The sequence below is a fragment of the Drosophila persimilis genome, unplaced genomic scaffold (genome assembly GCF_003286085.1).
Source record: "Drosophila persimilis strain 14011-0111.01,24,50 unplaced genomic scaffold, DperRS2 tig00000431-arrow-pilon, whole genome shotgun sequence".
In the NCBI taxonomy this organism is placed as follows: Eukaryota; Metazoa; Arthropoda; class Insecta; order Diptera; family Drosophilidae; genus Drosophila; species Drosophila persimilis.
Window position 1 is genome coordinate 1,008,479 of NW_020825312.1, and position 137,284 is coordinate 1,145,762.

The 137,284-nt window shown below is 45.0% G+C and overlaps 25 protein-coding genes and 2 non-coding genes across 31 annotated transcripts in view; 13 read left to right on the forward strand and 14 right to left on the reverse strand.

Annotated features, from left to right (window-relative positions):
* Positions 1-18,239: 18,239 nt before the first annotated feature.
* On the reverse strand, positions 18,240-22,383 carry LOC6595764 (zinc finger protein OZF). Its single transcript, XM_002021309.2, has 4 exons — positions 22,093-22,383; positions 19,991-20,765; positions 19,527-19,922; positions 18,240-19,461 (listed from the first exon to the last, which is right to left on the reverse strand). The coding sequence occupies exons 2-4, from the start codon at positions 20,555-20,557 to the stop codon at positions 18,865-18,867; spliced, it is 1,560 nt and encodes a 519-aa protein (XP_002021345.2). The 5' UTR covers positions 20,558-20,765; positions 22,093-22,383; the 3' UTR covers positions 18,240-18,864.
* A 413-nt stretch (positions 22,384-22,796) lies between these two features.
* LOC6595763 (DNA-directed RNA polymerases I, II, and III subunit RPABC3) lies at positions 22,797-23,502 on the forward strand. Its single transcript, XM_002021308.2, has 2 exons — positions 22,797-22,912; positions 22,972-23,502. The coding sequence occupies exon 2, from the start codon at positions 22,977-22,979 to the stop codon at positions 23,424-23,426; it is 450 nt and encodes a 149-aa protein (XP_002021344.1). The 5' UTR covers positions 22,797-22,912; positions 22,972-22,976; the 3' UTR covers positions 23,427-23,502.
* Positions 23,503-23,517: 15 nt separating this feature from the next.
* LOC6595762 (extensin) lies at positions 23,518-24,238 on the reverse strand. Its single transcript, XM_002021307.2, has one exon. The coding sequence runs from the start codon at positions 24,236-24,238 to the stop codon at positions 23,561-23,563; it is 678 nt and encodes a 225-aa protein (XP_002021343.2). The 3' UTR covers positions 23,518-23,560.
* Positions 24,239-24,466: 228 nt separating this feature from the next.
* LOC6595761 lies at positions 24,467-25,126 on the reverse strand. Its single transcript, XM_002021306.2, has one exon. It carries the CDS (start codon positions 25,124-25,126, stop codon positions 24,536-24,538), a length of 591 nt encoding a protein of 196 aa, XP_002021342.1. The 3' UTR covers positions 24,467-24,535.
* Positions 25,127-27,311: 2,185 nt separating this feature from the next.
* Positions 27,312-27,995, reverse strand: LOC6595760 (mucin-7). Its single transcript, XM_002021305.2, has one exon. It carries the CDS (start codon positions 27,889-27,891, stop codon positions 27,346-27,348), a length of 546 nt encoding a protein of 181 aa, XP_002021341.2. The 5' UTR covers positions 27,892-27,995; the 3' UTR covers positions 27,312-27,345.
* Positions 27,996-28,420: 425 nt separating this feature from the next.
* Positions 28,421-28,984, forward strand: LOC6595759. The gene has a single exon (XM_026989880.1). The coding sequence runs from the start codon at positions 28,421-28,423 to the stop codon at positions 28,982-28,984; it is 564 nt and encodes a 187-aa protein (XP_026845681.1).
* Positions 28,985-30,006: 1,022 nt separating this feature from the next.
* Positions 30,007-30,913, reverse strand: LOC6595758. Its single transcript, XM_026989638.1, has 2 exons — positions 30,372-30,913; positions 30,007-30,293 (listed from the first exon to the last, which is right to left on the reverse strand). Exons 1-2 carry the CDS (start codon positions 30,799-30,801, stop codon positions 30,100-30,102), a joined length of 624 nt encoding a protein of 207 aa, XP_026845439.1. The 5' UTR covers positions 30,802-30,913; the 3' UTR covers positions 30,007-30,099.
* An 810-nt stretch (positions 30,914-31,723) lies between these two features.
* Positions 31,724-32,571, reverse strand: LOC6595757. Its single transcript, XM_002021302.2, has one exon. It carries the CDS (start codon positions 32,457-32,459, stop codon positions 31,968-31,970), a length of 492 nt encoding a protein of 163 aa, XP_002021338.1. The 5' UTR covers positions 32,460-32,571; the 3' UTR covers positions 31,724-31,967.
* Positions 32,572-34,220: 1,649 nt separating this feature from the next.
* LOC6595791 lies at positions 34,221-35,049 on the forward strand. Its single transcript, XM_002021300.2, has one exon. The coding sequence runs from the start codon at positions 34,221-34,223 to the stop codon at positions 35,010-35,012; it is 792 nt and encodes a 263-aa protein (XP_002021336.1). The 3' UTR covers positions 35,013-35,049.
* A 1,150-nt stretch (positions 35,050-36,199) lies between these two features.
* On the reverse strand, positions 36,200-37,052 carry LOC6595790 (ubiquitin carboxyl-terminal hydrolase puf). The gene has a single exon (XM_002021299.2). The coding sequence runs from the start codon at positions 37,050-37,052 to the stop codon at positions 36,219-36,221; it is 834 nt and encodes a 277-aa protein (XP_002021335.1). The 3' UTR covers positions 36,200-36,218.
* A 1,943-nt stretch (positions 37,053-38,995) lies between these two features.
* On the reverse strand, positions 38,996-57,750 carry LOC6595788 (beta-1-syntrophin). Of its 4 annotated transcripts, none has more exons than XM_026989889.1 (8): positions 57,725-57,750; positions 49,389-49,693; positions 48,825-49,312; positions 40,955-41,164; positions 40,562-40,875; positions 40,207-40,401; positions 39,763-40,137; positions 38,996-39,685 (listed from the first exon to the last, which is right to left on the reverse strand). In XM_026989889.1, the coding sequence occupies exons 2-8, from the start codon at positions 49,628-49,630 to the stop codon at positions 39,602-39,604; spliced, it is 1,908 nt and encodes a 635-aa protein (XP_026845690.1). In that variant the 5' UTR covers positions 49,631-49,693; positions 57,725-57,750; the 3' UTR covers positions 38,996-39,601. The 4 variants fall into 4 exon arrangements, with proteins under 4 accessions (XP_026845690.1, XP_002021333.2, XP_026845689.1 ...); XM_002021297.2 differs by lacking the exon at positions 57,725-57,750 and adding an exon at positions 57,326-57,677 and having other exon boundaries at positions 40,568-40,875; XM_026989888.1 differs by lacking the exon at positions 57,725-57,750 and adding an exon at positions 57,326-57,677.
* Positions 45,925-46,785, forward strand: LOC6595789. The gene has a single exon (XM_026989891.1). The coding sequence runs from the start codon at positions 45,925-45,927 to the stop codon at positions 46,783-46,785; it is 861 nt and encodes a 286-aa protein (XP_026845692.1).
* A 1,616-nt stretch (positions 57,751-59,366) lies between the features above and the next one.
* Positions 59,367-77,244, reverse strand: LOC6595787 (asparagine--tRNA ligase, cytoplasmic). The gene is given in 2 exon segments (XM_026989589.1): positions 59,367-60,638; positions 77,190-77,244. Coding segments are annotated over 2 exon segments (1,320 nt in total). The 3' UTR covers positions 59,367-59,373.
* Positions 77,245-100,346: 23,102 nt separating this feature from the next.
* On the forward strand, positions 100,347-107,329 carry LOC6595786 (protein embryonic gonad). The gene is made up of 3 exons (XM_002021295.2): positions 100,347-100,661; positions 104,696-104,773; positions 105,917-107,329. The coding sequence occupies exons 2-3, from the start codon at positions 104,696-104,698 to the stop codon at positions 107,009-107,011; spliced, it is 1,173 nt and encodes a 390-aa protein (XP_002021331.1). The 5' UTR covers positions 100,347-100,661; the 3' UTR covers positions 107,012-107,329.
* A 7,431-nt stretch (positions 107,330-114,760) lies between these two features.
* Positions 114,761-116,059, forward strand: LOC6595784 (cyclin-H). The gene is made up of 5 exons (XM_002021293.2): positions 114,761-115,137; positions 115,198-115,399; positions 115,455-115,683; positions 115,743-115,854; positions 115,922-116,059. The coding sequence occupies exons 1-5, from the start codon at positions 114,824-114,826 to the stop codon at positions 116,037-116,039; spliced, it is 975 nt and encodes a 324-aa protein (XP_002021329.2). The 5' UTR covers positions 114,761-114,823; the 3' UTR covers positions 116,040-116,059.
* Positions 116,060-117,634: 1,575 nt separating this feature from the next.
* Positions 117,635-123,291, forward strand: LOC6595783. Its single transcript, XM_026989618.1, has 3 exons — positions 117,635-117,894; positions 117,962-118,323; positions 122,444-123,291. The coding sequence occupies exons 1-3, from the start codon at positions 117,873-117,875 to the stop codon at positions 122,513-122,515; spliced, it is 456 nt and encodes a 151-aa protein (XP_026845419.1). The 5' UTR covers positions 117,635-117,872; the 3' UTR covers positions 122,516-123,291.
* Positions 123,292-124,295: 1,004 nt separating this feature from the next.
* LOC6595782 (matrix-remodeling-associated protein 7) lies at positions 124,296-125,345 on the forward strand. The gene is made up of 2 exons (XM_002021291.2): positions 124,296-124,642; positions 124,724-125,345. The coding sequence occupies exons 1-2, from the start codon at positions 124,511-124,513 to the stop codon at positions 125,111-125,113; spliced, it is 522 nt and encodes a 173-aa protein (XP_002021327.1). The 5' UTR covers positions 124,296-124,510; the 3' UTR covers positions 125,114-125,345.
* Positions 125,346-125,585: 240 nt separating this feature from the next.
* LOC6595780 (zinc finger MYND domain-containing protein 10 homolog) lies at positions 125,586-127,183 on the forward strand. The gene is made up of 3 exons (XM_002021289.2): positions 125,586-126,510; positions 126,572-127,038; positions 127,108-127,183. Exons 1-3 carry the CDS (start codon positions 125,650-125,652, stop codon positions 127,163-127,165), a joined length of 1,386 nt encoding a protein of 461 aa, XP_002021325.2. The 5' UTR covers positions 125,586-125,649; the 3' UTR covers positions 127,166-127,183.
* A 55-nt stretch (positions 127,184-127,238) lies between these two features.
* Positions 127,239-128,221, reverse strand: LOC6595777 (40S ribosomal protein S12). The gene is made up of 3 exons (XM_002021288.2): positions 128,141-128,221; positions 127,804-127,938; positions 127,239-127,603 (listed from the first exon to the last, which is right to left on the reverse strand). Exons 1-3 carry the CDS (start codon positions 128,155-128,157, stop codon positions 127,336-127,338), a joined length of 420 nt encoding a protein of 139 aa, XP_002021324.1. The 5' UTR covers positions 128,158-128,221; the 3' UTR covers positions 127,239-127,335.
* On the reverse strand, positions 127,693-127,764 carry LOC6595779. The gene has a single exon (XR_048064.2). It is a non-coding gene; the product is annotated as a small nucleolar RNA U18 (small nucleolar RNA).
* LOC6595778 lies at positions 128,012-128,082 on the reverse strand. The gene has a single exon (XR_048063.2). It is a non-coding gene; the product is annotated as a small nucleolar RNA U18 (small nucleolar RNA).
* A 621-nt stretch (positions 128,222-128,842) lies between the features above and the next one.
* On the forward strand, positions 128,843-131,554 carry LOC6595776 (adenosine kinase). 2 transcript variants are annotated; one of them, XM_002021287.2, is made up of 3 exons: positions 128,843-128,980; positions 129,939-130,422; positions 130,583-131,554. In XM_002021287.2, the coding sequence occupies exons 1-3, from the start codon at positions 128,964-128,966 to the stop codon at positions 131,117-131,119; spliced, it is 1,038 nt and encodes a 345-aa protein (XP_002021323.1). In that variant the 5' UTR covers positions 128,843-128,963; the 3' UTR covers positions 131,120-131,554. The 2 variants fall into 2 exon arrangements, with proteins under 2 accessions (XP_002021323.1, XP_026845228.1); XM_026989427.1 differs by lacking the exon at positions 128,843-128,980 and adding an exon at positions 129,736-129,856.
* A 188-nt stretch (positions 131,555-131,742) lies between these two features.
* Positions 131,743-132,969, reverse strand: LOC6595775 (protein-S-isoprenylcysteine O-methyltransferase). The gene is made up of 3 exons (XM_002021286.2): positions 132,675-132,969; positions 132,239-132,610; positions 131,743-132,182 (listed from the first exon to the last, which is right to left on the reverse strand). The coding sequence occupies exons 1-3, from the start codon at positions 132,918-132,920 to the stop codon at positions 131,895-131,897; spliced, it is 906 nt and encodes a 301-aa protein (XP_002021322.1). The 5' UTR covers positions 132,921-132,969; the 3' UTR covers positions 131,743-131,894.
* Positions 132,970-133,150: 181 nt separating this feature from the next.
* On the forward strand, positions 133,151-133,832 carry LOC6595809 (39S ribosomal protein L20, mitochondrial). The gene is made up of 3 exons (XM_002021285.2): positions 133,151-133,277; positions 133,351-133,559; positions 133,625-133,832. The coding sequence occupies exons 1-3, from the start codon at positions 133,191-133,193 to the stop codon at positions 133,779-133,781; spliced, it is 453 nt and encodes a 150-aa protein (XP_002021321.1). The 5' UTR covers positions 133,151-133,190; the 3' UTR covers positions 133,782-133,832.
* A 20-nt stretch (positions 133,833-133,852) lies between these two features.
* Positions 133,853-134,649, reverse strand: LOC6595808 (10 kDa heat shock protein, mitochondrial). Its single transcript, XM_002021284.2, has 3 exons — positions 134,568-134,649; positions 134,218-134,379; positions 133,853-134,120 (listed from the first exon to the last, which is right to left on the reverse strand). Exons 1-3 carry the CDS (start codon positions 134,568-134,570, stop codon positions 133,974-133,976), a joined length of 312 nt encoding a protein of 103 aa, XP_002021320.1. The 5' UTR covers positions 134,571-134,649; the 3' UTR covers positions 133,853-133,973.
* A 249-nt stretch (positions 134,650-134,898) lies between these two features.
* LOC113565994 (cullin homolog 1) lies at positions 134,899-136,562 on the forward strand. Its single transcript, XM_026989590.1, has 3 exons — positions 134,899-134,921; positions 135,210-136,486; positions 136,539-136,562. Exons 2-3 carry the CDS (start codon positions 135,284-135,286, stop codon positions 136,560-136,562), a joined length of 1,227 nt encoding a protein of 408 aa, XP_026845391.1. The 5' UTR covers positions 134,899-134,921; positions 135,210-135,283.
* A 133-nt stretch (positions 136,563-136,695) lies between these two features.
* The window catches only part of LOC6595807 (cullin homolog 1), a 923-nt gene continuing 334 nt past the window's right edge, over positions 136,696-137,284 (forward strand). The window contains exons 1-2 of the mRNA XM_002021283.2: positions 136,696-136,828; positions 136,889-137,284. The exon at positions 136,889-137,284 is cut by the window's right edge and continues 334 nt beyond it. Coding sequence (XP_002021319.1) covers positions 136,736-136,828; positions 136,889-137,272 — 477 coding nt within the window. The 5' untranslated portion in view covers positions 136,696-136,735 and the 3' untranslated portion in view covers positions 137,273-137,284. The remainder of the gene's footprint in view (positions 136,829-136,888) is intronic.

Sequence of the window (137,284 nt, forward strand, 5' to 3'; positions counted from 1 at the left end):
TTGAGCCCAACTTATCACTGAAGTTGCCTCAAGTTAAAGCTGATAAGTAAGGGTCTTTATTGGGAATCTACCAATAGTATATCCACAAGAAAGTACCACTAAACAGAGCGAGCGATTGCTCGCAGATCGGAGAACACTTTCATTCGGATTCGGATCGGATCCAATGGCTCGTGGCTGGTTCTTCTCAATTTCGCTCTGGCAGGAAAGTGCTATTAGCCACCCATTATTGCGGTCTAACTTTGTGGCACCCCCCCTCCCCTGTCAGAGCTAGAGCCATAGCCATAGCCATAGCCACTCTCTCGAAAATGGCTCAACAAAAGAGAAAAACAGCAAAGTCCACACACAAAAGGCGATTGTAAATCAAAAGCCCGCTAATGATATATCGATATACAAAGTGTTGAGGTGGGAAAGGCAATACCAATGGCAAAGGCAATGGCAATAGGAACTGGGGAACGGCAACGGGAGCACTCTCGTTCTATAAGTATTATTGTGTATGGCGCGCGCTTTCAGCAAACTACAGTTAGAATTAAGCCCCGTCCACACTAGGGCAAACGAGTGGCGAAAACTATGGGCTGTGTGTATGTAGATACGGAGTAATGATTATATATCGCCATATGCTCCACATTATGTAGATCGATAACGAAAAAAGTTTCTAGATAGTTGTAGATGATATTTCAATTCAAAGAAGCTGTATCTTTAAATATCAGTGGCGTCTTAAGAATATTGGTGGATCCATATATTCTTACTATCTAAATTTCCTTAGTACAATATTACACATATGTACATATATAGGTATTTTTTGAGCAAGCGTTCAATGCTGAAATGTATCTCCATCAGGGCTAGTGCAAATGGGGCTCAGAGGGGTTTAATTTTCATTGACCACTGGGTATGCATATCCATCTCCATATTGGGAGCGCCTCACAATGCCAAGCCATTAGCCGCAACAAATGTTATGTAGATCGTTCCAAATTGAACTGGAGCCCCCTCTCTGCGCTCTCCCTCGATTCGAGTATGTGTGTAGTACGGTATCGTTAGTGGAAATCTGCGAGTGTCTGATCAGTTTTTGCCGGCCGGCAGAAGGCAGAAGTCAGAAGTCAGCCAGAGGTCCGGTCCGCCTTGTTCTCGGTTACCGTATTGACATGAAGGCGGGTAAATAACCTTTCGGCATGCCCCAAAAGCCGAAAACATTCCACTCCGGCGTCATGCTCTTATAAACGAGCGTGTAGTCAAATTTGTGATTCGCCATAAACAGCAATAACTCAGACTCGACTCCAACTCCGACTGCCACTGCCACTGCCACTGCCACTGCGATCATGATCTTGAGCGATTCCTACCTGTTTCTGGAATACCTGTTCACATTTAGATCTAATCAGAGGCAGGGAAAGACATTCGTGCGGAGTACTTAATATGATTCGAGAAATGAGCAACTAGAAACGGCAATACGATGCGATGCGATGCGATGCAGGGGATTTATGATTATGAATCCTGCGGGTATACTCGTATTGTATGCATATACATTTCTCCGCGGCGTATCTCAATTAGAAGTTGTCTGCGTGTTGTGCCTAATCCTTGTTTTAGCTAATCCAAGGCTGTCGTTGTCATCTCTACATTATCTCTCAAATTAAACCTGTCACTTGGCTCTGGCTGTTGGCCTTGCAAATATTGTCTTACCAAAGTTTTCTTTAGTACCAGATATTTATGTAATCCTTGCCACTTAAGCCAATCCCAACTTAGAGGCATTCTAATATTAGGTTTTGCCTTTCTCCGGATCGCTGGATTGAATTTCATGACAAACCCGAGACACATTGCGTTAATAACTCCTGACTGGGCACAAGATCAAGGCGGGTTTGTGGCTCGTGCGCTTGCGCTGGCCAAAAGTCAATTGGTCAACAACCCAACGAAAAATAATAGTTAAAGTACAAATACACATAATACGTATTTATAAAAAATAATGAAATCCTTATGTTCTGGAAAATACATATATTGAAATATTGAAATTGGAATATTCATTGTTATTGAGAAGATAGTACATTGAGAGAAAAAAGGTTCTACTAAAACGAAACACGAAATGAATAGAGTTTTTAGTATAAAAATCGCTAAATTGAATAGAATTCAATTTAAATTAAATATAAATGTATTCAAAATTCCGTATGCCGTATAAAACACTTTAAGACAAATATATTACATCAACTCTGTAGAAAAAATATTATAGCTAATAAAAGAAAGAATATCTACATGGTTTTATTTTCTCCATAGAGATAAATGCGTATTCACGTTTCCAATCAAACTTTAATGCATTTTTTTTTTTGTATCCAGACGAACTTTTTTCCTCGGCTGCAACGATCTCATTACCTGTCTTTTGTATCAACTTTCTTTATGGTTAAAAAATATTTAAAATCGTTCTCCTGCCACTTTGATGGAGCTAGAATATTTTCACGAATTCGCAGAGGAAGAACCGAGAACTGGCTTTGACCTCTAGCTTAGATTGGCTAATATTACATTGGCCTCATCGCAGCGGCGCCAAAGACCGTAATCCTCCCCGAACCTGATTGATTTCGAGCGATTTGAATGTCTGGAACAGAATCCGAGGCCGAACCCGAACCCGGACCTGGACGTAGATGTGGATCCATAGAAGTGCCGACTGTTGGCCTGAGCGGGACTGAGCGGACAGAGTCACAAATGTGTCAGAGTCGGTCCGTCCGTAGCCTGTGGCACTTCATGAGCGCCTTAATTTATTTGCTACAAGACACGCCGGCGCCGTCTGGGTCAAGTGTCAGCCCGTGGAGCATCATCGCTCTCAATAGGAATGGCTGGGGAATGCTCCTTCAACCCCCCTTCGATTATTAATTTTCGGTCAGTGCCATCTCTGTGTGTGTTTTTTAGCCACAAATTAAAGATGCCGCGCGTAAATCTTCGCGGATGCATTTTCAAATTTAAATTGAAACCAGTCGCACAAGTGCATTGAACTTGCCACCAACGGAATGGGCGGAGCGGAGATACCGAATATCCAGAGACAAAAGCCTTTTGGCGATCTTATTTATTTATCAATATGTAGTGCGGTTGGTGCCTCTCTTGCAACTCGGATCGGGTTCATTGTCGTCCCAAAAAAAGAGCGAATTCTGATTTATAAGCAGAACTTGGCCAGTCCCAGTCCCAGTCCCAGTCCCTCGCCCTTCGCCCTTGAACACTGTCTCGCGACGGGGCTACGCTTTAATCACGTGCGTGCAATGCGCACATGATGATGCGCCCCAATCCGTATCCCCCATGCATGCTCTGGCCGCCACAACCCAAGTCGAAGCCATAGCCATAGCCCGACCCCGCTGATGCTGATGCTGTTGCCGATGCCGATGCCAAGGTTGGGATGCCGGTCTGCTTGCTGCTTGCTGCTATTGCTCTTGCTCTGACACTGGCACTGGCTTTGGCACTGGCTCTGTGGTGTTGCAAATGCTGGCAGGCCAAACACCCAGTGAACATTGCTCAACAGCAACAGCGAGCCCTCTTTTACAATTTACAGTGCTGGACACACAATTATATACGAATCAAAGACGATATTTCAAAAAACATCTTGTTCGTAATTTTTACTGTGTCTGATCCGAATAGTTCGGCTTTTTTACGCGATCGCTCTCCATTTAGCTTCTCCTTCATATTTTCTTACATCCAACTGAATAAAATGAATTTCAGATACTCGTATAATTAAAGAATGTTTTGCGCCAAACAAAAGAAGTAGAGAGGAAGAAGGAGAGGAGTATTATGTTTTGAGTCATTTCAGAGACTGCGAAAGAAATTTACTGATTTTCAACCGCAGACCTCGCACACGGCTTTAATTATTATTCGGGGTGATCCGAATCTGGCTGAAGGCAGCATTCGCAATGATCTAACGCATTCTAGAGGCATGAGGCATGAGTGTAGCCGTGACTGTATGAATACCGTGGATTCCTGCAGGGCTCTACTGCAGAACTTCTGAACATTGGGCGGACTCTAGAGGTTAAAAATGATCTGCAAGGCTGTCCACGTCCACCCAGCTGGCTCCTACGCAGGTGCCCTCCACTGTGCTTTCCTCCATGTGCTTTAGTCCATTATGCAGAATGCATATAAATGTAAGTGCAAGTATCAGAGTGTGTGAACGCGCATGCGTGAAGCGTCCGTTTTAATCGTTGCCTGGCCATCGAATATTTCTTGTGCCACGACGCTGACGCTGACGACGGCGACGGCGACGGCGACGAGAGTCGGATCGTAAATCCGGCGTATAAGAGGCACATTGCTCGCTCCATTGGTCAGAGAGCCGTCCATTGTTGTCGGTGCGGCGGGGTGGCATTCGGGTTAAGGCTGTGCCTCGTCCAAAATGAAGGAAGGGGGAGGAGAGGAGAGAAAAAAAGGCTTAAAGGCCTTTTAGATGGTGGCTAACTCTGGTCTAAGAGTGGGCATTGGGCCATAGTCGAAGTCGCCGTCGTCTTCTGCCTGACCAAAGGCTGATTTACTATGATCCGCTTGAGTTTTATGTGCAGAAAGATAAAATTTTTAAGATATTGACACCTTGTTAGGCGTTTGAAAGACAGACAGAGCTAAAAACCAGGGCCTGAGCCACAACACCGAGTGCCAAGGGGCCGCAATAAGGAAAAGAACTTTTCGTTGCACCAATCTCAGCATAGGTGCAACGCCTTCTCCCTCCCCAACCCTCCCCACCCCTTCCATCATCGTTGTGGCACATCGCCCTGATACTCCCTTTTGCGTGGCTAATTGTTGGCAAAATTAAGTGCAGTTCCCGTCGTCAAATGCATAAACTTTGGCCGCATTATCAAGCCCAAGTAAAAGGCAAGACTAATCCTCTCGCTCGAGCTCCAGCTGCAATACCAGTGCCCACCATGTTTCCGTGTGGGTGTCATAGGCAGCCTCAGTTAAATTTATGGAATAATACATATCTTTATGGCTTCATTAGCGAAAAGCCTCTCAGTGCCCCAGCATCAGCCGCTCCGCGCCTCCTCTGGCAGACCATTCGACACGCTGTCTGCAGCAGCGCCGAAAGGATCCACATCGACGTAGTCGTCAAGCGTCATCGTTTTCATCATCCTCACCATCAACATCATCAACATCATCATCATCATCATTATCATCATCATTGTGCTCGCTGTTGTCTATGTATCTGTCACTACAGAGTCTCGTGCATCATTCTGGAGGCCCCAAAGCACTCGAGACATTGTATGCACACTTCAAAGGGGTTCAGTTCGGTTCGGTTCCAAAAGCAGATCGGGTAAGTCATCTTTGAGAAGAAGGAGGCATTTCGAAATGGCCTAGAGGATTCAGTAATGGAACGTGAACTGTATAATCCCTTTTGGTGACGTTTCTTAACATATTGGATACTGTACCAAGACTCTAGGTAATTTATCTTATACGATATTTACCAATAAACTACACTATCTTCACAATCGATACTAATGAACAATGCTTCTGCTTAGTTCTACACTCCTTCTTCAGTATATCATCCTATAGAGCATCGCTGATTCGATCATATTTGAAGGGAGAATCTCCTTCGGTTTTGTTCTTAGCTTCACAGATTGATTGAGCCTTTTATTAAAGCGCACGTACAGCGTATTAAATAAATTGTTAGTTACGTTCCGGAACGGATCGGATCGAAACCGTACAGAACGCGCCCGTCCCAGACCCAGTCCCAGTCCCAGTCCCAGTCCCTGGCCGCGTGGTGTCGTATGGCACAACGCCCCCGAAGGTGTTCTATAGGAAAATCTCAAGAGCATCGAGAATGAAAGAGTCAAGAATTCCTTTTTATTCGATTTTCTTACAACGTCATTTTCTGAGCCGACTCTGAGCCCGGGTCTGTCTCTTTTCGTCTGTTGGTCTTTTGGTCTGTCTGTCGAAGTGGATGTCTATGCATTTTGCTTTATGGTCCAGCCACGTATCAATTATGTGCCAAAGTGCTAATGGCTGTTGACGGCTCTGGCTGGCCATTGTGGGTGTTGCCCCCACGAACATTCCTTAGAGCCCATATATTTCAAAAGGGTTTTACCATCTATAGTAGACTCGTATCTCATGTAGAGAAATTGAAGCCACTCGGAGCCCAGACCCAGGCTAAATGAGTTTCTTTAGTTGAGTTTTTGTTGCCTGCAGCATGTTCAGCGTTTTCCTTTAGGAAAAAGTGAAAACCAGTTTAATTGCTCCGCCACCCAGCCACTGCACATCGCGTGCCAGTCTCTGGGCAGAGGAGCAATTCAATTATGACACAAGTCCATCGCATGCCAAGCCGAATCAAAAAAGGCATAAAATATCCAAAAACCAACGAAGCGCGTTTTGGGGCCACAAACATTGTTTCTTTTTCTGTTTCTGTTTCGATTATGGGCATGCAGAATGCTTATCGAATGCTAATCGATTGTTAGAAAAAGTCCATATACATAGTAGTACTTTACTCGTATTACAACCCAAGGAACACTTCAAGTCACAGTTATATAACCTCAGCTACTGACTGATCATAAACGATTACGATCACAGCGATTCCCAGCAATCACAGTAACCAGAAAATCGAATCACCAAATTGTAAACGTTGTCCGCCTCTCTAGTTGGGGTCTTTGGGGTCCGTTATGCCCATCTGCATCCAATTAGGCGAAGGCGAAGGCTAAGGCTAAGGCTTTCTTTGAGCCATTTCTAGTCCTCGAAGCGGTTGGACCCTCGCTGAGCCCAATTCCAATGGCCTTTTTTGGGGCCAATCGGCTAGTAACTTATACGCTTGTCGTTCACAGTGCATGATTAATGACCAACAAGGGCCGCAGACCAAAGGAGGAGGATGGAGGATGCCAACGGAGCCAGAATCCAGCTCCCACTACAGCACCTCTAGCATGCAATTGGCACAGTCTGCTGCTGGGCCTGCTCGAGAGCTGTGCGAGAATAGAGAATCGAGAACAGAAGGAGGCAACCGATATTCGAGTCGATCCACCAATGAGCTACCTCAGTGGCCGCCTGACTGGGGCGCGAAAGATTAACTCCGATCTGAGAGGTTCACTTGGATACAGTACGAGTACAATACGAGTTTACCTGCAACAAAGTGCGAAACATGATTCGAAAAGTCTCCTGCCTTGAATGATTCAATGCACAACATCTGAAATCTGAAGTATTTATTATTCTACTCGTAGATTGAAATCGATCTGATACTCAGCTCTACAGCCAGACCAGACCAGACCAGACCAGGCCAGGCAAGGCGAGAGACTCAATTACCAGATTGTAGAGTACAAAAACAAGTAAATCGCTGCAATATATGTAAGTTCACACCTGAATGTAATCGAATTTTTATCATTTTACCTCCGCATTGCATTGTTGCCAGGCGAGCACCTAGAGAGCCCCAAGCCCCAGAGCCCAGAGCCCAGAGCCGCAGCCAGCAAATTGAAATTTATTGCCTCTGAGCCACTGGAAACGCTGTCTGCCCTGCCACCCGCCTGCCTCTTAGCCAATAGCCGGCCAAGATTTGAGGCCAACACACCGAAAGCCAGGCCATGGAAGGCCAGCCCAGGCCAGGCCAGGGCAGGGCAATGCACAAAAATGTTGCGGTGTTTTTGTTTTTTTTTTGGCCAAGCCAACTGGTCGCGTATGTGGGTCGCATTTATTAGAGTCAGGCTCCCTCGAGTTGGCCAGGATTATTGTTAGATAAGAAGTGTGACGTTACCCCATTAAAGCCGGCGGAGGATGATCGAGCATCAGGCATTGGGTTTCGGGAATCGCGGATCGCGAATCGGGCATCAGGCAGAGTGAATCGTTGAATCAAGAATCGAGGATCGCGCGTCGACAATCGAGCATCGACTTGATTGTCAGTCAGTCTCGTACTCGGACACAGTCACTGGCCGTCAAGTGGCTCAAAGACTCAAAAGACGAGGCCAATTGCCGGAGTCAGAGCCAAAGCCAAAGCCAGAGTCAGAGCCAACGCCCGCACGACTTCAACTTGGACTTGGTCTGCGACTGCGACTGGGTCTTGGACTTGGCTTTGGTCTTTGACTAGGAGCTTTTTGGACTTGCCACCGCCATCGAAGATTTATGGCTTAGATAAGCGCGAAAAGTTACAGATGCTTATGCAGCGGCAGCCACTGCAAGGCGCGTCTCGGGTTCACGTTCTTCATTCTGGCCATGGACGTGGGTGGATCGTGGAGTTGATCAAATTCATATTTTCCCTAATTGTGCAGCACATTTTCAATGAAATACGACTTCCTATATATATATGTATGTGCATAAAGAGCAAGGAAAACCCTCATGAAGAAATTGTAGAAGTCAGATATTGAGTCATTGAGTGTTGAGTACTGATATAGAAGGAAAAGAGTATTTGGCGCATTTGAAGAATATCCCAAGGCGACATAAGATCTAAAGTAGGTTCCCAAATAATGGGATGTCCTATAAAAGAAAAACTATTTAGATCTTACTCCTGGGGCAACCCTCGCTGGCAGTGCCTGCAGCACGCTGTTGTCGTCGTCTCGTTAGCGTGGCGCGATTGCTGGCCGCGATTGGAAATTGGCAACCGGCAGCTGGCAACAGCCAATGGCCAACGGAGGCAGCAGCCACCAAAGCCTTGGCCATAGCCATAGCCAGAGCCAGCCATAGGCAGAGCCAACAAAGACAACTTCTCTTTTGGTCTAGTCCTTAGGGCCGATCGATAAGGATCATCGTCAGGCTCTCTGGCTTCTCATAGAACTTGCCTGCCTCTCCCAGCACTGGGGCTAAATTAGTGGATGCCGCTTTTAATTCCTATCAGCCTTATCGCAGCGGCCGCATCTTAAATGAGGTCAATTATCAGCCAAAAGTGCAAGTTGTTGGCCAGTCGCAGTCCCAGGCCCAGTACCAGACTCGGCTCCCGTCCCCCGTCTATGAGTGGGATTGGGTTGGTCTTGTCTCGTCTTCTGTCGTCTTTTCCCGTGCTCTGCTCTACAGTGCTGTGCTGTGCTGTCTATCTGCCTCATAAAATAGAGTTTCACTTTCAATTGCCACAGCGCGGCGAGAGTAATAGAAACTGCACATTAAACGCAACACGTGCCACGCTTCATGGGAGCAGCAACAGAAGCAGCACTGCAGCAACTGCCACGAGTTGCAACCATCTCGTGGAAGCAGGCACTGCACTGCGTTCGTTGTCTTGCACTTTGCAATCAATCACAAAAAGCCTCGGCTCTGTCCGTAATTAGCGCAGGGAAAAAGCAACAACGATCAAACCCAACATTTGCAACAACAGCATTAAATATCGCACAATGAACATTGCTCAGAGAAAACAACAAAAACAAAAAAAAACCAAAGAAAGCATGACGAGGCAGCGAAATTGCACTGAGAAAAAACCAGAGGCATTACGCTAGAGCCCCGGAAAGAGCAATAGATTGCCAAAAGATGGTAATACTTATTACCCCAACAAATCAATAATTATTCATTGAGAATTTCCCAGCAAAATAACTCTGAAAATAAGGTATAATTTCAACCATAGAGAGTTCTAAAACATTCTCACGCCAATGATCCCACTTTTCAGCAGAAAAGTTTCTTTTTCTTCGAAATCTGATCACGTTCTTCATACTATGTTCTTCTATTTTATTTATACAATATTTTAAGTTACCAAATACCATATTTGGTTTGTATTTGGTTTGGTTTCTGGAAGGGCTCTTTTCTCGCAGTGTAAAAGGAAAATTTGTTGCTTTACTACACTGAACTCCGGCTGGCAGGGAAGGCCGCAGAATAGACTGCAATTTGTGCAAGCAATGGAGCAGCAACTCGGCCAGTTTCATTAAAAATATTTTGGGTTGAATAACAATAGTAATAATGTTAAGTGCAACGCCGAACGACGAGCGACGAGCTTAAAAACCAAAACCATGGCAGAAAAGTGAAATTTTCCACCTGACGCCGCCGCGCCTCTGAGCAAAAGCATCGAAGGCTACAACAGCAGCAATCATCTCGGAAATTTCTTTGCTTTTGTCTAAATTGCAAATGAGCGCCAACGTCAGCACCAGCACCAGCACCGACCCCATCCGCAGCTCGAAGACCGAGTAAAAGTCTCCCTCCGGCCAAGTACTTCCTCTCGCGCGGATGGATCTGTCTTCCAATGCGGATCTATTCCGAAGGAAAATTCGCTGGGAAAACCCAGAGCCAAAGCCCAAAGATGGAAGCTGAAGTTGTTGAAGTTGAAGTGTTCGTGGGATTATGCAAGCTTAATTAAGGTTTCGCCAGGTAAGTCCCATAACTCTGCCAAATGAACTCGTATAACTTGACTTTCAGAACGTTTTTCTTAACTCAACCTCAAGTTTAAGAACGCTTTCCTCGGGTATTGTAATGTGTAGCAACAACAGCAAAAACCAATTAAGTTTTATGATCCTCTTCCTTTACGTGCCGAGGGCTTTTAACTCTGGTAAACTCCCCCCATCTCGGACATCTCATTTGCGGGAATTATTTATGCGGTCTCTGGTCTCCCTCTCGAGCCTCGTCCCCACCTTTATCCTCCTTCAGCATCAGCTGCAGCCCGTGGTTCAGACAGAATCCCAATCCCAATACCAATCCCAATCCCAATCCCAATCCCAGTCTCCAGCTCATGCATGGTCATGCCATTGACAACTTGCACAAATGTTGACCTTTAATTACGACAACCAACAGCAGCCACAACTTGTTCTGACTGGCCACTGTTTGCATAACTACGCACATAACAACGACTCGGAATAAAAAAAACTTTTAAAATATATATATATATATATATATATATGTATATATAGTATATGTATATTGGAGGAATACGTATGTATGTATATAATAAAGGAGGCAGCATCCACAAAACGGCAACGACGACAACTGCAATTTGTCCAGCTGCAGGGGAAGACATGTCCCAGGCAGGGACAGGGACAGGGACAGTGAAGGGGCACAGGAGGAAACGGAGACACACGCATGCCATGCTGAAGATGAGCAGGCCAGGGAATCACACTGAGTCACGGGGAGTCCGCGGAAGTCACTGACAAGGGAATCGTGATCACTGGAAACATTTACATTAATGAGTCGAAGGGGGTCTCCAGAAGGTAAATCATTCCATGCGATGTAAAAGGTAATTGTAACAAAAGGAAAACAATAATCTATGCTTATATCCTCAGTTCTTTCGGTTGCTTCTTTTAGAAGAAAATACATCAGACATCTCCAGATCTTAAATGCAATAGAGATATTTATATATATAGCACATACGAGTATAGCTTTTGAAGATCACCCTATAGAATCAAAATATAATTATTCACACAATATTTGCTCCACTATTGTATAAGTACGAGTATAAGTATAATTTTCAACATATAGATTGCTATCTTTGAACCTCTATCTCTGCGAAATCACAGCTTTCGCCTTCCTGTGTCGCAGCATCACTGGAATGCAGATGTATCCGACTTCAGGGGCTCCGCTCCTCGCCAGGCTCGGCTGGGTGACAAGTGCTTAGTGTCAGCACCTTGGTTAGCATGTGGAGCTGGAGTCTGTTCTCCACTGGACTCGACTCGAATGTTGACAATTTTGCACGGGGCACGGGGCACGGTGCAAGGTGCAAGGGTGTGGGGAGCTCGGTTTACACATTAATTATCACTTTTGTTGCAGGTAGCTGCGGAACCGGCCTGTACTCGTAGAAGGAGGGGGAGGGGGAGAGGGAGACACAGATCCATCCGATGACATTAGAGGACCACTGCACTTAGTTCGTGTCTCGAGTCCTTTGGTTCACCCTTTGCTGTTTGCCCAAGTGATAAATGAGTTGATGAAAGCCTAGGAGGGGAATGAGAGAGAACAGTGGTACCCACTGATTTATGGCTGCCAGGCCTGCAGAATCATCGATAATAATCAATAGTAACACCCACTTTTAGAGGGAAGGGCGAACATCCACATCCCGACACTCGAACACTCGAACACTCGAACACTCGCACGCTGCCACATATGAAAATTAAATTATAAAATGCTTTACAAGTGGGGCGGAGGCCCGGGAATACGGGTATCCTGCGCATAAAATTGCACTCACCCACAGAACAGACAGGCCCCAGACGAGGGTGGACATGCGATTTCCTTGACATTTAATGCAATTCCACTGCCGAAGCCAAATGGGGCGGCGAAAAACCTCCTCTTCTGCTGCCACGCCCCACTCGTGTTTCAGCTCCATGCGCCAGCCAGTGACCAGGATGGATCCCAGTCTCAGTCCCGGTCCCATTCCCATTCCCACTCGCCGAGGCAAAGCAAATAGCCAGCAGGCAGATTTTGTCTTTGTGCGCAAGTGCAGCACGTATCAATTATGGGAGGCAACGTGGAACAACAGCATCAGCAAGATCAGGAACAACCACAATCTCACCATGGACAACGACATATGTATACGACGTACGTATACAGCGAGTAGTCAGGCCATTGAAGTTTGGTGGAAACTTTAGTGTGGACAATGCAGTTTATTCAAATGGAAAATTGACGAAACGAAATCGGAGGAAAGCTGAAAACTGAAAACTGAAAGCTGAATGTTTGCGAGACAAATTTTACTGAAAGGAAAGGATATCTAAATCTGCGCATGGGTTCTTTGCCATTTTTATCTATTAAAATTCATAGAGTTCGCTTTTGAGGCTTCATAAATTGTGTTCGCTAACGGTCATTCAAATTTTACCGCAAATCGGTATATGCGCGAAAGAAAAATCATGAACAACATTTGAGTGCTATTTCCAATTACCGAAGCCGTATTTTTTATGTGCCAGGCGCCAACAGCAGTCGACGATTGCCTGTTCTATTTCAGATCCAATCCCAGGCACAAAGACAAAGATTTAAAGCGACTCCAAGTGCCCCTCAAGGCACTGGCTCTCTGAGCTGGACCTGGACCAGACCCAGGCGCAGACGCCGACCAGGCCACGTCTGCCGAAGAGTACTGAACCTAATGGGCAGGCAATGGCAAAAAAAAAAAAAAAAACAGAAAACAGGCCAAGATCTAGCCGGGCTTTGCAGTCCTGCATAAAAAATGATTAATTCCTGGCCGGGTAATTTATGTAGACACATAATTCACAGCGGGACACATTTGGCCAGAGAGTTCAGGCCATGTCCCGGCCGAATGCGGTCGGTCGCCACTTAAATGCACCACTAAAAATAGCACACACAAACCCACATACTCCTCGTATATAGAATATACAATATACAATATGAGTGTGGTATGCCCTCGTGTGAGTGTCGATCATATGCTTATGCTAAAAATAAAAGGCCAGGGCCGCGTCCGCGTCCGCATCCGCTGTCTGATGGCGACGACGGCATCGTTGGCTACATTTGATTTAAATTGAAGCCAAAGCCAAACCCAAAGCCACAGCCAAAGCCAAAGCCAAGATCAGGGCTATGTATGGTTCCTTGGTCCGGAGCTGACAATATCATTAAATATTTATGACGCTGCAGCTGAGCAGGGAGTGAGCTTAAGCCCTAATCAAATCTGGCCGCTCTGTTTGCGTGTTTAGCTCGAAAAACTGTCAAGTTCGTTGCCTAAGTCTTTTGTTTTTTACCCGTCTCGAGATTCCCACTGTCAAAAGTTTTCTAGATTTATTTTTGGGTTTCCTTGGAATAGGGGAACAAGATGCATCAAATTGTTTCATTTCAAATAAATTTGCCATTTCATTTCATTCATCTTCTTCCCAAGATCCCACCAAGATCCTAAGTGAGTCGTAACTTGTGAGCCCGCCCGATCTCTGATCCCCAATGGAGGAGAAGAAAGGTCTGGTAGTCTGTGGCTTGGTAGCTTGACATGATTACGATGCAACCCACTGCCATACCATTTGTTATCTTTATGCGCTGCCTGCTGTCACTCGAGGCGCACTTCCTCCTCCATGTCGATGGGGACTCGCGGACCCATGAATTGAGCCTTTGCATGCGCCAGTGACAAACGATGATGCTTCCGTGCTCATCTGTATCTTCCCCTGTATCTTTCCCCGAACCTGATCCCGATCCCCACCGATTCGGCCACAGTCTGCGCACTGGCATAAATTCTAGGCAAGCTCACGAGGAGGCTAGGCTGGGCTGGTCTGGTCTGGGCTTCTGCTGCTTCACCAGCAACCCGCTGGCCTTCATTTCTAATTTCAGCATTTTGTCCATGGCAACTGCTACTGCGACTACCAGACTCGCTCTCCCTTTTTCTCTGTCTCTGGCGATGTTTTAGCGCATTTTATTGCTTTATTTGAGAGTTTGGCATTGCAACGCTTGTCAATTTTACAACTTTATAGAGGAGAGCTCTTATCGTTTGCATATTTATGTATGATCCCCAAGCTCAAGCCGTTTCCAATGCTTCTGCTGCTGCTGCTGCTGCCACTGCCACTGCCGATCCCAATACCGATTTCTATTCCTATTCCCAGTCCCAGTCTCAGTCCCGAGCCCATTGGCCATGTCTCTTAATATTTTTGACATATTGGCTGCTTTGTGCCGGGGTCCGAGTCTGGTCCCCGGCTGAACGAATCCGCTTATTGTTGTCCGCTCCTTCCAAAGAAATTTCCACAAAAAGGAAGCAGCAACAGCTACAACCACAAGCCGAAGAAACCAAACTGGAGTCCGCGTTCAGTGTGTCTACGTTGCCTTTTCGCATTTGAATTGCAAATCCTATTATGACTTGTGAAATTATAATTTTTCTAGTTGCCTGGCCGCGGTCTTCAGCTTCATTCCCGCTCCCACCACCACCACCACCCCCATCCCCATCCCCAACCCCAACCCTAGGTCCACCTTCACCTCCGACTCCTGCTCCGTCTGCCTCTCGCTGACTACAGAGAGGTTCAAGTCCAGGGCCCCATGTCCATGTCCAGTCATAACCGCAGAAGGTTCAATAGCATGAATTATGCATATGCAGACGGTTTCGTTTCTGTTCATCTCTCCTCCTCATTTCTCCTCGTATCGTTCTGTCTCGTTTCGTTTCGTTTCGTTTTGGGGGGAATCAGAGGCACACGCATCCACATGCACTTAGTTATGATAACGTTGCACATTTCTGACTCCTAGACAGAGACAGAGACGGAGACAGAGACAGAGAGAGCAACAGCAACAGCAACAGCGACGCGACTCAAACGCGCACTCGGACTCCTCATATTTGTTTTGGGCCAGCGCAACAACGCCCCAAAAGATCAGCATCCACAGGCATTCACTGAAAGAATTGAATGCATATTTAGGTAGCGTTTTTCTGTGTTTGCCATTTCGGTATTTTTCTGAATTGGCAACGAGTATTTTGAGGATTCGATTAACAAAAATTCACGCTCTACTCTTTGCCTCAGTGCAGAAGCGTATGCTTTATGCGTAGCAGCTGCTTGCAGCATAGATGGAGATGGAGACGACTCCGACGACGCCCCCTCTTTTGGGCTGCTACCGCAGAAATTGAGCTGCGGCTTTGGCCTTAGCTTGTGGCTCAGGTCTTGGCCGGGGCTCGAACTGCTGCTGCTGCTGATGCTGGGGCGGTCGCCCGGGCAGCAGGCATTGCTGACAGAACAAAGAAGTCGTTCATTTGTAATTGTTGTTCCTGGTGCTGTTTTGCTGTTGCTGTTGCAAAAAGGGCAGCGCAGACATGGGCCAGGATTGCCAAAGCGACGCACAAGCTATAGCCAGACCAAGACCCATGCCCATGCCCATACCCATACCCATACCCATACTCATACCCATACACACAGTCGTACCCGTATTCAAAGCTGTACCCAAAGCTGTACAAAAGCCCATCTGTACACTCGTACATTTGTTGAGGCAGTCTGACTGCTCAGGCTTGCATATCTTTTATGACTTTTGACTTGACTTTGACTTTGCCTCCTTAAACGCCCCAGCTAGGCCAGGTTGAGTTGAATGACCCCAATGACTCCAGCCGTGCAACGCACACGGCTCGGGTCAAAATATTCCATGGTCAAGAACGGAAAGCTAAAGGTCATAGAGTCTCTGATTAAAAACATATCGCCCTGATTCCCAAAAAAAAAGTATTAAGATTAGGCATCATCATACACTCGTTGATACTTGTTCAAAGAACATGGCTCTCTTCTCTTCAAATTGCTCAAATTGTTCCCTTTAAGCATTCATTCCCAGACAATTATAGATTCTTGGCGTGGGCTACTGCAATTTGCTAGAGCAGGGCCTGACGCAGCTCCATCCACATGTGTATCTCGAAGCTATCTCTGAGCACAGAAATTAGATGTCAGTGAGCAATTTACGAGCAACTTGAACTTGGTCAACTTGGTCAACTGCCAAGATGGTTGGCTCCGTCTTCTTCTCTGTTCTGTATGCAGTGTGTAGTGTGCACTGGGCTAAGTGAGGGACGGGACCCTGCATTGCCCTGCCCTGCCCTCGGCTGGTATGACATTACCTCAGTGCCAGCGTAAATTTGCGAATTAGCAGCAGACAACAAAAGAATTATATATGCATTATATAATGCCAAACAAGAGAACGCAAAAGGGCACCAGAACCAGAGCCAAAGCCAAAGCCAAAGCCAAAGCAAGAGCCAAATCAATTTGTTGCAGTCCAGAGCCAGAAGGGAAGACGGAAATGGAAATGGCAGTGGAGCCTGGACCCACTCAGACCTGGAGCTGGAGCTGGAGCCGGAGCCGGCTGTCTCCTCTGTTTTCCCATCATTAACATTGTCCCGGCCAAATCTGCGCATGCAGATGAGGCTAAGCCTTAACCAGACCTGGCCAACAGCCGAAACATGCGTACTTACGTCTCTGACTATTTGTTTCACGAATTCGCAGCGCATTTTACTTGGAAAATAAACAAGGAGACGGGTCTGACATGGGAAAATGAATGTTTAATACCCTGCAAATAAGCAAAAACTATTAGAATAGATTGACAATTTTAAATGAACAATAATAGATAGCTTACAAACATCTGATTTGAGGAAAAAGTAAACTAAAGCTTTAACAAACAGGAATCTGAAGATTTGGAATAAGATTATATGTGCTGCACTATATGTTAGTTGTGCTACCCATCTGTAACAAACTAAACGACTCTTCATAGTGATCGCTTGACAGAAGTGTGCTTGCGCACTAACCAGCAGTGGCACTCTGTCCATCGGTCCAAACAAGGCAAAAGGCATGTCCATCCCTCCTATCGCAACAAGAGCAATTTGTTCTAATGCGCCATGGCAGCAGCAGCTGCTGGAGATGGCAGTGGTGCGGCTGAGGATGAGGCTGAGGCTGGGTCTGAAGGAGCTGCAGCTGGAGTGCCTGTCTCGAAGCGGAGCGGGAGTGCCATGACTTGGTTGAGATTGCAAAAAGGGCAGCCACTGAACACGCAATGGCCAGAACAAATGTAGACATTAAGCTTCTGGCCAAAGCCAAAGGAGCGGGGGCCTCAGTAGAGGCAGAAGGATGAGCTGGAGAAGATTGCTGTTGCTGCCGCACTCGCGGTCGCAATCGCAGTTGTAGTCGCAGTCGCAGTCGCCGTAGCTTGTTCAGGTGACACGCAATGGCCAACGCCAAAGGACTGGCCAAAGACCTGGCCATGGCTATCATAAAATCATAACTATATTTGGTACATAAAATTTTGCATACATCTTCTGGGCAAACAAATTGCCAGCCCCGCCCTCCTACCCCACCATCGGTTGACACTAACGGTCGCGTCGATAAATTCGCTGTGGAAATTTCATTAATTGCTTGGGGTGGGTGGAGGGGTGGGGTGTGTTGGATCCCAGGCAGGTGTAACAACGCCTGCAGATGGCACTGCTTCGCAGTGGAGCCAGCATGCAATGCGCTGTTTGCCATAAAAAATATTTGCCGCCTTAATGTGAGTGGCTTATAAATTTGTGCACAACCCATTCCATATATGGAAGCAGGGACGACGGAACCCAGCCGGACCGGGAGCCACGGGGCAGTTGTACCTAACTGTTTGTGTGGTTAGACGCCAGACCTAGTTGGTTGCTGCTTGGGTGTGTCCCGATAGGTGTGTGTCTATCTGTGTGTGTGGCATGATGTGGTTGCTTTGTTCAGAAGCATTCAAATATGGAATGCAGCAGGCGCTCGAACATTGGATAAAATTCTTCATCCAAGACCTCCAGGGTGCCCTGCACCCGAACCACTGCTAGACTGCTAGACTGATTGTTCCTACAGAATCATAATTTCCAAGAATTTGTTAGCATTAAAACCAGGTAGTATATAGTCGGACATGTACCTACATTATATGCTTAAGATTATTAAGATCAGTCATTCGCCTTGAACATATAATTTTTTAATCCTAATCCTTCGATTAGATTGCGAAAAATATGTTCGATGAATACCTATTAAGAGAGAGAGAGAGAAAGAAAAAGGCTTGATCGACAATTGAAGTATATTCCACATGTATTCTACCAGTTGACTTTCGATTTTAATTTACATTTAATTTATTTTGATTTGCACTCAACACAATTGCTTGTACATTTCGTGCATTTCGTGTTAGCCTAAAGGGGGCAGGGTCATGAAAGACTAACGACAAACTAAATGCATTAGCTTAATCGTAATATACATATGCATGGCCACATTGAATTGAATCGAGCTTGAGCGGCTCGAACAACAACACAAAGCACTCTTCCATCCGTTCTGGCAAGACTAATTACAAATCGAATTCAACTTTGGCTGGCTTACATACTTAGATTTCTTTTGGATAACAAATATTGCATCAAAATATTCGATAATATATATACTAAGCTTAACTCTACAGTCCGCAAAGGGACCATGATCAGGATCAGGGTTTCAGGATCAACTTTTTCAAAATATACTCCTATTTGGTGGCTGCAAAGGTTCGACTAAATTAGTTACTAAATGGTAAACATCTTTGGGTTAAAACATTTGGTTGGTTTTCGTTCTACAACTTTGGGTTACTAAGCTCTAAATCAAATGGCAAGAACTATTTCTAAAAATCCTTCTCGTTCGTCTCCTTTTATGGCACACTTTCCTATCTTCCTGATTTCTATTTCTGTTTCATATACATGGTGGCAATCTTGTCGAGAATGGTGGTGATGGAGAGCAACTCTTCACTGAATTTCTTCATGGTAGGGGCCGGCACAATCCACTTGAGGAACTCCTCCACATTCAGAAGGAGCCTGGCCAGGGGCGTTAGCTTGGCATCGTCGTGCGTGGGACGCTGGGCCAGCTTCAGTGAGGCAATGATGACATTATCAATCAGCCGCTTTTCGTAGCCCAATTGACGCAGCTTCTGGGCAGAGCTTATTTTTTTGAGGATCACGGCCATGTTGAAGCGTATGGTGGAGAGAACCAGCGCATCATCTGACTGACTGTCCGTGTTATCGCCTTCAACTGCCGGACACTTGGCACACTGCTCGGCATGCGCCTGCAGCTCCACCTTGATCTTGAAGAACTCATGGCACCCATCGCACATATACGGCTTTTGCTGTTTGTGTATCTTCTTCATATGGTTCTTGAGATGCGCCAACTGCGAGAAGGCCACCTCATCCGTGCATAGCTGGCAGCGGAATGGTTTCTCACCCGTATGCTTGCGTATGTGGAGCTTGAGAACGCTGGAGTGGGCAAACGTCTGGTGACAGATCTGCAAAAGAACGAGAAGCTATTTAGATATCGATCTTAAGTGTGTCTTGCATAACCATGACTTACACGACACTGGTATGGCCTCTCCCCCGTGTGCATCCTCATGTGGACGTTGTACTGAGACTTTTGGGTAAAGTACGAATTGCACACCTCACACACATGGGTCTTGATAGCCGCATGCTTCAGCATATGGGTGGCTAGGTCCTCGTCGGGCTCTATGCTTTTGTGGCAGATTTCGCACTCGAACTGCGTGAGCTTGTGATGCTTCTGGTTGATGTGGGCGCGCAGGGCCAGCTCATTGGCAAACTGATTCTCGCAGATGCTGCACCGGTGCTCCATGCCCTGCTCGTGGCGCATCATATGTACTCGCAGATTGGCATTCGTTGAGAAACTGGCGGAGCATTTGGTGCAGTTGAATTGCTGTATACACGTCTTATGATGGGATACCATGTGTTGTTGTAGCTGGATGTGTAGACAGGACAGCAGATATGAAAGATCTTTTAGCGTTGGTTTTGCTATACTGCACTTACCTGTCCTCCCCTAGCGAATCGCTTGTCGCAGATGGGACACTGGTACGGCTTCTCCCCCGAGTGGAGGCGCATATGCAACCTCAGACGCTCCTTGAGGGCAAACGATTTTGGGCACTCGGCGCAGACGAACTGCTTCTTGTGCTCATGGGCGGTGGTTATGTGGTTCTTCAGGTTTACCGCCTGGCGATAGCACTTGCCGCAGTCCGCGCACTTGTGCGGCCGTTCGTCCGAGTGGATTAGCAAGTGGCGCTGCAGATCTGTCTTGCCCCCGAACTCTTTGGAGCAATGGCTGCACACGTGCTGCTTGCGGCGCCCTGGGTCTGACTTGCGCGTGGACTTCTTGGGCGCGGGCTGCACATAGTCCGCATCCTTCGAGTCCTGCTCGGTGTCTTCCTCTGCGTAAGCATCCTGCAGACTGGTGAGGCTGCTCTTCCTGCGCTTAATGAGCTTCGTCGAGGAGGTGGGCGAGGAGCCCCGCGCCGCCGGCGGCGATGACAATGAGATCCCGCTGTCGGTAAGCAGGGACACGGCATCCTCCTTGGAGAGACTGCGACGGCTGCGCACCATTTTGAGGTTAGTTATTTACTGATATCTAGGGCTTTGCTTGGACACCGGCACCAGCTTTTCTAAGTTTACGGTTCGGGGTTATTAATATTTCTACGATGTACTTGTGGTATTTTTTTTTTTATTTGTCTTTATTTGTTTTTGGTTTCGATACTCTTAGGATATATCCCAAACACCTTTGGATTAGTTTAGATGGAGTCTAGCAGATGGGCTGTAAAAGAGTTGAGAGTTGTTATTGCTTGCGATCGTAATGCGTAATGCGGAATACAGAGACACGCGGACACACGCGGACACAAAGCGAACAATCATGAAAAGCAGACAGAAATACTAACAGTAACTGAAACAGAAACCGAAGAGCGAAGAGTGAAAGAGAACAAAAAACAGAAAACAGAACTTCCAGCTGTGTCAATACTGATAAGAGCTAGAAAAGTTGTACGCTCTTTTGCTTTTATTTTGATCACTTTATCATCTGGTTTTTCCAGAGAACTTTCCACAACAATTCCAGTTTGCTTTCTCAATCTTTTGTTTGCGAGGGAGGCGACAGACGAATCCCCAGAAATATGTATGATACAGAGAGTAATATTACTCGAGCAATAAGACCTCGGGGAAGCAAGGCAATAACTGATAAGGCGCTCTGACTGTACGGCTGCCGATAAGACTTCGCGCACAAACCACACATGCTCACTCACACAAGAAGCTATAGATAGTCTCTATAGATAGTCCGTCTCACTTTTTGTTCTTGCAACCTGAGGCGACTGTCTGCTCCCGAAGGCAGCGGAGTTTTCAATGAAAATGGAAGCAGAGCACAAAGAAAATGTACTCGTACTCGTACTCGTAGTCTGGGCAGACGATGACCCTGCAGCAGTTAGCAGAAATTAAACATCTGGCAAACAGATTGGGTTGGTTCCTCAGGAACCCTCATTTCCTACCCCCCGGTACGGCGGGGTAATGCTTCATTAAAGCCGCACCCGTGTCGAAAACAACTCACTCGAAAACTTTATAGACTCCCTCCCATTATATGTATGTAGGTTCCCCTTCCTTCCCCATTGCACACCGATGGAGAACCGATGAGACCGAGCCGTTGACAAAAGCAAATTAAAGCTAGAGAATCCAGAGCTGAAACTGAAAATTGGAACTGAAAGAGAACGCGGAAAAAGCACGAACGACAGCGAAAATCACACAAAAAAGCGAAAATAAAGAAGTGAATACATAACAACAACAGTTTTGTAATGCTAAATAGACGATGTCGCGTGGAGGTTATTGGGGAGGGGGGATTGCATGGGAGGGGGAGGTCAGCGTTGAAGTCTTTTGTATTCGACAGTCCCGTCCCGTCCCGTCCCTGGAGGTACGAGAACCCACGACGAGTCAACAGTTTTCTTGGGACCTCTTCGTTGGTTTGTTAGTAGTTTCCAGCACCACAAAAGCATTACATGCAATCGAATTAAGAAGTACAGATGTTTCGTATACATACGAATCCGGGGTACATACATACATACATCACCATCACCATTACTAGTACCAATCAGTCTTGGACTTACCCTCATCCCCATTGGGAAAAAGCTAACGAGCAGATTGACATCGGAGACCTTGCACACCTCGCTTGGGGCTAGCCACCATGAGTGCTACATTCTCGCGACGGGCACTTGCAGTTCATTTGTTTATAATTTCAACGCCCATCAAAGAGTGTACATACTTTTTGCGTTCCGTCCGCACCGCGTTCTAATCCTAGAGCCTTTCAAGAATAACCATCTTGCCCTCTGCGGATAGTCCTAGGCCACGCACGAGGTCAGACAATGCAAGATGGTTGCTGATTTGTTTAATTCAAATAAAAATAATAGTTTTTTTGGTGGTGTTTTCGTTGTGCTTAGAGTTAGGGATGTGTGGCAAGGAATTTACGGTCACACCTTGAGCTTAGAGATGGGATATTTTTATAGCTGCTGCTGAAATAATAAAAAACAATTAAGCATTATGAATGGAATGGGATAAATGAATGCATCAATCTATTTTCGAATATAAATTATATACAAGTTTTGCTGATTTCTCTGATTTATTCCGATACAGCGCAAACATTTATGGATTATTTGAACCCGCGGTCACTAGTATTGTTAATTTCAAAATCCGAGTTCCGCTTATCGCACAAAAGTATCGATATTGATACTTTCTTCAACAAATATCTCCTGGAAATATATCATCAACAAAAAAATAAATCGATATATTTTAGCATCCCTGCCGATTTAGAAACACGCGCAAATAATAAATATACAAGTAAAGAATAAATAAAAACAGCGCCTGGGACCTGTTAAGGTAGTAGCTGCCACCGAAGTATAAAACACCCATAAGGCCAAACAAAGACACAAGGTAATGCGTATTTTTGGCGGCTCGATACCTTAACCCTCATTTATAACTAACCCATGCAGCTACAATGGCTGGAGTACTTTTCGAGGATATATTCAACGTGAAGGACATGGACCCCGAAGGCAAGAAGTTCGACCGTGTCTCCCGCCTGCACTGCGAGTCCGAGTCATTCAAAATGGACCTTATACTGGACATCAACTCTTGGCTCTATCCCATGGAACTGGGCGACAAGTTCCGCTTGGTGCTGGCCACAACGCTGCGCGAAGACGGCTGCCCCGACAGCGGCGAGTACAATCCCATGGAGCACGAGGGCACGCGTGCTGATAGCTTCGAGTATGTGATGTACGGCAAAATCTATCGCATCGAAGGCGACGAGGCTCACAATGAAGCTTCTCGTCTATCGGCGTACGTCTCGTTCGGTGGCCTCCTCATGCGTCTGCAGGGTGATGCCAACAATTTGCACGGATTCGAGGTGGACCAGCACATGTATCTGCTAATGAAGCGCCTGGCGTTCTGAGCTTACTCGTTGCATACCCAATTACTGTTCCAATTCAAAGGTTAGACATAAACAACAGACTTTATTAATTACAGAATTTGTCAGATGTATCATTGGGGCACTCTGCTCTCAGTCAGAATAGTAAATGATGTGTGCTAATGCCTGGCTGGCCTCCTGAATGGAGCGTTCACAATCAAGCGCGCTGGTCGTGGCCGGAAGGGAGTGCGGCGATCTACAAAGGGCAGTGCCAACTGAGTCGAGGGAAAAACCGCGTGTCCTTGAATGCCATTGACAATTTTTGCTGGCTTCCTTTGTGGGCGTGCTGTCAGCTTGGCCGGTCGACGTTGTGGCGTCAGCAGGGCGGGGCGAAGCGGACGGAAGGCGGCCAAACGGCTCAGCAAAGGAAGAACGAACTGTGCCTGAGGTGGCAACGGCAGGCTGGCTAGATTTATGATGGCTGCACTCTGTGGCTGGCTGTTGGCACTGTCATCGTTGAGTGCTTGGTCTGGTGGACCGTAAGTCTGATCTGGGGGTCCATAAACCTCATCTGGGGGTCCATAGACCTCAGCTGGTGGTCCATAAACCTCGACTGGTGGTCCATAAGTGTCATCAGGCTGAGGAAACACGGCCGCCTCCTCCGTGGGCAACTCGAATGGTGGATCGGGCACGAAACCAGCCGGTGGATATGGCGCCGCATCCTCCTGTCTCTGCAATATTAATGGCAATGATCTTCCCTTTGCGGGCCCAGGAAACCTCAACTGCGTCGCGTCTCCCGCCTCCAGGCAGGTGGCTGCAGAAAGGCACAGTGCGACAAGATAAAGATAACCAAACATTTTGCTGTCCCTACTTGAACTGCTGGTTGGTCTGGCCCATTGGCGCCTATAAATACCTCGAGCTAGCCTTGGGGTCTGCCCAATCAATTGCCCCAAAGTGACAACGAGGCCGATGACTTATACGGCGAGTCCAAATGTTACGTGCCCACAGAGGCGATGACTAAAGCAGGTGTAACCCATAGATACGTACTATTATGAAAGTATGTTTATTACAACAATTTTGTGAGTAGCATAGTGGTAGCAGAAGAAGCAGTATTCTTTATAATATGTATTGTAACTCTGAAATGTTGAAAGGTTTCACCAACTGCGACGAAGGATTAATCTTTGGGGAACAGGTTGCTCACGGCGGCGACCCTGTGGAAAGCGCTGGTAGAGTCGTGCCGACTGGACAGACTGTGGCTGATCGAGAGACGAGGAGACAGCAATGACAGTGCCATCATCGGACACTTGAACCAGGACCTCCTCCTCTTCATCCTCTGCTGGTTGCTGCTTGGCATCTCCCAAAGCCTCATCGTCGACAGGAGGAATGTCATCGGTTTCGATGGGGTACTCTGGCTGATCTTCGGGCTGCGGCTCCTGTCCGGGCTCCACATCTGCAGTAGCCGGTGGTCCGTAGGTATTATCCGGAGGGCCATATGTGTTATCCGGAGGGCCATAGGTATTATCTGGAGGCAGATAAGTCACATCCGGCTTGGCGGTAGAGCTGGGAAGATCGAACGGAACCTCGGGTGTAACGCCCGCCTCTGGATACCCTGTAGGAGTTGGACTGGCCGGAGCCTGAGCCTCTACCTGTCGAGCGGAGAATCTCCGACGCAGTGGCTCAGCTGTGCTTAAAGCCATTAGGCTCAAGAGCAGAATAAAGGCGGTGGCAGAGCTGGGTTTAATCATTTCGATTGCTGATTGACTTGTGTTCTGACTTCCACCATGGAGTTGGCTTATTTATAGTCCCCGACCGGGGAACCTGGCAGAGTTCTGTTATAATTTATGCTCGTCACTTTCGATTTGTAGGCCTCTGAATTCTCTGCTGGGTTCCCGATCCCGGCAAAGCTTTGATTATGTTGCTACGATCGGCGGCGATGTGATTTCTACCTTAATGCTCGATACGTGACCCTTTTCCCAATTGGAATTCCCAATGCTATGGCTACGATTCCCTGCCCCCACTTCGGCCCTCGTTAACACTCACTCGCCTGGGGACTAGGGGTCGGTCGTTATCAAAATTGTAGTTTGTTGGTGTGTTTGGGTTCTTGGCCATTCATAATTTCATTTGTATTTTTTGTACTCATATGAAATTAAATCAACTATGAATATTACCCAATCAGAATGGATAAAAATGGGCACGTTTCAACCATGGCCTAATGTACATACGAGTGGAAGTGGGAGTACGATTACGAGTATATAAATATTCATTTTTGATATCAAGGTCTCCGAAAATAGGAATTTAGCAAGCGTTAAGACAACATTTACTTTATTACGTGTATCTTTAAACTTATTTTGTTTCACGGATACATTTAAATTAGTACCATTATTATGACTTTAGGATGCGATGCCAGCCCTGAACATACTTTCTGTGTAGTATTATGTATATATTTGTAAAGGGTATAAAGAAGGCATCTCCAGCCTCCTAAAACAGATCAGAAAAAATTCTGACTTGTTTTTGCATTTATTGGTTGTGAAACCATTCAGCTATTGTAATGAAGATTATACAATTGTCTCCATATAGTATGTTGAGTTAGGTTGCTGGCTTGGAAGTTTTTTAAATGATCTGCAAGAGCTTATATGTATGTATTTCGCTTTTCTGTGCACAACTTGCCCACGAATTCCAAAGCAACTCAAAAGTATATATACTCAGTTAAAATACATATGTACATATTTGTATATAATTTATGTAACACTGCGCACTCTGCACGAAAAAGAGTGAGATAGGGAGAGTGAAAGAGAGAGCGCGTGGAAGCGAGCAGCATAGCCACTGCAAATATATGTACATATTCGTTCGTTCTGGCTATAAGAGTGATTTGTTCTGATACAGATTCAAAAATTTGCTACATTTTGATATTTTTAATGATTCTGCGTTTTTGTTTTGTGGATGCAACAGATTGTGTTGGCGGAAGGAGAAGTCACAGGAGTCTCTCGAATCGTTTACTGATGCTGATCAGGAATATATATATATATATATATATATATATATATATATATATATATATATATATATATATATATATATATACTTTGTGGGGTCGGAAAAGCTTCATTCTGGGTGTGCCAGAATGCCACCACAAAATTACCTCCCTAGACTCCCTAGTATATTATACAATTCCCTGCACATGTTAATTAGGTTTTACACTTAATATTTAAGTCTTAAATAGTCTTCGACATACATATTGATCAACACGCAGCAGATTCGCAAAATTGTATTCAAGCGCAACGCTCCCATAAACTCTACTCTGAAAAATAATGCCAGTATAATAAAACTAATGTTCTATGGACTTTTAACCGTAGCTTCTAATTACTCTCTAAAGGCTTAATATGACGAACGTAAATGAATTGTATTCCAACAATTCAAGCAAACTGCTGACTTCATTTATTAATGGCCTTATGATATTAAGTGAACACAGTCACATGTTTCTCAGTGCATCTGTGTGCGTAGACCGCAGGCAAAACGGAACATTGCATTGGCGCCAACCATTTTTATACCGGTGTTCTATGCACATAATATCGGGCCATGCCGACTAACTGCCTGGTTGAAACTGACAACTGAAAAAACAGAGATAGCCTTATGGGAAAAGCATGCAGTGAGAGCGAGAAAGATATTGTAGAAGCGTCAGCTCGGCTGTCCAGCTGAGAGCAGCGCTGATTGATTGCTAGACTTTTTACATCCAATTTGTAACAAATAATGCCTCAGTTCTTCGACTGATAGGGTAATGCTCAACATAATCTTGTCTTTACCCTTCTCTCAACCCAAAAGAATTTCTTACATAGTATTTTTAAAATACTCAACAATTACTTGATTATTTATTATTCAACAATAAATCCTAATGTGTAATCCTAATGCTTCCATTGGGTACGATTCGGATAAAAAAAAAGTCCTTGAAAAAAAGATACTCCACGCCTCAGATGGTGTACACCAGAACAGGCCTGGAGCGTACGATCTGTGCGGAGCGGAGCTTCTCCGGCACTGGACGGCGACTGCGGAGGCGGCTGTTGCGTGGCTGGATCAGACTGGCGGGAATGGGCTCGGCAGCTAAGGCATCATCCACTGCGGCCTGATCCGCTGGAGCAGCGTCAGCAGGTGGTCCATAGGTGTTGTCCGGCTCGGCGGGTGGTCCGTATGTGTTGTCCGGCTCGGCCGGGGGTCCGTACGTGTTGTCCGGCTCGGCGGGCGGACCATATGTCAGATCTGGCTGGGCCTCTGTCTCCGTGGGCAGGTCAAAGGGCACCTCGGGAGTAACACCCGCTGGTGGATAGGGCGCCGAGGCTGGAGTGGGGGCCACATCAAGAGAGGGGTCCGCACCAGGTGCCGCTGGGTCCTGCGGTGCCTCTTCCTGGCGGGCCAGCTGGAAGCGGGATGAGCGGCCGCGGAATCTGGCCGGCTCCGCCAGGGCCACTGAGGCAACGACGGCGAGGAGGAGCAGCGAGCAGGTAAACTTGTAGGCCATGTTGAGCTGTTGTCGAGTGATCTTAGAATGTTGTCAGTCAGTTGGCATCGGGGGGTTTTTATACACCGAACTATTATTTTTGGCCACTCATATTTGGCACTCCGAGGGACACCCTTGCGATGGCTTATCGACGTGACAATATTTAGTCAAGGGCCCATGTCTAAGCCATAACAATTGGCTATTAAACATTGCTGGCCACTTAACTTTGACTTTAGCTGGGCCCAACAGTACATTGGCGGCAGAAGACTTCCACTGGGTACAATTTTCGATAACAGTTTCCATTGAATTTTCGGCATCGATTTTTGAATACCAATCATTTCCCCCTGCGGCTCCACTGCGGCTCCACTGCGTGGCGCCTGCTTGGCTTTCAAATAGTCTTTCAGTAAAGTTTCAAGTCTGCTTGATATGCACGACGTTGTGGGGCTGGTCTAGAATCGCCTGCGACGGGACGGGGCCACAGTGGGCCAACTATAAAAGTTAAAGCTCCATATACGATCCGCAACAAAGCTCAGCAGAAACTCACACGATCATGGCACGCTACCAGCTCATTGGCTCGCTCCTTCTCCTGGCCATCTTGGCCGTCAGCTGTGGGGCACAGGCGCCATCTCGCCGTCTTCGATTTGGTCGCCTGCGGCAGGTGTCCTTCGCCAGGCAGGAGGTGCTGCCCACTCCATACCCTGCGGCTGCTGATCTAAAACCAGCCCCAGAAGAGCCAGCACTCACCTATGGAGCGCCCCAGGATGCCGATGTTGATCTGAATGTGAATGCAAATGCCTTGCCAGAGGATAACTCTGAGCCGAACCCCGAGGCCGAGGAAGTCGACACCGAGGAGAGCTCCCTGGAGGTTACCACCCCAACGGTTGCCTCAGCTCCTGCCCGCCTGCGAAGCCGCCAGAGATTGGCCAAGCTCCAGGTGGCACCCGCCAAGCGGCAGCGTCAGCTTCAGCGCACGTCCCGCCTCGAGGAATTGCCAGTGGAGGAGGCTGTCGCCCCCCTTCCTGCTCTGGCCGCACCCCAGGTCTACTATGTCGGAGCCCAGCAGCAACCCTACATCCTTGCCTACACTGCAGCTCCCCAGCAATTTGGCTGGTAAATCTCACGTGAATTAGAATTGATTGTTATGCATCTTTTTTTTTGTGATTAGAAATATACAATATGTTTGGTAATGGAATGATTCGATTATGATCTTGATGGGAGCTAAGGGGATATCCAATACAATTTTAAGGGCAAAGCATGTATGACCATGAAGATGAGCTAGAAATCTGAATATCCTGAAATCATGAAGGGATTCACTTCACTTTCTAGTTCCCATTCACCCATAAGGCTAATTTTACCGAACAATAGTCTCCACTTTCCCCGCAGCATCACTCAAAGCAGAGGCTTTTCCGCTTACCACAACATATTGGCCTTTAACAATAGCTCACCTCAGCCTCACCTTTTGCTTGTACTGCTGGCTGCTCCTGATAGCTTCTCCCTCGACATCCTCGACGTTCGAGCTGCCTTTTCAGCGGTTGAAGGGTTTCTTCTTATACGCACACTTTGACTGCGATTTGTTGCTCTTTTACCTGCTTTTGTGCTACTCTGTTCAATGCATTTTTAATGCCTTTCCCTTAATGTTTCTCCCCCATGCTTTTCCCCATGCTTTTGAGCCTCATATGAGTACAAGTACGGGTGCAGGGCTCTGATAAGAGCTGTGTGTTATGTAAGCGATACATACTTTTCATTTTATCGTGAAGTATACTCGTACACGTGTGGTATATGTACATCTTAAATGTATAGTTGAGCGCTAATGATATGCCTCTGTTAAGCGATGATTTACTGTGTAAGGTAGTTGATAGCAGATAGCAAATGCATTTGTGTTTATAGATTAAAGTGCGAAATTTAAATCATATATGTATATAAATATCAGTACAATTCTCACTCAACTCATGCGAATCTAGGCAATCATTAATCAACCTCTCATTTAAAATTCAAAGACAGACAGAGATGTTGAGTGTATTCCCCGCAGTCAAAGGTTATCTCACGCCATGAAAACCCCCTCATCATATTGACTCAAATAAACACGCCAAGACTTCCAAAAAAGTATCTTTTTATGCAAAAAAAAAAAAATAGATATATACAAAAATAAATAAATATACACATAATTTCTCATATTAACACACACACGTATAAACTAAGCGAAAAGTTTGAAAAATTACGATTCAAGTTTTAGCCGCCAAAGAAAGATCCCCGCGTCTCCAGAGCTCCCACATTTGGCCTGGAGCTATTCCTCAAAGCCTCAATGTGCTGATAGTTGATGAACCAGAATGGCTGGTTCTCCACGGGCAGGCTACTTAGGTGATTCACATACTCCTGGTCGCCATGGGCATCAATTGGGAGGGCGGCGGCAGAAGGATTGGCTGCTGGAATCGGTGCAGGAGCACTGGCTGCTGGAACGAGGGAGCTTGAGCTGGAGCTGGAGCCGGAGCCGGAGCTGGCACTGAAGATTGGGGCACCAGCAGTGGGAACAGGCGAGCTGGCAGTGAAGAAGGGAGCACCAGCTGTTGGAAAAGGCGAGCTGGCATCCGCTTCGCCAAAGCGATTGACCACGGTTGGAACGGCTGGACGTGATGGCTGCGTGTCGGGAACGTAGGCACTGATGGGCAGCACTAGGGGGACTCCAATTGGCGGTCTTTGAACTTCACCATGGGCTAAATTGATGATGGGTGTCTGCTGGGTGGGTGAGGGTTCGCCGAATCTCGTAACTATATCCACTCCGGTGATGTTCTCCACGGCCGTATTCTGCGTGGCATGGTACTTGTCCTTCTGACTTAGGCCACCAGGTGGACGCATGCCTGCAAAGGCAGGTCGTTGGGCCTGGGCTACTGCTAGTAGAGACGCGATCATCACAACAAAAATCCACTTCATCATTTTTGCAAAGGCAATGGCTTTTCAATTTCACTCTTTCTCTTTTGAAATTTTTCTGTCTCGGCTCTGATCGGTTCCCCGCGATCCTCACTTGTCTCCAGTGCTCCGTCAACTGAGCATCGGCCGCTTCGGAGATGACTTAAATAATCAGCATCTCTGTTCAGTTTCAGTCTCAATCTCAATATCTGCCGTAACTCAGACTCAGACTCAGACATACATACAAACACACTCGCATAAGCTGCTAGGCGAGTCCAAGTTCGGGCTCTGTCTCTGAGCACTGGCTTATCAGTCGATTGTAATGGATCCCCATCCCCCCGTTTACAATAAACTCTCTCTCTGGGAATTATTTCGATTCATGGCTCAATTTGTTTACTTGCATTTGCCTTTTACTAGGAAAGATGATGGGATGAACCGCACTGCTGCTCCCCATTGTCTTATTCATACTCTTTCGTGAGGGTTGTTTGATTTTTTTGACACGAAATCTGTTCGATAAAATGTTGAATTTCCACAGGGATTCCGTATTGATTTGGTTAGATTAGATCTTCAAGATAACACCGATAACTATTCTGATAATACGATCAAATTGTTATCATTTTACCAAGAATTATAGATACTCTTTTCTATATATTTCTCTAAAATACTCATTACATGTTAGAGTATTTCCGACTCGTGTTTCCCCAAAAAAATACTGAACTTTCTTGTTTTTCTTTGTGGTTGGGCCATTCCCAACCTGCAGCAATTATTTTTGCGGTATGGTTCGTCATCATCGTCGTCCACAGTGTGACGCGTGCGGTGCGGTGCGTCCTGAAACCGGTTACCACCTCCTCCAAGCAATTTTTTTGGTAGCGTCTACCGAATTTACCTTCCGCTCTATCACAGAATACATTTGACGCGGAATGAATCACTGGAATGTCTGGCGAGAGAGAACCTTCTGGCTATGTTTTCCCAAACATATTTTATTTGCATCTGCTTACAATCGAGAGATATTGTTCAGTGGTGTGGTGTATCTGAGAGAGTGACTCTGCATGGTATGGGTGTGAGAGTGTGTGTATCATTGTGGATCGCTGGATCGTCATGGGTTTTGGGATTGTACCGGGTATAACATCTGACTGAACGACTGCCTAGCCCGGGCAGCTCGTATGCAAATGAGGGACGGGGAGAGACCGCATCTAGAAACGTCTCACAACGGAGCGGGCAGCACTCAGCTTGGCCGGACGTGCCGCAGCGGAGACAGCCCGGCGATAAGCCACGGGTTGTCCGGCCCGGCGATAGTTGGCAGCGCGCCTGGCGGCCACCAGGCGAGCTTGTTGCTCCGCAGGAATGTCGGCAGCGGGCAGATCGTTGCCGGTGACATCGGGGGGACCGTAAACCTCATCGGGGACACTGTTGGGTGCGGCATCGGGAGGTCCATAGACGGCATCTGGGGTGGGATCAAGTGCGGCAGGAGCGGCCGCCTCATCGAAGGGCACCTCGGGCTTCAATTCGTCAGCAGAGGGATACGGAGTGACGGCATCCACATCCCCAGCAGCCGCTGGGGCCAGCTCCTGGCGGGCCGAGTAGCGGGAACGTCCGCGGCTCAGGCGCTGGGAGTACCGCTGAGCATCACTCAGGGACAACAGGCTGAGGGCGATCACGAGGAGGAGCACTAGGAACTTGGCCATGGTGGATGCAAGATGCGTGAGTGATGCGTATGTCTGTCTGGAAGGAACTGAACCAACGACTGATGCTTTGGTCAGCTGCGATGGGCGCTTTTATAGGTAGGACCATGTCTGGACACTAATGGACATTCCGCTAATGTGGAACTGTTTAGTGTGCTACGCATGGACCCAGCATAGGCATCCTTTTTTGGGCCTACGCTCTGACGTCGGCACTATTCTCAGTTCCCTGATCGCCGTCGCCGTCGATGTCGATGTCTGCGGCGTCTTTATGCGCCAACGACGTGACAAGAAAGAAGTAGCAGGAGCCGCCGAATCAGCCCAAGTCGAGGGTCTGGAAGTCGATATTTATAGTTCCGACATTAATCAATCTAAATTCGAAGCGAATGCGGGATCTGTGCTGCTTTGATTCGACTTCGTTCAAAATTAAAATGCTCTTAATGTGAGAGAGGGTGCTATTAATGTAGCGGCCATAAATCTCTTATACCGCCTCTATTAAATCTTACAGCTTGCCATGAAACTGTAACAAGTTGTTCATCCAATTGGGCTTAAGCAGACATACGGGTACATATTCTAACTGCATCAAGCTGTACAGTACTGATAATACGAATAATAATTATTCCCAAAACTATCCCTAAGGTTCTTCGTAGAAGAAAGGGAAAAGGGATTCCCGTAATGGAATTTCCGCGAAAATGGTTGGAAATTAATGAAAGGCTTTTCATATTTAATAGCTTAGAAGAAATGGTATACAGATAGTGTTACCCAAGTCGCAGAGTTTTGTAGTTTTGAGGACCCCAACCTCAAAAACCACTTTTTTTGGCAACTTAACGTCAGGTCATATTTTGGCTTATATCTTTTAAACCATATTTTATATTTGTTGTCATTATAAGAATATTACTATTCAAATTAAAATATTTTAATTTCACAATTTTGCTTTTTCATTATTTTTATTATTTTCGAATGGAAATACAAAACAAAGACTTGTTTTTCGGCCGGTGGTTCCTCTGTTTATTGTTCGTATTGTATGGCCATATCTACGCCCGGCAAAGGTATATGAGAAGAAAAGTTAAGGAATCTTACTTAGATAAGTATATCCTTCATATCCCCATCCAATTGACTTAATGATGCTGGCCCAGGGCTCGCTTAGGACGTGACATGGATAGTTCTCCTGGCCTTGGCGGTCACCTCATCGTTAAGTCGTCGATCGCATAAATATCGATTATAAGTGTTTAATCAAAAATTCTAACACTCAAACTGACAATTCCAGCATAATGCAATTGACAACAACAGTACAGTCGACAGCGGCTATCTTTATTTGCTGGCTGGATGTTGGTTTTCGCTTTCAATTGCTTAGAGTTGGATGGCATTTGGACTGCGTGTCACGTACGAAACGCATTTAATTTTCATAGAACATGGCGACAAATCGGACGTGGACAGTGGACAGAGGACGTGGACAGCGGTCGGCGAACAGTGGGGGGATGGGATGAGTAGGCGGTGGACGTGGCAGGCCGAGCAAAAGCCAGAGACAAAAAAACCAACCATACAAAATAAATCATTAAATGTGATAGCCGTGCGCCTAATCGATGTCGTTGTCGTTGTCGTTGTCGATGTCGATATAGAAGCTTCATATCTATATTCCCCGGGACGACTCTCGCTTTCATTGGAGACCTTAGACAGCCAGCCACCGAGAACGTTGTATAAAAACGGCACCTCCAGCCGAAGCTCAATTCAGTTGGGTCTAAGTCCAGACCGAGATCAATGTTCAGCATGCAGTGGCTCCTCCTTACCCTCATCGTGTGCCTTACGGCCGGAAGTTATGTCCAGGCCCGTCAGATACGGATCAATCGCTATGCTGTTAGTGTGCAGGAGGATGAGGCGGCGGCCCAGGTGAGGGAGTTGAAGCCAACGCCGTATCCAGCAGCAGGCTATCGGCCGCAGGGACGTTCCTTCTGGCTTCCAGGGGAGGTCGAGACCGACGCCGACGGCGTCGCAGCTCCCAGTGAGGGATCCGGCTTGGGTGCAGAGACTACAACAACGGAGGTGCCCATTGAGGATGCTTCGACTAGTACTACGGAGTCCGCCGACTGGAGCACCACTACAACATGGGACTCAACCTTACTAGATACCACCACCACAGCTCCTCCTACACCCGATAACAGTCTCCGCTCGGGCAGGGCCTTTGTCAGGGCTCCCTATCCGCCCGCGGGATATCGTCCAAGCCGCGCCTTCCGCCTGCCCACTGAGGAGAATGCGGAGCAACAGCAGCAGCAGCAGCCCGAGGAATCCCTAGCCAGCAATTCCACCGACAGCAATGCCGATCATCCGGTCTGCGGGGTAAGCACCAATCCCCTGATGCCCACCCCAGAGCCTGGGTCCAAGGATGAGCCGGACTCGGAGAGTGTGGTGATCACCGCAAATCTGGGACCGGCTGTCCTCGTGGCCAGAGCTCCCAAGCCACCGAGCTCCATACCAGTGGCCATTCCCCTGCGCTCCCAGCCGCTAATGGAGGCCCCGAGGCGGGGATTCGTCTACACTACGCATGTGGAGCAACGCTGGTGAGAATCCATCTGGTATATATAGCATCTAGTATGTTATAGAAACACCTTCTTTATTGTTAAAAGTTCAGTATTTATAGGTTTTCTTTTTTTTTGTATTTGGAATAAATAAATTTTTGTCTAATGTTATTTACACCTAAAATAAATGTTTTTTCAAGTGTGTATCCTTCTAAATCTGAATCCAAAAATTAAATCCCATTCATATGGGGATCAAAATACTACTCTAAAGCCCCTTGGCAATTAAAAAATCAGACATTTTCTGTATGCCAGTACGAGAACGAGCATTCAAATGATATCGTCATCAGTCTTTATCATTGCCATCTTCACCGGAAGTTCGGGCACGTTCTGAATTTTGTTTGTCTAACGTCATTGAATGTTTTGTTAAATATTGTTGTTCGATATTGTTGCCTTGCGACAGGGACAACGACAGCCCCAGCGGAGTCAACAGCCAAACAGCTCTTCTTCAGAGTACGCCGGATCTAGTCGTGGTCGGGGGAGGGAGGCTTCTGGGAGAGTTTTACCTCCAAGCATCCGTATTAAATTTGACGTGCGGATGTGCAAAGTTTTAGCCGTGAAACGTGCGTGGCATGCGAAAGGACGTGGGTCGTCTCCAAGTCCCTCCAATCCCCTCTGTTACTTCTCTCCTTCTGCCCCATGGAACATTCAAATTGAATAACGAGGATGCGAGTGCTTTCCTTGGAGGCTTAAGTGGAGAGACGAGAGTGCGACTGAGACCATTCGACTTGAATTATGTATTTTCAAATAGGACTTGTTGAACAGGAATATTAGCAAAGAGCAATCTTTAAAAAATATTATTATAGATTCTTACTCTACAATGAATGAATGATTAAGCGAATATTATTAATGCGGACTAAATATTTATGGATAAATATATCAAAAAGAATAAAATAATATTATTAGCATGATTTCAACATTTTATTGTTTCAAATAAATCCATAGAATCAAAACAGATTTCCAATAATAAATAAACTATACTCAAAAAAAAAAAAAATCATTTCTTAATCATAATTTTTTTTCGCAAATTTTCTGCGTTATCGTTCCAGCTCCACTACTGAGAATATATGTTCGACAAACCATTAAAACTTCAACTATAAACAAACATCAACTTTAACATCATCAAAGAGACAACCGGAGCTTGCTAATTGATTCCATCCCCAGCCCCAGCCCCAGCCCCATCTCTCATTCGGAGTCATCGCAAATTGTGCACGTAATTGACAATCAAAGGATCATCGAAGCTGGTGGGGACGATTTCCACCGAGTGGACCACTGGCTGCAAGTGAACATCGCTATCAATGTGCGTGAAGCTCCCCAGCTGAAGGTCCAGCTCGTCTTGGTGGCCGCCCTCAACCAGCACGTACTCGGCCTCCGGTTCTACGAGGGCCAGCTCTACGGCCGCATTGTTGTCGCCGGGCACCTGCGGCTGTTCGGCAATCGAAACTGTGGAGTTCACAGAGTCCTGAGCCAGGGATACGGCCACATTCGGCTGGGGTGCGTCCCCGCCAGCGAATGTGCCCTCGATGGCAAACAGTTTTGTTGTGGCCGGAGTTGTGGTTTCCTCCGACTCGCTGCGCTCGGTGGTGGGACTGTCCTGGCTGTCTGTGGTCTGTTCATCTGCGGTGGTGTGTGGCGTGGTGGCGGTTGCTGCCTCACTCTCTACAGCGTCCGCCTTGCTATCCTCTCCCTCGTCCTGCTCCTCCAGCTGACGTTCAATCTCCACGGTTCGCTTGGATGGGGTGCTCAGCAGGAGGAGCTTCCCAGACCTCTGTTGGGGTGCAACATCCTCCTGAAGGGTTCCTGGGGCCGGGTCAATCAGTATGCTTGCCTCCTCATCGCGACTCAAAGCGGGACTGGCCAACGTAGTGGCTTCTTCGGTGGTCACATCTGCCTCCAAGCTCAATCTGGTGGTGGTCTCCTGCTCGGGCTCGAGCTCGGGCTCGAGCTCAGGACGTATAACAGCTGCCTGGACCAGAGCCAGAGCCAGGCAGAGCACTAGTATGGCGGACATTCCCCATCCTTTCGACATGTTCGCTGCTCAATTGGTTTACGATTTGATGGCAATATTTTCCGCCCAGGCGTATTTATACTCGTACTTGGATCCAGTTCCCCCCCAATTCGGGAGCTGTCATAATTCTAACCCTGAGCATTTAATTTGATGCGAAACTTCCGCAAGCCACCAAAAGCCGGAAATGTAATTCCACCAGTAGGTTCGGTTCCATTTGTGTCCGAGTGTATTCTGCGGCATTGAAGGAGGCCAGAAACGCCCGGGCCGGGCCTGGGTCGTTACACCTCAAGCCCGGCCCGGCCTGGCCTGGGCACCCATTGACCGCAACGATGGTCAGAGTGCCAGCCCGACCCAACCCCAAAAAGTCACTTTACATTTTCGCCTATACTTCTGTGTACATATAGGTATGTGTGCGTGTGTTTGTGGGTGTGTGTATCGTGTGTGTGTGTGTGTATGTAGTTTTGTTGGCTTAACTTTGCGATGAGCAAAGTTAGTGGCTTGACCGTGCCAGCTGTTGGACATGCTAGTCACGTTCTTGGGTGACTTTGTTTTCGTCTTAAATGGGAAATGATAAAATTGAAAATAAATTCATATGCAGGAAATAAATGTGTGCTCCGAGGGCAGCAACAGCAACAGGCTGCCAAAAGTTCATTGATTGCCTCCAGATCCAAAGACATGCATATGTACACACTCGTAAATATAGTACATATTTGAGGAAACTTTATACGTTTGATGTTTGATAGATTCTTGTGGTTTACTGTCGGCTATCGCAGGTCGATAGGTTTACGGGTGGTTGTAGTCTGTAAAGTTTTGTCAAATGGAATATTGGTCCTCAGAATCAGCCATGTTTGCCGCCACCAGAGTTCCCCTAGAGCACATTCTCCGGATGATGCAAAAGACGTTTATCGCTGTGGAAATTTGCCATAAGTGAATGGCCATAGTCACTTCGATTGACGTACGTTTCATTATTATCAGTCCATGTCGGATAACATTCGAGTGGAACCAAGATCGTTCATCGTGTTGCTAACAATTTGAGAATATATGTATTTTTATTGTCTCAAATCTAAGTATAAATGCATACTATTATCGCCTTGGAAGCTTTTCTCCCATTATAAAACTCAGCTTGAAAGTAAAACCCACAAAAAAGGCAATTTGTATGGTATTTTATATATATATATATATATATATATTTATTTATATAAGTTTATTATCGAAGATTCAACACTACTTACGTTAAAAATATTGTACGTCTTATGTTTTGTTATGTTCTTATTGATTTCTGTCGTTCGGTTCGTTTTCTTTTGGTTGTTGGTTGATGTTGTTGTTGTTGTTGTAGTTGTTCTTGCGTTTATAGCGAAATTTTCAATTTCATAAAATGATTATGTGGCGTTTTACCGATACTCGTATGTATATATAAATGTATGTATAATAATTGAATATGATAGATGGCTTGTACATGAAGATTTTGGGGAGTAGAGAAATGGCCTGGAATGCACATATGTTTGCATGTATGTACGAGTACGTATCTATGTATGAATGTATGTATGTACGGATTCCTATACGACTGGTATACAGATATAGTTGAGTTGGGGAGTTTAGTCCATGATCGATATCGACGCCTCCTGGTAGCGGGCATCGAGATATGTGTGCTTCGTTTAGATACAAGATACAAGATACTAGATACATGGTACAAGTACAAGATACAATTAGTTAAGTACAATTACAATAATTATTGTTCAACGTTTATGCAAATGTTGTTAATTTAGATAGATTAGATTTAGCTTTAGATTTCGTTCCTTTCGATCCTTCTTTAGATGTTATCCTGTGTATATGACACACGTATAAAATGAATTTACGTCTACTTACAATTTAAATAAAGTTCTTTTCAGTTTTGCTTTTCGGGTTTCCCCCTCACTTCTGTACGGTTTTTTTTTGTTGTTTTGTTTTGTGTTTTTTTTTTTTTTGGTTTGTGCTTCTCGGTATTTGCATTGGTTTTTCGTTTATTTTTTCAAAAAAATCTACTTTGTGTTACATTCGCCTTCTCGCCTGCTATATGTACGTACCTACCAAACTAATCTATTCCATTCCCATAGCCATCAGGAAGCACAAAATGCTCAACTGCATACCTCTGTCCTTTTCCTTACTTCCCTTTCCCTACTAATTAACTAAGTCGTTTGCTGGAAGGACTCTATAATTTCTATAATGGTTTCTATTTTAGGCATAATAGAAGTTACAATTTTATAGAAATTTCTGCGAAAAAAAAACCCTAAATATATAATAACTTTCATCTCTCCCCTCGAACGCTCTCTTTTTCATAATCTTACCTAATTGACAGAGTTAACAAAATATTGCAATCTTTTACACGCCTACAAAGAGTGAAACGTTATTAACACAAATTAATGAGGACCTTAGAGTAGGACAGCTTGAAGAATCTTAAACATTTGAAGATATGTAGGTTAACAAATGTACACGATCAAAATAGAGTCGAAAATTGTAACAAAGTTCCATTACACCTAAAATATCAACATTTATATCATATGTAGATTAGATCCATCCAATTGAGCCGCATTCTAGGCAATATTATGAACCTTGGCAGACAGACAATTGTGCACGACAAAGACAACCGGCTTGGGGCAGCACTCCATGTCCAGTTCCTGCAGGGGAGAAATAGCAAACAGCAAACAGCTAATTAGTATCCAATTGGTGGGAAAGCCAAGTCTTGTGCACTTACAATCTCTCCATCATCACCGAAATCCAGATACAACATCCGCGCGCCATCATCCGCCGAGCCCTTTAGCTTGTCGAAGGCAAACTGCCAGAGCTGTGTTTTGGTGGCGGCCACCGCCGCCGTTGGCGTTGTGGGGGCAAAGCCCCCGCAATCGTACAGGAAAAAGCCACGATTGATGTGCACAACCAATTGACACTGGCGGCCCTGGTAGAGGCAGCGAAAGGAGAACTCCCTCTGATAGTTGACAGCCTGGTGGGAGCCCTGCACCAAGGCCCGGGCCCAGGCGGCCATGTCGCGATGCGTCTCCGATCGCAGCCAATAGACGAGCACTCCCCGAGCGGTGCCGCAGCGCACACAAAACACCGTTGTCTGTTGGCCCTGAAAGAGAAAACACATCGTACGGTTTCCACAAGGCGGATGATAGGAAAAGGTTGTGCGGGCACTTACATTCAGCGAAGAATTGTTCCCGGCTCCGGCGAGACGCGTTGTGGCCAAGGCATAGATCTCGAGGGGACGACTCCAGGCCTCCACGGACCAAGGGGCACTCTCGTATATCCGAAACTCCCGCTCTGTCACGGCCACAAATATGGGCAGCCACTTGTCACTTTCATCCGAACTCTCGGAGCTGGAACGACCGCTGGGCTGTGGATGACATTTGTATTGAAAATCATATATTGGGCTATTATCTACCGATCTGTAAACGATCATCGGATATTAATGAATGTAGTTGACTCGTATCCTTCAGGAAAAGGACATGCTACTGATTGCTACTTTGAGTTAGGAAAGGGAATGATGAACTTACACTTACCAGCTCGCCGGCCACTCCGCTGTTGGAGGTGCCGCTGCCGCCGCTGGCTGCCCCACTGCCACTCCCTCCGCCGCCTCCGGCACTGCCCGAGCTGCCTCCGTTCAGGCGCTTGCTCAGCCAGCCGATGTGCTTCAGTTCGCCGATGAGATTGGTCAGCGCCCGATTGGCCTCGGCCAGGGCCCGTTGCGTGCTGCTGCCCATCGCCGAGTGCAGTGCATTGAACCAGACCAGAGCCTCCGCAGAATCCGCCGCACGCAGAATGCACGAGTGCACTCCGTCCGGCGAGTGGAGCTCGAAGCAGCGGTTCTCTGGGGAATGGGATGGGATGAGAATAGAATAGAGGCTGGGCAGGGCTGAGCATGAGCTGTTTCCGTTGGATGGACTTACCCGGATCGATGTACTTGAGATTCCTGGCCAGATGCGTCAGTTGTAGGGGGATGTAGCGCGTGTCCGCGCGCGGCGTTGTCTTTGGTGCGGGCGGGGAGGTGGGCACGCCCGGTCCCAGCGGGCAGAGGAAGGCGCGCTGCAGCTCCCATCCGACCTCCGAGATGATGCTCGCCTTCCGAAAGTAGGGCGTCACTTCGCGTAGGAATTTAACTGGAAAAATACCACACAGAGGCACACAAATATAGTAACCGGATACGGGGATCGAATGATATGGAAATCACATGAATATGGATGCGGCCGCAGAAAAGGATGTGTGGCGTCGTCAACAACTCTCTGCCACAGACACACAATCGCACAAGCACACAAGCACACAAACACAGCGCATTCAATCAGTCGGAGACGACTCCGATGTCGTTGTCGTTGTCGTTGTCGTTCTCGTTAGCGCTGTTGGTGTGGAAGTCTTGGCAAACGTTGCAGCATAAATTCATTAGAGTTTCCGCTCCATTTTTATTCGATTTGCACACCCAAAGCCTCACGACAGCCGACAAAACTTCCCCGAACACTGGTACAAGTCGAGGCCTAATTCTAGATTACCGTCTCAACATTTGGCTAGATGTAATGGAGCTGGGAGACCCAGCAACGTACATCGAGATTTCCACAGAGTATTATTTCGTAGCAGAATTTCGTGGAGCGTTTTAGATGGCCTGTGCACCACTGTGCAGCCTCTATGCAAATGCTGATGACGATGCCAGGTGCTTTGCTTGTGCCTGTGGCCGGGAACAGGTAAACTGTCGCTGTCGTAGTCGCATTTCTAACTGGGAAACGGCACCCACTCGGCATTCCACCCACAGCATTTGCACAATTTCCGTTTGCTGTTGCCCGACGATGTCGTCGAGTGATTTGGAAATTCAATTTTCACACTTAATGCCATCGGCCAGCCCCCGCCCCCCGCCCCCAGTCCCCAGCCCCCAGCCCCCAGCGCACCGGTGGGCACCGATAGCGTCAGCATCAGCGGCGACGGTTTGTCCGACTCGATTCGTGTGTTTGGCTCAACTAATTAGAGCGGACGGGACCACAACGAGATGGGGTTGGAGATGGCGATGGGGATGTGGAAAGGTGTGGGGTATCAGGCCCACCAACTTGCTAATTGCTTGGCATTTACGTTGCACTAAAGGGTTAAGAGTGGAAGCCGCCAGAGCAGTCTCTGGCGGAGTTCTGCAAACATTTACATTCACAAATATGCAACCGACGACAAACAAACAGTGGCAAAAAATGTTGCATAGCGGCAGGCGCACAGTCTGATGATGCTTGGAAGAGCGGCAGTCGGAGTGGCAGTGGGCGTGAGCGTGGGCGTGGGCGTGGCAGTGCGAGTGGCAGTGGTAGGCAGCCCGAGCGGACGGACAGAGGAGACCCCAGTGGGTCGTCGGATATTTCGGAGTGGACTGGAGAGCAAACAGGACCAAACGAGAAGCGCAATTGCCACTGGGAAAAAGTTTATAACAGCAATAGCAACAACTGTAATAAGTTGTGTAAATTTTTGCATTTAAGTGCAAATAAAGTTGCACCACCCCCAACCCCAACCCCCTCGCTCCCCTCTGTGTATGTTTGTGTGTGCTAAAAACAATTCTAGAAAAACAAACAAGTTATGGAAAAGTTGGCTGAAAATGCCGCAGGCCACAATTGTTAGGTGCTTAAGTATGAATATTTTCCGCTCACATTTTGCAAATAAATATGGCATTAGGAAACATTCAACTCAAGGATTTGCCCAGTGCTCTGGGTATGTGGGCTATTTCGACAAATGCTTGGGGAATGTTTGTCTGCAAAGATAGAAAGAACAATATTTGCCAAACGGCTTTGCCAGCTATCCGCAGAGAGAAGTTAGCCGTACTTAAATGGGTTCTAAATGGGGCCTCTGTGATATTTTTGAAATTATCTACTATCATTAATTTAATGTTCAAAATTTATTACCTCTCCGCGGGGAGAGGGGGAAACCCAAAGAGAGCAAGAGAGAACCCACGACCGCTAGCTATTTTTGAATGTTAATTCTTGCACTTTCCATCAAATGATGGAATTCTATTCGAATTTTCAAATATTTTATCTGTTTTCATTTTCCACTACTATTTTGTATGCCGCTACATCTCTCTCTCTTTCTCTCTCACGCTTCTTATAGCACCAACTGTTATGCTATCTCGCTCCACTTTTACAGGGGGCACACACATCCACGACTAAGAGCGACAGCGAGAGAGGGATGGAGAGACTGAGTAAGCTGGAATTGCGATATCATGTGGTGATATCGATATGTCGACAAATCGAGATTGTCAAATCGAATCGGCTATTGATGCTGATCTATGTACAAATACAGTGCCGCTCATCTGAATAGGTTAAAAAAAAGTCAATCCGGTATATCTTTTTAACCCACTTGCCGATTTATACGAAATAATTTTTTCTTTATAGATTGGTTCATTGTTAAAATAGCAAGAAAGTTTGTGGTTTCCAGGACACGTTTTAGTACATCCCTAAACTTGTCGAGTAATGGCAAAGATTAATATTTCTGACCATCGACTAAGAGGACCTAAGAGACTAGGAATATTTGAGGCCCACTTTCAGCTATCATCATTTTGTCTGAAAATTCCATCAATTATTTCAAGCCTCTGCAAACTTTTGTGCTTCGTTTCATTTCATTTCACTGTGCCCTTCCCTCTTGACAATCTCCCCAAATCCCAGATCTTTACGATCGTGTTATTGCTCGAAAGCAGTTAATTTTCCGTCCTCCCTTTTGGCCCTTCGCCACTCAATTCACAGGCAAGCCAAAAACTTTTTTACACCTTTAGCGACAAAACGAAATCCTGCAAATCCACCATTCCACCAGTACACCAGTCCACCAGTCCACCGCCCAAAAGCATAAATCAAATGGCAAGCCGTGCAGTGCAGTGGGCGTGGCGAGTCGGAATATGATATCAACAGCAGGCGGCATTCGGAATTCGGCAAATCGTGCGTTAAAACAAACTTTGGGCAAAAGTTTTGCGAGTAAAATCTCACGCGCTCCTCGGGAGGGGCAGAGCTGGGGCAGGACCATGGCTAGGACTGAGGCAGGTTGGTTAAGTAGGATCCACTTGGGTGGACTGAGGAGGTGGCTGGCTGGTCGGTTGGTTGGTGGTTGAAGGTGGGTGGCTGAGTGGGTCCACGAATGTGTGCCAAGTTGTAAAAACCATTGCTAATGGACTTTTTGGTAGGCAAGCGGCAGGAGAGTAAATCCAACTGTCGTCGCCTTCTACGCCATCTCCGAAGTCTGTCGCTGACATTTGGCAGTTGGAGCTGGAATCCAGTTATAGCCAGTCATCCCCTCCCACCCCACCCCATCCCTTGCAATCCCATCCAGCCCAGCCCCTGGCTTATTTAAATTACAATGAGACGGCTGCCTGGGCGCAAATACTTTGGGCCAAAGTTGGGCGCACAGCGGCCAGCGGAGGTTGGCAAACAACTTGGCCAACTTGTAAATTGGAGTTCGAATCAAGAGATGATGCCAGTGGAGGGCTGGGCAGGGCGGGCAGGGCAGGGCAGAGCCTAGGCAACGGAGGCGACGGCGACGACGGATAGCGCTCTGAGCTCTGCTAAGCATGTCGTTCCCCATGCCCACGCCATGGCTACGGGCCTTTGAAATTGTGATTACATTTGCGCCACTTTGCGTGCCTATAGATCTGGGCCACTTTAATTTAATGAACACACCGTTGAAATTATGGAAACGACCGCAAACCGACAGCCGAAAATCAAAACACTCAGGCGGCAACAAAACGAGCAAATCGAGCAAAACGAGCAATGAAGGCAAATTCGATTGCACCAAACTGAAGAGGAGTACATGGGCTTGGCGGCGAAGAAGGTTACGCCAGGGAGATACGTTAGCATTTAGAAACATTTAAAACATCTACTATAGATTCTAGAAGGTTACATTTCGGTTCTCTATCACAAAATGCAGCAAAATTCATGGTATTTATCGTAGATATTAGCTTTTATAGGTACGATTCAGATTGAGTTTACCTTGGAAAGCCAAAAGCTTTGGCACGTATTTGAGGAACCTATTTATCTCAATTCCTTTATATTCAAATTCCAAATGAATTGATGTATTATTTATAGATCATGTATATATAGATATGTGTATATATTGGGTAACTATAAAATGAGTCACATTTACTTTCGAATAGTACTACTATAGAATTTTCTTGCCTTTTTCGATTTTCTATAGAGCACCCATGTTCCACCATGCTTCTTCGTTTCTTTTCCACCACGCCACAACCTCATAGTTTAGCTGCCAATATAAATTTTGGCCCAGAAAGAGACGGCGAAATGGATCAGCATGGGCCTCGGCTGCGGCACCGTCACCGTCCCCATCTCCCACATGGACATGTGCGGTGTTCAAATTAAATGAGAGTCAGAGTCAGAGCCAGAGTCAGAGCCTGACTGTAACTGTGACTCTGTCGTGCGTCAGCTGCGTGGCATGCGAGGCACGTTGACAACGATGACGTGAGTTTTTGGGGAGGGCCAGAGCCAGAGCTGGGCTGAGATAAGGTTAAGTTAAGTTGGGGCTGTTGATATTAAAGCGACATTAACATTGAGCTTGATGGGCTACGATACGTTTTTAAATGCGCCAATAATTGTCGTTCGTCCCCACCCCAATCCACTCCACTCCACTCCATCCCGATCCGATCCGATCCGATTCGCATTCCCACTGTGCACTGCATCGGGGCAGAGCTCTGGGCCAGAGCCATAGAGTTATCACAGCCGAAACTCGAAACTTAAAGACGGCCTTGCGACCGTTACTGAATTCTGATGTAGAATTGGCATGGATGGAGCAAAAGGCAAAAAGGCAGAAGGCAAAGTAGCATACGAATTCGGGGCATGCCATTCATATGTATAAATAGGAGAGCACCCACAGCAGCCAGACACAAACCGTTAGCAATCGCAGAGCGTGAAACATGAAGAGCATTTCCATCCTGATCCTTGCCGCAGCCCTGGCCGTGGCCACCGTCTCCGCCATGCCCCAGCGGCGTCTGAAGAGTCAGCGCCAGGTGGAGTACGCCTCAACGCCCTATCCAGCGGCTGGCTTTCGGCCCAGAATCCCCTTCGCCCTGCCCAGCGAGCAGCAGCCCAAGCTGGAGGCGGAACCCCTAACCACTCCCAGTGCCGTGGAGACTCTGGAGAATGCTGAGACCACCACCACCGAAGTGGCACAGCAGCAGGAAGCGGAAACAGACACTGAAGCGGAATTGGAGGTCGCTCTCCGTACGCCTGCCAACACCTATGGAGCTCCCGACGACCAGCAGGACCAGGACACTGTGGAGGTAGTGGCCCAGGCCCCTGCCCGGGACTTTCAGCCGCCCGTACTCGAGGCTGTCGAGGACTTCGCCGCCGATGGCGCTGCTGCTGCTGATGGGCAGCAGCCTGTTGCTGATGTCCCTGCCCTGGGCCAGGGGGAGGAAGAGGCGCGCCAGCTGGATCAACCGGAGCCGGAGCCAATCCCCACAGACGTTGAGGTCAAGGCGGTCACACCAGCCGGCACCTACGGCCCACCGCCCAGTCCCAAGCCCGCCTCCACCTATGGAGCCCCCGAGCTGAGCGAACCCGAGAACGAGCTGGATCTGGAAGAGTCCCAGGTGGAGCTGGTGGGCGAGCAGGAGGAGTTGGAGGGGTTGGATGGATCCCTGGCCAACGAGCTGGCCAGCGGTCGCCTAATCCTGCTGCCCCTGGGATCCCGAGGCGCACAGTTCGGTCGCCTTATCCTCGCTGTCGAGCAGCCGCGTCAACGCTCTCGCAGCGAACGCCTGAGGAGGATCTAATAGGGGTTCACCTGACCCTGGAACTTGCAACTGAGAAACTCGAGAAATATATATATCTATTTGAACTGAACATTAAAAGCGTTTGCTGTTGTCTCTTGCAGGTAGGGTTGGAGGTGGAGGTGGAGCAGCTGGGGCAGCTGGTGCACCGGAAATGTGTGTGTCAAGGAAATGGAATTGGCTGTGTCAGAGTGGATTCCTGCCACTGCTCCGCCTGGTGCTCCTGCTCCTGCTCCCCTTCGATTAAGAGCCAGCGAGAGAGAGAGAGAGAGAGAGAGAGGAGGAAGTTGTTTCAGCAAAATTGTCCTGCATGGTTCATTGCATTGTTTATGCCAAATGGCTTGGATTGTGATTGGGTCACGCCCACAAGGTGGGCGCAAGCACATGTATTGTGCTTGTTGTGCTGTCCTGCTGCTCCACCCCACCCCTCTGTGTGTGTGTGTGCAAGGATATTCCACCCATACATCGCCTAATTGATGCTTACTATTGCTTATTGTGTTGTGCTCTGAACAGGAAGCGATGCCCCGACTCTGCCTTAACATTTTGATTAGGCATTGTCCACTCGCCCCCACCCGAGGAGGAGCACATTCTCTATACACACATCGGAATGATTATGAGGATGATTATGCACTGGCCGTGCGGTTATGTGCTTGGCCTGTTATTAGATCAGAAGCCACAGGGGGCGAGCTCGTAGAACCTCCTGGAATATAACCTGAGGGCCACGTAAGTGCCATGCACTTGTGTGGATAGGTAGCTACCATCCCGATCAACTGAGTTTACGGTGAGATGCAATCGATAAAACTAGATCCACTAGATGATTCCTTCCTTGTGTGTTCCATCGTAGTTCTGTGTTTGTTCTCATCACCTATAAATCCTTCTTTACGTATGTACATATGTATGTGCATACTCGTATTTCAGTTTCGCAATGTCTCAGCCACTCAAAGAGTTTCAGATGTGGTGCGTGGCATCCACACCCTGCCTCCTGCCACTCCTCGCCCGCCACAAACTGCCTGCCAGCTATCTGTTCCTCTCCACCAACAACTATGTATGTATTTTTGGGCCATTTGATCAAATGGAAAGAAAACTTTTCTCATTACTCATTGCCGGGCGGGGGCAAACAAACCGAGCAACGAGCCAAGCAACCATCCAGCCATCCAGCCATCCAGCCAACCAGCCAACCAACCAACAAACCAGCGCCACTAACGGCAGTCAACAGCTAACAGTCAACAGGGGAGAGGGGGAAAACTTAGTCCGGGGGAGCTTTTGGCTGCTGGCTGCTGGCTGCTGGCTACTGGGTGCTGGCTGCTGGCTGCTGGTGGGGATTTATAACAGTACACAGCTGCAACGGCAGTGGCAGTGGCAGTGGCAGTAACAGTAGCAGTGGCAGCATCACAGGGACAGGCACAGGCACAGACAGAGGCAGAGGCAGAGTAGCTCGCATGTTTTGCTGAGTAATCCCACGTATGTATTTGCGCTTAAGCCCTCTGTTCCGCCTTCCAGTTCGCCGCTCCACCATGGGACGGATGCCACAAAAACAGGGCAAAAACAAAAACAGTCCGTATCTGTGGGTCAATTAATCATTGGTGAACAAGTTCGGGAAAGGTTATCTATGCAGCATCGGGGACTGGCAAAGAAGATGCCATTTATCACGAATTTATCACACAACAAGTTTTCCATCAAAAAACATTGTGGAAATGTTTAGCTGCGGTTGGATATTGTATAATCGGAGAAAGTCTTAATAACACTCTGTAGACTTTCGTCATTTGTTTAGATGCTCGGATATACAGATATCCGGATATCCACATATCCAGAAAACTCTCCACTGTTTTGTCCATTCCATCCCACTGTGGCTGCGCCCTCGCGTTGTCGCTCATAGTTTACTTGTTAGTTTGGCTCGCTCAATGGCATTTTTTAAGCTCTTCCTTTTGCACCGTCCTCCACTGCCCTCCCCACCCCAGCCATCGCTGAGTGAACAAAATGTTTTAAGCAAATAACAATTTGACATTCTGGCTAAAAGAGTAACAGATGTATCCTCCACCTACCTTCCAGATCCACCACGCGACCGGAGCGCTTGAGGGCGCGCACCGCCTCGTCGTGGGTGGCGTCGCGCAGCTCCTCTCCGTTGACGGTCAGGATGGCGTCGCCCACGTAGAGGCCCTTGGCCTGATCGGCGGCCATGCCCCGAAATATCTTCGAGATGAGGATGGGCATGCGGTTCTCGCGGCCACCCTTGATGGATATGCCCAGGCCGTTGTTGTCCGACTTGATGATGCGCACATGGCGCTTTTGATTGGCCACATGGTCAGGTACGTCGCACAAATCCATGCCGCCCCCGTCGCCGGCATTGTTGTTGTTGTTCAGGCAGAGATCCCGCTCCCGCTCCCGATCTCCGTTGTCGTTGTTGGTCGAGCCATCTACTTCGGTGTCCTGGATGTTCATGCCCTGCAGGGAGGCGGAGCTGGGCAGGGTGCCATTCTGACCAGGGCCTCCTCCGCCACCTGGTCCTCCACCTCCACCACTGTGATTACTTCTGCAGGATTTGGATAAAAGACCACGATTTAGCCCGTCGAAGCCACTTCCGAGGAAGTCCCCGTCCAGCTACTCACCCCAAGGTGCCATTCAGCGTGGTCGATTGTCCATCGTTGGACTGCTGCGCCGCCTCACACGACTCGTCCAGGCTGACGGCCAGGAAGTCCGTTTCGAGGGTGACTAGGACCCGATACCAGGCTCCGCGCACCCGCGTTTCCATGTTGCCACACCGCAGCCCGGAGGGCGAGGGCGAGTTCTGTTGCGGAATGGGCTGCTGGACGGACGGAGGGGTCCGACCCAGGCTCGACGATTCCACCATGATTCCACTCTGACTTCTACTCGCTGCTAGTTCTGGGATCTACATGGTACCCGCCTTGGCAGGCTATAAGAAAAGAGAATTTATTCGAAAGTTACAAAAAATTGTTGAAGGCAGCTTTGATGAGTAATTCAGCAATTAAATAACTAAAAGAGAGCTACTTTGGGTTTTATGCGGACAAGTGTGGTTATCCTTTTAGGTTTTTGAATACTTTTGCCATTTTTTGTTAATGCCAGCAAGCCCCTGATTGAGTCTCAAGGCAACGCGAAACATCAACAGCACCTTCCACTATTCGGTTTCTCTGGAGACATCTCCAGGCTGGAGAAAGACTGCGGAATAGCTATCAGTCCTTGCCGTCCCAGCCGATCCCTTCGAAGCCCTGGCCTAAGCCCTCTTCAAGGTGCTCTCCAACATCCATCCCACCTGGCCGTATTACATGTTTTTTGTAGGAAAAATGTAGTAAGTACCGACTATGAAATTGCTTGCATTATCTATCCTTATTCTGCCGATCTTTTGTAGGGTCCTCTGAGTGCATTCCTTGGCCAACTGGCGACTATTTGTGGAACTTTAATTGGTTCCACGTGGGGTTTGAGGAGGAATGGTAGGATGTGTCTATATTTTTCAGTAATTTCTATTATAAATCCCGCATATTTTCCATCTTAAGACTGTCTAACCTTCTAGGTATTAATTGAGCAGCTCCGGCGATGGGCAATGATGTGCGACAGACTCGCAATCGAGTCTGCACTTAGACATGCGAATGACAGGGGCTGCAGGGAATTGTTGGCAATAAGCGGATATGAAATTCAATGTCCGGCACACGTCCTGACAAAGGGAGCAGAAGTACGAGCAGAGAACATTTGTCATTGTTTTCCAGTCCAGGATTTATTGCATTCTCTGAAGGCGATTGGGTGGAGGGGAGCGGAGCGGGTCGGAGAGGCGACAACAGCTGTACCACAGCAAACCATTGCAATGGAGGAATGCAAAGAGCCGTGGCATTTGGGGCACACATCCTTCCATATCCTGCCACATCCTTCCACATCCTTCCACCGCCTTGGCAGAGAGCAACAGTGCGACGGCCAAAGGAGTCTGCTCTGCAATTACGCATCTTGTCGCCGCCGCGGGACTTTTTCCTATGATTTTCTATTTGACAAGATGCCACTCCTCGGAGCAATATTCCCGCTGGAGCTGCGCCCGTGACACGGCTGGTGCCAGCCCGTATCCGATCTCGTGCTCACGCCCCCAGCTCGGGCCAAGGCGGTGGCTGCTCCAGTCAGACACATCCTGTTACCACGATTGTGCTTGTGTGTGAGTGCCATTTGTATGTACATTTCCGCTTACGATTCAGCAGGAAGTAATTTTGTCGCTGCCACTGCCACTGCCACTGTTGCTCCTTCTATCGCTGCCACTGCCATAGTCCCTGCTTCTGCTTCTGTCTCTGCCTCTACCTCTGCCAGCGTCAAGTCTGTTTGCTTTGCAATTTATTGTGCAACATTTGTAATTATTATTGCAACGCTGCATACTTCTCGGCTCAAGGCCCTCGCTGCACAGACTGGCGAAAAATATACACTTTTCCAAGTGTGCGACTGCTTGAGACGAAGGACGATGCACGCTGTGGCAAGAAGCTGGCGATGTTGTCATCAACACGCTCATAATTGTAAGCAAACACACAGACACAGACAAAAGAAAAATGCACAAATACACATAAAACCTCCAAGGGCTCGTTCCCAGCGATGGTGGTGTTTTGGGTTTAGGAATATTGCAGAAATGGAATTGAAAGATACGGAATCCGATCCCAAATGGCGGATTCCATTTCTCCCCTCAAATTTCAATATTTTTCGGATTTCAAATTAAAAAGAAATTTTAAATTGAATCCCAAATATGCCAAAAATGTTGAACAAATTCCTCCATCAAGGTTGACCCTTCTCCGCCATATTTTGAAATAAATCCCAAATAAAGGACTTCAAAAATCAAAAGCAAATAAATCGAATTGTTTCGAATTCACTGAATCAAAGCGGGCCAATTATTGAATTCAATTGAATTATTTAGCAACTGGCCGCAGGAGATTGGCTAAATCGTCCTTTATATCCCAGAAACATAAGCATGTTCATTCTCAGAACATCCAGAGAAGTGGCCATCGTATTATTTTTGTGAAACCCCACTTAATGATGGCCTCTCCACCCCAAAACATACCCATTGCTTTCCGGTCCTTTGGCGACAACTAAATCAAAGCCAAAAAACGAGTATTATTAGCCCCCGCACGGCCTGGCACCAAATGAGATTTAAACTATTTGTACGGATGTGTGTCACGCCTTCTACTCCCCTCTCCCGCCGCAGTGCCGGGGCAGGAGGGTGGGCGGGGTTGGATACCTCCATCATCTTCCCGGCCAACTGGGCGGTCGGTCCTAATAAGCGCCGGACGTCGCTTGTCGCCATCGTCGTTGCCATTTTTCATGCTGCGCTTTGGCTAATTTAATGCCGGGCGGTCATAAATTATGCGCCTAAAAGTAGGCAGAAAAAAATCGGGGGAAAAGGAGAAAGGCTGGGAAATGGCAGCAGCTGCTACAGCACACACACAGCCAGAGAGTGAAAGAGCGACGAGGGACAGAGAATGAGTGAGAGAGAGAGAGACACATGGAAGTTGCATTCAACTCGAACGAATTTTTTTCGCGCTTTTGTGTAATAACTTTTCTGTTGGGCGCCGCTTTAAGGTTTGTTTTTTCGCACTTTGTTTTTTGTGCCAATTTTTTAATGCAAAATGTGCAAAGTTTTGTGTGTGTGAAGGGGGCAAAGGGGTGGTGGTGGTGGAGGTGGTTTGAAAGAGCCCTTTGTATCGATATGTAAGGCAAAAGGGCAGGCAGCGTGAAGGGGCTATAAATACGTAAAGCGTTTTGCCTTCGAGTCGCCACCGTTCTCACTCCCTCTCTCTCCCTGAGCGGAAATATATTGCCCCGATGTGTCTGTGTCTGTGTCTGTGTCTGTGTGTGTGTGTGTTTTTGCATTGCGTAAGTGTGTGGGCTTGTGGCGGCGCCATCAAAAAGTCATAAAATCATAATTTGTAAACGAGAATTTATTTCGAAAAATATTTATGGCTGCCTTTTGCTTCGTTTTTTGCTGCTGCCTCCAGAGGGGCCACAGTTTTCATGGAATTTTCGCTATTTCCCTGAAGCGGCGGATGAATATGCGTGAGTGTGAGTGCGAGTGTGAGTGCGAGTGTCTGTGTGTGAGCGTATGCGTGCATATGTGGAAGCTGCTTCATTAGAGCGAGTGGCAGGCAACTGCTGCTCACATTGCTCCTGTTTCTGTTTCTGCTTCTGTTTCTGTCCCTGTTTCCCCACATTAATTTAATCCGCAACCTTTGCCCCGCTCGAGCGAGGCCCTGCACTTAATGCTCTTTATCTGGATCGAATCGGGCTCTGGGTCTGGCTCTGGCCCGGGCTCGAGCTCGAGCTCGAGCTCCTTTATTTTTATGCAAATATATGCAAAATTGCTGCGACAAAAGTAGGTATTTTTTTTTTATAAATTTAATGGAATCTAGATCGTTATCCGTAAATTGACATCGATATATGGCGGAATGAGAGAAGTATGAAAGTCGAAAATATATATTTACAGTGGGAGAAGACCAAAGGAGGCGCGGAAATTGAAGAACAAAAAGAAAGAAAAAAAGGGATTTTAAAAATTCATAAATTTTCGATTAAACTGTGCGCCATAAGTACACACACTTTTTCCTCGCTGGAAGAACACGTTTTACTCGTCCTTAAACTCAGATTTCGCCCATTCATCATTAGACGCTAAATTGCAATTACTTTGCCATTTTCGTTTTGTGGTTTCTCTGGCCCACATCCTGTTGGGCTTTGATTAAGGTACAGGCGAGCACATGTCTTGGCGCTTGGCGCTTGGTGCTTGGCCTTGACACCACCTTCAGCCCCAGCGACCGCACGGGCTCCACCGCCAGCCCTTGCCAACAGTGCCCCTCCTGCTGGCATCCGCTGCTGCCATCGAAGCCTCTTAATCATGCTCAACAATGCCGCCGCCACACAGCTCCTGGGCCCGCTCAACTGGTGGCAATCGATATACTCATATATTTTTGTGTGTACTGGTATCGGTACGGGCTTACATACATACATACATATATATCTACATATAAATTGCACACTAATGATCTTTAAATACACATAGTACGCAGAACATGGCACTCCACTCTCGCACAAAGAGACGCTGCCACTCGATATGGGGCAGGAAAAGGGACTACGGGGATGAGGAGGAAGGGAGGGCGGTACGGAGGGAGGGGGGAGCATGCGACATGTGGGGCATAGTTGGGATGAACGATGCTTTAGTCATTTAGTTGCCCCGAGCTGCGATTATTATTTTTGTAATGCGAGAGCTCAACTGAGAGGCAAATGAGAGCTAATGAGGTTTTGAGAGCCACGCTTGCACCATGATTGCTTTACGAGCGTACCCGTACCCATGGATCGAATGGACGACATTGCATAGAGAGACATTGGTGACATTAGACGATCGCGTAAGGGAAATACTCGTATTCGGTGAGTTCGCCAGTGATTACCCGAAGAGTTTTTACCTTTTTTTAAAGAATTTTCAGGCATTGCATCGGGCGTTAATGGAAAACCGTATAAGATCGTATATTTCGTATATTTCTCCACTCCCGAATATCTATTTATGGGCTTTCACTATCAATTATGGCTGACCTAGTGTAAACATGGCTTTCACAGTTGGCTTGGTCCCCATTCCCTGATGCCCCTGATGCCCCGGATGCCCCTCCTGCCAACTCGTGTGTGTGGGCTTCGGATAGATATTTCATGCGGTAACCCACAAAGCCGCTGCTGCGACCGACAAAAGCCAAAACAAACCTCTGAGATTTGCTTATTAGCACACTCCCCCACACAATACTCCTCCCTCCCCCCATTGCTCCCTCTCTTACACACACACACACATTCATATGTACACCTCAATAGACACACTCACACACACACACACCACACGCGCACTCTTATCCCCTCTGTCTCGCTCCCTCTCGCTGCGCGACAATATAGCCCAACTCTGTCTGACGAATTATTCAGCATTGATTAATTATGAAAATGCGTTTATATTGATTGACGTGAGTGGGTTTCTGTGGGTGTCTGTGTGTGTGTGTGTGTTGGACGGTCTGTATGCCATATGTGAGTGCGTGTGTGTGTGTGTGTGCTGTGGGTCACAGTTTCGGTGTTTGCCCAATTTCAATCCCAGAACCCAGAACCCAGAACCACTTTGCGTGCCTACTTATGCATATTAGTTGACATTCCACGGCGGCCCGGCCCGGCCCGGGCCAAAGCAATCGCCAAGTACAGGTTGTGCCGTGTCTGGCTCTGGGTCTGGGACTCGTTTTTGCACTCGGAAAAAGGTTCAACAACTAGCCTGTGGAACAGAACAATAGCTCAAGAGAAGAGTATCCTAATACTTAAATATTTTAATGGAAAACGAGTCCACATTAGACGAGCGAACGCCGTTGTCGTCGCTCAGAGAAATTTAATGTTAAAAGAAAATGTACAGATGCTTGGCTTAAATTCTTTGCAAGTATTTATTTTAGAATATTGATAAAATTGATTGATTATGTATTTATTATACATATTTTAATGAAAATTATTATAGAAAAAATTCCAAGAAATAAAACCTGCAGACTCATCAATCAATCAATCAATCAATCAATCTCAGCAATCAGTTCCATAGTTCCACCTTAACCTTAACCTCTGTCTGAACCGAGTCCTAGGGATCCTGATGGAAGACCATTTAGGATCTAAGATTTTGTACAGTGCATGCCTGGGAGCAAGCCAGCCGGGGATTATTATGTATTGCCGTGGGCAAACAAACACTCAACGCCTTCAATGCAAGCATGTAAATGAGACTGGAGACTGAATGGTGCTCGGGGTCGGGTTCGGGTTCGGTTTCGGGTTCGTTCTGTCTCCGACTCTGTCTCTGGTTCACAGAAGGGGGATTGGAAGGTGTCCGTAATCATTGAAGGCGGCTAACAGCAGGTGGCCAAAGACAAAAGTCAGAGGGGTGAGTGGAACGGGGTGAGGGAGCGGGGACTTAGCTGGCTTCTCCACTTATTAATTGCCTGTGTCTTGGCATAATTTCCACTCATTTGTCCGTTGAATGCAAGTGGCTCTGCCATTGTTCCTCCGGAGTCAAGAATCTGCTCACGTGCGGAAAGAAATGCCAATGGGAGTGACTACAGCGGCAGGCAGAGGCTCAGGCACAGACAAACACTCTCCATTCAGCCTCCTTCCTCCTCCTTTCTGCCTCTCGTTGGAGGCATGTCTGAAATGCAAAATGTGATGATGCAGCTTCATTAAGTGCAATTTAAGAGCGATATTTTCCTGCCGTCGCCTCGGTCGGTGAGCTGCTGAAAGCCGGGATGAATGACAAAAGGTAATGGGAGCAAGAGTCGGTCCCAGATGGAGGCTAAAACGAGGGAGAAATCCCCTAATGCACGTAATTGCACCTGTCTCTGTTTAAGTTGGCGCAATTTGGTCTCTTTCTCTTTGGGCTCTTAAGCCAAAAAGAGGATTACAAAACAGTAATTTGTACGCGGAATAAAAGTAGGTACAAAACGATCTAAACGATAGAAAAAGTTGAGACGGCTCCTAAGAAGCTTGTTTCGAGGGCAGGGCAGGGCAACAAATGTCTAGGTTGTATCTATTCAGACGTGGGAATTGAATTGAATTCTAAGTTTTTTAAGTGTTTATCGAAAACGTGGTGTTCCATGTTATTTCTGTCATCACGTACGTAAAACAGAAGAGCACATTAAGTATATAGTTATTTGTTGGAATTCGCCGAATCGTTCCACTGATTCATGCATGTATCCTTTTCATTTGAAGTTCAAGTATGTGTTCAAGTGTTTACTCGTAGCCCTATACTCCATGTGGTTATACGCTTAGTTTTCATTTAATTGAATTTCCATATCACAGAGACATTTAATCCTACAAACAAAAACTCACAGACCACAAAAAACTGTGTATTTTAAGCCACACTCAATATGATGAAAGGAGAGCATCATGGCAGGCACTCCCCTAATCCCCATCATAATGATAATCCCCTAGTAACCCCACCCACAACTAGTGCCCCACTTGCCACACTCTAGAGCGAGAGAGGAAGAGAGAGAGAGAGAGAGAGCGAGGGAGAAGGGGACTACTTATACTTACGAGTAGAAAAGGCAGCAGAAACTTTGGTTATCTGTCAACACATATCGGGAAATGCATGTCAATTACTGCTTAAATGCTTAACACCAAAAGCCGGCAAAAAGACGAAGGGCAGGTGCAAGCCAGAGGTGAGGTGCCGGTGGCGGTGGCCAAGAGTGGGTGGGTATGGTGATGATGACGTTGATGAATGCCGATAGTAAACGGAATTAACTTTCACGCAGCATAACGACGACGCGACGGGACGCCGACTGCAACAACTTGAATGAAAGAAAAAGCTTACTTACGCTAACGGGCCAGACGCTGTCGCAGAATGAGCTTTTCGGCAAAGCGCGCGTAGTAAATGTGCGGGTGGTTGAATGGGCCCAGGGCCAGGGGGAGTACAGCACAGACAGAATGACAGAGAGACAGAGAGTGTGAGTGGGCGGACAACTCTTTCGACAAGACAAGAACGGGCGAAACTACAGTGAAGCTTAGCTTACAACAAACAAAATTTGTTACCACCTACCGCCTGCTCTGATCGTATCGCCTGGCAGCTTCAAATGATTTCGATGGAGTCTCCGCAGCGGAAAAGCGGAAAAGCAATTAATGCACAGAAACCCGACTCAACACTCAACCACGGTTGTGGGAGTTGGCGCATGCGCGGGCCTCACAAACCGCTGCTGCACACTCACACACACGCACACACTCACACAAACAGTGACAGCGGCCGCCGTCGGTGTGTGTACTAAGGATTTTTTGCTTTCAATTTATTTTGATTTTATTACACTACTTCGTATTTCTTTTGTTTTACAAGCAAACTTGGGCTTTTTTGTAACGGAGAACTTCGACTGAGATATGCAAAAAGTTGATTGACGGCGACACCACAAAAAAAAATCTGTCGGCAAAAATAATTACAGCCAATTACCTAGTAGCACTTTTGTCTAGCGCTTTTTATTATTATTGTTTTTGTAGACACAACTACGACGACGACGTCGGCGGCTTCCAACGATTTCCGGAAAAGCGCGCAGCAACCGCTCGGTTCAAAAATATTGGAAGTTTTGATGATTATTTATCGCCAAGATATACCGTCCGACCCTCAGAAATATACCAAAATATACAGTCTTATTTAAAAACATACCGTAAATATACTGACGAATTCTAGTTCTATTTTGCATATTCCTCGTTTTCTTTCTTCCGTTGAATAATACTATCTATATGAAACTTTTAGCCATGCCCACTCAATTTTGTACGATTGATGAATCAATTCTATACATGATTGGCCTATTCGAAATACTTGCATTTATTGGATTTCTATATAACATTGAAAATGAAATTAATACAATACCATTTAGCACTAAAAAACACCACATGGGATCGCGGCGAAAACCAGTTTTTACAGTATGACCCTCAGAACAGCACCGAAATATACGGTCTCATTTTCAAAATATACCGAGTGGTGCGCGCCAAATCTAACTTTTTTGAATGTGAGCGACAAGGATTTAAATGTTGTCAACCGGGCCTTTATCTATGCCCACATAATTTTATACGATTAATGAATCAATTTTCTACTAAGCTGGCCTGTTTTTACTCCTTGCTATTATTGTATTTTGACTAAACAAGGTTTAAGCAAAATAGTTCAACAAAAAAACAGTTGCAGTGTTGCTGGTAAATTAGCAACATGTTTGTGTATGGAATGAGACTCATTGTTGCCAACGGTTCAAAGAGAGCCTTACCCGATACGAAGAGCGAAGAAGAGAGCTTTGACAGATTTGAGGAGAGCAAGAGAGCCAAAAACTGTCAATTAGGCCCTCATTGAGCGCGCCAATAGAAATTGTTGGAAACTGAATGAGCGACAAGGAAGAAACTGAAGACCAAAATAAAATGCCGCTCGGTTAAAAAATAAACGGTACAATTTCCCGCCGGGAAATTGTGGTTGAAGAGAGGGTATGGACAGTAGGCAAAACGGTCCGGTATGTGCAACGAATACTAGATAAAATCCACCTTCTTTCCTAACATACTATGGAGGAATTTCGCCGCTGGGAAAGTTCTGAGGAAAATTCGGGTATGGACAACAGGTAAAACAGCACAGAAAATGGAACGCATGCAAGGTAAGATCCACCCCTTTTGCCTCAAATACCATGAAAACCAAAAACCGAGGTGAGGTTCATAGGAGGCTAGCCATTTTCCTTGGCTGCTCTTACCTGTTGTCCATACCTTGCCAAGACATTTGTTATCTCAACAGTGCTAAGATTCTTCAAGTTTAGTTATTTTCGACAATGGGTTAAAGGTCTACAAGAATCTATATGTAACTATACGGTATTTACTCATTTGCTACATTTCAAATACATATTTACGGAGTTTGGACATTTGTATACCCTATTTCCTTTAATTAATTTATTTGTTATCCAAGCTGCTTTGAAACCCAATTAATATTCATGCAATTAATTCGATTTCTGCTTATACAGATATATACATACATATGTACATATGTACATTATATACAAATGTGTGTTGATGTATAAATATGTATGTTCACTGAATTGCGATGATGCATACATATATGCATTTTCGGAACTAGGGCCTGCATCTGTCGAGGAAGCGTGGATAAAGACACACCTCCCGAATGTGATAGCGGTTAAGAAGCCAGAAGAGGAAACGCTCCAGGCCAAGACCACAGCCGCCATGAGGTATTGTTCCGTAGATCCTTTGATCGGTGTACCAATAGTAGGGAGTCGGATCGATGCCCTCACGCTTATAGCCGTTCAACAATTCCTCGCTGTCCCAAATCCTCATCGAGCCGCCGACAATCTCACCCACGTTTGGCAGCATGACATCCACACTCTCGGTAAGCCGCTTGTCCTCCGGGCAGCGGGACATGTAGAATGATTTGATGGCCACGGGGAAGCGACAGAGTAGAATGGGTTCGTTGATAGTGTCGGTCATCTTGCGCTCGGGGGCCTCGGGTATGTCCTCGCCAAACTCGTAGAAGGTGCCATCATCTTTGGTCACGTTGTTTTTCTTCAGCCATTAGATAGCGGCCGCGTAGTCCATGCGACGGAATGGCTTCTTCGGTGCTTTGAAATCCGGGTTGAGCTCCATGACCAGGTGGCCATATGGCAACTTCAGCACCCGATCCACAACATCGCAGACCAAGTCCTCGAGGCGATCTAACAGATCGTCGTAGCTAATGAATGGACACTCTGCCTCAACGTGGGTGTACTCCGCCAAGTGTCGGCGCGTGCGACTCTGCTCGGCCCGATAGCTCTGGGCAATAGTGAAGACATCGCCCAGGGCGGGCAGACAGGTTTCCAAGTACAGCTGCGAGCTCTGGGTGAGGAAGGCCTCCTCGCCAAAGAACTGCATCTTGAAAAGAGTGGAGCCGCCCTCTACTTGTGTCTGTACCAGTGTGGGAGGCGTCACCTCGTTGTATCCGCGATCAAAGTAGTGGTCACGGAAGGCTTGCATCACGACGGATCGCATCTTGAGCACCTTGGAGGTGTTCTCGCCCCGAATCATAATGTGCCTGTTGTCCAGCTGCACGTCGGGAAGAGCCTCCTCGTTGAGAATTGCATCGGCTCCACCTGGAGGAGCCAGACCAATCAGCTCCCAGTAGTCCACATGCAGCTCATGGCCACCGGGTGCGATCTTCCCCGAAGGCACCGCTTTCAGTATGCCATAGAGTACCACGGAACTCTCGGTACTCAGAACCAGGCCTTGGTACGTTTGGCACAGCAAATCAGTGAGCACACATTGCAGGAAGCCGGTGCCATCCCTTAGGGTCAGGAACATCAGCGCCTTGCCCTGCCGCCGCAGTCGGTGCACCCAGCCAAAGATAACGACTCAATATTCACGCAATAGGCATTGCAAAATTTCATCAGCCAAATTTCAGATGCCCTACTTCCTTATCTATCGGTACTTTCCCCGATTATGTTAGCTGATTTGTACATCAATAACTATACTTATCGATAATGCTGGCAATAATGTGTACAATCACTAACCACCATACAGTATATACATATATGTTCTTCTATATTGTACCACTAACCATACTGTTCGGGCCAGCCGCTGAATAATAACCGTAACTTTAACATTATCAATTAAGATCAATTATTTTAATGTTCAAATGTTCAATCTACATGTCAACTACACAGAGACGACTGGCCAGGCAGCGTCCTCTGTTGCTATTCTACATTAATTTACCTGACTTGCTAACGTTTTTGCAGTGTTGCCAGATAGTTGGGTCGGGGTGGAAGTTTATGGCGCGGAGTTTAAAATTATGTTAATTTAATATATGTATAATAAATCAATTAATTAATTTATTGTTTTCTTTACATGAAACTATAGATATTTTTGGATACCTCTTTATAGCGAAAAATCCTCAAATCTCCTAAAATCAAGGAGGCTATCCCAACATTTCAGTTTGGATTCTGACTAGGCCATGAAAATCCTGAGCAACTTCACCGTGTCACAAACTGTTTTCTTAGCAGCTTTCCCGGTAAAGCGTTCACTGTGGCTGCGTTTCTAAACATCGAAAAAGCATTTGATAGAGTTTGGGAGGCGGGACTGCTCTCGAAAATGGAAAATATGCTCAACCCTCAACTATATGCCATCTTTGACAGCTTACTTTCAGTCCTGCCTGAAAGTCAAACAAAATTTGTAATTATACAAGATTTTATTAAATCCTTAACTAGAAAAACCCATGCAGGGTTTTCTTAGTTTTACACGTTACAGCCTAAAACAAATGTCTCACTGTTACTTAGACCCTTCGTAAAGCCACATGGCGAGGAATCTTCATACATGCAACATTATATACATAGTAAGAGCAAGATACTGTCTTTATGTATCTGGTATTATCACCCGACAAAAGACTCACCAGACTTCCATAGTAACATCCTTCAAACCATAAAATCTTTAAAAATCAAGGCATTCAAAATTAATTGGCTCCTGAACTCCAATAAAAAACTATCTTTCTTCAAAAGAAAGTCCTCATATACAAAAGCATACATTTGGACATATGTACATTATGGCGTTATGGACTATAAATGAATGGCACTGCAGCAATAACACACATGAACGAAATACTTATGCGTACATATGTATGTATATTTGAAAAGACGGAAGGGGGTATTGTTCATTCCCTTATACTCAAGCTTAGATATACATATATGTATCAATCAACTTCGCTTACATCCAAATGTACCAGCAAAAAGACTTCATCGCAAGCTAAAACCATATAAAAGCATATAAAAAGCATATAAACACACTGATATAGTACCTACAGATTGTAAAAATTAGAATAAGATACATATCGCTTTGGAAAAATCTTCTACACACAGTAACAGCATGGCAACCAAATAAATAACTTCAAACAAACCAAAAAGTCTAAACATATTCAGAGCATGGTCCTCCGCCCGGGGGAAAATGGGGAAATTTCAATAAAAAATAGTTCATTCAAAGAACATTCGTTCGCGGAACAATACTCGTAACAACTTATTACTAAGGATCAATTGCAATTAATTTGAATAAATCTTTTAGAATTCCTTTGGAATTTCAAAGGTTTATTTTGTGGACTTGCCATTTTCAGCTTGTCTGGAATGAAATCAAGCGGAATGGGGGGTGGGGAGGATTTTTTAACTTCAGCTTCAAGCTACCACCAGATTTTGGGTGGAAGAAAACTGAAAATAGAAAACTTTTCCACGCACCCAACGCATTTTTCATTGCCTGCAATATCGGTAATCATCAGCGAACAGAAAAAAACGTTCCGTTGCCTGGGCCTGGTCCTGGTCGTGGTCGTGGTCTCGGTCTCTGACTCTGTCTTGGTTTCGGCCAGGTCTCGGTCTCGGCCTGGCCAATTATGCACCGCGCGCCAAATGGTGAAATCGATGAAGATGCACAAAATGCAAAACGCACTCTCGGCCCGCCTAATGGTCAATATGGTGATGGCCGCCAAGCCGGCTCTTCTCTTCTCTTCTGCGAGTATGTACAATATGCTGGCCCCCGACAATTATGGCCAAACAGGCAGTAGGCACTAGGTAGTGGTAGAGAAGACCACGAGGAGCCACAGACTCCTGCAGCCACAGGTGGGTTGTGGCTGGATTTCGGGTTTTGTTTTCGGTAATTTTATTTGTATTCGCATTCGGCTAACGAGCTGTGAACGTGATTATAACTGCCAGACCGACATATGAAAATTATGTTCAAAATGCAATTTGGCAAAAGGAAAAAAGCAGCAACAGCGGCAAAAACAATGGCCAAAACAAGCAGAAGCTGGATTCAGATTAGGCAACCAGGAGCCGCTTTTCCAGCCGAAGTTGCAGCCATGGAGTGAAAATATTTGCTTTTCCATTGATCTTCTTGTCTGTTGTTGTTGCTGTTGTGGCTGTTGGGGCTGTTGGGGCAGTTGGGGCTGCTGTGGCATTGTTTGTTAATGCCTCAGCCCGGTCATGGTCCGAGGCAATAAAATATGAATTTGTCTGGCGATTTCTGTGCTTTAAGAAGTCCGGACTCGAGCTGGGCCGAGCATCCTCTAACGGCAAATGATAAGCCCCAAGCAGGTGGGTTCACGTGGCGGGGTCAACAGAAGTCTCTCTGTTATTGTTCCCTCGTGTTGTGGTACTCTTTCGATGCCTCCGAGGGAGTGGAGCCGAGGTAGAGGCAGCAGCAGCACCAATCTGCTTTACATATATGGATGTGGAATCCGTGAAGAATTTGGCAGGGAAATCTACTGGCTTTGCCACAAAAATTTACAATCGAGAATGAATGAAAAAAAAAAACGTTCTACTAAAGGTACATATATACTAGTATTATGATTAATGCTGAAGGCATATAATTTGCATCATCTTTTAGAGACCATCGAACGGAATCTAGCATACTTTTTCTTGAGCAGAAGAAATCGAATAGTAATGTAACGTCCGATTACAATCAATCATCAGTAATTAGAAGAAGCATATAACTAATTTCCATTGAATATGCCCCACCATTTGTCACCAATTTACGCCTGTCAGCGGGGGATACCCCCGAGCCGCGCTCCTAGGGCTATAGCTATAGTCAATAAGAAAGCGTTGGCCAATATGTTAAATCTCTGGCCGGATCACAATGCTCATGTGACTTGTCAACGCTTTCAGCCTGGGCTTTCAACAGCTTGGAGCTTGAGGCAGACACGAAGCTCCTTCACAGCTTCCAGGGAGACTGAGATCAAAGTGAAAGAGCCGCCGGTAGTGGGAAATCAGTTGCAGCGAAGAAGGGAGGGCGAGATGGCCAAAGGAGAGGCAGGCGCTAAACGGCGGCTACCAAATGGCGGGAATTTTCATTGCACATACGCCCCATGCGCCCTGCCCTGCCCTGCCCTGTCCACGTCTCATCTACCCCGGTGCCCCTCCACTCCCCATCACGAAGACGATCAATCTATGGCCTGGTCGCTGGTCGGCCGATCGTCGTCGCCTGGCGGCTGGCGGCTGGGACCCACTTGTTAAGCGCCTTGGAGCGTTTTGTAAGAACATAAATCCTTCAGCACCAGCCTCGGTTCGTCGCTGGTCTGCGGACGGCATTTGAATGCACCTACCTAGGCTCCACTTCCACTTCGAGTTTCCCCGGCATCCCCCACTCTGACTCTCTGGCTCTTTGGCTCTTTGGCTCTTTGGCTCTCTGACTCTCTGAGCCTCCTCCGTCTTTCTTTCTGTCGTTTTTTTATGGCCATAAGTGGCAGGTAATTATGTCGCTTGCCTGATAAATTACATTGTTGACAACGCCAGGCGAGATGAGACGAGACGAGCTGTGCTGCGCTGCCATCAGTGGGGAGAGTTTCTGCCTGGGGGAATCATTTTTTGGCAAGGCGCTGCAAACAGAAACGTACATACCTATACTCGTTAAATAAGTTAGCTGCCATTGGAATTGGAATTGGTATTGGTATTGGTATTGGTGTTCGGTGGGGGGGATAGCCAGGAGGTATAAGTATAAAAAATTTGTTGCATTTAATAACATAGAGAGGATACCTTTCCTGTTTGAGAATTATGTGTCAAAGCAAAGCTGTCTCCAGCTTGAGTTAATAAATACATTTTCCTTGGAATAATGCTACAACATTCGCTACAATTTAGATTAAACTCTAGTTTGTATTACTTACATCAAAAAAGTTGAGTATATTAACGCAAATCCTTTTAGCGTATTTTTAGAATGATTCCCACATGAGACTTATTTGTTCTATTAATTTTGTATAGCTCCCAATAATAGAGAAGAGCACTACTAACCATGTGGCGATCTTTAAATTATCTTTGGTTTTAGTTTATTGTAATAATAGTAAACACAAACGTTTTGAGCCGCGGCAAGGGCCGCGGCTGTACTTTTATATCTGGTACTCAGGAATGTAACCGTGTGATATCACAGAAGTCTGGATACAACATTTGTATCTCTGTGATCTTGGCGTTCATCAAGACGGACAGACAGACATGGCTATACCGAATTGGCGCTTGATTCTAACCTAAGCGTTGGAATCGCTTCCTTCTGGGTAAACTCTTCGAGTGTAATAATGTTGCTCTGTAACAGACTTGAAGGAAGCAGTATCTATTGATTTCAGGCTTGAATGAAACTCCTTAAATAGCTCTCATATCAGAAGATACATAACAACGGATACGCTCATTCCTCCTCAAATGAAGTTGCTCCCAATGTTTGCCCCATGCCTTCGGCTGACCTGACACCTTCAACGTGCAGATAGGATGGCAGGAATGGGGCACAGTGAGGGAGTGGCATGCCACACAAACCAAGACGATTGCGTGCCAGCGATAGGACGTGTGCCGCCTCGACTCCATCGATGGATGCCGCCCCCAGGCCCGACCCCATCCCTAGCGGCCAGTTGAAAGATGTCCGATCTGGCTCCTTGATCCGTGGCCGTGCCCAGAGCGCCTTATATCTTTGAACACGGTAGCTAACATGCTTGAGTTTAATTAATGATAAGAAATCTGTATCTAAGGCCATTGCCGACAGCAGCCAGCCAACCAGACAGCCAGACAGCCATACAGCCAGCCAACCAGCCAGCTCCTCTCTTGACCATAATGAGGTTCAGGTGTGCGATCCAGTCAGCGGATCGGCAGCGTCCGGGGCAGATCTCCTTGCACCTTGTGGCATCTCAATATCATGTAGATTTTGCTAATGTGCAGTTCGCGCCGCACTCTGCGCTGCGCAGCACCGTCCCATGCCCCATGCCCCATACCCCATGCCCCATGCCCCATGCCCAGGCAGCCTGTGGCTCAATCTCATGCTCTCATACTCGCCATTAATTAGTTGAATTTATTAGATGGCCATCTCGCGATGTGCTGTGGGGCAGTGCACCAGTGCACCAGCATACGCCTGGGAATTTTTTGAATCCCTTGCATTGCTCTTCGCACTATGCAAAGGAGCTGCCAGCTCCTCGTCTCTGTTCTGTTGCACTCTCCTGGAGTTTTTAGCTTGTTTAACACCAAGAGGGAGATGAGAGCGTGATGGAGTCGCCTCTATAACTGAAATTGATGATCTCACGAACGCACCTGGCGATAGTCTAGAGTATCCTATAGAGTGGTCGTCTTCTTACCTTTTCTGATTACCTTTAATCTCAGATTATTTCTGAATTATGAGTAATTAGCTATCATATATTCATTTCCGTATTACACAGTACCTAATAAGTCTCTTATTTGGCATAATTTAACCGCAATAGGAATCCCTAAATAATATTGTCTCGTGCCTGATTGGAATCCACTCACGCTGCCACCTCTTGTGTACGCACCTCACTCGGTGTAGCCTGGGATTTGGATTTGGATTTGCCAGGCCGACTACTAAGTTTACGATGTGGCTTTGTTCATGTTCACGGCCATCGGCCATCGGCCATCGTCCATCGGCCATCGGCCGTCGAATGGCACCAAATATTTTATCCGACCATTCGTCGTTTGTCGCTGAGCAAACAGAGCAGGAGAGGGCTGCACATGGTCGGATTAGTCTAGCGTGGTCCAAGTCGGTCTATTAGGAGTAATAAATGGCTCCTATATTGTTCCATCCCCCATCCCCGATCCGGGAACTTTATGTTCAATGTATTGACATTTGATTGCTCGACAGATTGGCTTATTAGCGAGATCTCCGACAAACTAATCGGAACATTAAACACATACAACATACAATGTCTATGGAGGCAAGATGAGTCCCAAAAGAATTGGAATTTTCAATTTCCTCTTTAAGGGAAATAAATATTTCTCATGGCTGATTTAATCAATCAATTCTTAATTATTTAATTCCAGTCCCAGTGCCAGTAAAGTTAATTGCTCAATGCTAGTGAAATCATTACTCCCATACATACCTCTGGGCATCGCAGAGCTTCAAATTACTAGACTGTCTCATTGGCTTAATCGCTTTTAATATAAGGTAAATATTTATAGCTGTATTCTGCCATCTTCAGCGTTTTAATTCATTAAAATGTTTTTGCACATTTGTCTCGATTGCAATTCGCATCCCAATCCTCCAGCTCCACCACAGCTACACCATACACCATACAGCATACCCCATACCCCATACCATACCCCATACCCCATACCGGCATAGTTCGATTGGTCTCAGGCCAAGCAATCTTGCAGGCTGCAGTTCAATGCGGAACTCTGCCATGCCTGGACTCTGGACCACTGAACACGACTTTGTCAACCTCTAAAGCCTCTCCAAAGCCGCCGCCGCCGACGCTGCGAAGCCCAATGAGGTTCACTTTGCGGCCATCTCAAATATTTGTGCCAAAAGTTGACTCGCAGATGTGCTCTGGGGACGATCCGATGGGAGGGGGCAGATCAGGCGCTAAATAATATTGGAAAAGCCATGAAGGAGTCAGCTATTCTATGCGAATGCCATAAGAATACATCGATACAATATATCGACGAGAAACAAATTGAAAAACTACTCGTATACATCAATACAAGAATGCCCCTCCCCCTCCCAAACCAATCTTCCGAAATGAGCAGCAAATTAATGTTTGAAATCCCTTCCCATATTCCCATATTTCCCATATTCATCAATGGCTCATTAGTGATCTCAAATAAATCGAGTTAAAATCCATCATATTACGGACCCAAAGAAACGTTGAGCAATTACTTGGGAAGCGAGGCATAAATCAATGTTTGCTAATAAGCAGCCGACAACGGTGGATGGTTGGATATGGATATGGAAATGGATATGGATATGGATATGGTTGGTCGGTGGGAAGGATGGACGAATAGATGGATGGTTATAGATGGTAAACCTGTTGCTAGTAGACAAAACGGCAATGAATTTGGCATATGGTATCCGAGAGAAAAAAAAATAGCCGGAGTTCACCTACAAAGCAGATTCGGAGCTCCCCAACAATGTATGCTAAAATGGCACTTCATCAGCTGGCGGGTGCTGGCTGTAGCTGGGGATGATTAGCGATTCGGGAGAGACCCGAAACAAACCGAAATCCATGGCAATGGAGAGAGGGGGCGGGGCGTACGAGCGACTGGTAATGATGCCAAAGTGGTTTCACTTTTGAGCATCTATGCAGTTATCTATACCTTCTATGAGAGGGTATATAACTTTTCTGGCTTATATATTCAAGAACCGTAAAAACAATCTGTTAGAGAACATTGATAAGTTGTAATACTTGAATGTGGTATCATCATCATTCCATCAATCTGCGGTGGTACTGCTTCTGTTTAAAGGGTACCACTCGGTCGAGTCATCAGTAGTGCTAGTTTCCAATTTGGTTTCTGTTTAGTTTTCTTCTTCTGTTTTTCAAGGCGGCCCACCTCTGCCGCCGCAGACTATTTAACAATTTTTACTACTACTAAAAATTCCAGCAACAAACTCTGCTACTCTGATGCTCTGCTGCTCTCCCGCTCTGGCCGATCGGCTCGCGCCTCGCGCTCTATTTGCGTCTCTTTCTGCGGGTTAGTTGTAATGCGGGCGTTGCAAAAAGAGAATCGCAGGCTGTAAAATCTGGCTAATGGCAAGTTTGTTGCGAAAGCGTTAATTAAAAACCAACCAACAAACGAACAAACGAACAAACGAACGGAGTAAACAAATTTGAAAAGTGCATTAACTTTGTTGCGGCGGAGATGCCAAGATCCCGTGGAAGGCGCTGGTACATGCATTTTGTCTGCTTCCACTTTGACATTCAGCCCGACTAATACGAGTGCCCGCACTGGACTCAATGTTGCACTAATTTGGAATCCCCCCAGCCATCCAGCCATCCAGCCATCCATTGACAGTTTAGTCTATCGCCCAGTCGTAATCAGGGCCAATTGTCTGCCGCTTTTGGGGAATGAATAATAATCCTTAATATGGAGCACAAATGCGACTGCTACAATTCTCATAAATGGCCAGCCATATTGACAGTCAATGGCAGCTAAAGCGAAAGAATACCAGTGCTCGTAATCGTCGTTTCTGCCGGCTCTGATCTGAAGACCATGGGAAACAGTTTTTACCAAACGAAATATTCAATGTTACGTTCTGGAAATCAATTTTAAAGTAGTTTTGATTATTGCTATGAGGAAATCGATGACATCTTGAGCCTAAGCTCGGCTTTTACTGCACCGATCATAAAATGATGTTTTATTCCTTATATCTTCCGATCCTTGTCGTAAATTGGCTTCACGGAAATCACTGGAACTTTGTACCTTACGTTGCATCCTCCAGGGATATGGGATATTAATCTGGAGTGGAGGCAAGTACCTTTTGGACTACTAAACATAATAAGTTATTCCAAAAAACAGCCACAGTTCTACCTAAGAAAGCTTTCAAGTAGTACCTAAAGTGAATATATTTAACAAATTCTTTTGTTTTCTACCTTCCCAAGTTTATTAGAAGCTACGTATTTCCACAGAACTGATCAGTGATCACAAGACAATAGACACTCACCGATTTCTAGTACTGGTTGGGGCTTTCATGCTGGTTTCCCCAACTGTCACCCCTGCCCCCCATGGAGTGTAAAATGTCTCACGTTCTGGTTTTTAATCTTGACCAGGCAATTGCTACCTTTCTAATGCGCGTTTTTATTGGTCGCTCCGCTCGCATCGAACCTCATCTCAGGAGCTGATGTAGAAGCAGCAGAATCTGTGGAAGCAGCTGTTGGGGCGCTGTTGGGGTCTGGAAGCTTTTGGCCCGGCCTCGTCTCTCGTCTCTGGCTTCTGGTCTGTGGTCTCTGCCGTGTCAATGCCAGCATAATTTGCTTGCCACTACACACACGCGGGGCTCTCCTTTGCTCTTCCTCTTCCTCTTCGTCTTCGTCTTCCCAATTCTGTGTGCAATTTTTTTGTGTGCGCTAATTTTGTTTGTGCAACATTTTGCCGACCCGCATTTAATTTGCGCTCATTTAAATGGTGTCTTGGGGAAGGGGCTAGCGTACGGGTACGGGGCTCTGAGGTGGCTCTCTGCCAAATGCAAAACTCATGTTGCACATTGCGCCAATGCACGCACTTTAGACTGCAACGCGAACCGAGGCATTAGCGGCTTGTTTACATAGGCCCCCACCGGTAGCCGAGTGAGTCCCTCATTCCCAGAGCCCCATCCCCTCCTTCCTGAAACAGTGCTGAAACAGTTCAGCAGCTAATGGATCGCCTGCCAGAGCAGTAGCCAGTAGGCAGTTCCAGTAATCTCAGCAATAAAAGTAATTGCTCCGAAAATGTGTGGGGAAAGAGCCAACACAGTTTCATCAATACTCGCATGAATAAGAATTGTGCATAAGCCTAATGTTATATTCTGACACAAATTTATATAAAAAGTTTTCTTCTTTTGTAGAAGACTCCCCAAGAAAGTCCATTAACAACTCTATACTATATGATGAACACATATACTTATGTCTTCAGTTCCACATTTCTGACTGCCTTAACAATTTTCAAATAAGATCTGTGTCTATTTAATAAATTTTCGAAAAGTATTCAACTTTTTGCACTGTACATCTTTAGTTAACAATGCAAAATGGCACTAGCATATCGTCTCAATCAGTGAAACCTCTCCGCAAACATCACCCATGCCTTAGCCCCATTGGAAATTCAAAAAAAAACAGAGAAGCCTTCCCGCATTAGCCTTCTTTTTTGAAGCCTTGCGGTATTTGAAAGTATTCTCACACATTAACCCCAGAAAATACTCGTAATGTTCTGGCACGGCACTGATTTCATTTCCCACCATCTTCAAATGCGAACCAATCCGAGTCTAACCACACCGAATGGAATACAACCCAACCCAGCCCCAGCCCCAGTCCCAATCCCAATCCCAAATAGCATCTTGTGAGCGATGCCGACGCAAAGAACTGAGAACTGGGAATGGAATCAATAACAGAACAACGCAGAGAGAAGCGAGTCAGGGGAGGACTTGGCTAAGAGGCAGCCACAATTGTCATTGAACGGCCATTCAAATGTCACAAATTGTTTGCCAAATCGCGCATTGGACATGAAATAGTTTCGACAGTTTAATTTGCCTCCCGAGCGGCGACTGCGACGCCAGCAGCGACTGCAACTTGCAACTGCAACGTGCAACGTACAACAACCGGCGATTGGTGCCTGGCTGGGGCTGGTGACTCGACTCGGCTACTTTGGCTTGGTTTGGTTTGGCTGTATTTGGGTTTGGGAATCGGTAGTCGGGTGACTTGTTGGCTGGCCTGAAACACCTACCAAATGGCTGGCCATTGATCGTCAGCTCGGCTCAGGCTCAGCTCCCATCCGAAGCGCTGGCCATGCAAAATGCCTTCTGTGGGTACGGGTACGGGTACGGGTACGGGTACGGGTACCGATGGCTATGGATGGTGAGCAGGGGACAGGCCAAGCCTCGGATGCTGCTGATGCCTCCCAGTAGATATGAGCCTGGCGATAACGTTGACATTCCCCCTAAATTTATAATTTTTCGACGAGTTTTTCCCTTGTGCGCCAAAGAAAGGCTTTTAATTTTTGCCGCCATGTGTGAGGATTGTTACACTGTGAAAAATCGAGTTATATATGGAAATTTGTAAACCAGTCTATTAAAGTATAACAAGCAGAATTTTAATTATTACATTTTATGAATATTCCCAGTTTAATTCCCAAATTAATTAAATCAATTAAATTAATTAGCCTGAAGGCCTTTGTCGCTTTGGCTTTACCACACATTGTAATTTATAATTAATTCTCTTAAACAAAAATAATTTAAATCATGATATTTTCTATGATGTTTTCCTTTGGCTGTTTATTAATACTATTAGGTATCTCGCTATATTATATAAAAAAGTTTAAAAGGTTACCAGTTTACCAGCAAAGCGATTGCTGGTAAGGCTTTGTGCTTTTTATTTTCGGAGTGGAGTCAAGATTTTCAAGCCACAAAAATACGTTAAATCCTTTATAATCGTTCTAATCTTTATAGGATGCCATTATTTAGGGAGGGTAAATTAATGCCTGTTTAAATATCTCAAATTGAAATATTTCTTTGAACTTTTTCAGATTCTTTTCAAAATATCTGTCTACCAAATTTTTACCAGTGTAAAATTGTCCCCTTGGAAGCGCATTCGTATTGGTTCGCTTGGATCGATTTTATTTGGAGGATTTGTCATTCGATGTCGAGGATTCGGGCATATGACAAGTGGCCCGGCATGTCCCAGTCTATGAGAGTGTATTCAAAATGTGCCATGAACATTACCATAACTGATCTTGTTTTTACCCATGGCTATGGCGCCTGCTCTTCACCCCTGCACTTGCACCCCGCATCGCCCCTCTCTACGCCACTATTGAGAGCTACTGTTTTTTGTGCAGTTTTGTGTTGGCCAAATGATTTTCTGCGGTTCATTTAAGTCACGAACTGCTCCGAAATGCGCTTCGACTCGACTCCAACTGCGGCTTCATCTTTGACTCTCGGACTGGAGTCTGACTGGCATGTTCTTTTGTCCGTGATTTCATTTTGATTTGCACGACAAAACCAAAACGTAGGTGCACTCCCCTTCTCCCACACAGTCCTCTTCTTTCCCGCTCCCGCTCCCGCTCCTCCTTCTCCTGCTTCTGCTTCTGCTGCTGTCATTGAATTTTAATTTAATTCAATTCAAGCCAAAAACAAACACAAAATTGCATCTGACTCTATTACAATGGCAAGACAAGATCACCCGGCGATAATAAAAAGCTGGGAAAATTTTGGTATAGCCTTCCTTCGTTCTTTCTGCCTTCTGTGATCTGCTTCCCATTATTGGTCATGCCGAAGACGACGACTAGGATGATCCTCATGATGATGATGATATTGTTCTTGTTTTTCCGCTGACCGCAAAAATGTCTTCATTTATGCTACGTTTATGCTAATGGATCAGAGATGGGAATGCCGGGAATGGGTTATGATGGGGATGGAATGGCTACTGTTATTTGAAGATTGGTAGGGCCTTAGACAGGGGAAGATCAGGCTTGTATAGCAGTAGTTGTTGTACCTATAAGTGCTTCTGAATATATGTTTTGTTTCTTCCAATATTCTGTATCTTCCAGAGTCAGCATATTTCGTCTTTTCACTTAAGAATAATCCCCAAAGTATCCAAAGAACCATAGTAAATACTACAGTACTTTCCTTAAACCTCGAAAGCCACACGCAAGATATTTTAATAATCAAAATTTAATTTGTGGCGAACAAATTAATTTCCAAAGCGCATTTACACCTCCTAATCTCAATCACTAAATTGTCGAACGCAAGGCGCTAGGCACAAGGCGAGCCGCAGGCAATCGGAACCCACCGAGAAGTGGGCGTCACCCGTTGCCCAAAGGCAGACACACATGGGGCCATTAGGCGCACCTAAGCGGCAAGATAAGTGAGGCAAAGGAGGAGAGAATCACGGGAGAGGGGGGATATGGAGCTAGAGTTGGAGCAATGCCAATGCCAATGCCAATGCCAATGCCAATTTTCCCAGAGTCTGCAGTCTGGTCTAGTGGAGTCTGGAGTCACGGTCTCGGGTCTGGAGCCGTGCAATTACTGCTCCAAGCGCAACGCCGGCTATCACTCGCCCCAACAATATCAATATTTATGCAGACGATAACACCTTCTGATTTACACCAGTCTCGCATGCAGATCCCTACTCGGCGTAGACTCTACCGCCTACGGACAGATGGAGTCTGTTTCGAGCTGCGGCTGCGGCTGGGGCTGGGGCTGAGGCTGGAGCTTTAGCTGGAGTCGGAGTCGAAGTCGGATCTGCAGTTTGTTGCCAATTTTTCTATTAAGAGCTCAACACTTGCGCTACTGCAATCCAGGGAACGGCAACCGGCAATTTCCATGTTAACGCCCCGCACTGGCCCAAAAACGACAGGGAGAGAGCACTATACATACTCGTCCATACAGACACACACATATATATATATATATGTATATTGTATGAAACGAGAGAAGAAACTATAACATGTTCGACATAATGGATATTAGCATAAATTTTGCGCCGGCAACACACGGACACAAATGTTGCTGCATCTGCATTGATTGCCCATTGCCAGAATATATGTTGCTGGTAACAAATCGCAAGACGATGGGACAGTGGGAGCACATGACAAGAACAATAAATGAAATGAATATACATATTGACAACTAATACTAATTTGAGAATACGTATTATACTGTTCAATTAATAAAGGAAACATTCGAAACATTTTTCAATCTCCGGTTCCGCTTTTTTTTACAAACATATTTTTTTTGCGAACTGGTCAGATATTTGAGGACCATTACATTTATTTTCCCTTTGCAGAACACCTTAGCACGTTTTTGTAGAACGTGCTCATCTACAACCGATAAGAACATATCTTTTTAATATCATTATTATTAGAGTCAAACTCTAAAAAAAAACCACTCTGAGTCCATGGGAAAGGGATTTCTCTCCTTTCAATAATGGTATTACGAATAAGAATATGTCTGTGCAACAAGAAATACCCTCGCTGGACCGTGATGGTTCAAACTATACGGCGGTTGGACATGTATTTTTTGAATAAAATATAGGCCAAAGACCCAAAACTTTTTTAAATAAAATATGGTTAGATGTTCGGAATCACTCCCCTTCCGAATTTATATAAAAATATTTCCGAATTTGGAACGATAATTTTTTTGGTCCAATTTTTAAAGCTTTCGCACCACTGCCGATCACAGCGAGCTGGTGGGAAAGGAAACGGGATCGCTCCTGCTGTGGGAAGCAGAAAAGCATCCAAAAAGAAAACTCTAGAGAAATAATGAAAATTTGCTCAGGCAAATAAGGCGTAAAAAGTGAATAAAATAAAGATGCGCATGTTTATTGTCGCTGGTTTTACGTGGTTTTTTTTGTGGAGTTGCCGATTGAGAATGTTGCTTTTATTATTTATTGAGTTGTTATTAGTGCAAACTACGCTTGTTGCAATTGCGCAGCTTGTTTATCTGATTTGGTTGCAACTTGCAGTTGCAGTTGCAGTTGCAAGTCGCATGTTCAGGTAGCTGCTACATTCGGTACGGATGCAGATACAGATACAGATACATATATACTGGCAGCATTTTGCCAGAGGTGAATGCATGTTCTGTTTGCCGCTAAACACGTTGAGTTATTGCCAAAAGCCGAGCGGCAACTTAATTAATACGAGTACAGGCAACCGCTCACCGCTTATCGCTCGGCCATAAGTTCAGCAATAATTACGACAAGCACTCATAAAAAGGCAACTCGATACAGATACAGATACCGATACAGATACAGTTAAAGATATAGAGATAGATTTAGATACAGATTCAGATAGCTATTGGGGGGACAACGATGGCTCATCGAGACTGCTCTGCTCCCTCTCTCTTTCTCCTTCCCTCTGGCATTGGCCATTCCATAAGTGTTGTCCCGTATATTGTCGTCCCCCGCCCGCCATGACTGTTTTCAGCTGAAAATTACTTTATAGTGTTGGCGCGCATAAATTGATGTAATCGTTTGTTACCATTTCTGAAACTGAAACCGAACTGAACTGAAACTCAAACTGCAACTGCAGAGGCTCCCGTTGAACAGCCGCCACTCAATTGTTATACCCTCTACTGGTGGATAACAAGGCCATTTCGGATTGTAGATGTAGATGTGTAGACTTCTGCCACAGACAATGGTATGCCTAACCGAACTAGTGCCAAAATGAAACTGAAAGTAATAAGTACTGAACATTATAATTAATTGTTTACAAGTTTACAAACAAAAAGAAACATTTAATATCTGGAAATAAAGCTCTGCATATTAGGTACTAATATGATAAGATAATAGGATAATATTGTCAACAGCACCGAATTATCCCACTACCGAGTAGTAGGTATCCCCATGGTCGCATACTGGACAGTATTTGTTGTCTACGAGTGTATGTCCAGCAGCGGCAAGAGTACGAGAGCGTCGCCACACTCTCTTATCTCACATTTGCGCATGCTCTTCACACTTTTCCTTCTTTGCGCCGCCGCCGCCGCCGCCGCCTCTTATATGTCGGCATTCGTGCTATGTTTGGCATGCGCTTGCGTACGGTCTGGCATGGCCACGGGAATTTATTTCTTTTTTTTCTGTGTTCTCCTCTCCTCTCCTCTACACTCCACTCCACTCCACTTTATTTTATTCAGTTTTGTTTTAGTTGCTTACTCCACTTTAGTCCGCAGTCCACAGTCCGCACTCTTTGATTGCTCCCGGTGGTCTGGGTCTGAGTCTGGCTCTGGCTCTGGCTCTGGGTGTGGTGGGGAGAAGTGGTCACCTTTCCCAACTGATTCCCAATTCAGAGAGCATGATTAGAAAAAGTCCCGGTTCCGTTTGGGATCGTTTTTGGAATGAGAGCTATTATAAGTTGTTTGAGGTTAGAAGGGAATCGCGTTGGGTACATAACTTTCGGTGTCGAAATGCCTTTGTCCCGCTTTTTAATCACCATTAACGGGAGGGAAGGACGCTTCATTTGCACCCATTAACGCAGCGGTTAGTTATCAAATCATTGCACAATTCTCAGTGCTGATCTGTTCAATGGGGCATAAATTGAGGAGTAACTATCAAGGATGTGAACGGCAACACCTACCAGAAACAAAGGACACTTGAGCAGCTGCCCCATAGACAGACATAAAGACAGAGAGAGAGAGAGAGAGAGAGAGAGAGAGAGAGGTGGAACACCCGCTCTATTGACTCGACTCGCCTGTGAAGTTGTCACAACAATGAGGGCGCTAAAATGAGCACGATCTGCCGTTGAGCAACAATATTTATAGGGAAACATTGTCCTTTTGTTAAATGGGACTGCTTACAATGCTCGCCCGACCCGAACCCGAACCCAAACGCGAACGCGAACCCAGCCCCGACCCCTGGCCCGAGGGTTGACTGTGCGGTATGTCATCGCTTGGCAGGCAAACAAATTTATTGATTAATGCCTCCCTGGATTCACAACCGAATGACTTCGATCTCGATCACAAAAGACCTTCTGTGCTGGATAGTGAAAAGTAAACTCATAAATTACCAATGAGTGCGACTCTTGTTTCCCGCTCCCGCTCCCGCTCCTGCTCCTGCTCCATCTTCGTTTGTCGACTTCGCTTTTGACTCTTGTTGAATGCAGTTTTCAACAATTGGCAATCACCAAACGATTGGCTCTGCCGCTGCTCCTCATTCCCTCATTCCCTCATTCCGTTATTCCCTTAAGCGAAGTACGTACATTTTGCTACGCGTAATCCATTGCAAGACAATATAAAGTTCATTATTTCGCAATAAATTTGTTATGACATGTTTTGCCAGGCGTTAGGCAGTTAGTCAGTTAGACAGTCGATTGGCCATGCCATGCTGCTGTACAGAGTGTTCGATCAGTTTAGCTTTTGGCATTTGCCAAATGATATTTTAAATGGGTTTTCTGCTGAAAAATGGAAATTAAAAATGCTACAGTTGAAGGCTACAGATACAGATGGTAGGCAACGTAGCATTTGCATATGGAATTGATTTGTTTTGTGCATATTCCATTTGGTAATTACTAATCAAATGTCATGCTGTTGTCCTCCTGAATACCTCATCCCATCTCATCCGTATTTGAGTGTCCCCAGGGAACAGTGGTTCTGATTAGCACTCAATGGAAACATTACATATGTATGTATGTACATGCTATGCTAAGCTATCACACCCTTGAGACTCATTTAACTGATTGAATTACCTCAAATTGAAACGAAGGCAGAACATTTCAATCTAAATTTTTAGTTGATTAAATGATCACAAAACAAATGTCCATTAAATTGCCCCCAAAGCATGTGTTAAGCTTTCTGCGCGTCGCCTCCGCTACGTGCCACCAATGAAGACAAATGACCAGCTTGCAGGCCATTACTTATCCACACTTTACACGGAGCTCTTTGCCTGTTCCTGTTACTCTTACTCTTACTCTTACCTCGAGCTATCTCTTTTTCTATCTGTGTGTGTGTGTGTTTTTGTGTGTGCTACAAGAGTCGAGTTTGTCGCCTAAGTCATTTGTTAGTCGAATTGATACCGAATGGTGTTCAAGTGAGTAATTGGTGAGTTGATTCGCTGTGATTTGATTTGATTAGCATGTAGATCATCATGATCAAGTGCCCAAACAAAACGGATAAACTGTTGGCCAGCAGCAGCGGCAGCAGCAGCGAGAGCAGCAGCAGCAACTACAGCATCAAATTAAAGACACATGACCACAATTTTGCGCTCCACGGCAGTTTGTCGCCATTAGCGTCGAGGTGAAATCTCAGTCAGGAGCTGGAGCTGCCCAGTCAGCCAGGAGATCTCCGGCCAAACGAATCTGATTGCCTGTGACGGCATTAGAAATACAAGCCAACGAGCAGATCAGCAGCTAGGAGACCAACCAGCCGACCAGCCAACAAACCAACAAACCAACCAACCAACCAACAAAACAAACAAACAAAAAGAAACGACGGCCAAGGCATTTGTGTCATTTGTATGCAAGAGTAACAAGCGAGCGAGACGATCGAATGCATTGAGTCCCAACAGATTAGCCGGACGCGGGCCGATGGACCGCCCCAGAGCTCGGACAGCTGAAGATTCATGTGCACGGTGCACAATGAATGGACAAAAGCCAACTGCCGATCAAATCGATGCCGTGTATCGTGTACCTCTCCATCCTGAGACGGGCATCGCCATCGATTTAATTACAACAAACGCGTCAGCAAATTGCCTGACGCGAACATTTGCACACTTTGAAAGCGAAGCAAACAGTCCAACAAGCTGCCGCAGAAGCAGAAGCAGAAGCACAAGAAGGCAGAAGCAGATGGAAAAATCAGCAAAAATAAAATGAAATCAAGCAAGTAGGAAGGTCGATATTCCGACTGCACGATACCCGCGCTTCGTTGATTTTGTTTTTGTTTTAAATGCATTTAATTAATTAATTTTTGGTTATTTAGAAATTCTGGTTAGTGGCCCCTATCTTTATGGACATGTCGATGGGAGGAGGGCAGAAGGATACGTAACATGCATAAATGTTAGCCCAATTAATACAGTCTATAGTCTTCAGTGTTAAATAGCTCATTCTCACTGTAACATACATATAAACGAATACAATATACCCTCGTACTCCACGAGTACCGTGTAAAAACAGAAAAATCACAAAAAAACTAAATAAAATCAAATAAAAATTGCCTGAGTCTGAGGCTGAGCCTCTGGGATGGCCTAGACAGAGGTCCAAAATGTATCCATCCCATAGCATCCTATCCCCAAGCTCGTGTACCTTGGAGCGCCATCGAGTTAACAGCAAGTGGCGGTGCATTTGGCTTTGATCTAAAGCTCAAATCTTTGTTTCGCCCTGTCTCTCTCCCTCTCTCGCTCTCTCACTCTCTCGCACACACACACACACACACTCCCTGTCCGTTTTCCAGCTGCGCTTTTGGCATTGCTGCTTCTTCTGCTGCTGCTGCCCCGTATGCCTCTTCCTTCTCTTGGAAGCTATGTGGCTGCTGCTGCTGTTGTTGTTGTTGTTGTTATTGCAAGCTCTTGTTTGGAGTGACTGTGACTGAAACTTTGTGGCAGTTCAGTGTGCCCCTGGTCTTAGCCCGATTCTTGTTTGGCCATTAAATGCCACCGAAGTTCACTTGTGCTCTCCGATCGTGATTGTGACTGAATGATATTGAATGTCTGACGTTGAGGATGCGAATGAGACGAAGACTCAGTCTGACATTGCCAGTCGGTGTGGGGCTGTGCCCGTGTGTGCGTTGGGAAGGTGTGAAAGGTGTTTAGTCGTTGACTAATTGTTGGCTTTAAGTTGAGCATACCAAATTGATTTGCTGGGAACGAGAAAATAAAACACATTCAATTCATTTTGCCTTACGTGCAAATATTAACTACGTAAGTTTGGGCCATGAAGTGTTACTTCACTCAATTTTGGGTATTTTCCAATAAATTGCAGCCTTTTAACAGCAAGTAGCAAATCATTTATGGCTGGCAGGCTTTTTGAGACTTGGAAAAAATAAACAAAATGTTAACATATGCTTAAAAGATGTTGCAAATGATTGAAATATTGATTGATATGCATGCACTGCTTTTGCACTCGCATTTTTCTAGCCAGATTTTTCGTTTAATGCGATCTGTCCTTTGTATACACTATTTTGCTAATTTTGCTTACGGCTTTGGTGAGGATTTCGTCTGTGCCTTTTTTAAGAGATTTTCTTGAGTTCCATTCCATTTTTTTCCTACTTTTACTTGGCATGCACATCTGTTGATCGGCCACAAAATGTGACCAGCAAAAATAGCAGGAGAAACAATTTTTGTACAGCTTTTTAGCCTGGGATAAAGTATGTGCATGAGAAGACTGGCAGTGAGCCTGAGACTGAGCCTAAGCCTGAGCCAGAGCCTGGGCCTGAGCCTGAGCCAGAGCCTGAGCGTGCTGCCCCCGTGACACATTGCACATGCTGAGAGAGAACCCAAAAGCCGGCCTCTTGGAGTCGTTGTACCACCCGCCCCACTCCACTCCACTCCACTCCACCGCACCCCCCCTAGGAAGCAGGCGGCGGCGGTGCCGCCGTCGTTGTCAGGTGAGTGAGAATTGTGTCACATAGTCAGGCGCTGACACTCTGCGACTCTAGTCAGAGTCGGAGTCGGAGTAGCGGTATATTTGCCTGTGCCAAAAGTTTTTCCTGGAAACAATCGCCGGGGCGAGCAGCCTCTGCTGCTGCCACCGCTGCCGCCGCTGCTGCTGCTGCTGTTGCTGCCTCCAACTCTACTCCACTCCATAAATCTCGCCACACAATGACAAAATATTTGCAAATCGCAAGGCGCGCTTCAGAGAAGCCGCCACTCGATACAAATCTATTTTCGTTCCCCGGCTCGGTTCGGTTTCGGTCGGCATTATTATATTGTTTACCCGGAACAGTGGTCCCGAATGTGACAGTAATTGGTAATGTCCTATAAGCAAGGACATGGCCGTTAATAAATGTATAAATATGCATTATCCTTGAGGACTTTTTTATGAAAGAGAAAGAGAAAGGGCTTACGTCAAACACTTGTTATGGAACGGCTCTAATGGGCTATTTCATTGCCGGCACTCCCACTGACCCCCAATTAAGAAAACATGGTATTTTACATAGAAGCAAACTACCTGTTAATTTGACTCAAATAAAAAACACTAAATACAAAAACCCATTAAAAGTTATACCATACCAGAAACAATCTTGAAGTTATGAATCTATAATTTTAGAGCCCTATTAAATGGGCACTTATTTCACATATGTACATAGGGTATGATGTAATAGTTATATTGTATGTGCTATGCCATATCCATATACTCTTGAGATATTCACTTGATTTAAGCTTGTTTAAATTGAAGTCTCAGACCACTGTGCTTTGTGTCTGTGTCCCCATCATGGTCTGTGTTGGAAGTCTAGCCAGCGTGCGAGAGCGTCTTCTCCTTCGCCTTCAACTTGTTATGCGGCACAAACAATTGTCTATTCTTTTTCAAATGCAACTGCCGCCTGGTAGCAGCCACAAGGCAACGGAGCGGACACTACAGAGACGAGCCCGATGAGCCCGACGACGACTCCCTTGGGGGCAGTCGAGGAGTCTGGCTGATGCTGAGGCTGAGACTGAGGCTGCTTTCCTTCAGCCTTGTGGGATCCGATCCGATCCGATTCGATTCGATCCTCATCCACTCCTGGTGCTCTCTGCGGTTTTTCTCGGGTCTCTTTCGTTTCTGTTTCCTCCTCGCTGGGCGCGTTTAACATACAAATTGTTACACTTACAAGGTGAAATTTATTATTGGCCACAGCGAGGGGCCGGCCAACCAGCTCTCCGTGCGCCTCTTCTGGGACATTACTCATGGCAGGATTATGTATGCGCCTGCTCTAAGTACATACATATGTACATATATGTATATGTATATGTATATCTATCCCTGCTGATCTTCACAGAACTTTCAATTAATATATCGTCATTTATCCGCTTCTCCACGATAATTTCAGCCAGCTCTCTTCATCTATTTCTCAACTTTTTTTAACCTTTTCCAGTTGCCACTGCAGCTGATCACTTGTCATAGAGTTTATGGTCCATTCCACCTACTCGGCAATAAATCATGCCTTAATTTATGTCGCCACTCAATAACGAAACCCCAACAACCGAATATGGCGATACGGTGCCATAATTTCATAGCCAGTAAACCATTTAAGGATGGATCGATGAAGATCGCCGAGAGTTCAGTTCAGTTTGTGGCCAGCGAATTGGCTTTCATTGTGGTGTTCGTTCTAGTTCTGCAATCCCAGGTGTTAACACTCAATTAATTCCTGAATGCGATTGAATTGGGATGAATATTTAAACCAAGAATTCGATATACCTAGCTACAACTTGGAATTTAGTGTATAAAATAGTAATGATCATGTGATAGACCCTCAAGTGGCCAGGACTAGTGCTTTAATACATATGTATAAAGTGCTAAATAAATTTGCTTGTGAATTTTGTTATGCGTTGGCACGTCTACAGAGTGGCCAAGTTGCGTTTTGCCGAATGCATTTGTCAATGTCGCCAGTGAGTGGCTTCAATGAGAGGGTCCTCTGCTGGGTTCTCCTCTGTGCTCCCCTCCAGCCACTGCCACAGCCCCAGTCTCAGCGCCAGTGCCAGTGCCAGTGCCAGTGCCAGCTCCAGCAACAACTCCAACAATATGTAACAAAAAAAAAAACTTTCGCCTGCAATCCGCATGGGTCCATTTCATTGTATGTTAGAGGCAGAGTCGCTGCGGGCAACGGCAACCCGTCATAGGTTGATACTCCGTTTCCTGTTGCATTCAGCGGCAACGCGTGACTTGGTTTTGGTTAGGGAAAATGAAACTAATCGTGCCTGTACGAGTACGAGTATGTGGCTGAAATTTGCCACATTTTGCTGGCTCAGTTCGCACGTTCAGGGGGCCCCGAACAATAAATGCCTTTTTGGGCAGCCGTTTAAGGCCAAATGAGTTATGGCTGTTGGCACTTGGGCTCGACACATTAGCGGAGGAAACTTTGACGTATGACGGTCAAACACTTACGAAATGAGACCCTTTTCAGGTGATCACGATGCTGAAAACAGATCTCCTCACTTGGTACGCGAATGCACGTTTAAGGGTGTGTTCTATGGGCCACTTGAAACGCGAGGAAGGAGATCTTTGCAAGAATTTTTTCAGGAGCACAACTATATTGCAAAAGAAACAGAAACTTGGAACAAAAACAGGATCCATATCCAATTAAAACACACGAAAAGTCCTTTAAATCTAATATTTATCATTAACATGGATTTGGGTTTGGGATTTTCTGGAGGACTTAATTTGATCCTACAGATTGACCCATAAATTGGAACTTTCGAAGAAGTATGTAATAAGCAATAAGATGATTAAAATATCATCTAAATTACACACTGCTTCATTTGGCAAATTTTTGGAATGCGCTGCGACAGCATCGGAAAAGGGTGTACTTCTATGGGTGTATTATTCTCACTTTTTCCGTGTTATTTCCGCCTTAAAGTTGACTTGGTTTTGATCGCTCAGCCACGCAGTCTAGTCGTTTCGTCTTCATCTATTTGGGTTGACAACTTGAGCTCAAAGCTTTGGAACTCTACTGGAGCTCTACTGCAATTATGCACACACTCAGAGCCGTGGAGCCGTGGAGCCGTGGAGCCGTGGATGGAGAGCGACCCACTCGGGCTGGGTATTTGTAATTGCATGTGCATTACGCACTTGTCGCTCTAAGCTGATCCAGCTTTGCTATGCCTGATTGCCATCACTCTAGGTCTGCGAGGCACCGTGAGGGAGCGAAAGAGATGCTCCGTAATTAAAATGAAATCAGCATACGGCTTAATTTCGGATTCAGATTTGGACTCAGACTCGGACTCAGAGTCGGACTCGGACTCGGACGCGGGCTGAGACTTGTCCGACGGCTTGTTGTTTGTCTAATGCGTAACATCGTTACCCTCTCAAGACGGGGCTCTTGCCATACGTACAGCCTCCTTTGGGGCTGCTCCAAATCTGTCTGTTCCCATAAATCTGTCTGGCATTTTGCATGCCACTCATCATCTGCTAACTCGGTAAGGATTAATTTAATTTTTTCTTTTTAGTTGTTTTCTGTCTTTCTCTCAGTCTATTCTTTTATATTTATTTGCTGAGCAGCATTTTTCTGTTTAAGTAGGCAGCCAGCCAGCACCGGAATGAGCTTATCCCCAAGTAGACCGTTAGCCCATGGATGGAACGATTTGGAACTATATAAAGTCACTTTTAGTGCTATAAAAAATTTGCGAAAATACTTCAAAAACCCTTAGAGGAAATGGCAATATTCAAAGTGGTATCTTATGGCAAACTTCGGAAGAATTTCCTTCTCTGCAGAAAGCAATAATTAACCGATTAGTCCCATTTCTATGGTATTTCTTTCTGTTATAATTCATGGATAGCTGATGTGGATCTTTTGTCAACAATATATATTCTTCTTCCTAGAACTTTTGGTTTGTAATAAACGGTTGGTGAAAAGCCTGCCCAAAGATAGTTCTCACACATATCTCATCCTCATTAGTGTCGTTCCCTAATGCTCCATAAGCCTCTCTTCCTAACATGATCATTATATTCCCCCAGCATTCGAGATTGATTTGAGAAGAAGAAGTCAGCCAATGCCATTTGCAGTTGACAGTTCTTGTAATTGATAACATGAACCCCGACTAAATGTGTCATAAAACTGTCGTAAACGCTGTGTTGGCCAAAACGATCTTGATCTAGATTGTCGAATACAGACATCACCTCGAGACTCAGAGTAATTTACCAAAAATGAAATGAACTTGTTGCCAGAGAGAGCTTCCCAGATCACAGATCCCAGATACCTGAACCTGTGCCTGTGGCTCTGCCAGTGCCAGTGTGAGCCTGCTCCTGGCTGATCTGATGATGGCTGCTACTGCGGCTACTGCGGCTAGCCCGGCTACTGGTAAGGCGATAACCAAAACTAAAACTAAAACTGAAGCCCCAAGGCGCTGGCGGGTCTGGTTGAATCCATATCAAAAGATAGACCGCTCTGAGCGGGCCAGCAGAGAAGACGATGACGATGGCGATGGCGATGGCGAAGGCGACCTGGGTATCATCGATCATCGATCATCTGGCGGGCTCTCTCTAAAAATGGTTTCCAGCTGCGTAGGAAAACACCATCGCATGACCAAATCGCACTCTTTGGACTCCTACTTTCTTCTGCTATACTCTCGCACTGCTCGAGTTGTGATTGCGAGGATTGCGGCAAGTTTTTCTAGCCACATAGCCACCAAGCCACCTCCTTCAGCTTCAGCATCAGCCCCAGCAGCAGCCCCAGCAGCAGCGGCATTAGAAGCAGCAGCTGCCTGTCTTCTTTTGGCACATTTATTATTATTATTATTAAATATCAACGTCGTTTGTCGTTAGCAATTTTTGTTATTTATGAGCTCAAGTTATGCCTTTTGGGTGTTTCGAGAATTTGGGCATGACACACACTCTTTAGAGGTGCCTCCCCGATGAATGGAGCCGAACAGTGACCGATTCACAGTGATGCGAACAACTGTAACATGATCCAAAACATAGGCACTTGTGGGAAGGATCTTTTCTTTTGTTAGATTACTTTGTAATCCTTTTACATCGGCTTCGGCCATACGCCAACCCCCCGCTCACTCGCTTCGTTCGCTCGCGCCGGTATGAGTAAAATATTGGACAACGACCCAGAACAATATATATAACAATAATATATATATATATATATATATATATATATATATATATATATATATATATATATATATATAATAATAACAATATATACAGGAGTAATAAAGATAATTTAGTTCTTTTTACGAACTTTTAAGTATGTTTTGCTCATTTTTACCTCGTTACTCATTACCATCTTGCATGTCACAATTATCATTACTTTGGTTGCAGTTTTGTAATATTATAAATTTGTACGTAACCTTAGCCGTGACTTTGAAAAGGCTTTTGATCATCACTGGCGCCCACATATAGAGACATACTCGTATACTCGCAGATATGTGTATGAATGTGGAGCCCATCCATATAGCCGATGCCAATTAATGACCAAATTAGTGAAGCACTCATAGACAAACACTTGACCGATTATGGTACGGGATTTTCTACTGATTTGGTTCGAATTGTGATTTATTTCCACAGACTGTCTTTGATTTCTTTGTTAGTATCTCGGACTGGACCTGGACTGCCACTACAGTGAACATTGAACAGTGAACAGTGAACAGTGAACCGAGCCGAACCTGGACTGAACTGGACCTGAGTCGAGGGAAAGTCGGTGGGAGAACAAAGTGAAATGCATGCATCGCATATAAGTAGGCAATCAAATCGACGCTAAAACATCAAAGTGCCAAGGCCTTTCATTTCGTGTCGACTCCAACTCCAACTCGAGCCGAAGGACACCAAAACGAGCTATCGACCTGCAAGCGGCATCTGAGGCACGTAGTAAAAGCCAAATGGCCATAAAAGGGTCCGGCGATTGCTGTGAAATATGATGCGCAGTCCTCAAATACTAATTAGCTTTGGCAGTCGGGCCCAGAGTGTAGCTAGTGTTGATGATACGAGCTACCCATAGATACGAGTGCATACTTCTGTATCCTAAGTATATAAATACTCGCACGGCGCGGCAAGGCAAGGCAAGGCACGGCACGGCACGGCAGCAGCCAACCAACCAACCTATGTGCACAAATCCGCCAGTGTGGCTGCTGCTGGAGTGGCTAACAAATTGTGAAAACAAATTACTGTCATAAATGTCAGCATTACAAACTGACAACAATCAATACATCAATCTCAACCTGTTGTCAACTCAAACAAAACCACAGCAGCAGCAACAACAACAACAACAACAACAACAATAAATTATGACAGTTTTAAAGATACAGAAAAAAGTCCACACATACGATACGAGCGACTCCTGTCGCTCCTGTCTTAACAATTATACTCGTAAGCCTACATCAGCTGGCGTCTCTCCCAGTCCAGACAGTCGAACATCTCACAGCAATGTGACAATGACAAAACAGAAAAAAAAAATAATAATAATAAAAAACGCCAACTGTTCCGTCCCGAGCAGATCGCAAGCATTTAATGAAATCAAGCCTTAGACCGAGATACACGGAGATAAAAATCCAGCTGGAAAAAGCTGTACAACTAAATGATTACAAAAATCTAAATTGAATTTCGCCATAAGTTGAATCAATGGCCAACTCTCTGGGCAGCTAATCCAAACATGAAATATGCCGGAATAACCCAGTAGTCTCCAGTCAGCAGTCGCTCAGCAGCGCTCAACTGTATAAATTCTAAGGTAAACGCATAATCTGTAAGGCAGCAAAAAATGAGCCCCAAGAGCCCCAAGCCAATAGTAGGGGACTTGGGTGATGCTCTACAAGGGACACTAAAGAACAGCCTAGGCATATTATTTTCCCACAATCGTGTCGTTCATCAAATCGAATCTATTTAAAGATTTTTCCAAAGAGGCTTTAAAGAGGATGACTAACAATTTCCGTAATTAAATGGTAATCGACAACGACAATACCAGTACGTAATTGAATTTTGTTTTTCATTTCAGACTAAACTAATATGCCCATTCGACCCATTTTCCCTGGCATAGGGCATGCGAAAAAGGTAGAGAAACAAAGCTACATTGGGTGCTGCCTGTAACGGTGAGGCAGCGAGATTATCCAAGAGAGGAATAGGCGACAGGAGATGGGAGATGGGAGTTAGGAGAGAGATGAGCCCGCGCCTAGACTAGAGAGGAGCTTGGCAATCAATAACTTAAATTACAAAGTAATTGCACAGGCATTCACAGCACGCTGTAGCAGCTTCGCTTTGCTTCCAGCAGGCAGCAGGCAGAAGGCAGCAGGCAGAAAGAGAACTCATCGTCATCAGTATCAGATTCAGCATCAGCTTCAGTTTCAGCTTCAGCACCCAGTACCCAGCACCTGAGGCTTTCAGCACTCCACTCCAGTCCACTCCACTCGCGGCGCTCCGTCCTTCTGGCTATGGCTCTGTCCGCCTCTGGCTGTCGTCACAAATGTTACACTTGATGGTAATGATGATGGACAGATTGGTACCAAAGTCACTCAAAAAGCGTTGCCGTTGCCAGCTCCGATTCCGATACCAAGACGAGACTGCGACTTCGACTGCGACTGCAACTGCGACAGAAGCCAAGCCTTAGCCCCAGGCTCATGCTCAGGCTGAGGCTCAGGCTGAAGAGTGAGACTGAGGCCAGGCCAATCCGGTAGCCAGTCTGTCAGTAAGTTGAAAATTGTTTTAAAATTGCTGTTACATGTCTGAATGCAAGCAGATTGAATTACAAGCTGGCCGAGCAAATGCTTTTTGATCATCACAGCCACTGACTGCGAGAGCAGAGCCCAGTCCCAGTCCCAGCCGACCCAGTCCCAGTCTCGACCGGGGTCTAAAATTAAATATTGCGCATGCGCATGCGCACAGCACAGCACAGCGCAGCACCCAGTGGTAAAATCAGTCAACGCATATATGGTATAATCTAAATTTAAGTGTTGACACATTCGACTGTTGCTGACCAACTGAAATCGATACCAAAAGCTGTGAACCCAGTTTTGTACACACGGTGCGATTAGTACAAGTGAATTTGATGGGATGAACTCGCAAGAAGAGCGGAGAGTTTGAGGTGAAAGCTCATCGAGATCTAATGATTGTAGTAATTAAAATTATTTGACGTTGAACATATCAATTTCATTGAATAAGTGTACAAATATATGGACAATCCTCCTGGTAGATAACAACCTAAGAGACATCTTGGTTGAGGCTCTTCTACAGTATTAACTATCGTAATGCCCCACTTCCTCTTTGTTTCCTCAATATTGTTTTCCATGCCTGAGATCCAAAGAAGAAGGCGGCATCGGCATCTCCTCTACATTTCCCTAATGACGGCAGTTTTAGTTTATGTGATTAGACTTGCAAAATGATGCGACACCCGAAGGAAGAGGAGACTCCACGAGTCTCCTTCTCTGTAGGAGTCGTGAGTGGGGAGTGGAGTGGAGTGCAGTAGAGCGCGTGACACTCGCCGCTTTGGCTGCTTATCTTTTATTTAACATGTTCGCTCTGTATAAATATGGAGGAGCCGCAGTTTGCGGCATCTACAAGTCTCTCCAGGCCCATTCCCAGTTCCAGTTTCAGTCCCAGTCCCCCAGTCTCCCAGTCGCCTAGTCGCAGTCTGTAGCAATAGCTTCATCTGTGGCGATGTAGCCGTTGCCGTTGCCTCCGCTACCAGAGCGTTGGCCATTCCTGCACTTCATTAATTATGCGAACTGCTCTCGAAGCAGAATTGATGGCAATGGAGCTCTGGCCAGGCCAGGTACCAGGCCAATGTCATCGTCATCGTCATCCTTTGCAGCATGATAAAGTTGTAATTTGTTGGCAGTTAAAGGTGTTGCTTATAGTGCAACTAATCGACATCATAAACTAAACTCTGCGTGGCTAAACAAGATCTGGTAATGTGTCCGCCAAATGATGATGACAATGTGTCCGCCAATTGAAGCTCAATTACATGATCAAAGGATGGTTGCTCCGTACATTTAATATGGTTTAATTGAAACTATTTCAGGCGAGGCAAAGAAGAAGTAGGAAAATGTTTTTAAATATTTAAATATTTACGAGCATTCTGATCACCTTCCTTTCGATATAGAATGAAATATATTCGATGCCACAATAATGTCATTTATGGGGTTTTGAAAATGTTTGTAAATAATAGACGATGTGCGTTTTCCACTGCAACCAGAGGCTTTAAGCTCTGCCTAAGCATTGCCAACTGTTCCAGTCTATTTTCATCTTGTTGGCGAGTAATTAAGCTTCTCTTCATTCGGCTGGCCGAAAAACTTTCTCTGCTGTTGCCAGGCTGAGAATGAAGCGCTCAAATTCGGCACACACTCACACACACAGAGTGAGAGCGAAAAGTTTAAGATTTTCTTCGCTTAATTCTGGTTGTCTCTATCCCTATATGCCCCTCTCTTTCTGGTTTCCTGGTCAAGGGGTCGGGGTCGTTGGCGTCTACGAGTATATACAATATTTCTTAAATTAAATTATCAAAAAGAATTTCACTAGTTGGCATGCCTAACCCCTGGGCCCCCGCTATGCCACGCCCCCCCTTCCCACTGTCTACTTCCAGGCAGCAACCTGCTCTAAGTAGTGAGAGGGCGAAAGAGTGGAGGAGGGGGAGGAGAGTAAGTGACCAAACGGTGCAAAAAAAAAACAAACGGGTAAAAGAAATTCCGAAAATTTTCCCACACTTCTTGAAGGAGCACAAATCCACAGACGTCTGTCTGAGAGAGAGAGAGAGAGAGAGAGGGAGAGACACGCAGAAAGAGAGAGAAGAGCGCAAGAGAGAGGACATGCACAGCTACTCATATTTGTTTATGGCTGCTGAAGAAGATGAAGGAGGGGTAGAGCAGTAGGAGCATGTGCATGAAGCACATGTTGCATTTGCCTCCGACTCCGTTTCGTTGTTGATGAGCTGCATTATATGGCTGGCATGCATACGAGCCGGCGACCGGGACCGGGACCGGGAGAATCGGCGACCGAGAGAAGCAGAGAGCTGCAGAATGGAGCCAATGAGCTGGATGGAAGGAGAAGAGAGCAGCAGCACACAGAAGAGATGACGACGTTCGTTGGCATCGACATAGACATAGACTGGGACAGAGACAGAGACAGAGACAGAGACACCGATGCCAACGGCAACGGCAACGTCGAGGCCGTGGCGAATGTGTGGAGGCCGGACAGGCCAAGTGGGCATCGGGTATGGTGCATGGGGTATGGGACATGGGGGCATGGGGCATCGTATCCACTTGTTGCCGCTATTTACCTTTTGGTTCTGCTTGTTGTCTTTTGTCTCGTCGGGTTTTCACTTTAGCGGTTCTTCTTCTCCTGCCCATGCTTCTCCTTTCCCTTCAACTCCTTCTTCTTCTTCTTCGTTTTGGTTTTCATTTTTTTTTTTCGTTGCATTGTCTTTGCGCATTGACACCGAATTGCAACTTGCATGAAAACGCCCTAACGGTATGGGAACTTTTGCCTGTTTAAAAGGGACAGAGAGAGAGAGAGAGTGAGAGAGTCACATGAGGAGGGGGGATGAAAGAGGATGATAAAGAGGACGAGGCAGAAAGCTTATTTTTTCAACTATTATGTCTACTAATTTAGAAGAATTCGAAATTTAGTAAATACAGAAATATATTTTACGTTTATAGCACGAACGCTTCTTTCATCGACGTATGTATTTATGTATATTCGGATTGTGGGTTGGTGTACATCTTTTTACGCAAATCCCAAGCAAAAACGACGAGAAAACGATCCCATCCCAACGACAGCAACAACAATTATTCAACGACGGCGAAGAGAATGAGAACGACGACAGCGACGCGAGAGTTCGGGAGCGCCAAAGTTGCGTTAAGAAGGAAGCTTGCGGTTCGGCCCAGTGTGGTTGTGAGATGAACGAGCTGCAAAGACTAACGACGAAAAACATAGAATCAGAGACATTTACTACAAATTAGTTAAACATTAAAATAACTTTAAAAAACCCCTACATATTTTATGGTATTTAAATGCCTGAAAGCAACCTGATAAATATAAATTAATATTGATTCAATAAAGATAACCCACTATGAATTCCTTTACTTTAGATATATTTCTCGCAGATCGCAGACCAACCCTGAGAGCATGGATACGAGTACATCGTAAAAGTATATGATTTCCTTACATCCTTGCATTACAAAGAAATTTTCTGTAAAAACAATCGAATAGTCGAATACATGAACTAGAATTTTCATTATTTTCCTAGTTCGTTTATTCTATGTCCTTCTCGACAATAGATCAATCAGCTTGAAAGTTGTCCGCTAAGAAAAGTGATGGCTTATCCAAAGAAAGTTTCTAATTCTATCGATCAGCTTTGATTATCTAGCGGCCATGTTTGGCGATACGAAATCCTAAGGCGAGATGTCTGCGTGATGGGAATACAATATTGTGAAATAATGCGATACTCTTGCTTTCTACTTGGTCCCGGGTGACGGGTGCCTGGGGCCTGGGGCCTGGTGCCTGGTGCCTGGTGCCTGGTGCCTGGTGCCTGGAGCCCGGTCCCACTCCCCGCTCACCGGGGTCCCAACCCAGCTGGCGACAAGCAGCTGCCCGAATGTTTTTGTTGGTGGCTTTTTGTTTACCGCACGACAAATTGCTTTGCTTTTGGCATCTCCGAGGCGGCTCAGGATTCTCCATATATGGCCAGAAGCCGTAGACACTTTGCGTGTCTCGGTGTTGGTGTTGGTGTTGGTGTTGGTGTACTAGTACCAGTACCAGTGCAAGTACGAGTACTCTGTTTGTGTATCTGTGTGTGTGTGTCTGCACTAAACAAATTGTTAAATTTATTGCCGGTCGTAAAGAATGGTCGCAGTTACAGTCACTGACAAAGCCACGGCCACAGAGAAACAACAAATTCCTTAAGTAATGCACTCAAATTTATAGTTCAGACTCAGTCAGTCAGTTGGGGGGGAGTCGGAGTCTTGACGAACACCTAAAAGTGCTAGTACGTAGCTATCACTGGATGGAAAGCCATCGAAACCTTCTGCCCAACTTTAAGATCCGCAGCTTTGCCATATTCGCACTCGCCCAGATCTATCTGGCTATGACATCTTTGGCATTTTGGCATTTAATTAATTAGCGAACGTGAACTAACAAACTTAGCAATGCCTTGGCCACTCATTGGCGCCGTTGTCAATCACTCAATCAATCGATCAATCAGCTCAAATCAGCAGCATTCCTGCGACTTGCTTTCGTAGCATGTGGAGTGAAAAATTACTCAGAAATGGTCAAAGAAGAGAGAAAGAGAGTTGGGAGCATTTGGAATATGCAGGATAGAATGTCCAATGATAGTAATATATGTACGTATGGTATGGTATACCATAGTATGGCATGGTATTCGCTATTGCATTGCCAACTGAGAAACTTTCAGGATGTGCCGACTAGAGAGCCTAATTGTTTTGGGTTTTGGGAAGGTTGTACTTCATGTGAGATGAATATAAAATACAAGTAGTTCCTATAGGCGGACTTTTTTCTTTGGAAAAAAACTGATGATAACCGATGGACCAATCAAAGAGAGAAACAGTTCTTTTTAAAAGTTACTTTCTCGAAATTTCCGCCAAAATAAATATAAACTAACAAACACACACAAAACCATATTGGGAGTTGCCTTTCTTGGTGCTGACTCCCACAAATAGAAACATTTATGCCCCGCCATTTGAAATGACAGTTTGAAGAGGAAAATGTAACAAATTTCTTTGGATCCCTCATAAAATAGGATTTTATCCAGATCTTGAATATACAAACAATTGCCAAGGATCGAATGGTTTGCCCGCCCCAGAGGAACTCCTGAATCCCAAGCAAATTAGGAAGCTAATGAAGAATTTACATTGTTTGCCAAAACGAATTATTATTAAGCATGGCCTGGTCCGGGCCAAAGACACAGCCAGACTGAGAGAGGATTGGGCTCGGGCTCGGGCTCGGGCTTGGGCCTGGGCATGGGCTTGGGCTGTGGATCTCTGCGGTCAAAGAGAAGCCAGCGACCAATTATATCGCCGAGCTTTGATCTTGCGACTGGTTCTAGGAGCGATGAGGAGGAGGCCTTGGGTCTGGCTGGCCTAGACTATTAAGCATACCGAAAGAAAGTTGGAAAATGTGAAGCAATTGTTTCTGGCATTTCGGAGGCACTTTGTTCTCGAGCCGACAGGGGCGAGGCCGTGTCCTCAGCCTCTAATTCCCACCGCGGATTCGCCAAGCCAAAATTTTTTTTTTCGTCGCTCTGTTTCGGCAAAGAAGATTACGCATTGCATACTCGTATAAATCAAATGAAGCGTGTGCTATGCCCAAAGGAAAGTTCCCCCAATTTCGGACGCATTCAATTAATGTCAGTCGTAAAACGTATGAAAAAACCGAAAACCCGAAAAGAAAACCAAGTCAACACCCATAAGATTTATAGGGTAAACCAATTTTTGTTTCTTTTTTGCAGTTCCCAAATCCACTTAAATGCTGTTCGCTCTGGCCAAGCCCCGAAAGCCGTTCCACATGTGTGGAGAGGTGTCTCTGCCTGTGTCTGGCTCTGGCTCTGGGTCTTGGTCTGGATCTGGGCACGGAGGCCCCACTTACTCACCCCTGCACCCAGGGTCGGGCCTTAAAGAGTGAAACACCGACCAGAAAAAACGCTCCAATTTGTCACTCGTGCTTAGGCCTGAGCCTGAGCCAGAGCCAGAGCGGGCAAGATGCAAAAAGTACGAGTATTGTCATACTCTCACTAAAAGTAGTTTTACGCTTGTGTTTTTTTGGGAAACCAAAAACAGCTTGGGCATAGATTGTTTTGAAGTACAGGACTTTCCATTGCGATTCTGCAGCAAATCTGTTGGCTCTAGCAACATCACTTTCAAATCATTTAATAATAGTTTGCAGAATCCTTTTTAGGTCCAGTAAAAACATCTAGAGAAGGCAGAAACTTTAGAGCCTATCCGGAATCTTGCATTTCCTAGGGTATCTCCGACTCGTATAGGCCATACAATTGCCCTGTTATCCCAAAGAAGACCGAAAGAGAAGCCGAGCAGATCGCACAATTGTTATTAGTATCTTTTTGAGAAAAAGCCGCCGTCGCCTCAGACGGACGGACGAAAACTGAAGCACGCGCTCTTAACAAATTGTGCTACGAATTTATGCGATTCACTGGAGCACCGTGGAGAGAGAAATGTGCGCCCGATGACATCACGAGCAAAATATGTGGCCCCCAAAAAAGGCGCGGCCACCGCTCAAGCTCAGCCTCAGTGGAGGGCATGGCAGATCTCAGATGGAGATCTGCAGTCAGATGGAGGTCAAACGGATTCAAAATTTTCTGACAGACACATTTTCTGCTTCGCAGCTCGTTCGCTTTTGACATTCCTTCATCATCGAAACGGTTGCCAAAAAGGATTCTCTGTCCCCTGACAGGATGCAAACTAGTTTCCCTTTAAGCAGAACAAATTACGAAAGAGATCTTCTCTGGGAGTTATGCAAATTTACCATCGTGTGAGATTTATGGGATCTGGGAATGGTTCAAAGTCGCGACTGGGCGTCTGCCCATGCATAAAACTGAAGCAAATGACAGACCGATCGTGTCCTGGGCAGGATGCTTTGTCCTGTGTCCCGTCCCTCGCGTCGACACCTTTATGAAGTGTTGAAGAATCAGAGGAACCAGAGTCAAGGGCCCAAAGCGAGTTCATTAATTTGACATGATCCGTGCTCTTGAAACACTCACTGGGACACTCACTGTGCGCTGTGTATTCGCATTCAATGCTCAATGTTTATATACATAATTGTTGCATAATAACCTCATTAATCAACGGTGCTTGAATGGCAGAGTCCTGTCTGTGTCAGTTTCTGGCGTCTGGCAGGGGTTGTTAAGCATCTGACTTTACTAATGGTTGAAGATGATGTTTTGATGCATTACGCTTTATGTATCTGCTCCCTGTTCCCCAGTCCATTTTTGATAGAAACAAAATCGGAAGCATCTGCCATGATTTGTAATCATTTGTATGTTCGTGTCAAAAAGATGCTAGATTCAGTCTATAGATTGTGGGGACACTTTAATGCTCATCATATTTTCGGACAGGTTAAACAAGAGTCTTATCATGGTACTAGGTATATTCCCCTTCAAAACACCGTTTTACAAAAATAAACGTCCTAAAATGTCCAGTTATTGGTTTAGAGGTGGTCGATCTTCTTCATTCCTAAGTATTACTTTACGTGTATTTTTGTTGCTCTTTCGACTGTCGCCCGTAACATTGACAGAAACAGAAACAAGAGGGATGGGGATGGGGATGGGATGGGGTAAGAAGACTAGAAAAATAAGAAGAAGCTGTAGAACAGTCAGTGGCAAAAATATGTCCATGTTCCGTATTCCTCGCTCCATCTCCCTCGCTCCTTAGTTTTGCTCCTTCTCCCGCTCCAACAGCTATCTCTATCTGGCTCTCTATGCAATGCAATTCTAAAAATTGAATTATTCATGGCGATTGTACGACAATCAATTGAAATTGAAATAAAATGCTGCCTGCCAAGTTGTTGCCGATGTTGTTGCTGTTGTTGCATTTGTTGCAGATGTTGCTGTTGTTGCCGCTACTGCTGCTGCTGCTGCTGCTGATTTTGCTGCCGCCTTTGACATGTGCGCAGACCGATTTTTCAGATACTTTTTTCGTTTTGGCCCGACTTGGCTTGCGTTCGTTCGTTTGTTCGTTCAATTGAAATTGTGATTTAAAGTATCTGTATCTGGATCGATTTGGCATCGATCGAATGTCGCCAAATGTCTCCCATCGAAGCTCACGATGGCATGCTGGCTGGCCCCCAGACAGCAGGAGATTTGTCGCCTATTTTGCTTGTGGTTTGCTTTGGTTTTGGTTTGATTTCTTCTGATTCTCGTTTTTTGGCCAGCGGCAATTTGTATTTGGCCATGTTAGTGCATAGATCAGACTTGTTCAAGTGTTCAAGTGTTTGGCAATCGTATTTGGGACCTGTTCAACATTTTCTCGGAGAAGTTTAGCTGCGGAAAGATCTCCAAACCTTGAGAGCTTTCTGAGAATGTATTCTACAATCCGTGTGATTTCGTTGCGGATCCCTTTATTGCCGATTGACAAGCAAATTGACGTATGATAAGCTAGAAGTTTATGATAGAGAGAATCGGAATTAGATAGGGGATTAGATAATTCGATATTTAATTTGGATGCTCTCACCAATATCTGGCGGATAACCGCACCGAACTTTGGCTGTTCGGGAGGTTCCAGTTTTCCAATTCTATAAATTACTCTAACTGGAAATAGCGAGCTTCCTATGGAATTTTTCTTTCTGCTCAATGCAATCGGATTAAAATTGCCCCTCACTCTGTCCTTGCAGCATAATTTGAGGCAGATTGCGCTCTAATAAATATGAGCAGCCATCAAAGCTAATGCGCCAACTCGTCACCGGGAGATGAGCACGCGAGTAGGCGAGATATGCGCCCCGCTACCAAGGCCCAAACTTAATTAAAATTTCGTCAGATATGGAGACGGAGAGAGAGGCAAGACGAAGACGAAGAGGGCAGATTTGCCTACGAGCAAAAGAAATGTTAATATGACTGCGCAGTATCCGTAGCAGCTGCAGCATCCGCAGCTCTAACTAAGATTATGACGACAATGATGCTGACAGGCAAAGCTCTGACTCTGGCGCTGGAAACTACTGAAAAGAAACTAACCAGATTCCTGATGCAGTCAGAGTCGGTAGTCGGTAGCCGGGAGTCTCCGTTCCAGTTCATGGCTAAATGCTGCTCGTGCTGTGATAAATTACACGTCATTTCAGAGTGTTGCGCTTCCTTGTTACTCCGTCAAGTGGTGTTGACACGGCCGCAGCGAATGCAGGGTATTAAATGATCTTCACTGATGCTCGAAACTCGAATCGAGGCTCCTCTTGCTCTCGCTCTCGTGCTGTTATTAAAATGAAATCATCATCATCACGATGTGACAGAAACCGCGAGAGGGATACACTGGCGAGATGGATGCCTCAGGATCAGTTGTGCGAGCATCTACTCGTAAGCACGGATCTGGCTTATGACAAGAGAATTCAATTAGACATATGAAAACGCGTTGATTGTTCCGCCGGAATGGGAACTGTTTGGAGCTGCCGCTTCTTAAAATCTACTTTAAACTAGGAACTATTAACTTTGTTCTACAGGACTCTATGGTAAAATTTTTAATTTGGAGGATTTGTTTGATTAAGTTTTGCGGCTATTTAATGTTAATTTAAGATATTTGTTGCACTACTGAGATTTTCCAGTAGCTTAATTTATGAATGATCATTTAAAATTCAATGACGTTTCCGCAAAATTATCCACTATGACAAAAAACGAACAACTTTTAGTTGTTCTATTTTCATAAACTTATGTCCCGTTATTATTTTTTAAAACTATTTAAACGATTAATTATTAAACAAATTGACGCATAAATTCATTAACTTTGATCTGAAAACCTATCAAAATAAACAAAAGTTCAAATTTCCGATATTTTTTGATACTTTTAAAGTCCGATTTTCCATTACTATAATCTACCAAAAGAAAGATGATACATGATAAAATTTTATTCATAAAGTCTCTCTAACATATTGAACTACCTAAAAAATTACAAACAATTTTCCCAACCACGGTTAATGGAATATTTTTTTGCTTTATTACTCCGGAATTCGGTAACGTAACGCCCTTAAGTTACGGAAATAGGAAAGGTTTTCCACCTGGCCACCTAATAGCTATTAAGAAATACAATTTTTTTCAAAACTAAACTTTTTCCTTATATTTTTTTTACAATAAGCCACACATGGTCTATTGTGGTGTATAGTAGATTATAGTGGCGAATATATGCGGTTTTTATGTGATAGCGATGTTCAAGGCAGGGATATTTTAAAGACAAATTTGCAAGAAGTGAGTGCCAAGTCCAAACTGTCCAAGGGAGTTCCCTAATGCGATCGCGACAGATCGAGAGAACGATAGCGAGCCGAGAGAAAGGCAGGAGATGAAGACGTAAGATAGGGGATTCATAGGCATGGATGTAGATGACAATAGGGTTCAGTGGTCAGTGCCAAAATGACGAACAATAAAATTGACTTACTTTACTTTTGCACCACTGGCTATGATCTATGGATTAATGGCTAATATCGGCCTGCGCAATCCAACAATTTTCTTTATCAACATAATTATTTTCAGAACTAATAGAGTGTTACTAAAAATATTTATTATTAACAAATTATTAATCAAAACACAATCTTGAAAACAAGTTTTTTGCTTAAGTCTTTTGTATTTGTAGGATTTTTAGGTTTTTATCATACAATTTTTGTGATGATTAGCAGATGAAGGGATATCTTTAAATATTCAAAATTTTAATTCATATGCACTGAGAGAAAAATGGCTTTGTGAAAAGACACAAAACATTATTTAATTTCAATATTCGCTTAATTTATATATATTTTTAATATAAAATATATTTAAATCGAGTATTTTCATATTAATGACAAAATTAAAGTAAAAACACTTCAATCCCGGCTTAAAATTAAATAAACTCCTACATAATAGTTCTCAATAATCCCTTCAACTGCTGAAAGTCACGAAAATTGAATAAAAAACATTTAAAAATGCTAGAAATGAAAAAGACTTAGGCAAGAAACTAGTTTTCACCATTTTGTTGCACGAGCTTCGATGTTTTTTTTCTTTCTTTAGTTTGTTTACTTACTCTCTGTTTTTACTCACACTGAACGGCGGGCATTACGATACTCTGTGCCCACCTCTTTGCCACTTTAGTTGTCCAATACGAATACAAATGAATGCACATTTACAATAAAAAATATAAAAAAAACCAAACCGAATTTAACACTCTCGCACATACACAAGCGCAGGAAATAATAACAGTACTGTGTGTAGGCAACAGCCAACGAATCAAGACATTTTCAATGAATACGAGCGAAACATTCATATATATCCGCATATATACATCCATTGCATACATACAAATCGTGCCGGTGGCAACAGCCAACCACAGTTGAGCACGCACCACCGAACAGAGAGAGACCTGGGTAAGAGAATACAGTGCGAGAAATTAGGATTAAGATGTCTCACATTCGGCAATCAATACATAAGAGTCATATTTGCGCCTTACTTAACACCTTTTAGAAGCGGATTTTCCCCCAATCTTGATGCATTGACATATAAAGACTGTTATAATTTTTCCTATAATTAAATAACAGAAATAATTCCGTTCCGAGCGTTGTGATATTTTTATTAGAACTCGGCCTGGGTAGGAATAATAATTGAATTTCTCGAAAAAAATAATATTATTTACAGATTTTCTCTTTTTTTGTACTATTCGAGTATGGATAATATTTTGAAAAGTTTTTCTTAGTCTATGGGTCTTGAGAGCGTGCTCTTCTCTCTTGCTGTGCCAGAAAAGAGAGCGCAGCAGAGCAGAGCAGAGCCGAGCCGAGGAGCAGAAGAGCAGCTGTTTGAAAAACAGGAACTGACTGTTGGGTTGTGATGATATGATCTTTGAGGCCAGGGCCACACCGGGCCAGTCGCAGTCTCAGAACGACGATGACGATTCAGTCTCGGATTGGACTCACGCTGCCAAGCATCGTCGATCGCGAAGTTCTTCGGCGTTATGTGCGCCACGTGAGTGTTGCGAGTGAGTCTCTCGAGTGCCGTCGCTATATCATCACCGTTTAGGCGGATCAATGATGTCACTGAAGATAATGTGCTATGAAATGTGCTATGGTCAGATATGATCTATTGATAATGCAGAGATCATCCAGTTTGTAAGGAAATCTGATCAGTCAAAGTGTTCTGTGAAATTAAAAACATATACAAATATATATAAATAAATATATGCAGTGTACCTTTTGGGATCTACAATTTATGCAGTTTTGGAAATATCCAACTATAAAAAGGTAACTACGCAATGTACAAAATATATAAAATTAAAGAGACAAAAATCCTTTTAAGATTTAATGGATTTAATAATCACAAATATAAAATTTAAAAGATAAAAATCCTTTTAAGAAAGACAAAGATTTAATGGATGTAATAATCAAAAATAAAGTATTATGTTTTTTTTTTTTATTTTTTTTAAGTAAAAAATACTATGTTAATGTTATTGTTAAATAAATATGGAAATATTTATTGTAGAATGGAACGTGCTAAAAAAAAAACCTAAAAAGTATAAAACTATACGAATGCCAATAAGTCGTAATGAAAATAATAATTAAATTGAATACATTTTGCATAAATAGAATAAATTAAGTGGCTATCAGCAATTCAAATAGTCAGATAAGATTGTCAATGAATGTTAAAAAAAAGTATTACGGCACATATATTCGAGTTCCTGCACAACTTGATTGAAACGTAATATTTTAGGATTCTTTAGAGACATGCAATTTGAAATAAACTGAAAATGTGTCAGAAACGAACTTAAATTAAATATTCCATTTAATACATTAAAGCAAAGTGCATCAAAAAGTGGCAGACTAGCCAAGTGGACCATTGAGGAGAGAAGTCTTTACCCTTTTAGCCACTCTAAATTGCATAAGCCCTTAACGAAAGAAATATAGATTTGGTAGGCCCCAAAAAACAACAACAACAAAAAGGAGTAGTAGAGAAGTAGAGAAGCCAACCGAAACAAAAGAAGCTCATTGACATGCTCATTAATAATGTTATTGCCTTTTGTGCGATAAGTGTCAAAAAATTACTACAATAGGGGTAGGGCAGAGAAGATGCTGGGAGATGGAAGATGTATTCCAGCACTTAATTGTCCAACTGCTGTCGGCAATCAAGCAGAAAAGGGCCAGAGACCGGGGCTGGACTGGATCGGGAACCGAGCTGGGAGGCCACGAAAGGAAGCAGACAATTCAAACTAGAGCGTGTGACTGCTGAGTGGATTTGCATATTCGGAATATCCGTCTCCAGTGGAGTGGACTCCATTGGCAGGGCTAATAATAAAGCATATTACCGGCAATTGTCTGGCCAGAGAGATGATCACGGAGGAGCTGAGACGAGGGTTTTGGGTTCTTGATTCTTGTTCTATTTTGTAGCCGCTTCAAAATATTTGAGACAATCGTGGTTTGCTTGTTTGAACACCTTTTCTACCTTTGTTTCCCTTTATCTGATTTGGCATTGTCCATCATTTTGTTTGCTTTAAAGGACACATTTTTTTGCCCGTTGTTTATTATTCTTATTGAGGAAAATCCTTCTGCTTTATGTGCATTCATTTTGGGTCTGTCAACAGCAACTTGATGAGCTTGTTGAGAATGTATCTACATACATTCAACTGATCTGGTTCTTATTGTCTAAGCCGCTTCGTACCCGTCGTCCCCCCATCAGACTCCTCTCTGCTCCTCTCCTCTCCTCACCGATTCGGAAAACATTTTGTAGATCTCCGCAGATTAGATCTGAACAATCATCCACTTGGCTTACAATCAATACGGATAGTTTTTAATTAATTGTTTGTTCAAGTCGAATGTGTAACATTAATCTTGGTTTAAATGTGGCTTAATCGATAAGCTTGGCAGCTGGGGATTGTTTCTATTTTGTGATCGCTTAGGTCCGATATAGAAATGAACAATGGGAATCTCTTTATGAATTTGGAATGCCACTAGTTGAATTCAATAAAAAAAAGAGACGAAGGGAACCCAATAAGATCCACCAACAAATGACAATGAACCAAGTCCATCCGAACCACAGAAATACTCTCACAAAATTCTCCTTCCCGTGTAACTCTCTTTTCCTTAAAGACCTTAATTAGCAGTCGGGCTTGTGGAATGGGAACTACAAGTATGTGTGTCCTGGTACACGACTTGGATCGGTATTTGTCTATTTGATGGGGGAAACGGAGGATGCACGAGACAAATCTCTTGAATCTCTTGAGAGCCCAATTTGTGTCCGGTTTTGTAAAGCGGGCGGCCTTGGCCAGCATCGTGATTGTGCCAAAAGGATTGAAGCCGCCTTTGGATACAAATCTGCCAGTTTATCGCTTCGTGGTCACTCCTTTCGGTTTGCTTAAAAAGGCCAGAAATGATTGTGGAAATTTGCTGTAATTATATTGAGAGATAAGCCGCTAAAGGACAGGTTTTGCGTGAAATTAGTTTATCTTTGCTAGAAAAAATGTGTGATAGTATATTGGCCTTCAATCAGAATGGGAATTAGTATTAATTTGGATTACTGGTTGAAGCCGGAATGTAGGAAAATAATTAAAGTATGCATATGTAGGATATACATAGATATTCCTTTCTTGGGTATCCCAGAGTTTCTGCTTTAATGCTCCCTTTAATTTAGAACTAAAACCACCTCAGACCTCACCACTTGGTGTACCCCTCACTCCGGCCAAGTGTTCGCTTAGGTGTCCATATCTTGACATTGTCCGGCCCCAGTGGCAGGGCTGACAGTGGCAGAGGGAGCTGCAACTGCAAACTGCAACTAGAAATGTGCCCAGCAGGTGGTGCCACAACGTGATGCTGCTTCTGTGATAATGGTTAACCCCAGGCTCCGTGCTGCCCCTCCAACCCATAGCCAGCCTGCCAATGCCCAGCACTTTGCATATAAACGCTCGCTAATGGACACCAAAGGTGACAGCAGAGCCTTGCTAAATTGGCAAACATTAAATTTGCACCTTCACAGCGAGCTCCAGCTCCGCAGCGGAGACAGGCGCGAGCGAAACCGTGACAATTTTCGGCACAGCGGTGCGCTTTTCCAGAAAGCAGCAAAATCAGCGGCAGACAGAAGACACAAGAAATCTTCAATCGCTTGAGCTTGAGCTTCAGAGGCGACCCAGAACTGAAACTCTTGAACACTTTGTGCTCCATAGATAATCTTGGTGTCTTACAGCAGCAGCAGCAGCCAAGTCAGGCCAGGCCAAGGCAAGCCAAGCCAAAGTTGGTACTTAATGGGGGAGGATCGTGGAGAAAGATACTCGTACTCGGATAATCGTATCGCAGAGAGTTTTGCCGGAAGGAAAGGATACGAGCACAGCTGTATTGAGAGTAGGTACATCATTGAGGGTCCTTGGTGACCTGCAGAGCCCAATCCAATGATAGCCAAGCTGCGATGGTCCATGAAAGTGTTTCTGGAAGCGTTAACAACCAAAAAAATGTCAAAGAATTTATAATGTATTGTAATTGTACGAGTATATCCATGACAAAATCGATCCCTCCCCAACATTCTCCATGCTCATCAAACAGTTGACGTAGAATTTTCGTAATTTTCGTTGTTATTGTTGCTGTTGCGGTCTTTTGTTTTTGCTTGACCTTAAGAGCTTTATGAGCGGGCAAAACAAGTCACAGCATGCATTAGATGTGTGAACGTGAAGCCTTCTGTGGGAAAGGAAAGAGAGGGGGCAGTGGCAGTGGCAGTGGCGGTCGCCGTCGCCGTCGCAGAGAGATGGAGAGAGGTGGAGTCGAGGTGCAGGGTCTGACATTGCCGCGACCGAAACTTTGATGGTGCAAGCCCAAACCGGTCGCTGCATACCTCAATTTCTATCCACGACCTGTGGCAAAAAAAAGAAGAGAATTCAAAAATGAAAAAGAATACAAAATAAAGTAAAGAGAAACGCAGTGGGTCATCGGTTATGCCTGTGGTTGTTGCTGTTTCGATGGCTCTTCTTCTGCTATGCTGCCTTTTGGTGTGGCTTTTGGCTTCTTTTTTGTTGTTGTCAAACTGAGAGAGGAGTTAACAAAAAAAACACAGACATACACTCATATAAAAAGAAAAATAGTCGGCAGAAAAAATCCCATCGATAACAAGGACAATCGTGAAGAGGCCGCCACAGATGGAAGTTTTTCAATTAAGAGTTTCGGCAACAAGCTCTTGAGAGCCCAAGAATCATACTTACTTTAGAAACCACTCATTAATGATTTATCCTTAGTATTTAGTATATATATTTTTGACTTAAAATCTGTGCTTTAACTTAGAAACAATTACATTCGCTTTGCAGATGAACCAGCTGTGCAAAGTGTGCGGCGAACCGGCGGCTGGTTTTCATTTCGGGGCATTCACATGCGAAGGCTGTAAGGTGAGTACTCCCGTTCCCGTTTCTATTCCCATTCCTTCCATTAGTTGAAAAATATCTCTCCCAAATGGATATTTTATGGGGATTACCCGAGACAATTGTGAGAAAGATGGGTGCTGCTATTTCGCACATTTCGTAGACAAAACAAGTCGACAAAATGTGCAAAAAATGATCTCGATTTTGGCTTTTACTTTCCATCAAATCGAAAACATTATTACTATAATTAAAATTCAATTCGGTAGATTAATCGATTTTTAATTGACTTTAAGTAGATACGTGTGCGCACCTCAGCACAAAGCAAAAGCCTTCAAATGGCATGGGAAAATTTCTGCAAAATTTAGAGCAGTTATCAGGGAGAGCGGGAACTACAACTACAACTACGAGTACGAACACGAATACGAATACAAGTAGGAGTATGAGTATATATATGTAGAGATAGGTAAGCTTCAAGGCGAGCACAAATGTAAACTGCAGTCAATCAAATAAAAATTACATGCATATTAGATGAGTCAGCGCATTCGGAAACAAAGGTCCCAGACACCCATCAAACGTGGCTCAACTCCACTCAGAGTTGAACTTCAAAATCAACTCCGCCATGAGTCGGCACCCGGCACGGCACCAGCCTCAGCCCCAGCCCCAAGCACCAGCCCCGAAACAATGGAAATCAGTTGCGATACAATAAATGGTGCATGAAGATTTATTCGTATCTATGCTGCTCCTTCTTTGTGGCGTGCCCCATCAGTAGTTGGGCACATTATGAACGCACATTTGATAATTGAGGCAAGTTCGACAGCGGTAGACAGGTGCACACACACACAGAGGTGAGGTAAAGAGGTGACATCCATTGTTAAAATGTTGTTAGCCAGTTGCTCAGCTGAGATGACCTACAGAGCCAGCAATATCAGGAGCAGTCTGACAAAGAACGCTTCTCTATAAAAACACTACTCTATAGCTTGGGCAATCCTCGGTTACTACTTGGGAAGAGTTTTGCAGTCCATGGGTCATTAGAGACATATCTTACACATTGGTCTTGGGTATGAAAAAGATCGGACAAGTAGTTCACAAGTCTCCACTCGTCGCAGAATACACCCGTTTGTCTAGATACAGGATACTCATCTGAAATCTTTCTCTTCCCGCCTTTTGCAGTCCTTCTTTGGGCGCACCTACAACAACATCGCGGCTATAGCCGGCTGCAAGCACAACGGGGACTGTGTGATCAACAAGAAGAACCGCACGGCCTGCAAGGCGTGTCGCCTGCGCAAGTGCCTCTTAGTGGGGATGTCGAAGAGTGGCTCCCGCTATGGACGTCGCTCCAACTGGTTCAAGATCCACTGCCTGCTGCAGGAGCAGCAGAGCACGGCGGGTACAGCCAGCGGGACTGCTGGTAGCGGACCAGGGGGGGTCGGTGGGGTAAGCAGTGCGAATCTGGAGCAGCTCGCGCGCCTGCAGCAGGCGAGCCATCAGGCGCGGCAGACCTACCAGGACAAAACGAATCCCTGCATCAAGTCAGCCACCTCCAGCTCCCCCACAATGGGGGGAGTGGGCGCGGCGGGAGCCACCTCCTCCGCAGCCTCTCCTAGCCTGCCCGGATTCCTGCAGGCGGCCAAATATCTCAACGATCGCCAGCAGCACCAAAAGCACCAGCAGCGGCAGTTGAAGCTGGAATCCCGCCTGAGTAACACCCCCAGCGACTCCGGCGCATCATCGGCCGGCGATCCCAACGAGGATGGTGCCACCAGTGTGCTGAGTGGCAACACCACGGGCGTCATCAGCACCGCTGCATCAATGCCCAAGCTGGGCCAGCGGCAGGGTTGCCCTCCATTCCCCGCCACCTCCGAGCCGGACGCAGATCTGGCTGCGCAGCAGCAGCGTCAGCGCCATCAGGAGCTGCTCGAGATCTTCCGCAGTCACTCGGAGCCGCTATACAGCTCCTTTGCCCCGTTCAGCCACCTGCCACCAGTGCTGCTCGCGGCCGGAGTGCCCCCACTGCCCATCTTCAAGGACCAGTTTAAGGCGGAACTGTTATTTCCGGCCGCCAGCAGTCCCGAGCTGGACGAACCCATCGATCTCTCGCTGAGATCGCGAACAGATCCAGCCAGTCCCTTGGCGCCTGGCTCAAACAGTCCCAGTTTGAGCGAGCCTGCAGCGGCCGGTCACTTCCTGGACGATTCCTCGATCCTTGTCCGCAAATCCACGCCCCTCGACCTCACTCTGGTGCGCTCCCAAACCCTAACGGGCTGAAAGATAGCCGCGATCTGAGATTCGAGATTGCCTGAAAATTCGTTCCAGTGCTAAAACAATTTCGAAAAGATATTCTTACCTGCAGAAGAAAGGACCACGGAGAAATGGGCGCTAAGATACTCGTATATGAATACGGAAACCAGAAGAAATCTACCCATAAAAACCCCCTTCATCTTCATCATTTTGGTGCCAGTGAAATTATGTACAAATATCAATATCAATATTTTTTTTTTAGCTCAATTACAGCCGCTAAGAGAAAAGAGTGAACAATCGTATTATATATACAACAAAAATATATATATATATATAGAAATATAAATAAATAAATGATACTTTCTAGACAAATTTACAAATGATTGTCATTTAATGTGCTATGTGAATTAGCTTACATTTCCGTTTTTTTTTTCTCTTTATTTATGTATAAATATTTTTAGTTATTAGACAGTAGGGTTTTTTTTTCGTTGTTTTCGTATTGAACTTTTGTTTGTTTTATTATTTTTAAATAATTTATTTGCCTAGATGTTAAGCCAATGTATAAATTTTAAAAGAAGAGTAAAATAAAAGTGAAAAGTTATGAAGAAATGCTGATCTGGTGTGCGTGGAAAATATTTGAGAAAATTTTGTAGTCGTTTTGGTGGTCCCCAACTAAACATTTTTCCAACCACCACACAAAATGAATTTCTTTCTTTGAGCTCCTTCAGCTCTCTCTCTCTCGCTCTTGAGGTTGACATAAAAAGCTTCATTCAATTGACACATGACCAAACTTTTCCATGACCATCTACAGCAGAAATTTGTTCAATATACAAGTACAGGTACATATATACTATAGAGGGATATATGTATGTATGATGTATAAGTAAGTTTTCGATTCAACTGTCACGGCTCCTGTGTTTACGTGTATATCCATCAAGAGGCGAACACAAATCCTGACCGCAGCGAGCCCGGTACCCAGTCAATGCGTTATTCATTACATAACCATGCTGCTGCTGACATATTTCCAAATGTCAGGCTACCTAGATGTTGACTATATAAATGTAATTATGACAGCCCTGGACAGATGACACAATCCGCACAGACTCAACGGGAGAGCTGGGACTTGTAGTCGACTTGTGGTGGCAGAGGGAAATCAAATGACTTAGAAAACGAACTCAATTCGAACATCTGTATGAAATTAAACAAAAATACTTTGAAATATTTGGGGAAGCTGAAAGTTCATATCAAAGCTACATTAAATGAAAGTAATGATTGATTACTCATCGAAAAGGCACCTCATACCTACCTAATCGTATACTAAACACTCATATACATACGTCTAAACGATATATTTTATTGTACAATATATAACTCACTCATAGCTGCATATGTGTACACAGAGACAAACTCTCTTGATTGGCTCATCTCAGTATTTAAGCTTCGAGTGGCGATTCGCACATCTATTCAGTCAGCTCGGCTCGGCGCGGTGTCTGTGTGTGAGAGTATCTTACGGAACACGCCCCCTGAGAGCAGGGAGACAAAGTGAGATACAAAGCTAAATAATCGCACGACACACCACACGCACAATTAGCCGCGGCAGCCACAGTAGCCGTTAAACAGAAATAATAGTCTAAGCGAAATGAATACTCGTACACGGAATACTCGTACCTCGTATGCCAGACAGATCGAGCCACTCAGACGGAGATCGTGAGCATAAAACATCGAATCGCGTGCTCAATATGCCTTTAAAATGCATTTATTCACAACGAATGTGGCCAAATCGGGTTGTGCCCGGGAGATGGGGCCGGCCTGAGGCAGGGCCCCAGGCTGAGACAGAGCCAGGGGCAGGGGCAGGGGCAGGGGCCGAGCTGGGACAGAACAAGTGGTCTTTTGTGTAGATGGTTGTTGCAGATACTTTCGCAATGAGTTTTATTGGTGTCGTTGATAATGATCAGGGAAACAAGAGACTACCGATGAAACAAGGGATACTTTTACTTTTCTATGTATATGTATGCAAGTAATTCTATTTAATTCAGTTGTTTCTGTAATCACAGTTCACTCCAAATGGAGACCACCCACCTCATGTAGCCCCACATTTTTATGTAATACAATACCCACAACAATAATAATCATAATATTTTGTGACGATTTACGACTGTTGAACTTGAAGCATTCAATAAAATGAGAAAAATAAATAAATCTATGGCACGGAGGAAATGAAATCAGTCTACAGAGCCACACAGCGGGGCGAGCATTTACAAACAATGAAATTCAATGCAATAATTCAAGATTCAATTGAATTTTAAGTACGCCCAGAGCAGAGCAGAGCAGAGCAGGCAGCTTCCTTCTGGATCTGTAACTAGAAACTGACGATAAGCCAAGGCCTAAGGTCCACTAACTGTCAGTCAGCAAAACGATCTGATGGTCTGACGGTCTTGCCGACGGCAATCCATCTCAGTCCGACTTGTCTGTCGCGCACGCGCATAAGCATTTCGCTGGGATGGAGAGGGAGATGGAGATGGAAGAGCTGAAGGCGTCGTCATCTGTATATAAGCGGGAATTGGCCCCAAAACTGAGACAATTTTCGAGTCAGATTGTGGTCATGATGTTGTTGGGCAATATACGGGTCTGCGTATAAATTATACGGAAACTTTAGATGGAAAATCATAAGAGAAATTGTTAATTTTCCCATCACATAGCACATCTAATCCTGCCATTCTTTAGGTATAACATAACCCCCTTATAACCCTCTTAAAGAACCGTTTAAGACCAAAGAGCATCCAGTACTAAAGACTTTTCATCTACCCGCAGTGAAATCGCTTAAAGATCAACAACAAATCTCTGCAACAAGAGTTCAGAGTTGTCAATAAAAATTAATTGCAATTTTATTGCCACAGAAGGCAGCTCCTGCATACAAAGTACCTGATACGCATGGCACCTAAATGCTCTTTGAAGAAAGGTAACCATGAATAAGAACGCAGTTGGTAACAGATCAAGTATAGTAATATACCATTATATTATTATTATTGTAATATAAATACATACATAAGTCAATCCAAATAATAAATAGTTCGCATTGGAGTCACATACATATGTATGCCATAGAGTATTTATTGAACGTGTTGGATCACCCCTGCAGTTGTTTAAAAGCAACGTACGTGTCTGACTTCCTGACCAAAGATTCGATTGACCCAATTTGGAAGCGTCCCTCGACATGAAACCAAAGAAGAACAAAATTAATTCAGCTTAATTTTCCACTTTTTGATGCTGCCAGCATCTTTAAACGCTCAAAATGCACAACACGTGCGTCCCAAAACAGCAAACAGCTGTAAAGAGCACCACAAGAAGGAAGAAGCAAGAATAATTTTGACTTAAGGTAGGGCATAAAATTCAAATTTATAAATCTTATATTAAAACCAATATCTAATTTTGTTGCTCTATATTTTCGGAAGGACATTGCATAAATAAGTTTTTTTTCCATGCTCATAAAAACATCATAAATTAAAATTTGTTTTAATACTAGTATAATTCTTTTGAGACTTCCTTCTTATTTATTCTGAAAAATCTGAAAAATTTGGAGTCGTATCAATATCGTGGCAGCCCTTCCCTAAGCATGCATATCTCTGGGCTCTCTTTACCGAAGAGGAACTGGAACTGGAATCGGTAATTGCGGATATGAAAAGGATTTTAGTTACTTCATCAGATGGTTTAACAAATTTGAGATGTGATTAAAATTTGATTGGCACAGTCTTTAAATAAAGTCTTATAATATATATATCAATAGTATATGTACATATACATGTATATAGAATAGTTTTTTCATATAAATTTAATTTTTTTTATTAAACTTGACTTTAATGCATTTGAAAATAATATTAAAACTAATTGAGCGGAGCACTGGCAGTGATTTTAATATATTTTTAATTCCTTTTTTTTACTCCAATCAAGAAAGATTTTTAAACATGCTTTTTACAGGAATTCTACACCAGTCTGGCAGCGCATGTGATTTGTTTTAGTTTTATATATTTTTCAATTTTTTGGAAACTTCCAATTTGTTTATTGATTTGTTGATTTGGAAATAAAGTTGTTTTGATTTATTCGTTTAGCTGTTACATATGTTATGTATGTATATTGTTTATTGTTTAGAGTTCAACAATGATCAGTATAACTGTATGGAAAAAAAATACACATATCATAAATTATCTACTACTGTCAAGTTCGCTTACACAATTGTCTTGATATTTTTGGTAATGACGAGACCAGGCGCAAAAACAATATTCTAAGATAGGCCGGACAAGATAAACATAAAGGAGTTCAGTGGTATAGGGGTCAGAAAATGGTTAAGACCATCTTTTGATAAATCCAATGACTCTTTGGCTTTATTCGGTATAGCGGATATATGGGAAATAAAATTGTACCTAAAGCACAAAAAAAAAGGAAACAAATTTTAAAGGATTTTTATTCAATATGCCGTTTGTTGCAAATAAAACTAATAGCCTCTGCACACTGAGCCCATCCCGGGGGAATGGTGGGATTTTTTGACAAATGTGAAACTCCGATTCACACTGCCACCATCCACCATCCACCATCCAACATCCATCAAAAACAGCTGATGCCAATAACAAGTTCATTAAATTTGCGCGGAAGATTTATTAAGTTTATTATTTATTTATTTAGTTTAAAGTACAAGGACATATTTTATGGTTTTAGAAGCGGTTCGGGACATTTTGGGAGAAAGATGTACCAGAAAACAACGAGGCGTTTTTCAAAGAGAGTTTCCGAATGGAGAGGCACTGCTTTGATATTTTAGTGAATCGGCTTGAAGTGCTGCGAAAGAAGGACACCAACTGCCGAGCTGCAATTCCTTTGGAAAAGCGCATCGCCATTGCGCTATACACTTTGGGCTCGTCCTCTGAGTACCGAACAGTTGGCAGGCTTTTCGGTGTAGCTCCAAACAGTGTGTGTAATATCCTGCACGAGTTTTGCAGAGCACTTATCCGAGCCCAGCCTCCTTCATGGACTCGGCCATCTCCATGTACACATGTGAATTTTTGCGTGGTCCGCGCAAATCTTCAATTTTCTCCTGCCATATGTCAACCAGCAGGCACTCAAGCGCGGCACTCCATTTCACCCTGCCGCCTGCTGTTGTTCTCTTGTTTGCTGCATTGTGTAATAATATTATATATTATAAACAATAAAAAACAAATATATCTATTCAACGTACCACTGGAGGAGTTTTCTGGCACTAAATCCATTTTATTAATAAGTTTTTGGTCTGCTGTCCTTCGGAGCTGTTCTGTTGTTGTTTTTGTTTTTTGTTAATTTTGTCACAATCATTGTTTACGTTTTCGCAGTGAATACCATTTTTCCATTGTGAATGACAATTATTCAGAGTTGCATTTGAAAACCATCGGCTAACTATCGCATAGAAACGTGCGGTTTAGGAACATCCAAAATGGATGGTGGACTAACTGGGAAATTTTCGGAACGGCAAAACCTTACGGACCATCCCCGAAATGGATGGTGGATGGTGGATGGTCGTCAGTGTGAAAAGCCTATAAAGCTCCAAGCTTTCTCGCTATCACTTCGTGTTTTTCCCGATAGTCCCATCGCTAGAACAGATGCCCAACACTGAAAGATGCGGCCCGCCATTTCCGCCATCTTGACTTTGCGTGAAGTTAGTGTCGGCTGATTTTATAATATTTATAATGCAACCCTACTACCAAAGTAAGTGAAAAAGTGAGGTAAGCCATCGAAACACTCGATACTCAATTGTCGCATTTAGATCTCATGTTAAGAGCAATGGGCTAACCGTTTGATCGTCTCGGCTCCACCGGTCAGCATTGGAAGCCCCAACGCCTGTTTTTCTTTATTTTGCCCAATGACCAGTTGGAGTCAAGTCTGGACTACTCAACATTCGCTCTGAAGGATCCCTCGATGCTGCAGAGCCCCATGGTACGTGGACGCGATTCAGCAAAAAAAGATGAGCAGCGTCGCAACCAGCTACTCCCTGGACTGACCATGACATGGACGTACGAAGCACTCAACGACGCAATAATGTCGCGATAAATATGCGGCCAATCGCATGTACGTGTGCCGGCAGGGTATCCCTTGCCTATCAAGGTGCTGTAGAACAGTAATACTTTTCCAAGCTGCTCCGCAATGACATCAAGGCGCCGGACCTGAACAAGTTCGAAGTTCCAGGAGAGAGCTACCATAACACGACCAGCAACTTTCCGAACTGATGGGAGACCTCAAAAGTTTTAAATTCAATCTAAGGATTACCTCGCAAAAGCCGTACAAGGGTATACCCATAGGACAAGCAGGAGGAATAGTTCGGTACCAAATGCACCATTATACCCATGCCAGCACAGTGGAGGAAGCTGTGGATCATATACAAATCGAAGCGCATGGCTCAAATCTTGCCACCCGAAGCCAATCGGTTTGTGGAATGAGCAGGGAAAGCCCAAGCAGCCGCCTTTCCCATGAGGTTCCTCAAGACGGACACCAGCGAGCTGTGGTTGCGACAGGATGACAAATTTGCAATCGACGCTGCAAGTAAGCCTTCCTATCTATCATTTTTATTTACAATCTCCAACTCTTTCTTGATGATCATCGCATTCCATCTGTTTATCTTGCAGTGCTGATATGCGCGACTTGTTCGTTTCATTGGTGAAGCTCTATTTGGACGAGGAACTGAAACTCGCCGAAAGTACCGACCTCACTTATTAATACAGTGTCAGCGACAATGGTCGTCGTCTATTTGTGAGCGGCTACACAGAAAAGCTTCATCTGATTATAGAGGACATTGCCCAAGGTATGATCGATGTTGGTGTCACCCTATATTGAACGCCAAACAAAAGCACCAGCGCGAGTACTACTGCAGATAACGTATCTTCATATGCTTTCTATGCTTTTTCCCATGATAATCTGCATCTTGAATTCTAGTCTGTATTCTTTAGTGACATCCGTTTGTGGGTGCTGGGTGAATGGGTGCTGGGAAAAAAAACGTTTTTCTCCATCATAGAATCTGGATAATGATCTTTGATCATTATCACATACAGATCTACCTGAATTTGTTAGGTAAGATAAATATACATATGTAAGTAGCTATTATTACATATGTATGTATGTCTTCACGTAAAACATTATCGTCTGTGTGTGGAGCAACAGAAGAGAAACGATAAATTCATACTCTGAAATTATAAAATGCGGTACTGTGCCATGAAGCCTAGTACTCAGATCGACGATATATTTTTTCGAAAAAATTTTTCATATATTTCGCTTGCGGAAGAGTACTAGGTCAGACTCTGATCTCCTTATAAATTAATAAACTGACTGGTAGAAAATTAATAAATTATAATATCCATATACTATAATCAGCTTTCACTCGACTGCTTTAATGAGATTAAATTTTTCTTCACTATTGCATTTTCCTAGCCAGCTGGCATAGCCGATTTTTCGATCAGGACAGAGAACGATTAACCCATTGTAGACCAGTGAACATCATAATACTCTCCACGAAAATTATGAAGATACCGTTTTTTTAACTCTTTCTCCATAGGAAGGATAGGATGGATCTACTAACTACAAACTATAGATCTAACTAAAGTTGTTCACATATTTAAAAAGGCGGGCGTTAAGTGGGCTAAGTTCGTTCTTGTGTCATTGGTATATTTGCTGTATATTTTGAAAATGACACGGTATATTTCGGTATATTTCTGACGGTCAGACCGTATGTCACCGTCACACTGTGTGCAATGAGCGGGACCACGAAGACAACAAATCAAAATATTGCAATTTGTTGAAATTAATATCCAACAATATCAGTTGTGCATCATGTATCCTGTGAGCTCGCAGAAAAAATCCTGGACATTTGCCAATGAGTCGCAGCTGTTGGCCTTTCGTGTGGAGCAGAATTCCAAGTACATTGGAGAGCACGACTCCGAGTGTCAGGATAGCGACCTAGAGGAATTTTTTCTCACGCCGGCGGAGGAGCGCCTGCTGCTGAAGCAATATGAAGTCTATTTGTTTGATTTTTGCCGACGCTTCGATCCGCCCATGCCCAAATGTGTGGTGGGCACCGCATTTCACTATTTCAAGCGCTTCTATCTGAACAATACGCCGATGGACTATCATCCCAAGGAAATACTGTGAGAATACTCAACAAAAAAGATATAGAGAATAGCCTAATCTGCTCATTTGGTTCACAGAGCCACCTGTGTGTTCGTTGCCTGCAAGGTGGAGGAGTTTAACGTGTCCATAAGTCAGTTTGTCAACAATATCAAGGGCGACCGGAACAAAGCCACAGACATTGTGCTGTCTAATGAGCTGCTGTTGATTGGCCAACTGAACTACTACCTTACCATACACAATCCGTTCAGACCCATTGAGGGGTTTCTTATAGACATAAAGGTCAGAAAATTAAATAACATCGTATAAACCATGTCCATCTAATCTTTTGCCTTAGACTCGGAGCAATATGCAGAACCCGGATCGTTTACGTCCACATATTGAAAGCTTCATCGATTCCACTTATTACACGGATGCCTGCCTGTTGCATACACCGTCACAGATCGGCCTAGCCGCTGTGCTGCATGCGGCCAGCCGAGAGCAGGAGAATCTGGACAGCTATGTGACTGATTTGCTGTTTGTGTCAGCGCGGGATAAGCTGCCAAGTCTTATTGATGCCGTACGAAGTAAGTTTTGTGGCGAACTGCGATCCCAATAACTTTGTTTACATGTTATGTTCCAACAGAAATCCGTATCATGGTCAAACAGTACCAGCAACCCGATCGGGATAAGGTCAAAGCCATCGAAAAAAAACTAGATAAGTGCCGCAATCAGGCAAATAACCCAGACAGTGAACTGTAAGCTTCGATGGATACCCCCTTTTATAAATTAACATTCTCAATATGCTGGTCAATCCTTCAACAGGTATAAGGAGCGCTTACGGCGAATGTACACTGATGAGGACGATATTCCCGCTGAGGATGCCTCTTTTCATATTGCTGATGTGAGCTCGGACACCTCCGCTATGAATACCAGCCAATAAATAGAATATACAAAATGAAATCGCTTATTTCGAATTTGTTAGATTTTTATTCATACATCAAATACCGCAAAAATAAATTTTCACCAATTCATCCATTTTTGTGGTATTTTTGGGGTGCTATATCTTTTGGCATTTTTCGCTCGTCGCCTACGGTCAACAAAATCATGTAGTTCGGATGTAAAGTTGGAAAAGGTTTGGGCTGAGACAGCTACACTGGCTTATTGATAAGGTCGTTGATGCTCAGCGCCGTGCACCTGTTTCTCCTGAAGGCATAGGACCTAGCAGGTCACAGTTTGCTATGTGCTCGGTCCAACTTCAACTTTATCAACCCCTCCATGGATTTAAAAAAAAATGGCCCTTTGGTTTTAGAAGGAGGTAGAGTCTGCTTTCTTCTTGAGTCTGAGTTCTTCCAGTTCCCGGGGTTCCGGGTCTTCTGGTTCAAACAGGGGGTGATGAATTTTCTCTGGAGACCTACTAATTGACATGGATGGGGTTACTTTAACCATATTGAGGAAGTTTTTGTCATCCACGTCCGTCCATTTGTTCCTTACATTTTTGTAGGGTACTTGTTCTGCCGTACTTGTGACCGTGTTTTTTAAGGTTTCTGTTTTTATTTTAAGGACTTGCCTGTCAATACTTCCATTTCTGTAGTTCGAGAAAGAAAGGTCAAGAACAGGCAATTAAGTTGGGCTCCTGGCAGATAAATCGCGCGACCGTTGCGATCATAGGCCGCATTTCCCCAGATAGACGACGTGGGCGTCACGCCATGCCCACTATTGAGGCAAGCGAAGCTGCAAACTCAAAAACCTTTTTGTGCCCGATTTGAATTTTGAAACTGTTGTTGAAGGCGCTGCATATACATATGCTAAAAATATTACTATTGCTCTTGAGGTTTAATGTCTTAATTCCTTAAATTTCCAAATCGATTTCTATTTTTTAATTGCTGAATTGAATGTTTTTCCTAATGTAGATGCCTACCCCGACGTAGCCGTTCTCTCTGGGCTTGCAGAAAAAGTTATAATCCAAAATGGTGCAGTCCGCATTGTTAAGCACCAAAATCTCTAAGAGAATGGCAATATCTATTGCGTTGTTTTCTAGGAACATTGAGAGGAGCTGTTTTTTGTTGTAATGACTTTGAATGTTTAGGTGAGGAATCTTCATTGTTGAATGTATCGGAAACCCTCTGTCATCCCTTGGTCAATCTGACGCCTATCTAGTTCTGCGTTGGAAGTATTAACAAATTCTCTAATTTGTCAGCCAAGGAAAATTGCAGGGCTCGTACGAACCTCACCTCGGGTGTGGAAATAAAATCGGCTGTATGACTTCAGGATATGTTAGGAAAAAGGGTGGATTTTACCTTGCATGCGTTGCATTTTCTGGGCCGTTTTGCCCATTATCCTTACCCGCTTTTCCTCCCATTATGTAGCAAATGTGTAGTTGGCATGTAGTTGCCATGTAATAAATTGAGCAAATGTAAACATAAAAAACTAACAAGTTGGCGGTCAATTGTTTGTTAAATCAGTAACAGCCATACTTATTAAGTAAAAAGAGAATAAAGAGTTGAATAAAAATTTTTTAGGTACGTGCGGATAGGATTGCTTTCGTGTTTTGTGGTGATCTATGGTGCAAAGTGCAACAAACGCAGAAACCCCAACGGCCGCCCCAACAACAAAACTTAAAAACTCCCGTATATAATTGGGACATAGGCGGCTTCTCCGATGAAGATGAAAATCATGGTATCAATCGTTGTTACCATGCTTCAACGCAGTTGAAAATTACGATTAACTAGAAAATCAGCCGGTGCCCTCGTTCGATGAATTGGAGTCGGAGGATATGAAATTTGATTTTAGTAGCGGTAAGTAATTAATTACAAACATTATTCACCTCTTAGTGCGATGCAACCCATTTGTATAACCTTTCAGAGTATGCCAATGATGCAGATGTCATATTGGAGGTCAGTAGTGCGGAATATGAGAAGACGATGTCGAAATTTGACGAGCTTGTAAAGAAGGTGCTTGCTTTAGAGCACCGTAAGCGGGAGCTTGAAGGGGCGTCTAAAACAGGAGCATCTAATAGTGAAGGCAACGATCGTTTGATAGAAAATGGCGATATTCTAGAGACTCCGCGAGTAAGTAAGGAGCAGACCGGTAATTCCGAGCCTCAAGAGAACGTGAAGCCGCAATGGGCCAATCTGTTTTCGGGTCTGAATCGCCATCGGAACAAAGCTGGCGCCACTCCCGATCAATTCTATCAGCACAAGGCGAACATTATTTCCACTCGAAAGGTGTTATGGGCGGTTTTGGAGAGAGCCGATAAGTATCAGGGCTGGAGAAGAAAGAGACAGCGGCATCTATAGTGGATCCTGGGAAGCAGTGGCAGAGTTGCGTGGGAGGAAAGGAAACGGTGCGAGGAGGAAGAAAAAAAAAAAAAGAGGAGAGTTTCCGGTGGAGAATAGTGGAGGCCGCACGTGCCCTGAAAGAAAAAAAAAGGAAACAAAATTGGTGATCGTGGAGACGACGATCCCACCAAGACATCAGCGGCAGGCATCAACATCAGCAGAAGCGGCGGACCGCGGCAGCAGCAGCCCGGTACTGGCCAGGCCGGAAAACTGGTGCGAGAACCGGCAGCGGAGCACCGACACCAAGGAACCGTCAGCGGAGCACCGGCACCAAGGAACCGTCAGCGGAGCACCGACTGGAGACACGTTTCTGTCCCCACACACCAACCCCCCCGGGGAAAGAATCCAGACTTCAAAGCAGAAATAAACCCACACGAATCAATGTCACACACCTTCATCCACACACATCACACCCAACCCACGCATGTATACCCTCATTCATAACACATCACATAACATCACCACATTTCACACATCTACACCCGTCCGACCCACAATTAAACAATATATCACGATCATATAAAAAGAACACCACGATTAAACGTAAACATCAGCAAGCATCAGGAAGCAACAACTTCTATCAAAGGGGGCTGCTAATTCGGCCGAAATAGGGTTTATTTTTTTTTGTTAGTATTTTTTTAGTGTTAGTATTTGTTTCCTTTATATAAACCTAGATTATGAATTAATGTTCAAGAAGATAAAGTAAGAAAATATAATGGATATAAAAATGAAAATTTGAACAGAGTCATGAGTGAATAGAAAACGGTAGTTGGGTGGGACGAGAGCGAGAAGAAGAGTGGGACCCTGAATATGAAAAGGGAGCGCTCATGGAAGGTGGCGCTCATGGAAGGGTGGGACCATGCTAGGGATAACGAAACCAACTATCCCCGCTGACGAAAGTGCCAACGAAGACAAGTCTGTCCTATAAACTAGATTTGTTTTTTTTGTATGTTTTTTTTGTTTTTTGTTTTGTTCAATCCGTCCCCTGACTTATCGGGTCGGAAACACCCCTGACTTCCCCGTGAGCTAGCTGGGAACGATAGGCCAGGGTGGCAAAGAGGCGGATCATAACAAATGGCGCCCAAAGAAAATAGAAGGGATCGATTTTAAACACGAGTCTTAAAGACCCGGTGTAAAATGGAACCCTGGTAGAACGAAACTCAGCCGGTCCGCGAGCCGGAAATAAATCCTAGCCGTCGTAGCCGCTGAGAGGAGTAGCAGTGAGGAAAATAGACATGGTAGTTATGTATCGGAGGTAGAAGAAAAGGAAGTGTGGGTCCCGAGTTGTGGTCCAGGTATTACCAGGTGGTAGTAGCCTCGCTGTCCGACTCGTGGAGCTCGCTGTCCGGATCTGAAAAGAGGAAGAGGTGCCGGGGGATCTGTCGAGTCGTGGTCCGGGTTATGTCCAGAGGCATTAACGTCGTTGTCCGATTCTGGGGGATCCACGGTGATCTGAGTGAGGAAACAGCAAAGGGAGTTGGCACTTAGAAAAAGGAAGCGAAGGTATATAGCAAGGGGAAAAGAAGGGGGTCCGCTCACCTGCAAAACAATAAATGCAGTTGTCTCTCGTCCCACCATTTTTGTCTGAAGCAGTTTGGGAATTATATGTTTTTTTTTGTTAGTGATTTAGCAGACTATTGGAAAGCCGAAGCAAGAAAACCCAAAGGGAAATCATTTTTTTTTTGAGGACTAACAATCCTCGCTAGCATTGTTTGGAAGCAATTTTAGAAGTAGGCATTAGGCAAGTCATCGGAAAAAGAGTTTTTGTTTGGGAGAGGAAGTATTTAGTTATTTAGTGTTGTATTTAATTAGGCGATTAATGGTAGATGTAGGTGTTTATTTATTTGATTGAATCAATTTAGATATTTAGATTTATCAATTTATTGATTTAAATTAACCGATTTATGTATTTGAATTTATTTATTTGGTTATCTAAACATTGAATTAATTATTCGCTTATTTATTTATTGCACTATTTATTTATTTGTTTTCTCGTTACGATTGAAAGTATTAAAGATTATTTAGCCAGGAACTAGGTGTTTAGAGGAGTAGGGTAGTCGGATAATAAACAATCCAATTTATTTATCACCAAGATAGTTAAGTAAATAGAGAATAGACAAAGGAAAGGAGTACGTTACGAAAATTGGTTGATGAGTGACCCGGAGATTTTTAAAGGGTCGGGAAAGACAAGGCGTAGCCCACAGGCACAGCGCAGGTACCAGCCGTACAACATGCCGACGACTCGGTCCCAGGACGGTAAAGCCGGCAGTAGGCCGGAAGGGCCGTCGCAAGTGGCGGAAAACGTACATGCGGGGTTGTACCAGGAGGACCCAGAGGCCGGAGCGGTAGGAGGTCAACAGCGAACCCGTAAGGACCTGGTGTTACCGTCAGAGTTAAGCTCAGCCGTGAACGCAGCGTTGGCCCAAGCACAGAAGACCTACCGAGCGTCCCTCGGGCAGCAAATGGAAGCGCTGAGATCGTCAATGCAAGCGGACATGCTAGAGTTCATGCGAGAGATCAACGCTGTGGTGGGTTCGTTAAAAGCGGAGCGAACGGCGAGTGATGCGAATGGAAGGAATCGGGGATCGAATGCAACCAGTCTGGGAGGAGGTCAACAGGAAGCACCCGCGAACCAGCGAGCACATCCAACGCACTTGTTCGTGGACAACCGAACATTGGAGGCAGATCAGAGGACCCAAGCCGATCAGAGACCCGTGGAGGAGTGGCTGTTCAACGGGATGGGTGCAGGAGCAAACCCTAACCAGAATCGACCGAGTTCCGGAGAGGCTAGGCAGGAGCAAGTGCAAATACGAAGATGGGGACTTAGCTTCGACGGCGATCCGAAGGGGATGCCCGTGGCGGAATTCATATTCCGGGTGGAGCACCTACAGATGTCGTATCAGGTACCCTGGGCGGAGGTGTTGAAAGCCTTTCACACATTGGTCAGTGGACACGCAAGGGATTGGTACTGGATGCATGTTCGGACGGTAGGAATGCCGGACTGGCCGAACTTGAGATATGGTCTCCAGCAGCAATTTCAAGTTCGTCGGACAGAGTTCGAGCGAGAGCAAGAGCTCAGGGAACGCCGACAACGCCACGGGGAGTCGGCAGACCAGTACATCCAGGAGATGTTGGTGTTGAGGTCGAGGTTGCTGAATACGTTCTCGGATTATGATCTAATAAAGATCATAAAGATCAATGTCAGGGATGCCATTTCGAGGGTGATTTATCCAATGCAGATACCAAACCTACAGAAGCTGCGAGAAGAGTGTGTGAGCGCCGAGAAACTGCTGGCGACGCGATGGACAAGGAGCGGTCCAGACCTTGGGGATAGTAGGCGCAGGGAAGATCACAAAGTGCATGAATTGGATGCGAACACTCACGATCCGGAGGAACAGACCGAGGCATTGGATGCGGTCCATAGGACGAGGGAACCCGGAGGCGATCGCGCCCAGCTGAGGTGCTGGAATTGCGCTCAGCCGGGTCACACCTATTTCGAGTGCGAGTCGGCCGTGCGTAACCTGTTCTGCTACAAGTGCGGGCTGGCCGGGGTCATCCTCCCTAAATGCCCTAAATGTCGACCGGGAAACGCGAAAAGGAGCACGACGCAATTGGAGGAGTCGAGTTCCACGTCGCCGAGAAGCAGCCAATAGATACGTCCTCCAACGTTAAATCAGATACCCCTAAGGAAAAAAGTACCAATAAGAATATTTACACTACCATATATAAGGTTAACCAAGCTGTATTACCCGAAGCTAGATGGTCCGAGCGCAAGCCGATAGAGGAAAGGCCGCGTCAGTACGAGCTGGAGACGTTGCAAGGCTCACGTATTGGGGTGTTTCACGCGAAAGACCTGAAGCAGTAGCCCGGGCATCTCAGTCGATGGAGCCAGAGACTCTCAATCTCAGGGTGTGGGCGATGGCCTACGTTTGGGGCCCCTTAATTGAAAAAGCCCGCCTGCTTGGCACTCCCGTTTCGGCGGAGTAATCCTGGAAACGGTAGTGTGGTGTTATGGGCGGTTTTGGAGAGAGCCGATAAGTATCAGGGCTGGAGAAGAAAGAGACAGCGGCATCTATAGTGGATCCTGGGAAGCAGTGGCAGAGTTGCGTGGGAGGAAAGGAAACGGTGCGAGGAGGAAGAAAAAAAAAAAAAGAGGAGAGTTTCCGGTGGAGAATAGTGGAGGCCGCACGTGCCCTGAAAGAAAAAAAAAGGAAACAAAATTGGTGATCGTGGAGACGACGATCCCACCAAGACATCAGCGGCAGGCATCAACATCAGCAGAAGCGGCGGACCGCGGCAGCAGCAGCCCGGTACTGGCCAGGCCGGAAAACTGGTGCGAGAACCGGCAGCGGAGCACCGACACCAAGGAACCGTCAGCGGAGCACCGGCACCAAGGAACCGTCAGCGGAGCACCGACTGGAGACACGTTTCTGTCCCCACACACCAACCCCCCCGGGGAAAGAATCCAGACTTCAAAGCAGAAATAAACCCACACGAATCAATGTCACACACCTTCATCCACACACATCACACCCAACCCACGCATGTATACCCTCATTCATAACACATCACATAACATCACCACATTTCACACATCTACACCCGTCCGACCCACAATTAAACAATATATCACGATCATATAAAAAGAACACCACGATTAAACGTAAACATCAGCAAGCATCAGGAAGCAACAACTTCTATCAAAGGGGGCTGCTAATTCGGCCGAAATAGGGTTTATTTTTTTTTGTTAGTATTTTTTTAGTGTTAGTATTTGTTTCCTTTATATAAACCTAGATTATGAATTAATGTTCAAGAAGATAAAGTAAGAAAATATAATGGATATAAAAATGAAAATTTGAACAGAGTCATGAGTGAATAGAAAACGGTAGTTGGGTGGGACGAGAGCGAGAAGAAGAGTGGGACCCTGAATATGAAAAGGGAGCGCTCATGGAAGGTGGCGCTCATGGAAGGGTGGGACCATGCTAGGGATAACGAAACCAACTATCCCCGCTGACGAAAGTGCCAACGAAGACAAGTCTGTCCTATAAACTAGATTTGTTTTTTTTGTATGTTTTTTTTGTTTTTTGTTTTGTTCAATCCGTCCCCTGACTTATCGGGTCGGAAACACCCCTGACTTCCCCGTGAGCTAGCTGGGAACGATAGGCCAGGGTGGCAAAGAGGCGGATCATAACAAAGGTGAAACAATAATCAACTGATTTCTCGACGTATATGACTGTATTTTTGTATATCACAGATCATCTACGACCCACTGGCGTTCAGCTTTCTGAGCAGTCCCCGCTCCTGCTTGTGGACTTGCTAAAGCATCACCATACCGTCGCCTCAGAGGTTGGGAATCTTGCCAATAGTTCCCGCCTGCTGGCCGTCCAGTGGAATAAGAAACGTTCTTCGTGTTCTCCTTCAGACTCGAATATCTCGGGGTCTTCGATCGGATGTGGTTCATATTTATTTTCTTGTTCCTGGTCCTTCTGGTCCTCATAGTACTCAACATCGAAAATGCGAAATTTTGGCATCTTTTTAACCGGCATTCGTTGAAGTTGTTTATTCCAGTTGAGTGAGGAGCAACTGAACAATGCGTTCAATTACATAGCGCGGGAGAGTCATTCGATGGAGGTTTTCTCTCGCTTTTGCGCTCAACATCGTCCAAACCGTGCTTCCCAAATAAAACTAAACTTAAAGATTAAAGAATCAACAGACGGTAACGCATTTGATAGGCACACACTCGCCAAAATGCATGTAGTTCCTAGTAACATAGGTGATGCATGCGATAGTATCGATAACGCCATTGTACCAAGTACAAGACAAGGCAAAACTTTCCCATCTCTAAGAAAGTATAATATGATATTTACAAATTCTTTGAAAAAGAGAACTTCAGTGCGAACCAAACACTAATTGACTTGATCGACGAAATTGATGTAAAACTATAACCGGTACTCCAACACCTTAAAAAAAGCGGGCGGTCAAGTAATCCCACGCTACTCAAGGGTAGCATGGTAACTTAAGCCCTCAAAAAAAAAAAAAAATAAATAAAAATAAACAATAAATTGGGGGGAAAATGAACGAAATATTGTCATCGCTGGACGGCCTCTTCCTGGGCCTACCCGGTCACTATTCGGTCGCCCTGACCACTCTCCTGCTATGCGTTTTGGTGGCCTTTTATTTTGCCAACTTCTTCAAGGATAAAAACGTGAGTGCACTCAAATCATGCAGCGCAATAGGGTATTCTTCAATATGCTCACATATACAAACACATTTGTACGTCATGAAGGAACTGGAGGACGAGGGACTGGGCCCCGATGAAATGCATGACGAAGATGATTCCGAGTTGAGGGCGCGTCGTGAGGACGAGGATGATGAACTGGATCTGGATGACGACGAGGCCTTCGAGGAGCGTACAAGTGAGAGCGACATGGAGCTCATTGAGGATCATCAGCCCGGCCAGGACTACAGTCATCTCATGGGAAAGTTCAAAACCAAACACATCCAGCACAATCTCGAGAAGACCCTCACAGCCGACCAGATCATGGAGGAGCGTCGCATTGAGAGGGAGCAGCTGGCGGCCATTTTTGAAATGCTGCGTAAGCAAGAGGCCGAACTGAATCTCAAGGATCGCATAAGCGATCAGGATCTCGATGAACAAGTGCGACTGTATCGCTAAGCCCAGTGGAGTGGAATGCTCAGCTTACCTGAAAGTAGAAACTTGTGTGATCTATGCTTGAAAGTCTCCTTGTTTTATTTAAGTCGGTTTACTTAAAGTATTCTTAGATTAATTTTACATATTAGTTAAAAAATCACGTTCCTTAGTTCTTAATAGATGATATGTATTTACATATACATATACCTGTAGTTGCATTACATTACCAAAAGTATTTGTCGGATAAAGAATGGAATGTTGTACAAGTTTTGAGATTTTTGTTTGTTAATAACCCGACTGATTGTACTGTACTGAAATGGCAACGATGGCAAGGAGCATTTGATTCGCTTCAAGGCCTGCCAAGACCTCCGTGTTTTAACATCCCTAGCTGAACTTCCTGTTAGAAAACGAAATCATAGCAACCGCTGCCTGCTATGGCAACCTCAAATACTTGCTTACCTACCTGACTCGTACTCCAAAAATCAGTCAGCCAGACCTGGGCACAGTTGAAACAACAAAAATTTAGAGAGAAAAATATTTTTTAATCGCAAGGAAACAAAATGGTAAACTTTGTTTATCCCGAGGAGCTTTACTTTTTCGTTGAGAGTATTCGCGCGTTCGAGGTGCGCGACGTTGGCAGCAGCAAATGGCTCGAGGTCCACGAGATGGTCATCAAGCTGAGCCAGCAGGCGGCCTACGAGGCGTCCCAGAACCGTGAAGAGGAGGTCAAAGAGTTCCTGATTTCACGGGACAAGCTGCGCTTGCTGATACACGAGGCCTTCTGCGTGAATCTGTGGAAGACTCGGGTGCTACCGCATCTGCTGGAGATCGACCCGAATCCCCAGGCTACATTTCTCATCTACACGGTGATGTACCATGAGGCGGCGCTGGTGGCTCTGTTGGACATGTGCCTCTACCACCCCAGTGGCTGTGAGACGCTGCAGGAATCGGTGCTGGATCTCATCGACTACTGTGGCCACTCGGTGGCCCAGGTGATTGGGCTCGTCAGCATGGGCTACCACGAGAACGAGTCAAAGGTGGACGTTGACGAAGCTGTGCTCACCGAGCTGGAGCGCCAGAAGCGCAATTTCGTATACAAGATCGGCCTACGCTCCATCTCCATTCTTAACTACTTGGCCGACAACGTGTCGCTGTTTCACCTGAGCGCCGCTCGTCGCATGTTGTTTACCCACGACATCCCCTGGCTAATGGTTGATGTGCTCTGCTTCCGTCCCTGGCAGCGTAAGACCAGCAAGGGGCTACAGAAGTTTATCGACGAGAAGTGGACCAATGTGGAGGATGCCGCCAAGATAGTCAAGCCCGAGGCCCAGGCCTGGTTCTGTGTGCATCAGTTGCTTCTCAATCCCCAGGTCATGGAGAACTACGAGCTGAACGAGGCGCGTTGCAAGCAGCTGTCGAAGGTGAAGACTGATGAGTGTCCCACTCCATGTCTGCTTTGAATGACTGTCCTATATTCCGCAGCTCTTGGGTCTAATGCACGAAACCCTCTTGGACCAGTTGCCCGTGCTCATTGGGCTGAAGCAATTCCTTAGCCGCTTGACCCTCAGCGGCAATACAACGGCCAAATTGCAGCCTCTTCTGTTGGAAGATCTGCCCCAAATACAAAACGACCTGACCAAGGAGGTTGATCGCGAAGGTGGCTTCTATCAGATAGCCCAGGCCCAGGATTCCTTGTTTCTCAGCCGGGACAAGAAGCAGATCTGTGACCTGGCCAGCCGCTTGAGTGCTGCCTACGGCACAGAGCTCTTGTGCGAACTAGAGCAGAATATGGCCGATCTGAACGTGCAGGAGGGAAATCCGGTGTCCCAACCGGATTCTGGGGCTGGAGGCGACACGGCATCAGGAGAGCAGATAAAAAAGTGCGCCACTTGCCTGGTTTTGGCCAAAAAGATGTGCGCCAACTGCAAGAAGGTCCACTATTGCTCGCGGTAAGCCCTGAGATTCTCCATCAGAAATCAGCCCTACTCACATTATAATCTTCTTCCGCTTCTTTGCAGTGAGTGCCAACTCAAGGACTGGGCAAAGCACAAGACTGCCTGCCTGGACAGTTCTTAATTTGATATTTCGTCTTTTTTCAGTTAATATAGTTTCGTTAATATAGAACATTCCAAAAATGTAAAAGGGTAAATTTCTTTTATTTAATGGATTTTTTACGTTTTTATTTTTATTAGCATAAAAAACTCTCACGTAGTCTCTCATTCAACAGACAGGGGACAGCATGTGATCTAGCTGTTCTGCCTGAGATGGTCCTTAACCACATCTAAAGCGGGTGTTTCCTCACCAAAGTCTTTGATGACCACCACTGAGCAGCCGCACACCTTGCGGGGCTTGCCCTCCTTGTCGATCTTGCACAGGCCGGACCATTCGCCGAGCTTCTTGTGCGAGTCCACGCGGATCAGGGGGATCTGATGCTCGTTGCACAGGGCAGTGACCAGTTTTTTGTAGTTGGGCTCATCGAAGGACTCGGCCAAAATGCACAGAACGGCCTGACGTCTGTCCAAAGAAATGGAGGTGAAAATAGGTTAGAAAAACGATTGGTGGGCTCGCGCAGTGGCGAAAACCGGTTGGCCGGTTGCCGGACATGTGCTCAGCAATTGGAAGGTTTTTAATCAATGGATAATTCATAAACACGGACCAATTAATTTCATCAGAGGCATTCGCGGGACAGCCAGCTCGAGACTTGGTCTACTTACTTGTCCAGGGCCTTGCAGGCCTGGTGGATGCCATGCACGAGACCATCAGCAATCAGAGACTTCTTCAGCACTTCCTGCAGGGCAGTGTTAATGTCCATGGCGCCATCGAGGACGGGGGCTGCGGAGGGCACATCACTGCAATAACGCGTGAATTTAAGCATAAATTACTTTATTACAGAAACAGCGCGGAAAACTTCATTTAGCCTTGATTTGTCAGCAATTGGAGAATTTATAATCAATGTAAATTCATAAACACGGACCAATTAATTTCATCAGAAACCCAAATATCGGGCAAAGGCATAAATTTCCATTTCCGACCCACTAAATGTCGACTTACACATCAACGTCGGCCATATTTTAGCGATTGAGGATTCACTTCACTGTAATGAACAATAAAAAAAAGATAATATGTTAGGATGCCAAGTATTTCGGCAAATTAAGACGGCACGAATTTTATACACATCCGCACCTTTAGAACAACCGGAAAGAAAGAGTGTGACCGCGGATTTATCGATCAAATATACCCTCCAACCCTCAGAAATATACTGAAACATACCATCTCATTTTAAAAATATACCGTAAATATACTGATGAATTCAAGTTACATTTTAAATATTCCTCGCTTTTGATATTCCGTCGAATATTACTAGCTATATAGAACATTTAGCCATGCCTACTTAATTTTATACGATTGATGAATCAATTTTCTATTTAACTGGTGTATTCTTAATACTTGCTTTTATTGCGTTTTGCGTGAAAAGAGGTTTTAGTGAAAATGGTCAAACAAAAGAAAGCAAGTGGATATTCGTTCCTATTGCTCAATTTTGATATGCCGTCAAATATTACTAGCTAGATAGAACATTTAGCCATATAATAGCCACATAATTTTATCCAATTAATGAATACATCGATACCAATATTTTGCGGTACAAATATCGACCATATCGATACAACATAAACAATCCTAAATTCAAGAGCTCGCAGCTCGCGCTTCCGTAGATTACTAAAATAAATTGTCTGTATATCTCTGATCAAGTATTTCTAAATATATAGATTGGTGGATAGCTTTACAATCGGACACGAGGCTGACGCTTTCAACTAAAAGTGCAATAACTTGTTAATGTTTACATAAGAAGGCAGCTAATCCAACAACAACAAAAATGACGAGCACGCTGCAGTAAGTTTTAGTTGTAGTTGTAGTAGACTACAAGTTTTTTATTATAAAAAGGCACCATGTGCTCTCGTTCTTGTGCGTCGTATATACAGGCATGTGTACAAATGTATATCTAATTGCCGAAAATTTACAGCGGCATGTGAAAATCGTGTGCTGCTGGTTCTGTCTGTGTGCGAGCGTGTTCGGTGTCGTTATCTCTAGGTTCGATTGCTGTTGACCCGCTTGACATGAGGGTCGTTGCAGAGTACCGGCGGCATATGAATGAATTAATAAACCAAATATATATGTATGTATGTATGTACGTAGGGTGTTGGGCGTTGTTGCCTGTTGATTCCAAAATATGCGGCTGATAAGAGGAGCAAATTCTTGCCAACAACAATCGAAGGCGCGTAAACAAGGCGCCCACACTAGCGTCCACATAAATGTGTACTGCCTAATAGAATGTGTGTTTAAAAGTAATTTCCATTGGTTAAGAAGCTTTTGAGTGGCATGATTCTGTATTTAGATAGAGCTCAAATACTCAAATCACTTCACTGAGCGCTACTTGAATTTCTAGCACAACACACTGGCGTCCAAATAGATGAGAAGCTTAGAAATATACAAATGCGTATGCGTAATTGTAATAGTTACATAATTGATGAATCCAGCGTATAAGCCGTAGTGATGCTCATGATACTTTATGAAGCGCACCTAAAATATGGACCACCACTCTTCTTTCTTCTGCTGGGGGCTATCGGAAAGGTTCATCGTGATCGCCAAGCGATTGTGGTGCTAAGCAGCGTCGTCGTTGAAGTTGAATTGAATTGCTAATTGCTAATTGGGCGCATTAGCGACAGGCCCTCAAGTAGGAAGCATGTGCGATCGGAGCAGTAACGATAGGTGGGCGGTGTGGTGTGGCGGGGAGGGATGTGTCGAGCTGATTCCGGAGTGAAACTAATCTTTTTGATTCTATCCAATACAGAGAAGGCATCCTGGTTGGATGCGGCAATCCACTGCTGGACATTTCCGCCATTGTGCCGATGGACTTTTTGCAGAAGTATGAGATGAAGGAGGACGATGCCATCCTGGCCGAGGAGCGACACATGCCCATCTATCGGGAGCTGGTCGATGGCTTCCAGGCGGAATTCCTGGCCGGCGGATCTGTGCAGAATTCACTGCGCATCGCCCAATGGATCTTGGGACAGCCGAAGGTGGCCGTCTTCTTTGGCTGCGTTGGTGAGGACGAGTATGCTGATATACTAATGGAGAAGGCCCGGTCCGCGGGACTGGACGTCCACTATCAGATCAAGAAGGACGTACCCACGGGCACCTGCGCCGTTCTCATCACCGGCACACATCGATCGCTCTGCGCCAACTTGGCGGCGGCCAACAACTTCACCATCGACCATTTGGATCAGCCCCTCAACAAAGCGCTGGTGGATAATGCTTTGTACTACTATATTTCGGTGAGTACCATATTGTATATGATCATAAAATCGATGCAATAGTGATAAAATAAAAAGCTTTATGACTTGATAAGACAGGAAGTCAATTCCGTCGCACTCAATTGGACCAAATATATCAGATCAATAAATAACATAAACCTTTGATTGTATTTCCCGACAGGGCTTCTTTCTCACTGTGAACCCGCCCAGCATAATGCAAGTGGCCGCCACTGCCCTTGCCAAGCAGCGACCGTTCCTAATGAACCTCAGCGCACCATTCATATCACAATTCTACATGGCACCGCTACTGGCCGTCATGCCCTATGTGGACATCATCTTTGGTAATGAGGCGGAGGCGCATGCCTTTGCTACGGCCCAGGGCTGGCCGACCGAAGATCTGCGCGAGATTGGCAAGCGTCTGGTGGCGCTGGACAAACTGAATCCGGCGCGACCTCGCATTGCCATACTAACGCAGGGCTGTGATCCCGTGCTGCTCATCCAGCGGGACTCGGTTGAAGAGTTTCCGGTCACACGATTGGCGGTGCATGAGATTGTTGATACCAATGGCGCTGGGGATGCATTCGTTGGCGGTTTTCTGTCGCAGTTTGTGCAGGGCAAGTCCCTCGACGTGTGCATACGATGTGGCAACTATGCTGCTGGACATATTATCAAGAATCCTGGCTGTACGTATACGGGTGAGCCGCAGTTTGTCGAATAAAGGGGATGAGGAGGAGTACCAGGAGGAGAACAAGGAGGAGTCGAAGTGACAAAGAAAGACACTAACTAACACACTCACACACACACAGGTCCCTGGTAGAGGAAGTACGCAAAGCGCAGCAAGATTTGCAATTGTTAATTAAGTGAATAATCTATAAAAGAGAGTGACTAAGACATTTTTGTTGACACTGATAATTGTTTGTACATACATTTAACCTACACTCACACACACACACACACATGCACATGCCTATGCACAGAGCGAGAGACACTAACTTATCAGCATAGACCTGCGGAAGAACGTGAAAGAGGATCGGATCGGCTTGTGTTTCATATAGATAGAGCAATATTCGAATTTAAATTGATAATAAAACAAAAGTGACACAAGCAAAAAACAAGAGAATTATCTACATGTCCACATTTTGAAGAACTTCAACTCATTGTTTGACTTCTTGAAGGGAATGTAAAGCCGTTCTGGGAAATCGTATTGGTCATAAGACATCCCTTTGATAAGACATCCGACAACGCGGTCATGTGATTGCGATCGATTGAACCATCATTATCATCCGATTGGGCTTGATATACATATATATGAGAGTGATTAAATAGAAACAGCATTTAGGATTAGTTAAAATATCAGTAAACTTATTATCGAAAATGTGCTGGTTTTTTCGGCTGTACAAAAGATGATACTTTACTTTAATCTAAAATATAACTTTGTGTAGTTTCGTGATTTTTTGTGAATTTGTGTGGCTGACCTCTACTCTACAACGGCGCTACTCAATCAGATAGCCTTTTATGAAGGGCAGGCCCGTGGGTACTCGCTTCTGATAGCGCACATAGTCCGACTGGAAGAAGTTGAGCAGGGAGTACTCCTCGACGTAGATGCGATCGTGGAAGAAGAGCCAGCTGACAAACGTGTAGACGCAGATGCAAATGGGATTGATCAGTATGAGCTGTGTACCGATGGACCACCAGAACCAGCCAACATAGGAAGGATGCCGGCAGTATGCGTAAATGCCGTGCGTAATGAGCTTGTGGTCTGAGTGTTTCTCATTTTGCACCTGTAAAAGTATTTCCAAGTAGAATCACAAAAAGGCATCCATTTAAAAAAGCTTACCAAGTGCGTAAAGCTTCGTCCGGCTGTGATGATGGCCGACTTCCGGATCAGCTCGCCAAAGGTGCACAGGGCCATGCCTAGCACCCAAATGTAGCCGTAGCGTTTAAAATCGGGCAGGAAGTACACTTCCAGGGAAAACTCAATCCAGCTGGCTGCAGCAGCCAGGCCATAGTGTACCGAATGATTAAGCATAAACGAGTCTAGGGTCAGCGTGCGCGGATTAGCGTAGGCTATGACCAGGAACTCTGAATAATGAAAGAATGCCATAAAGCATCCGTAGACGCCAAACTGTTGCCAAGACGTAGGAGCAAAGCAAATTACTAATACGCTCACGGCCTCGACAAACCCCAGAAACGACGCCCGTATTGCCACCTAGTGCAGTCCCAAAAATGATAAGAACGAATACAATACTCCGAAAATGTGGCTGCTGACTCACCTGGTAGTCACTATTTCTGAGCACAAATCGAATGATCATGTTGATCAGTGCGTAATAAAGGACCGGTCCCCAAAGGACGGCACCCCACACGTTCGGCACAATGCCATAGTAGATCTGTGGCACTGATGGGATTAGAACAAGGGTCGCTGTAATCACAAAACAATACAAACTTAGACGACCCTCATAGCACGGCCAGCAGTCGCTAGTTGTTCCTGCAGCGGGGTTGCGTTGGCTGTTTGCACACATTATAACTAAATTAGAAGACTATTTGTGCACTTGCTGTATTGTAAATCATGGAAAATTTTGTTTTTCAGAACATATGCTTTACAATCAGAATGTAAATAAACCGGCAATTCTAGATACCGATAGTGGTGTCATCTGCAAGGGGCCGATAGTCCGCATCGATATATCTTATCGATACACATATGTGAACACGCAGGCGGGTTATGTAAAATATAAAACATTATTAATTAAAAGTGCTCAAGAATACGTAGAACTATTGAAAAAAATCAAGCCATGGTCTTCCTGAATATACCACTATTGGTGCGCGCTCGTGGTCCTGATGAGTTTTGGCGCAAAAGACGTATTTTCAAATTGGCAGCGGTGAGTGGAACCGTAAAAATAGAATTAACTTATTTACAATAATTACATACATCAAATGCATTTGTACTTTCAGCATTATCGTAGTCGCACTCGCAATGTCTATTCTTTTGCTATTCGGAGTGTCCACAGAGCCTTGGCGTACGCCACTAAGGGCCGCAAGTTGAAGAAACTGGACATGGCCCAGTTGTGGACGACTCGCGTCGAGGCCGGATGCCAGCAGTATGGCGTAGGACTGGAAACATTTAAGGAGGGTCTTACGCGCACCGACATCCTGTTGAACAAGTAAGCTGTGGCAGCTTACTTACTTAATGGCAGATCTGCAATCCAATGTTCTCTGTCCTTTGCAGGAAAATGCTCGCTGACTTGGCCATATGGGAGCCGCGCTCATTTGAGGCTTTGGTGAAGATCTCGCGGGAACGGGCCGCCGTTGAAGGATTTCCCGACATAAAGCAACGTTCCGCCTTCAATCAGGTTTATGGGCTGCGCAACCTGAAGTTGGATTAGCTTAAATAATAATTAATATTTCAAATATAGCTTTTATACATGTTAACAAGAGTAACTCGGCTTTTATTGAATAGCGGTCAAGGCTAAATGCAAACAAAAATATTGCATCAGCGTTTATTGTGGTTGGTAGGGTTACATACTAATAAAAAACATAGAATTCATAGAATTTTGAGACTGGTGCGCGGGAAGCGTCTATTCCAGTTTGGCCAGGATGTCAGATTCGCGGAACAGAAACAGTTCCTTAACATCGCCCTCAAGGTTAACCTTGGTGCCACCGAATTCGGGCAACAGGACACGGTCTCCCTCCTTCACGCCAATGGGAATGTGACTGCCAGTTGACTGGAAAGGACACAAACGAATTAGTTTCAACCGTAATATATGTGTATGCACACAGCCAGCAATGATCAGCAATGTGGCACAATTATGAAATACTTACAGCATTGCGCGCGCCAGGCCCCACAGCGACAACAGTACCTTCGAGAACTTTGCCCACCGCCTTTTCGGGCAAGACAATGCCGCCTTTCGTTTTGGTCAGAGCCTCGGCACGTTGAATTAGAATGCGATCCAGCATGGGTATAATCTTCTTAATAGCAGCGGCCTACAATAGTAATTCAATTCAATTCATGTTTCTTTTAATTGGCTGCTCTGCCCCCTGTTACACAACAGGCCGGCGAAGTAGAAGCAAGAAAAGGTATGTGGAAACTTCTCGAACAAAGTTTTGGGCACGGTTTTTTGTAGTGATTGCTACGCATATAACCTTCCGATTGGATCCCTAGCTCAACATACCATTTCTCTTTTTTAAATGCAAACTGGAGCGACTGAGAAATTAACTTTCGTAACTACGCACGTGTGGTTGCCGGCAAACGCGGATTTATCAATATCGACATCGATACTAGTGGGACCGCGGACTTATGGATTAAATATACCCTCCAACCCTCAGAAATATACTGAAACATACCATCTCATTTTAAAAATATACCGTAAATATACTGATGAATTCAAGTTCTATTTTACATATTCCTCGTTTTTGATATTCCGTCGAATATTACTAGCTAGAAAGAATGCGTAAATATGCACACAAATTTGTCCTCTTTACTTTCAAAAAATCCAGGATAGCTTTCACTGGAACTGCGAAAAAATGTAAGTTTCATTTTCGTGGATATATGTACATATATGCAAAGCTTCGATGGATGGTGTCGATGGCAAAGCACAGCTATCGATTGCATTATAAATATTTTATGGTTTTCTTACGTGAAGAAATTTTATAAAAAAATTTGTTACAATAAAATTCGTCTTTACACCGCCGAGATTATTGCAAGCGCTGAACAATTCGAAACCTGGTGTGGTGCTTAATTGCTTCTTTGCTGAAATTCGGGTGGTTCCCAAGAAAACAATCAACAATAATGTCTCGTAAAAACACGTTTACAGATTTCAGCGAACTGCTGTTGCCGGATTTTGAGAGGATCTTTCGAAATGACCCCACATGGACACGTCGGGATCTCATGGCTCTCCACAGGAGAATTTGCGATCTCTGCTGCACCGTATTAATTGAGACCAAACGCAGCCAGAAAGCTGGTGAAAAAGTTTACACCACCCTACAGAGTTTTCTAACCGATCGGCTTGAAAGCATAGTAGAGGAACTAGAATTAATAAACGACGAACAGGAGTTGCTCAGTGAGTATAACCGTTGCTGGAAATCGTACCAGGCATCCGTCACTGTCCTGGATATCGGATGTAGCTATTTGAACGAAAACTGGCTAAAAAGAGAGATTTTTGAAGATCGTGATGATGTATATACGATCTACCGTCTGGGTATGATTCTGTGGAAATCGAATTTATTCAAACGGATTGATCGATTTCTAATCACTGCCATTCATCACACTATGGTGGGAGAAATCCACGATCAGCCCATTAAACGCTCCAAGATATATACTGCGTTACAGTCGATCGTCGACATATTCAGCAATGACGTCAATCAGTCTATTTCCGTGCTAAAAAAAATGACCAACGTTTTCCAATCGAATGTTATACAGTTTTTCGAGTCTGAATCGAAAACATTGTTCCGAAGCTTGCTAGAATCGGACTTGCGCGAAGAACTACAACTTTTCGTGAAATGTGCCATTATATATAAGCCTGCTATTGAGCCGGATCTGTGCAACACACTGACCGCACACCTTGAGTGCCTGTTAAAGAATTCGATCGACAGATGCGGGAAGTTTAATTATGAGAGGGACTATGTTCAAGCCATATGGGGCCTGAGAAAAGTTCCCCTTCTAAGGGCTTTTGCAGATCGCAAAGAATTAATAGCTAAGGTTGATCATGTGTGCGTTGAGGAGATAAACAAAATAACCGAAGGTAAAGAAGAAGGGAATACACCGCTTATACTTTCCCGGTACTGTCATATACTAATGCTGAATAAGCCATCTTCCGAAAACAAAGAAATCACGCTTCGAAATGAAATGAAAAAAATTGTTGATGTCGTTCTATATTTGAGCGAGGAGAATAGGAAATCCTTTACGAATGACTACTTTGCACTGCTGAAAAAGCGATTTATCGACGATACATCTGCATCGGATAAAAACGAATCATTGCTAATCTCCATGCTAGCGAAGCGTCTTGGGAGTGATTTCCAAGTAAAGCAAAATATCGAGTGGAATGAAACGAATGCATCGAATGGCATACAAGCAAAGTGCCAGGAGTTCCTGGTGGGAATAGGCTTAAAAGTACAAATTGATATTCGTGTCAAGTTTATTAAAGTCAGACAGCTCGAAGGTTCAATAAATGGCATTCGATTGCCCGTGGAACTGGAGCAGTTCGAAAACGAGTTCCGATTATTTTGGTCCAAAGAGTTTAATAGATATGGGCTCAACTTCCATCCTCTCAAGTCCTGGGGCGAGCTGACCATGAACTCAAGTTCCCAGAAATGTTATACCCTCCGGGTAAATACTTTGCAAATGGCTCTGCTTCTGCAGTTCAACCACCAGAATACGTTCGCTGTCCAGGAATTGGCCGAAAATGTGGGAACCAGCCCGGAGACACTGATAAAGGTACTTATTGATTATTACCTCATAATCCAAATTTTAACAGACATGCTCTTCTTGTTTTAGGTGATGCGTCCACTGATCGACCACAAGCTATTGATCGCCAGTGAAAATTCTGCACCCTTGACCCCGACATCTTCTATAACTGTGTGCAGGGATTACAATAGAAAACGGATCCTTATAAACTGTTTAAAATCTATCGCACCAATGGGTCAAAACCCGACAACTGAAAGAAATATACATATGCAGGCGCTAGATACAGCAATAGTGCGCATCATGGAAAGAGAGAAGCAATTAGAACTAGATCGACTGATTTACGAAGTGACGTTAGAGCCGAAGCATCACTCCAGACCCATTTTTAAAATTAAAGCTCGTATTGAACATTTTCTTAAAAATAAATACCTGGAACTTTCATCAGGCAAACAAGTAATTAAACTATCTAAAATATAATTATATTATAAT

Coding starts and splice junctions, on each gene's coding strand:
- LOC113565994 (XM_026989590.1), top strand. CDS start 135,284: ATGGCTCTCCACAGGAGAATTTGCGATCTCTGCTGCACCGTATTAATT. Junction 136,487..136,538: donor CAAAGTGCCAGGAGTTCCTG/GTGGGAATAGGC, acceptor AGTTTATTAAAG/TCAGACAGCTCGAAGGTTCA.
- LOC6595788 (XM_026989889.1), bottom strand. CDS start 49,630: ATGGTGGAATCGTCGAGCCTGGGTCGGACCCCTCCGTCCGTCCAGCAG. Junction 40,402..40,561: donor TGGCCGGCGAGCTGGTAAGT/GTAAGTTCATCA, acceptor TGTCATCCACAG/CCCAGCGGTCGTTCCAGCTC. Junction 39,686..39,762: donor TCGGTGATGATGGAGAGATT/GTAAGTGCACAA, acceptor TCTCCCCTGCAG/GAACTGGACATGGAGTGCTG.
- LOC6595775 (XM_002021286.2), bottom strand. CDS start 132,920: ATGTGTGCAAACAGCCAACGCAACCCCGCTGCAGGAACAACTAGCGAC. Junction 132,611..132,674: donor TCAGAAATAGTGACTACCAG/GTGAGTCAGCAG, acceptor GGACTGCACTAG/GTGGCAATACGGGCGTCGTT. Junction 132,183..132,238: donor GACGAAGCTTTACGCACTTG/GTAAGCTTTTTT, acceptor ATACTTTTACAG/GTGCAAAATGAGAAACACTC.
- LOC6595790 (XM_002021299.2), bottom strand. CDS start 37,052: ATGTCGAAAGGATGGGGAATGTCCGCCATACTAGTGCTCTGCCTGGCT.
- LOC6595760 (XM_002021305.2), bottom strand. CDS start 27,891: ATGGCCTACAAGTTTACCTGCTCGCTGCTCCTCCTCGCCGTCGTTGCC.
- LOC6595791 (XM_002021300.2), top strand. CDS start 34,221: ATGCAGTGGCTCCTCCTTACCCTCATCGTGTGCCTTACGGCCGGAAGT.
- LOC6595764 (XM_002021309.2), bottom strand. CDS start 20,557: ATGGTGCGCAGCCGTCGCAGTCTCTCCAAGGAGGATGCCGTGTCCCTG. Junction 19,923..19,990: donor GATTCGCTAGGGGAGGACAG/GTAAGTGCAGTA, acceptor CTACACATCCAG/CTACAACAACACATGGTATC. Junction 19,462..19,526: donor AGAGGCCATACCAGTGTCGT/GTAAGTCATGGT, acceptor GTTCTTTTGCAG/ATCTGTCACCAGACGTTTGC.
- LOC6595758 (XM_026989638.1), bottom strand. CDS start 30,801: ATGATGAAGTGGATTTTTGTTGTGATGATCGCGTCTCTACTAGCAGTA. Junction 30,294..30,371: donor TGCTGGTGCCCCAATCTTCA/GTGCCAGCTCCG, acceptor CACCGATTCCAG/CAGCCAATCCTTCTGCCGCC.
- LOC6595808 (XM_002021284.2), bottom strand. Junction 134,121..134,217: donor GGCCTGGCGCGCGCAATGCT/GTAAGTATTTCA, acceptor TGTCCTTTCCAG/TCAACTGGCAGTCACATTCC.
- LOC6595780 (XM_002021289.2), top strand. CDS start 125,650: ATGGTAAACTTTGTTTATCCCGAGGAGCTTTACTTTTTCGTTGAGAGT. Junction 126,511..126,571: donor GTTGCAAGCAGCTGTCGAAG/GTGAAGACTGAT, acceptor TATATTCCGCAG/CTCTTGGGTCTAATGCACGA. Junction 127,039..127,107: donor AAGGTCCACTATTGCTCGCG/GTAAGCCCTGAG, acceptor GCTTCTTTGCAG/TGAGTGCCAACTCAAGGACT.
- LOC6595759 (XM_026989880.1), top strand. CDS start 28,421: ATGGCACGCTACCAGCTCATTGGCTCGCTCCTTCTCCTGGCCATCTTG.
- LOC6595782 (XM_002021291.2), top strand. CDS start 124,511: ATGAACGAAATATTGTCATCGCTGGACGGCCTCTTCCTGGGCCTACCC. Junction 124,643..124,723: donor ACTTCTTCAAGGATAAAAAC/GTGAGTGCACTC, acceptor TACGTCATGAAG/GAACTGGAGGACGAGGGACT.
- LOC6595776 (XM_026989427.1), top strand. CDS start 129,831: ATGTGCGATCGGAGCAGTAACGATAG. Junction 129,857..129,938: donor GATCGGAGCAGTAACGATAG/GTGGGCGGTGTG, acceptor TATCCAATACAG/AGAAGGCATCCTGGTTGGAT. Junction 130,423..130,582: donor CTTTGTACTACTATATTTCG/GTGAGTACCATA, acceptor ATTTCCCGACAG/GGCTTCTTTCTCACTGTGAA.
- LOC6595783 (XM_026989618.1), top strand. CDS start 117,873: ATGAAATTTGATTTTAGTAGCG. Junction 117,895..117,961: donor GAAATTTGATTTTAGTAGCG/GTAAGTAATTAA, acceptor ATAACCTTTCAG/AGTATGCCAATGATGCAGAT. Junction 118,324..122,443: donor ACATTATTTCCACTCGAAAG/GTGTTATGGGCG, acceptor AACGGTAGTGTG/GTGTTATGGGCGGTTTTGGA.
- LOC6595761 (XM_002021306.2), bottom strand. CDS start 25,126: ATGATTAAACCCAGCTCTGCCACCGCCTTTATTCTGCTCTTGAGCCTA.
- LOC6595757 (XM_002021302.2), bottom strand. CDS start 32,459: ATGGCCAAGTTCCTAGTGCTCCTCCTCGTGATCGCCCTCAGCCTGTTG.
- LOC6595777 (XM_002021288.2), bottom strand. Junction 127,604..127,803: donor GCCTGCAAGGCCCTGGACAA/GTAAGTAGACCA, acceptor TTCTTTGGACAG/ACGTCAGGCCGTTCTGTGCA.
- LOC6595762 (XM_002021307.2), bottom strand. CDS start 24,238: ATGTTTGGTTATCTTTATCTTGTCGCACTGTGCCTTTCTGCAGCCACC.
- LOC6595763 (XM_002021308.2), top strand. CDS start 22,977: ATGGCTGGAGTACTTTTCGAGGATATATTCAACGTGAAGGACATGGAC.
- LOC6595784 (XM_002021293.2), top strand. CDS start 114,824: ATGTATCCTGTGAGCTCGCAGAAAAAATCCTGGACATTTGCCAATGAG. Junction 115,684..115,742: donor TCTTATTGATGCCGTACGAA/GTAAGTTTTGTG, acceptor ATGTTCCAACAG/AAATCCGTATCATGGTCAAA. Junction 115,855..115,921: donor AATAACCCAGACAGTGAACT/GTAAGCTTCGAT, acceptor ATCCTTCAACAG/GTATAAGGAGCGCTTACGGC.
- LOC6595786 (XM_002021295.2), top strand. CDS start 104,696: ATGAACCAGCTGTGCAAAGTGTGCGGCGAACCGGCGGCTGGTTTTCAT. Junction 104,774..105,916: donor TCACATGCGAAGGCTGTAAG/GTGAGTACTCCC, acceptor CGCCTTTTGCAG/TCCTTCTTTGGGCGCACCTA.
- LOC6595789 (XM_026989891.1), top strand. CDS start 45,925: ATGAAGAGCATTTCCATCCTGATCCTTGCCGCAGCCCTGGCCGTGGCC.
- LOC6595809 (XM_002021285.2), top strand. CDS start 133,191: ATGGTCTTCCTGAATATACCACTATTGGTGCGCGCTCGTGGTCCTGAT. Junction 133,278..133,350: donor GTATTTTCAAATTGGCAGCG/GTGAGTGGAACC, acceptor TTGTACTTTCAG/CATTATCGTAGTCGCACTCG. Junction 133,560..133,624: donor ACCGACATCCTGTTGAACAA/GTAAGCTGTGGC, acceptor TGTCCTTTGCAG/GAAAATGCTCGCTGACTTGG.